This window comes from Podarcis gaigeae, assembly GCF_964106915.1.
Source record: "Podarcis gaigeae genome assembly, chromosome: 8".
NCBI lineage: Eukaryota > Metazoa > Chordata > Lepidosauria > Squamata > Lacertidae > Podarcis > Podarcis gaigeae.
In genome coordinates, this window is record NC_139684.1 from 74,648,758 (window position 1) to 74,790,599 (window position 141,842).

The 141,842-nt window shown below is 45.3% G+C and overlaps 5 protein-coding genes and 2 pseudogenes across 22 annotated transcripts; 3 read left to right on the forward strand and 4 right to left on the reverse strand.

The window, feature by feature from the left end:
- Positions 1–2,646: 2,646 nt before the first annotated feature.
- On the reverse strand, positions 2,647–10,124 carry LOC310851576 (putative G-protein coupled receptor 33). Of its 5 annotated transcripts, XM_083754133.1 has the most exons (5): positions 8,105–8,405; positions 7,191–7,852; positions 6,356–6,427; positions 6,176–6,235; positions 2,647–4,754 (listed from the first exon to the last, which is right to left on the reverse strand). In XM_083754133.1, exons 4-5 carry the CDS (start codon positions 6,182–6,184, stop codon positions 3,684–3,686), a joined length of 1,080 nt encoding a protein of 359 aa, XP_083610259.1. In that variant the 5' UTR covers positions 6,185–6,235; positions 6,356–6,427; positions 7,191–7,852; positions 8,105–8,405; the 3' UTR covers positions 2,647–3,683. The 5 variants fall into 5 exon arrangements, with proteins under 5 accessions (XP_083610259.1, XP_083610256.1, XP_083610258.1 ...); XM_083754130.1 differs by having other exon boundaries at positions 6,176–6,427; XM_083754132.1 differs by having other exon boundaries at positions 6,356–7,852.
- A 7,614-nt stretch (positions 10,125–17,738) lies between these two features.
- On the reverse strand, positions 17,739–27,817 carry LOC310851562 (sialic acid-binding Ig-like lectin 14). 2 transcript variants are annotated; one of them, XM_083754111.1, is made up of 7 exons: positions 27,627–27,801; positions 26,607–26,738; positions 25,081–25,494; positions 24,440–24,742; positions 22,667–22,972; positions 20,536–20,658; positions 17,739–18,171 (listed from the first exon to the last, which is right to left on the reverse strand). In XM_083754111.1, exons 2-7 carry the CDS (start codon positions 26,716–26,718, stop codon positions 18,134–18,136), a joined length of 1,296 nt encoding a protein of 431 aa, XP_083610237.1. In that variant the 5' UTR covers positions 26,719–26,738; positions 27,627–27,801; the 3' UTR covers positions 17,739–18,133. The 2 variants fall into 2 exon arrangements, with proteins under 2 accessions (XP_083610237.1, XP_083610236.1); XM_083754110.1 differs by lacking the exons at positions 17,739–18,171; positions 20,536–20,658 and having other exon boundaries at positions 22,623–22,972; positions 27,782–27,817.
- Positions 27,818–32,003: 4,186 nt separating this feature from the next.
- Positions 32,004–47,604, forward strand: LOC310851607 (myeloid cell surface antigen CD33-like). 7 transcript variants are annotated; one of them, XR_014567767.1, is made up of 7 exons: positions 32,004–32,071; positions 32,640–32,768; positions 37,708–37,846; positions 41,013–41,324; positions 43,835–43,951; positions 45,272–45,422; positions 47,394–47,604. XR_014567767.1 is itself a non-coding variant. In XM_083754181.1 (5 exons), exons 1-4 carry the CDS (start codon positions 35,346–35,348, stop codon positions 45,334–45,336), a joined length of 921 nt encoding a protein of 306 aa, XP_083610307.1. In that variant the 5' UTR covers positions 35,339–35,345; the 3' UTR covers positions 45,337–45,422; positions 47,394–47,604. The 7 variants fall into 7 exon arrangements, 2 of the variants coding, with proteins under 2 accessions (XP_083610307.1, XP_083610308.1); XR_014567769.1 differs by lacking the exon at positions 32,004–32,071 and adding an exon at positions 33,064–33,208 and having other exon boundaries at positions 32,263–32,717; XR_014567768.1 differs by lacking the exon at positions 32,004–32,071 and having other exon boundaries at positions 32,261–32,768; positions 41,017–41,324.
- Positions 47,605–51,163: 3,559 nt separating this feature from the next.
- On the forward strand, positions 51,164–58,487 carry LOC310851593 (chemerin-like receptor 1). 2 transcript variants are annotated; one of them, XM_083754162.1, is made up of 3 exons: positions 51,164–51,324; positions 55,897–56,861; positions 58,150–58,487. In XM_083754162.1, exons 2-3 carry the CDS (start codon positions 55,902–55,904, stop codon positions 58,171–58,173), a joined length of 984 nt encoding a protein of 327 aa, XP_083610288.1. In that variant the 5' UTR covers positions 51,164–51,324; positions 55,897–55,901; the 3' UTR covers positions 58,174–58,487. The 2 variants fall into 2 exon arrangements, with proteins under 2 accessions (XP_083610288.1, XP_083610289.1); XM_083754163.1 differs by lacking the exon at positions 58,150–58,487 and having other exon boundaries at positions 51,166–51,324; positions 55,897–57,852.
- Positions 58,488–67,967: 9,480 nt separating this feature from the next.
- Positions 67,968–70,706, forward strand: LOC310851325 (chemerin-like receptor 1 pseudogene; annotated as a pseudogene). Its single transcript, XR_014568738.1, has 2 exons — positions 67,968–68,062; positions 69,250–70,706. The product of XR_014568738.1 is annotated as a chemerin-like receptor 1 pseudogene (transcript).
- Positions 70,707–73,740: 3,034 nt separating this feature from the next.
- LOC310850124 (chemerin-like receptor 1 pseudogene) lies at positions 73,741–82,829 on the reverse strand (annotated as a pseudogene). 2 transcript variants are annotated; one of them, XR_014568740.1, is made up of 4 exons: positions 82,522–82,829; positions 79,662–79,718; positions 75,590–75,646; positions 73,741–75,318 (listed from the first exon to the last, which is right to left on the reverse strand). The product of XR_014568740.1 is annotated as a chemerin-like receptor 1 pseudogene (transcript). The 2 variants fall into 2 exon arrangements; XR_014568739.1 differs by lacking the exon at positions 79,662–79,718.
- A 6,156-nt stretch (positions 82,830–88,985) lies between these two features.
- Positions 88,986–108,750, reverse strand: LOC310851519 (chemerin-like receptor 1). Of its 3 annotated transcripts, XM_083754022.1 has the most exons (3): positions 108,690–108,750; positions 106,785–106,871; positions 90,516–92,629 (listed from the first exon to the last, which is right to left on the reverse strand). In XM_083754022.1, exons 1-3 carry the CDS (start codon positions 108,716–108,718, stop codon positions 91,522–91,524), a joined length of 1,224 nt encoding a protein of 407 aa, XP_083610148.1. In that variant the 5' UTR covers positions 108,719–108,750; the 3' UTR covers positions 90,516–91,521. The 3 variants fall into 3 exon arrangements, with proteins under 3 accessions (XP_083610149.1, XP_083610148.1, XP_083610147.1); XM_083754023.1 differs by lacking the exons at positions 106,785–106,871; positions 108,690–108,750 and adding an exon at positions 99,653–99,811 and having other exon boundaries at positions 88,986–92,629; XM_083754021.1 differs by lacking the exons at positions 106,785–106,871; positions 108,690–108,750 and adding an exon at positions 99,694–100,209.
- Between the last annotated feature and the right edge of the window lie 33,092 nt (positions 108,751–141,842).

A 141,842-nucleotide genomic window follows, 5' to 3' on the forward strand; every position in this document is an offset into this window, starting at 1 on the left:
TAAACACATTTTGTACTGAACTAAAGCTTGTGTTTCACACCAATCTCTATAAATATGAACATGTCTTGAGCAGGGCATTCAATGTTCACTGGTGATGGGTTCAAATTCTTCATTCTTCATATTAATGGGGGTTATAATTGTATTTTGCTTATTTCCTTCCTTTTTTCAGATTTTGAGATCAGTAAATTAAATGTACTGAAGGCTGCGGCTTGCTATGTTGGTTCTGCATTTCCTTCCTCAGCACCAGCACCTGCGTAAGAAATACCCATTCATGTCTGTGGTGTGAAAACCACTTGTGATCTCTGTAGAAAAAAATCGTGCAGATTGCTATTCTAACTCCTTGAAACCAGCTGCTTCTCTCTACTTGGACTACCTCCTAATTTCCCTTAAAGAATGGTCAGGGTGACTAACTTGTTTTGTGTCCCCACAGCAAAGACGGGGGGAAAACAAGGCCTTCCTCCCTGCTCAGGGCCTTGGGTCTGTGAACGAGACATGTCTGTTGTCACCTCACCTGTTCAGCATTTAGCATGACAAACAGTGTTGTTACCCTGTAAAGCCACAAGAATCTCCCCCACAAGATCTAGCTCAGACTAGAAGACAGATTAAACCAAATGAAAATGCCACTCCGAACATAATAATCCCTACAACATGAGGGTGGCCATCTGTCATGGATGCTTTCACTGAGATTCCTGCATTTCAGGGGGTTGGACTAGATGACCCTTGGGGTCCCTTCCAGCTCTACAATTCTGTGATTCCATGAGGAAGGCAAAAATGAAGAGTCCCAAGCCAATCGGGGGCTATCCAAAATATTCCTACACAGCCCCTTTAAAACGTAAAGGTAAGGTAAAGGACCCCTGAGTTGAGTCCATTCGCAAACGACTCTGGGGTTGCGGCGCTCATCTCGCTCTATAGGCTGAGGGAGCCAGTGTTTGTCCACAGACAGCTTCTGGGTCATGTGGCCAGCATGACTAAGCCGCTTCTGACGAACCAGAGCAGCGCACGAAAACACCATTTACTAAGTACAGAGATTTGATTTACTGAAATTGGGATTGCTTAAATGCATTACTGTGCATTTAATTCTGAAATGTTCCCAGGTAGTTCTTGTGTGTTTGGTTAACTTTAGTCACATGGGAGGTACCTTATTACATTCTCCGTTTTGTTTTGTGTGTAAGTGACTTGTAATGGTTGCATCTCCAGAAACACCAAAGAAGAGACAGTGTTAGGTAACTCTCTTTCTAAACGCAATAGAGCCGAGTGCTAATTTTTCCCTGTGAAGTCCAGAAGTCCAGTCAGGAGAAGCCTGCTGGGAGAAAAAAGCAGAAACCTCTCATAAGGAACTACATCGGCTGTGGTGAGGACTACAGGGCCTGCTCCCTTACAAGGTCTGTCTTGCCAGAGTGGTGCATGCTCTCCCGCTTGGACTACTGCAATGTGCTCTACGTGGGGCTACCTTTGAAGGTGACCCAGAAACTACAACTAATCCAGAATGCGGCAGCTAGACTGGTGACTGGGGGCGCTCACCGAGACTGCATAACACCAGTCTTGAAAGACCTACATTGGCTCCCAGTACGTTTCCGAGCACAATTCAAAGTGTTGGCGCTGACCTTTAAAGCCCTAAACAGCCTTGGCCCAGTATACCTGAAGAAGCGTCTCCACTCCCATCATTCTGCCTGGATGCTGAGGTCCAGTGCTGAGGGCCTTCTGGCGGTTCCCTCACTGCAAGAAGCAAAGCTACAGGGAACCAGGCAAAGGGCCTTCTCAGTAGTGGGGCCCACCCTGTGGAACACCCTCCCATCAGATGTCAAAGAGATAAACAGCTACCTGACATTTAGAAGACATCTGAAGGCAGCCCTGTTCTGGGTAGTTTTTAATGTGTGGCATTTTAATGTATTTTTAATCTTTGTTGGAAGCCGCCCAGAGTGGCTGGAGAAACCCAGCCAGATGGGCAAAACAATAATAAGTTGTTGTTGTTGTTGTTGTTGTTGTTGTTGTTGTTGTTGTTGTTGTTGTTGTTACATGGCCGAGCTGGGTAACATATCCAGAAGACTGAGTGCAAGTACAGTTGTACCTTTGGTTAAGAACCTAATTCATTCTGGAGGTCTGTTCTTAACCTGAAACTGTTCTTAACCTGAAGCACCACTTTAGCTAATGGGGCCTCCCACTGCTGCCACACCACCACTGCACGATTTCTGTTCTCATCCTGAAGCAAAGTTCTTAACCCAAGGTACTATTTCTAGGTTAGCGGAGTCTGTAACCTGAAGTACCTGTAACCTGAAGCGCCTGTAAACTGAGGTACCACTGTACTGGAAAGGGGGGGCGGGGGCGCTTAGCTCCCTGCTCCCCAAGCCTGTGCCGGCACTCTGCTCCAAATATAAGTCACACTTTAACTTTTCACAGTCAGAATTGGGGGGGGGGGGAGTGTGGCTTATATTCGGGCCAATACAGTAAATGTAAATACTTTGCAGATATTCTTATTTAGCTATATGTTCTCCAAGTAAAAGCTTTTGAATATCTTGACGAGTGTTTGGACATTGCTTTAATTTCAAGAAAAGAGTCAGTCCTGCACAGGATTGGGCTTCCTAACTGCAAATTAGCTACTCTGCCAACATAATCTACATATGTGGAAAGCAGGAATACCTCAGTGTAACAACTAGAGCTTGTTTACCTTTATTGAATAAATGGGAAAGCAAAGCACAGGCGTTTTCTGAGTTGACACCCACATCTTTAATCTACAGTCAACGTCTGTAACCTCAAGATGTCGCTGCTCTGCAGTGCCCTTCAGCCTTAGCCTGTATGGGCAATAGTGTGTATTGACAACCACATCTTTTATCGGCAGCCAACATGGTGCATCCAAGTTGTTATTGCTGTGTTCCAGCTCCTTTCAGTCCGTCAGCCCAACAATATCTAGAGGGAGGGCACCTCACTGGTACTCCTAATCTATTGTAATTATTGAGGCGGGGGTATAACTGTTCATAGAAACTGTAGCCTTATTACACTCTACTGACTGGTGGGGTCTGCGTTGCTTCCGGGAGGGAGAAAGGAAGTCAAATGACACCAAGGTTGATTCAGAGAAAGAGTTTATTCTGCTCTCCGGATAGCAGAAGGCACTTGCGTGGTCAGTCCACAGCAAGTCCAAAGAAATGAGAAATTTCATGCAGTACATATATCCTCCAGGCACCCTCTCCCCCCTTTCCCAGGAATCCAACCACGTCAGCTTATACACGTAAGTTGACCTCCATGCCCATAAACAGATATTCCTGTTCCGGTACTCTTGACCATAAAAGGTTGTTCCTGTTCCTATACTCTTATCTTGGGGCAGGAGGTCACCAACTTTAAGAGCGCTCCTGGTGCCGTTCCCGGGTCTCTTGTCAGACCTGACAAGGTCTGTGCTTCTTTGTGGTCAGGATGTTAGATAAGACCCAGGCGTGCCATCCCTGCTCCACTGGAACTGGCAAGGTCATCCATTGCCGTCACGGACTGATAAAGGAGAGGGCTTTGAGCACTTGTTTATACAGCTGGCTTTCTGTTTATACATTGACTCAAGAGCTCAAGTTAATGCATTTTAGAAATGCTCCCTTGGAGGAGGAAAAATGAGGATTTGGGGTCCCGTTTCAGACTGACTGCACAGAAAACCCATTCCTTCCCCCTTCAAATTGGCTGCTTTTCTCTCTATGGCAGCTTCTTCAAGGAGATGCTAGATTATTCCATTGAACTGGCATCATCTGCATGCTGCTGCCATCATTCATGTGGCCGGACTCTTCGCCAGCATTTGTATCCTCTATCGGCATGATGAAACCTTTCTTTAGCAAAACAACAGTGGATGTCCTGAAAACTTGCTTGAATTTCTCCCCAACGAAGAGATAGAGAATTGGGGTGAGGCAGATATTCAAACAGAGGCTAATGCTGAAAATGATCCGCAGGACTTCTACTGTTGTTCTCTGGTCTTTATGAAACAACGAGAGAGCATAATAGAGGTAGAAGGGAAGCCTGAAGATGAAGAAGCATGCCACAGAAACCACAAGGACTTGGAAAGGCTTCCCAGCCTTCCTCGCCAGTTTTTTCTTCTTTATTTCCTGACACATCCAATGATAGCAGCCCACAATAATGAAGAAGGGGAACAAGAAGGTGAGCAGAAGCCGAACCACAAAGACTGCCAAATCAATTTTGTAGTGCAGAGCCTCTGCTTTGTCCTTATCCTCAGTGATAAAGAAAGCAAAATTTTTCACACAAACCTCTTTTTTGTCACCTTGAATCACATAGGAAACCAGATAGGGAATGGACATGACCACGGAAAGGGTCCATACTCCTGCAAGCACTCTCCTTGCTTGGGGTTTTGTGCGGTTCTGGCGGGACCAGACCGGATGGCAGGTTATCAAGTAGCGGTCCAGGCTGATGATGGTGAGCAAAAAGACTGGGGTGAGCATACCTACAGCGATGCAGAAGTTGACTGCCCTGCACAAGAATGGGCCAAAGACCCAGCGGAAATTGAGGACATCCTGGACAACAAAAAAAGGCAGACAGGAACAAGAAACCAAATAGGACAGAGTGAGGTGGAGGAACCAGATGGTATTCACCGTCCTCTTCATCTTCACACAAAGTAACCAGAAGATGTGCCCATTCATGGCTGCGCCCACCAGGAAGGATACCAAGATGATGCTAGCAAGGCCCCAACGCAGGGGAGGTTCATCTGTTGGGTCAACTTGGCTGAGGTTCATTTCTGTTGGTCTGGCCATGTTGCCTTTTCCCATGAGATCCTGGAAGAAGATGGGGAAGAGAGGCAGATGAAGGGAAGAAGAAATGCAAGAAAGAAAAGAATATAAGATGCAAAGAGACTGAGAACTTCTGGGGTGTCAGCGAAGCTCAGATGCTGACAAGGAGAGAACAGTTAGCAGTGGAAAGAGAGGAGGGGGAGAGCAGCTGTAATCTGAGCTCTGAACAAAGGGGAGGGGGAAAACAGGACCAGAGGGACAGACAGCTGTGTGAGAGCTCCGATAGTGAGCCAGATGTTGGAATGCAGAAAATATTCTCTCCCAAATCTCGTAAGATCTCAAAAGTGGCTGAGATGCGTGAAAGATACCGGAAGAGAAGGTGGGGGCTTCTATGCTGGGGAAGGGGGAGGAGCTCAGTCTGGGCTCTGTCCTAGTTTGTTGTTTAATTAATAAATCTGAAATAATTAACAGCCAGATTCGTCTCACATTTGTGGGAGAGACCAAGCCATAACATGGAGATATCTGGAAAAACAATTGGTTCCACTGCACTTCTAAGCTAATGGACTTCACATTCTAAGCTCAAAATAAGATAGTAATTTTGATGCTCTTTAGAACCAACCAATAGTCTCAAGACACCTTAAACCAGAGGTGTGGGAATCTTTTAAGCCTCAGGACTGCATTCCCTTCTGGGCAACTTTCCAAGACCCATGTGAGTGGTGGCCTGGGCCAAAGGCACAAGTGCATGGAAAGACAGGTGCTAATTATACTTTTGTACAGTAAGCACAGACACTCACACACCTTTCACTATGCTCCTTACAGGCAGGCAAGAGGTCTTATATCCTGCCCTTCCATCCAAAGAAGACCAAAGGGTGGCAAAGTTCAAGGACACCTTCCAGCCAGGCAAAAATACCTGAGGTGTGAAGTAGGACCAATGAGGAGTGGCCTGGGGAGAGTTCCAAGGGCCTGATAGAGATGCCTGGAGGTCCACAAGGGGCCTGAAGAGCCCTGCTCCTACATATATAGGGGAGCTTTCCTAACAACTCTCAGTAACCTTAAGCAAACATTTCTCAGGATGCTTTGAGGGGAGCCATGGCTATTTAAAGCAGTATGATATTGCACTGGTCATGCTGGTTGGGCCTGATGGGGGGAGCCGGGATCTCACAACATCCCACAACATCTGGAGGGCCATGGGTTTCCCATCCCTGTAGCAAAGTTTCTTCCCCCCCCCCCCAGGGATGAAATCCTAGAATGCTAAATCACCTGCAATTCAGATCTCTAGCCAACAGACCCTCATATTACCTGCAACACTGATGTCCTCTCTTCCACTTTTCTGCATCTCAAGTTGGGAACATAGTCTAGGAGAGCTGCCTGGAAGCAGATTGCACTGCAGAAGCATGCTGGACAGGCAGAAAAGTTCACACAAACACTCCATAAACTGTCCTATCTACTGAGTATGCCTCACTCACCTGACACATCAATCCGCTGTTCTAAAAAGGCTGGTCCTCAAAGCTTTCTGCTGTCCTGTTCTGCTTTCAAAGATGAAATGATAAAGGCATTGTAGGGTGCAATGTCTTTAAGTTGTGAAATATGAAGCACCGATTTATCTTAAAAATGAATTCTCTGTAACTACTAGCATTGCATCATGCTTAGTTTCCTGAATGAACTCCTTCACTCCTCTGACTTCAAGGAACAGCCATGTGCTTTCTTCTGATAATATTCTTCAAAAACAGAAACATTGTCAGCCCATTTGGATTGTGGGGGAAAACCCACCAACCACTGGGAGGTGAACTGCAAAGAGGGAACATAATGTGATTCTGCATGGATTGCAATATGGGGCAATTCTAGTTACTGGAGGAAACATTATGATTGAGACACAATCCTGCCCACCACTGAAATATGGAAGGCAGGATAGGAGGAGCACTGTGAATGGACAAGCCTGTAAATTGTGAGGAATGCAATTCCTCTCCATCTGGTGTGTTTTTCTGTTAAATTATATGAAAACTCCCTGCAGGCTTGGGCAAAATGGTTGATGAGTAGGGCTTCCTCGGAGTGCGCTGTCAAGTCTGCATCATCTGCAAACATCTCTTGGGTAAGAACCCGCCACACTTTTCAGCTTGATATTCAACTACATTATGCTTAATTTCATTCATAATGGGAGCTGTGGTATGACACAACAATGAACATCATCAGACATGTCCCCATTCCCCCCACCCTTTCTAGGCATTTGCACTTCGTAAGTAAATTATAAATAAGTAAATTATAAATAAATAAATGATCTAGCTCTGCCTACACTGGCGTTCTAGGTGTTCAGAGAGGGGTCCCTCCCAGCTCTACTTGGAGATGGTGGAAATTGAACTTGGTGCATTCTGCACTCAGAGCCTGTGCTCTTTCACTGGGTTATGGCTTTCACTGTGACTATCTGAATGCCACATTAAAGGAGAAGTGTGAGGACTCAGTGAATAGTTTGGTTATGGAACTCACTGTCGGGATCTCCGCTCGGCCAAGCTGATAAAGCTCATTTTCTTCCCCCAAGTCCTTCGGAATCGCCTCCTGACATGTTTAACGACCTGAGCCTTTGATGAGGCTCCAAGGCACGTTCCATTCAGCAGAGTTTCCAGCACAGGAAAGAGACGAGAGGTTTGGGCTACATTGCAAAGAGTTTTATTATCCTAACTATGCAGACAAAAAACACATCCTCTCTCTATGAAAGCAGAGAGCAACCGAAACAAAGGAACAAAAGAAACAGGAAACCAGTAACGTCACATCCGTCTCTAGTCTCCCGTGAGACTTCCAATAGCCTGGACTGTCTCTGGAATGTAAACAGTCCTGTGACTCCAAGCAGCTGCTCAGTGGCAAAACAGAAACTAACGCTCACCCCCATAGAAGGCAGTACTGGCCATCATACTTTAGATGACTCTCAAACCAAATTAGAGAAATCCATGGAGGAGAGGGCTACTAGCCATGATGGCTATCCTCTGCCTCCACTGTTGGAGGCAGTAATGCATCTGAATCCCAGTAGCTGGGAACCACAGCAGGATTGGATGTTCTTGTGCTCAAATCCTACCTGCAGATTTCCCACAGGCATCCATTTGCCCACTGTGAGAACAGGATGCGGGACTAGATGGGCCATCAGCCTGATCCAGCTGGCCCATCTTGTTAAGTTGTGGCTGAACATATCAGACGACACAGCGATTCTTCAAACAGCTCTTGTTTATTCAGAGGCCAGAAAAGAACTGAGCTGAAGGGCTCAGTCAGCCTGCTTATATAGAGCTCCAGTACAACATTATTGTAGCAACTTTCTAAAACTATCCAATCACTGAATGTCACTTTCGACCCTTCATTTGCATAACTATCTACAGTATCCCCCTGCTGGCCCAGGGTGAGAACTTCAGTACATAAGACGTCTTATGTTCTTGTGACTCTCTGGTGGGCCCCGGAAGTATGTGTCAGCTGGAAACTGGGACTGAACGAGTCAAGAACCACCGACGGGCTTTACAAAGCTCTTTGCAGTTTTTGCTGCAAGCCTGCCACAGGCTAACATGGTGGCCTCTGCACAAGTTCTGTGGATTAAGATTGGGAAATACCTAGGGGTTGTAAACATGCAGGATGGCCACCGCCCAAAGGCAAGTGGTTTGTTGATGGAGATTAGAAAACAGGGAAGGAAGGGTGGGAGAAGTAAGTACTGATAGTGAAGAATCATAGAATCATAGAATCATAGAGTTGGAAGAGACCACAAAGGCCATCGAGTCCAACCCCCTACCAAGCAGGAAACACCATCAGAGCACTCCTGACATATGGTTGTCAAGCCTCTGCTTAAAGACCTCCAAAGAAGGAGACTCCACCACACTCCTTGGCAGCAAATTCCACTGTCGAACAGCTCTTACTGTCAGGAAGTTCTTCCTAATGTTTAGGTGGAATCTTCTTTCTTGTAGTTTGGAACCATTGCTCCGTGTCCGCTTCTCTGGAGCAGCAGAAAACAACCTTTCTCCCTCCTCTATGTGACATCCTTTTATATATTTGAACGTGGCTATCATATCACCCGTTAACCTCCTATTCTCCAGGCTAAACACGCCCAGCTCCCTTAGCCGTACTTCATAAGGCATCGTTTCCAGGCCTTTGACCATTTTGGTTGCCCTCCTCTGGACACGTTCCAGTTTGTCAGTGTCCTTCTTGAACTGTGGTGCCCAGAACTGGACACAGTACTCCAGGTGAGGTCTGACCAGAGCAGAATACAGTGGCACTATTACTTCCCTTGATCTAGATGCTATACTCCTTTTGATGCAGCCCAGAATTGCATTGGCTTTTTTAGCTGCCGCGTCACACTGTTGGCTCATGTCAAGTTTGTGGTCAACCAAGACTCCTAGATCCTTTTCACATGTACTGCTCTCAAGCCAGGTGTCACCCATCTTGTATCTGTGCCTCTCATCTGAAAAGATATATAAACAACAACTATACACAGCACTAATAATGGTTTTCTTCTAATATAAACCTAGATTGAATAAAAATACCTTAATATACCTAGATTGAATAAAAATACCTTAATATGGGCAGAGCGTACAGTGAAATGCTCGTCATAACAAGTATGCTTAATTGCTGGAAACTGAACTTCTATATTGTGATATTTTATATTGTGCCTGCTTGTTTTTAGCTCTGATTCCCCCTCCCTGTGGTATTTTCTTATTAATGTTATAAGGAAACTGCTTTTTGATTTAAACACTATACATTTTTTGCTCGATAAATAAATAAGTCATCCAACGATATGGCCCAGTAGGAGATCATAAGGAAAAAAGTTTGCATAAACTGTAGGAAACATATTGTGCTCTCTCTCTCTCTCTCTCTCTCTCTCTCTGTGTGTGTGTGTGTGTGTTATTTATTTGGTTTTTCAGATTAAATTTTTACAAACACAATATCCAACATACAAGATAAAAACAAGATTCCAAAGAATCTCCTGGACTTCCCTCCTCCCCTTTGTGGGTCCTATTGTTCATAATTTCCTCCTGCATCTTATATGATAATCCAAGTCTTTTACATCTCCAATGTGTCCAAAATTCACCATTAAGCTACACGTGTTATTCCAATTTTACTAATGATTTTAGCTGTTTACAATGGTTTTTAAGATAAATTATAATTTTTCCCCATTCCTCATTAAAATTTTTGTCTTCCTGATTTCTGATTCTTCCAGTCCTTTTACATATTGCTGTATATATACAGCCCAGGATAGATTCTACATCCAGAATAGAGAAACTGTGGAACTCCAGATGTTGTTGGATTACAACCCCCATAATCCATGACAACTGGCCATGATGGCTGGAGCTGATGGGAGTTGGAATCAAACAACACTTGGAAGGCCACAGATCCCCCCTTTGCTGTTCTACAGGGAGATAGCAGATCACCTTCAATTGAATCTGCTCTTGCTGTTGGTCTCTTGCTGTTGCTCTTCTCACCAGTGCTGTATCTTGGGATCTTCCACAAAATCTTCCCTCAGCAGATCAATAATAGACGAGATGAAGACCCACTGGAATATTCTCCCCAGCAAAGAGATAGAGAATGGGGGCAAAACGGATGTTGCCACAAACTCCAAGGGCAGTAATTAGTCAAAAAAACCACTTTCACAACTTCAGGCATCCCCTTGAGCAACTTGGAAACTTCATAGCGATGGCAAGGGAGATAACAGATGAAGAATGACACCACAGCAACTACCAGGACTCTGTAAGGTTTTCCATTCCTTACTAACTTTTTCTTTTTCATGTCCCAACCCATCCAGAAATAGAAGCCCATTATGATGAAGAAGGGAAGTGGAAAAGCCAACAGGAACCAAAGTAGAAAGAAAGCTCATGGAGATCCACCGGAGGAAATACAAATGATCCAATGTCCTTCTCTGCCTTTTGAGTTTCCCAGAAATCCTATGCTCAGGTTGTATATATGTGTCAGGGGTTCAGAAGGAGAGACACAGGAGGGGGAGCAAATGGAGAGTGAGGAGGAGGAGTACGAGGGGGGCGCAGGCAGTGACAGTGGCCAGAGTTATTCCACAAGCCTCTCTAGCGAATCGGAGGACTCACAGAAGGGAGCGCCGGTGGCCAGAGCGAAGGGGGGTCCAGGGGGGAAGCCCCAGGAGGAAGGGGCCAGCGGGGAGTCCCTGAGCAGCAGCTGGAGATCAGGACCAGCGTCTCCACCAGAGCGCAGTGGGGAGGGGGAGTCCCAGGAGTCGGGACCAGTGTCCTCACCACCAGAGGGAGGAGAGGAGTCAGGTTTGGCAACACCCACATCAGGAAGCGGGGAAACGGTCAGAAGGAAAGTCACCGGCTGGGCGCGCGCGCCAAGTTCAAATGTACAGGAGCGCGGCACAGCGGGGAGCCCGGGAAGGGAGCCAGGTCCTAAAGCCCGCTGGAGGGAGGGGCAAGACTCAGGAGGCTCAGCGTCAGAGGAGTCCAGGAAGGAGGGAACCCCAGAGGGCAGAAGGACCCAGCGCAGGAAAGAGCAGCGCAAGAGGTGGAGCCGGGCTAGAATCTTAAACTGGTGTGGGTGGAGCAGTGAGTCAGAGGGGACTTAGCCGGTCTAGCGTCGAGACGTGGGTCTGCGCGCCCAGAGCTTGGAAATGGAAACTAAACTTTAATAAAGACTTTGGTATATAACATCCACTGGGCGTTGGTCCTCTGTGAGCTGGGACCTAGCGGCAGTCCTGACAATATGTGAATATAGAAACTGTATATCCTAAAGCAGGCATAGGCAAACTCGGCCCTCCAGATGTTTTGGGACTACAACTCCCATCATCCCTAGCTAACAGGACCAGTGGTCAGGGATGATGGGAGTTGTAGTCCCAAAACATTTGGAGGGCCGAGTTTGCCTATGCCTGTCTTAATGGCACCACAATCTCTGCTGACCTTCATTCCAAGGAAACCAAACCCTGGAGAAGTGATTAGAACCCCCAGAATCTCTCACTGCTTGGAGATTGGAATGGCATGTAACAATAGTAATTGGGCAAAACTCTTGTCTATTATACAGGCATACCTCATGTCGCGTCCGCTTCAGGTTACATGTTTTTATGTTGTGTCCCACAGCAACACGGAAGTACCGGAATGGGTTACTTCCGGGTTCCATTGCTTGTGCATGCGCCACATGTGTGCACAGACGCGGCACTTCAGCTTGCATCAGTTCCGTGTTACAGACGGGCGTCTGGAATGGATCCCGTCCGTAGCACGAGGTTCCACTGTATGGGCTAGAGCAAAGTTCTTCAACATTAGGTCCCCAGAAGTTGTAGGACTCCATTTCCTATAATCCCCAGCCACTGGTTGGGAAGATGATGGGAGTCAGAGTCCCAAAACATCTGAGGACAGAAAGCTCCCTGGACCTACCTGTTTAGATTGATTCGTACCTGATCCAACCTGATTTGGACACAGAATCCAAACTGAAATCCAGAAAGCCACATCTTCTGTAGTTCCATTCATTTGCACTGCCAGATGCATTTGCCTTTTTCTTTTCTTACCTGGATAAAATTTGGATATATGGTAGCCCTCAAGAAGGGTTTAAGGCTGCCAAATGTCATACAGATCAGTCCAGAGGTTTTTGTGCTAGACAACTTTAAAGATTGCTTTTTTCAAAATGCAAGAGAGAGGGACAAAGAGACTGTGCAGTTGCTTGAGTGCTAAATCCTGCCAGTTCTTGTGCACCTGTCTGCTCTGTTCCATGAAGATTAAAAAAAACAAATCCAAGCTTTATGGTTTAGGTGCACATTGTTTATATGGTGATTGTTTGCTGGCTTTTCCTGTGCATAATCTAATGGGCTGTGTGCATTTGTGCAAGACTTCCTGATGCATTTACATACACATGACAAAGCACTAACAAAGGCAAGACACAAAAGTCAGAATAGAATTGTAAATAAAATGCAAAACTAAATAATAATAATAATAATCCAATAATAAGGCCAAAATGCAGCAGGCAGGGGGCAGGGAGAGATCAGGGAAATGACATTGCTAACAAGATTGATTGGGAAATGGTTGGGAAGCTATCACGCAGGTACTGCTGTAAAGGATAAACAAATGAAAAACTAAGCAAATGTCACCAAACTCTTTCTAATATTGAGAGAGCCATATGTCCAGCTCTCCTTCTCCCACATCCCACCTGGTCTCTCTCCTTTTATGGTGGTGTTTTGAAAAAAAGAAACCCATTGCTGGCTACCTGGCTTTCTTAGAGAGTGTTTCGAGCTCAGGATTGGACGGGAACCCTCCAAATTGAATCCAGTAAGGTTCAGAATTTGGGGATTCAACCAGATTGGTTGCACAGCATTTGATCCTAACATAGGCCTGCAGTATAAACAAGGAGGCATCTGGGATTTGGCCAGGACTTAGCAAGAATCGGCAGTGTTAATTCATTTGTTGAAACACATCACTGCAGACTCATGGGCAGGATGAGAAGTTTTTCTGGGGTAAATTCTGACGCATCTTCAAAAGACAACAAGCAGTGTTGACCAACAAGTTGGATGTCTTTAGACATCCAGTATGTCTCAAGTATGTAGTATTAGAGAAAGCAATTGACAGCTACGCCTCATGTTGACTATATTCTACATCCGTTTTGGCCTCTGAATATCTGGCAGTCACTAGTGGGGGAAATGCTGTTGCAGTCGGGTCCTCCTTGGCCACTGTAAGAAGGGAGTGCTGGACAGATGGGCCATTGGCCTGATCCAGCAGCTCTCTTCATAAGCTCTGATGATTTGATGATGCTATGCATGCAATATTTTCTGCTTTAATGCATTTGGTAAAGGTAAAGGGACCCCTGACCATTAGGTCAAGTCGTGGACGACTCTAGGGTCACGGCGCTCATCTCGCTTTATTGGCCAAGGGAGCCGGCGTACAGCTTCCAGGTCTTGTGGCCAGCATGACTAAGCCACTTCTGGCAAACCAGAGCAGCACACGGAAACACTGTTTACCTTCCCGCCAGAGCAGTACCTATTTCTCTACTTGCACTTTGATGTGCTTTCGAACTGCTAGGTTGGCAGGAGCAGGGACAGAGTAATGGAAGATCACCCCATCGTGGGGATTCGAACTGCCGACCTTCTGATCGGCAAGCCCTAGGCTCTGTGGTTTAACCCACAGTGCCACCCGCGTCGCTGTAATGCATTACTGAGCCTATAAAGAAAGAAGCAAGCAGAAAACCACACAAATAAATAAATATATAAATAAATAAATAACTCACAGCTTTTTATGGTGGAGATGAAAAGGCAGTGATGAGGAAAGAGTCACTGGCTGAATTTCAAGAAGACACACACACACACACACACACACACACACACACTGCATTTTTCTTTTGAAAAAAGGTTTAGGGGTACTCTCATTTTCCTACTTATATTGAAATACTGCCCCTCAGTGAAGCCAAACTTAGATTCACAAAATGTTTAGGGGTATGCATAACCCTGCATCCCCCCAGAAAAACACAGTCTCTCTCTCTCTCTCTCTCTCTCTCTCTCTCTCTGTGTGTGTGTGTGTGTGTGTGTGTAAAAGGTAAAGGACCCCTGGACGGTTAAGTCCAGTCAAAGGCGACTATGGGGTTGCTGTGCTCATCTCACTTTCAGGCCGAGGGAGCCAGCATTTGTCCACAGACAGCTTTCTGGGTCACGTGGCTAGCATGACTAAACCACTTCTGGCACAACGGGACACTGTGATGGAAACCAGAGTGCACGGAAACGCCGTTTACCTTACCCTCACAGCGGTACCTATTTATCTACTTGCACTGGCATGCTTTCAAACTGCTAGGTTGGCAGGGGCTGGGAGCTCACCCCGTCGCGGGGATTCGAACCACTGACCTTCTCATCGGCAAGCCCAAGTGGCTCAGTGGTTTAGACCACAGCGCCACCTGCGTTCACTCTATATGGCTGCTTGAAATGGTGTGTGGGTGTGTACACATACATATACACATACACACACACCGTGGTCTTCCACTTGGCCTTTCTCCGCCCCACATTTTAGAGAAGCTGTTTTCCCCCCTTCTCTTTCCCTTTTCTCACTTCTGCTTATATTTATTGTGCCTGAACAAAACTGGTCTTGTTCCAGCAGAGTCCTGCCAGATCATAGCTACAGTCAGAAGCTGAAGATCCGAGGGAGCTGATCCACTTGCTACAAGGTAAGGGGCTTTGTGGTTTCCTTTTGTGATTTTTTGTGTGTGTGTGTGTGTGTGTGTATTGGGTTTATTTTAACTGTGTAACAGGCCTTGGAGCTATTTGGTGAAGGGTGGGATTTCAATGGACCCCAGTGGGGGGAGGATCCCATTGTAGTTGTTGGGACAGGGCAGTTGCCGGATCAGAAGGCAGTACTACAAGATCAGTGCAGTGCGATTACACCTGTGGAACCAATATAGGTCTCCTGCGTATATAATATTAAGGTGATTAAAAGAAACAAAGCAATACAGAAAAAAGAGGGAATGAAGGGGAAGCAATATACAATATTCTGATATATTCTAATATAAATTGGTATAGTGTTAATGTCCTAATGTTTATGTAAATGTTAATAGCCTACTACATCTTGTATAAACTCATTCCAAATGTTATCGTATTTATCCATACAGTCTGCGCCTGTAAGCAGCCAGTTCATAAATTGTGTGTGATGTCGTATAATCAGTCCATTGATTGAAGGGCATCATGGCTTTATTTTTCCAGTTCCTCAATATCAATCTCTTGGCCACCATTAGGGCATGGAAACTCCATTTCCATTGTCCCGTTCATAATTTCCACACTGCAGGAATATTGTTCAATAAAATTTTCTCCGCTGAGATATTTAACTTTTTTCCTGTACAGTCATAGTTGCACAGTCCATCCAGCACTTTCTCCCAGAACTTGTTAAGTACAGAACACTGTACAAGCACACGGTAGATTCCGGTGTATAAGACGACTTTTTAACCCCAGAAAAGAGGTTAAAACGTCGGGGGTCATCTTATACGCCGGGTATGGGCAGCGCGGAGCAGAGCCCGCCCGCTGTTGCTACTGCAGCAGCTCCGAAGCAGCAGTAGCAGGCGGCAGGCTCCGCTCCACGCTGGGCGGCTTTCTCCTGGCATGGAGCTGTCCAGAGTATTAGGCGACTGGGCTTATAAGACGAACCCCCAAACTGAAGCTGCCAATTTGGGGGCTCGTCTAATACGCCCAGTCGCCTAATATACTGGAATCTACAGTATGTTTCAAAGAGGCATTGTCCTTGCCACATCTCCAGTGCTGAGCTATCTTAGCTAACCCATTGTTATACAACCGCAAAGGAGTCCAATAAACTACATATTATTTTCTATGTGCCTCCTGGGTATTGAAGCTGAAACATTTTCCCACTGTCAATATAGCTCTCCTGCATGTAAATTTGCTCCATGATAACTGTACCACTTTCTCACCCTTCTCCCTTCCGGTAAACCACAGAAATTCCAATGCTAGAAGTCAGGTAAGCACTGCCACCCCACCAACAACTGTTGGGAGGGTCTCAATCTTTATCCCTTTTAACAAATGCATGGTAGAGAGAAATTCAGTTCACGAACCTTGCACAGTTACTGTATTTCCATGGTGGTGGCCTTGCATTTTCTCCCTCTACTTCGACAATCGTTGCTGCCCCTAGCCTAGTGGCGGCATTTAATAATATATCCTTTATATCCTGCAAGCTCCAGCTTTATTCTGCTTTGGTCAGACCACACCTAGAGTCCTGTGTCAAGTTCTGAGCACCACAATTTAAGAAGGATATTGACAAGTTGGAATGTGTGCAGAGGAGGGCAACCAAGATGGTCAAAGGTTCTGGAAACCAAACCTTATGAAGAACAGTTGAAGGAGCTGGGTGTGTTTGGCCTGAAAAGAAGAAGATATGATAGCCATTTTCAAATATCTAATGGGGTGACACAAGGAGGATGGATCAAGCTTATTTTTTTCCTGCTCCTGAAGGTAGGCCACAAACCATTCGCTTCAAGTTACAAGAAAGGCAATTCTGACTAAACATCAGGAAGAACTGTCTGACAGTAAGAGCTTTTCGAGAGTGGAGCAGACTCCCTCAGGACAGTGGCGTAGCGTGGGGGTGCAGGGGGGGCCAGCCACACCGGGCGCAACATCTGGGGGGCGCGCTCGCCGCCTCTGGAGTCGCCGAAGAGCCTCGGACACAGGCTGTAGCAGAGCCCCATGTCTCGCGGAACCGATGAGCTGTGCGCGCGTCCGGGCTGAAGGCGTCCGGCAGGCAGCGGCTCTCAGCGCTCGCCGCGGTCCCCACGCGTCAGGGCCACGGAGGGCGCGCCAGGCAGCCCCTCCTCACAGCTGCTGGGCCATGTTGCATTTTCCTCACCTCTCTGCCCTCCTCCTCATCTGGGCAAGCGGCATCGTTTGGGCGGCAGCGCCAGCGGCAACTCGCCTCAGATCACCTGACACGGACCCGCCGCCGCCGTGGCTACCTTACCGTAAATACCCCAGCCCAGGCAGCAGCAAGAAGAAGCTGGCAGCGGCGGCAGGTTAGGGGTTAGGGGCGCAAATTACTTGCCTTGCGCCGGGTTAGGGGGCACAAATTACTTGCCTTGCCCCGGGTTAGGGGGCACAAATTACTTGCCTTGCCCCGGGTGCTGACAACCCACACTACGCCGCTGCCTCAGGAGGTTGTGGAGTCTCCTTCCTTGGAGGTTTTTAAGCAGAGGTTGAATGGTCATCTGTCATGGCTCATAGAATCAAAGCATTGTGGAATTGGAAGGTATTTTATGAGATTTATGCACTGCCGGGGGTTTGACTGGATGACCCTTGGAGTCCCTTCCAACTCTACAACTCTATGATTCTATTATTCTATTTATATCCTCCCTTTTTCCAAGATTGGGACTCAAGGGACTCAAGTCGTTTACACAGATTAAAACGACACTGATAAAGAAAACAAAGAAAAGAGCAATAGTTTAAAAGTGATTAAATTATGATAGAATTTAAACAATACAAAAACATATTAATTAAAACACAGACTGAGCTTTTTAGCAGGTCTGTGCTTTTCAACTTTCCCTACTCACCTTTAAATAAAGAAACAGGACTTACAGAACTGAGACTGAGAGCCATTTTAAGTTGTGAGGAAAAATACCTCTGTATATATGTGGAGTGGCATTCCCTCCTGACAGTAAAACTGAAAAACTGCTGTGTCCTGCCTCTCTACCCATTTATGAAACCAGGTGCAGGTTTCCTCTGAGACACCCTCTGCTGGTAAACAATCCATTCTTGGTTTCCTCTCCCTTCAGTCCTTTGGTTCCAGCAGCCAAAAATGGATTTTGCTTTTAATTTACATCTACAGTGGAAGGTACTCTACCCTCTGTCAGCTCCATCATATAATCTAAACTGTGCATCGTTGGGGGGATGCAAACATGAAATAATATACAGCATGTCATGTGAGATTCATCTTATATGACCCTCACTTGTATTGAATGGAAAATATCAACATGCACTGTAAAAACTGAAGTCAAATCACTGGTATGTTGGTTACTCGCCGACGGAACGCTGGAAGAAGGAGAATAATGAGAATTAGAACCATTCCAAATGCTCAGCCCCAATCTCAGTCTCAGCTCCTTTATTCTTTTTTGTCTCCTGTTCTATTTTAGGAGCTATGGGGCACCAGGAGCAGCTTTAAAGAGACCCTGTGCTTTTGGTTATTGCGCGCCTCTTAAGAGTCATGTATCTATGTGTCTCAATAGGGTTATTCTTGTTTTTATTATGTATTTTGTGCTTTTATATTGTGCTTTTATAATTTGAACCACACTGAGACCTGCGGGTATAGGGCGGTATAAAAGTTGTTGTTGTTATTGTTGTTGTTGTTGTTGTTACACTGGCTACCACTTAGTTTCCATGCTCACAGTGCTGGTTTTGACCTATAAAGCCTTACGTAGCTCAGGTCTGCAGTATTTTTATTTATTTGGACTACTGCTTGGACTACTGCAATGAGCTCTAAGTGGGGCTACCTTTGAAGGTGACCACTACAACTAATCCAGAATGTGGCAGCTAGACTGGTGACTGGGAGTGGCTGCCAAGACCATATAACACCAGTCCTGAAAGACCTACATTGGCTCCCAGTACATTTCTGAACACAATTCAAAGTGTTGGTGCTGACCTTTAAAGCCCTAAACAGCCTCGGCCCAGTATATCTGAAGGAGAGTATCCACCCCCATCTTTCAGCCCAGACCCTGAGGTCCAGCTCCAAGGGCCTTCTGGAGGGTCCCTCATTGCGAGAAGCAAAGCTACAGGGAACCAGGCAGAGGGCCTTCTCAGTAGTGGAACCCGCCCTGTGGAATGCCCTCCCATCAGATGTCAAAGAAATAGACAACTACCTGACTTTTAGAAAACATCTGAAGGGAGCCCTGTTTAGGGAAGTTTTTAATGTTTGATATTTTATTGTGTTTTTAATATATTCTGTTGGGAGCCGCCCAGAGTGGCTGGAGAAACCCATGCAGATGAGCAAGGTATAAAAAATAATTAAAAAATTATTTATTATTACATTTATATACCACCTTTATCTTCCAAAAATCTCAAGGTGGTGTACATGGTTTTCCTCCTCACCCCCACCCCCATTTCATCTCCACAAAAATCCAGCGAGGTAGGTTTGGCTAAGAGATGGTGACTGGTCTGAGGTCAATCAGCTTCACGGCTGAGTGGGAATTCTAACCCTGCTCTCCCAGGTAGTAATCCAACACTCTAACCATTACCTCAATGACCACCTCTCCCCATATAGGGAGACCTTACTGATTTCATCCATCTTCCTTACCCAAGAAGCTGCCTTTTTCAGTGGTGCCCCTCTGTCACCTGTGGAATGCTCTCCCCAGAGAAACATGCTTGGCACCACCACCATGCATGTTAAGGTTCCACACTAATACAGTGGTACCTCGGGTTACAGATGCTTCAGGTTACAGACGCTTCAGGTTACAGACTCCGCTAACCCAGAAATCGTACCTCGGGTTAAGACCTTTGCTTCAGGATGAGAACAGAATCGCGCAGCAGCAGTGGGAGGCCCCATTAGCTAAAGTAGTGTCTCAGGTTAAGAACAGTTTCAGGTTAAGAACAGACCTCCAGAACAAATTGAGTTCTTAACCCAAGGTACCACTGTACCTTTTTTATTCAGTCTGGGAGTTACAGTGAACTGTGTGGTTATTAGCAATGACAATAACTATAATAGATTTAAACTACATGCACCTTTCACCATAAGCTCCCAGGCAGGGGCAGAGGAAGGGGGTGCAGTGGGGGTGGTCCTCCCCATGTGTCACCACTGGGGGGTGACAAAATGCCAGGCGGCACTCCCCACAGGCCTGCAGCATGCCTGAGCCATGCATCTCTCCTGGGAGTGACGCGGTGGCTTGGGTGCCACAGGCTCCATACTGCCCCAAACGGTCCGCCCGCTGCCTCCCCCATCCCAGCTGTAGGGCAGCTGAGTGGGAGGAGGCAGGCAGACTCCTTGGAGGCCCGACGGAGCATCCTGCCTCAACTCGGGGCAGGGCGTGCCGCCCCAGGTGCTCTATCAGCTTGCTCCGCCGCTGCTCCCACGGTGGGTCACAACAATGTTAGAAACAAAAACAGTCCCAGCTAGAGTGAGTCATGTGGTGGAGCTAATCTTTTAGTGGGGTAAGTAGAACTTGTGCATCTTATTACATTACTGGAGAAGCATTTTAAGTATTTTCTATGGCACACTGTTTTCAGTTTTCTGGTTTGTAATTGTCGTTTTTGCTGTTTACATTTCATCTTGATCACTTTTGAGTATAGACTATCAGATGTTATCAGTGATGATGATGATATAGTAATGGTTAAAAACCACCTCTATCTGATCTCTGGGGAAAGAACACAACCCCAGAATCTCTGGTTCCAGAATATATTACTCACCTAAGAAGGAGCAAATGATGCCCCCTGAAATGGCAAGTGCAGCAATGACCCCGAAAACGATCCCAGAAATCATCCCACTGCTCAGCTCCATCTTGTCATCATGTGGTGATTTGGTCACTGCACCTTGGATAATGATGGCGACATTTTATTACATTTCTATATCAGACACCTGGCTGAGTTTTCTGGGCAGTTGCGTAAACAAGGAATTGCAAAATACCACCCACACAAAAACCAGAATAAAATCCCTCCGAAATAAAAGATTTCCAAGCCTTTTGGATGCTCACCAGATCACAACTCTCACCAGGCCTGCTCTGCTTTTGCCTGCCTGAACTGTCAAAATATGGCCCTGGAGAGATGTGTTTGCGTGTGTGTGTGTGTGTGTGTGTGTGTGTACACAAAGAAAATTGCAGTGGTTGCCTCAGCCACTTTTGCCTGTGACTAAACGCATCATTGGCATAGGGATCTCAGTGCAGAACCTGAAGCACCCAATGTGATCTCCCTTCATCGCTTCCTGTGTCAACCTGAAACTTTGCAACCAGCTTCAGCACTGCCTGTCTCATCCAGCGCTTCTGTTGCTCTTGAAAGGCAACTCTTAAGGGAATCGGCACATCTCAGCAAGCAACTTCACTCATGTAAAGAGTGCCAGAGGGAGTGTGTCAGTCCACAACGATTGCATGGTTGATTAACTGAAGGCATCATTATGTCAAGGTGATCACTGGAAGCAAAAGGGAAATTGTAGCCCTGACTCCTGGTTTACTTTGGCCCCACCAACCAATTTCCCTTTTTGGCTTTTCCCACTTTTAGCAAGTGCCTTCAGAAGGTCTGCCATAAGGCAATATCAGGATTGTGAAGAGGGCGGCATCCTTTAAGAGTGATTTGTTTATTTATTTTTGTATAAAGTGTCTCTTGCATGGGCTGAATAGTCTAAAGGCATGCCTAGGGGAGAGAGGGACAGATTTAGACTCCCTCAGAGCCAGCTCCATAGATTTTCCTTGCCCATGACCAACGGTCTTCTGGAAAGGCTCCCAGGAGAAAGGGCAGGCAAGAGACCATCACAATACCTGCTGCTGCTGCTGGACACTTCCTCCCAAACAGAGCCATCCACCATCAACTGCCCTGTGGGAAGGATCCCAGGAGAAAGGTGAAGATAGCTCAGGTTAGAGCATGGTGCTGACCACACCAAGGTTGCAGGTTCAATCCCCATAAGAGACAACTGCATATTCCTGCATTGTGGGGAGTTGGACTAGATAATCCTCAGGGTCCCTTCCAACTCTATGGAATAAATGTGGGTCCTGCTCCAGCTGCTCTTTCCCTTCCCCTCCACAGGATCCTGTCAGAAGAATCCCAGGAGAGGATGGGTATGACGTTAACATATGAGAGTGCTGGAGGTGAAATAGTTAAACAGGTTACCCAATCAGAACCCGGGGGGTGGAGTCAGAGGGACTATAAAACCAGCTCTTGGAGGGGCAAAGGGAGGAGTATGTTGGGAGTTGGGTGGTTGGTTGGAGTGGGAGTGAATTGGGATAGAGTTGTGGGTAGGTTGATTTAGTGTAGTGAAATAGGTTGAGTCAGGAATAGTTAGGGGCTAGGAAGATAAGTAAATATCTGAGAGGTGGTTTAGTGAGTGAGAGCAGGTAGCAGAGGTTATAGGTCTGGATAGGCACCCCATGAATGTAATTGACCAATACTGTTTATGAAACCACATGCAATAAATAAACAAAAGTACCAGGTAGGGCCTGGGTGGAGGCAGCGAGAAATAAAGTGGTGGCACAGGGATCAATATAAGGTGAAACGTCCAGGGACCCTGTGTGATCGCCACAATGGGACATAGGCAAAGACCATCTCAGAGCTTGCTCCAGCAGAACCATCCCCTCTTCACACACAACGTTTGTGCCATCAACTGCCCTGCCTCAGAGATCTCAAAAACTTTTAAAATATATTGATATTGTTTCCTTTTGTGGGTGGGGTTAACTTTGGAAGCATTTGTATCCTGAAAGCTGGCATATAAAAATTTGCATTCAGATAAACACAATTAAAAATGATATGCAATCCTTGGGCTTTCTCCTGGAGATGTGTAAATGTTAGCAGACCATGCATGAGACTTAAAGATGAAGTGGGAAGGCATGCTTACCGGAACTGAGCTCAGAGACATTGATTGTGACCGCCCCATATTTATTTGCTCCGGTGCAGGTGACTAAAGACTTTTTCTGGCTATCTAAGTCTCCTGGCCAGCTCAGGGTGCTGGTAACTGTATTGCCGTCAACCCGGGAGAAGAGTTTCCTGGCCTCTGATCTCACAGTCTCATTTACAAGCTTCCCGTCCACGTGCCATTGAATCTTGGATGGAGGCCAGGAGTGGATAGAACAGAAGCATAAGTGTTCTTTCTTCTCGTACTGGCACGTTGTGCTCCCCATGGTGGTGTTGGCCTCAGGGGGATCTGGGAAAAGATTTTGGAAAGCCAGGGTGAATGAACCCAATCCTGGGCTATTAACTTACCTGGCATAGCTACGACAGAGCATGAGAGGCTTCTGGGATGCAGAAGGTGAGCCACAGCAGTAAACTCTGTCTTATGCAGAGGTCACACCTGGAATGGGGTAGCTGCATCCCAAAATGACCTGGCCAAGCATTAGGAGAAATGGGAGCTGTAGTCCATATCTTCAGGCATGGGGTGTAGGCTCTTGCCACTGGCTTGGAGTAAAGATTGATGGGGCTTCTAGTTCAGACAGCTCTGCTCACATGTAGAGCCAGAACAAAGGCCAGTTGGGTGGTGGAAGGCAAGTGTGGTGCCAGCATATAAAAGGAACATAGAGGGTACCTTTTATCATATGCAGTGGTTATGTAAGATAACAAAATCATTTTGGGAAATGATATATAATGAACTGGAAAAAAAAGTTAAAAATAACTTTTGTCAAAACAGAAAAAAACTGTAGCCTTTGTTTTTAGGAATTATAGGTACTGAGATTCCAAAAGATCAGAAAAGACTTTTTATGTACACGACAACAGCTGCACGAATGTTATTAACTCAAAGATGGAAAGAAGCAACAATCTCGACTAAGGAAGAATGGCAAGCCAAACTGCTGGACTTTGTCGAAATGACAAAACTGACTGGGAGACTGAGGAATCAAGAAGATAAGGACTTTAAAAAAGAGTGGGGAAATTTTATAATTTACCTAAGAGACCATTGTAAGCAAATCCAGACATTAGCTGGACTTCAAGAATCACTTGTAAAGCAATGAGGTTTATGTATAATTTAGAGAAATGAAAATCATGGAGAATATAATGATATGTAGATGGTTGTTGTTGTTGTTTTAAAAAAACTGTTATTAGGACCAATGAAAGGGATGGGGAAGGGGGAGCCACAAGATTCAGAGAAATGACTATACAAAGAATTTTGCTATTAATTTTTTCCCCCAATAAATAGATAAATAATAAATAAATAAAAGGAATGTAGAAATGATCCTGCCATGTACAGGCCAGTAAGTCTTCAAAACATAATACCGTTGTTGTTGTTTTTTTCATGTATAACACGTCCCCGTGTTTAAGATGCCCCCTATTTGGGGGGATGCAAAATTGAGAAAATGGGGGGAAATTGCCCTGAGTTGTTGAGCTTTCTTGGGGGTGGGTGACCCAGGGTTATTGAGCTTTGGGGGCTGTTGGGAGTTGGAGTCCAACAACCTCTGTAGGGCACCAGATTGAGGGAAGGTAAACTTGTGCTCTTAGGGGATGAGGCGCATGGCAACATTGTGACACAGACCCCACTTGTCAGAAAGTGGGGGCACTGAGGGCACCAAAAAGGGAACTGGGGAACCCAAGGGCAAAACAGGTTGTGGGGATCTGATCTTCGGGGAGATGCTGAGGGTTTGTGGATTTGAATGCAGTGGAAAGAAAAGAGAGAGCTACTCACAGCCAAAGGCAACGCGGGTACCTTGATAGATTGTTTTCTTCAAGTTATGGTATCTGACGCTGCAGGTGAGGATTTTGCCCTCATCATCTAAGGAGGGCGTAAAGGTGATGTCAGCTCCGGATGTCTTACTCCAGTTGTCGCCCACTGTCCTTTGCCAGATATGTTTGACGTGATGCTTTATATTGGCATTCCAGTTGACTTGGGGTATATTCTCTGGGCACATTCCTGGCACAAAACATCTGAAAGTGGCTGGTTTACGCCAGACTGCCTCTGATGGCTTTTCAATCGTTGGCTTCGTCAGATCTAAAGAAGTGAGATTCACCGGGAAGGAGAGAGAAGAAAATTCACAGGGCATTGAGTAGGATGCACGAGCCCTGGATTAAGGGTGGGATTTCTCAGTCACAGACATTTTGCCACTCTTAACTCCCACCAAGGTTGTCATCCTTTCGTTCTCATGGGCCTCTTCCCCTACACACACACACACACACACACTTAAGAACTGCATGATATCCTGGAAACTGACTGTCCACAGGTCCTAATGCAGTGTCGGCACAATTTTGAAACATTCAAATCACCCTGAAGTGCTTCAGAGTCTCTTGCTTCTAAATCCCATGTTTAATGCTCCTAGGAGAGCCACCTACCTGTCAAGAATATCCGAGGTTGAGTATGAATTCGTTTACCGAAAGAAAGAAAGCTGAATCTTTCTCCTTTCTCAATTCGCAAGTAGTACCAGCCCACATCTTCTGGCCCAATATTCTTGATTCTGAAGGAGCAGTCACCAGTCTTAGGATCTCCTGTTAGCTTGAAATGGGTCGCGGTAAGATTTTGATTTTTGTTATTGGTGCAGACAATTTTACCGGGGATCCAATATCCGGGCCAGATCCAGCTGTGGGATTTATCTGCATCCTTAAGCCAAAAGGCATATAATGGCTCAGACTTTTCCATGAACCATTTAGGTGTAGTAAACTTGCAGGCAACATAGACACAGGAACCTTTCTGTCCAGTGATAGTTTGGGCCACTTTGATGGAAAAGTCGAAGTGCTGGGCCAGCACGCCTGCCAGAGAGGGAACAAAAAAGATTTAAGTGTTATCTAGAAATGTTCAGTTAAAACAAGCTCAGTGTTCTCCTCCTCTAGGGTAGCCACCTGAGCATTGCCTCCCCAAAAGAGCCAAAGTTTTGCCTGCCCCTGAGAAAGGGCAAAGAAAGACACTTGCATAAAACTTGAATAAAATCTGCAAAAATAATCCTTAGAGTACTATACTGGCTATCCCTGATTATTAATCACTGTCCTTGGAACTGTCCAGGATGCTAAACGACTTCTCTTAGCACACTTGATTTCTGCTTCTTGCCATTTACAAGGCTTTAAGAGGATCAGAAGGTTGGCGGTTCGAATCGCCGCGACGGAGTGAGCTCCCATTGCTCGGTCCCTGCTCCTGCCAACCTAGCAGTTCGAAAGCATGTCAAAGTGCAAGTAGATAAGTAGGTACCGCTTTGGTGGGAGGGTAAACGGTGTTTCCGTGCACTGCTCTGGCTCACCAGAAGTGGCTTAGTCATGCTGGCCACATGACCAGGAAGCTGTACGCCGGCTCCCTCGGCCAAAAAAGTAAGATGAGCACCGCAACCCCAGAGTTGGTCACGACTGGACCTAATGTCAGGGGTCCTTTTACCTTTACCTTTACCCTCCCTGCCTCTGAATCCCTTGCCCCAGCTATCTGCTCCAAACCACTGCACAACCCCACCATCCTCAATCTCACTTCATTGAGCGCCTACTTGCCTACCTTCTTCCCCAGAACCTCCTCCTCCAACTCTGTGGAGCCACTTGTAGGCTTCAGCAAGGATGGAGACAAATCTAGAATCAGTTGACTCTGCCAGTCATTGGCTCTGGCTGTGTTTGCTGTTGACTCTCTTGTCTTCATCCTTACCAGTCTAAGTGGACACCAGCGATCCAGTGGACAGGAACATTGGTTAAAAATATATATCAAAGCATTTCCTCATCGTGTCAATTTCATGTCAGAAGGGACAGGGGAGAGGTGGTAATGGCAACAGTAGCAGACAGGAAATAAGATAATGGTGGGTGACTGGGGGGGCATAAGGACTTGGAGAAATCATAAAAAGACAAAGGAATTAGTGATTTTCTTCCTCTTCATTTCTGCACATGGCTCTTACCTTTGCAAAGTAAGGCAAGGATTAGGGTTGCCACTGTTGCTACAGAGGACGCCAAACCTTTTGTCTTTGAGGAAGGATTGGCAACCTGCCAGCTATTCTCTGCCTCCATCATCTTCTGGCTACAAAGGAGATCTGTCAGAGGGAAAGAGGGAAGGGTTTGACAAGAAGGAGAATTGTGACTACAGGCCACTGAAAGATTTCTGGTTGTGCTTGGGGAGGTCTCATCAGCGATCCTTGCAGCCCAATCCCAGGCATGTTTACTCAGATGTAAGTCCCATTGAATTCAGTGGGGCTTACGCTCAAGAAGCTATGCGTAGGCTTGCAATCTTAGATAAAAATCATGCCAGTGGTAGGACTATTTTAATTTATTTGATTTAACTAGCAGGTAAATCTGTCAAAGTTTGCTCCTCCATTTCTCGCTTTCCCAATCTTAAGACCTTAATGATTCCACATCCGTTTATGAGGGGGTTTTTATATGTTATTTTTTTACTAAACTATGCATTATAATACACAATTTACCTCCTTACGTGCATTTTTGTAGATGGTACTTGACTGGAGCTGTACATCAAAATTCAGGGAAGTGTGTGAATGGCTGTGTTTTGTTTCGCATAGTGTTGCAGAAAATTGAATGGAGAAGACTCATCTTTAAGAGAGCCAGTGTGGTTAGGAGCGGTAGACTCATAATCTGGTGAACCGGGTTCGCTTCCCCGCTCCTCCACAGGCAGCTGCTGGGTGACCTTGGGCTAGTCACACTTCTCTGAAGTCTCTCAGCCCCACTCACCTCACAGAGTGTTTGTTGTGGGGGAGGAAGGGAAAGGAGAATGTTAGCCGCTTTGAGAGTCCTTTGGGTAGTGATAAAGCGGGATACCAAATCCAAACTCCTCCTCTTCTTCTTCTTCTTCTTCTTCTTCTTCTTCTTCTTCTTCTTCTTCTTCTTCTTTAAATGAGAACCAATTTTCCAAATGCCCCATCCCTACCCAGATGTAACCTGAAATTGCTTGAAATGTGATTCAATCTCACCTCAAAATAGCAGCAGTTTGGAAGCCCCGCAATCAGCTGGATGGGGGGAAGAGAAGAGGGCACTGATGGAGTCTAAAATACTTAATGAACCTTGACTCGTTTTTATAAAAATCTATAAACAATGGGAAGTCTAATTTTCCACTTCTCTCTCCTACCTCACTGCCTCTTATTCATTCTAAGCAGATTCCAACTGCCTTGGAATATTACATCACAAAAGATGCCCATATTTTCAAAAGGCAAGGACATTCCACAGATTTGGATGAATCTATTCATTTCATACAAACGTTTTATTTTGTTTTTTAGAATTGGAAGGGACCCCAAGAGTCATCTAGTCCAATCACCTGCAATGTAGGAATCTCAGATTTCTTTTTCTCAGTTTTCAAATATACCGTATATACTCGAGTATAAGCCGACCCGAAGATAAGCCAAGGTACCTAATTTTAGGACAAAAAACTAGGAAAACTTATTGACTCAAGTTTAAGCCGGTTCACCACACCACAAACCTGGTGGTGGCGGCAGCAGAGGAGGAAGAACAAGAAGCCCGAAAGGGCTGCTTTTGGGCTGCTCGCTCCTCCCCCACCGCCGACAGCGTCAGAGGTGGAGGAGGAGGAGGAGGAAGGAGCAGCCGCTCATTCATCTGCCACTCGCAAGAGCAGGCATAGGAGCCCGGTTGGGAGAGGCACAGCACAGCACCTCTCCCAGCCGCGGCTCCTGTGCCTGCCCTTGCGAGATGCGGGCAGTGGCGGAGGGACGAGCAGGAAGAAAGGGCTCCTTTCTTGCTGCTCATCCCTCCGCAGCTGCCTGCCTCACTCGAGTATAAGCCGAGGCAGGCTTTTTCAGCATAAAAAATATGCTGAAAAAGTCAGCTTATATTAGAGTATATACTGTAAGTGCTCTGCGTTCCCCCATTGTCATGAACTGGTTGGATGCAAAAGAATGGTGGGAGGAACAGGCTAGGAAACAACAAGAAGGTTCAGAGCCCCGGGAGTGGAGGTGGGACAATGATGAGTGGTCAGAGGGAGAAGAGGAGGTGTCGGAAGCTGAGGAAGTAACAGGGTTTAGTGAGCTGGGAGACTCTGTGGAAGAAAGAAGTCCAGAATCAGAGGTGGAAGCTGAAGCAGGAGGGTGGGAGGAGAGAGGTCAAGAGGCAGAGATGATTCAGGCTGGTGACGAGCCATGGGTGTCTTGCCCTCCTGCTGTGACAAGCTCCCCCCTCCCCTCCCCATTGTCTTCCAGAACCAGAAGAGTCATGAAAAGGGCAATTAAAAGATTAGTAGCACACAGATGCAGCCTCCAATTGCTTGTGGGGAGAAACCCTGGAGAGGAGGGGAGTAGTGGTCCCTACCTTCCCACCACTTAGGCAGTGGTGGGAAGGCAGGGACCTTCAATCTCAGCAACTACTTCATGTGGGGGCAAGACCTACTAGGGATGGGTTGCTGTGCTCCTTAGACTTTACACTCTACCAAGCCTGTGCAGTCTGTGGTTTTGCTAGTAAAATGTTAACTCCAACTTGCACTGTGTGATTTACTGCTGGCTGGCTCGTGTCAGACATCAGTTTTTGATGTTTTTGATCAGCAATGTTTGGCATGTGGGTACCTCTGGCTTTTTCGGTGCTCTCCTGTTGCGACCTTTCCCCCTGGTATCATATTCATTTAATTGATGCTGCAACATTTCACACTTTTGTGAGTCACTTGGGGAGATTTGTATGCCCAAAGGCCAGTATGCAAGATCTTGGAAACAAATGGTGCCCTGCCCTTTTTAGAATGGGAGTATTCCTTCTGATGCTCAAGAATTTTCCAAGGCAGTTAGATCCAGTTAAGGATCAATAAGAGGCAGTGAGGTGAGCCAGGGGGGAGAAGTAGATTTAATACAGTGGTACCTCGGGATATGAACGGGATCCATTCCGGAGCCCCGTTTGCATCCTGAAGTAAACGTAACACCGCTTCTGCGCATGTGCAGGACATCATTTTGAGCGCCTGCACATGCGCGAGCGGTGAAACCTGGAAGTAATGCGCTCCGTTACTTCTGGGTCACCACGGAGCGCAACCCGAAAATACTTAACTTGAAGCTACACTAACCCGAGGTATGACTGTATGTATCTTGTGTGCATTATGTTTTAAGGTATTATCTATACCCCTCTACCCCAAGCAATCCAATTAAGTGTATTCTCCTCTCCCTTTCCTTTTTTTTTTAAATAATTTTTATTAATTTTCACAACAAAAAGAAAAACAAAACACACCACATAAAATACAAATACAAATAAAACATGACTTCCCCATACCTTCCCTTCACTGCATTCTTATTTTAAAAAGTGTTCCCTTAGCAACCCTTCAGTCCACTCCTCTCCCTTTCCTTGCCTGCAGTCCTCCAGTTATGAATTGAATCAGTTCTGCATTCCACAAAGCAGAGTGGAGGCTGTCCCGTGAGGGTTAACTGTGCATTTCCCACCAAATTCAGCCACACCTGAGGGTTTCCTTTCTCCTTACATACTACCAGTCCATATAGTGGCCCATATTGTCAGCTTCCTCTCTGTCTATCTCAGTGTCATCCTTGATGTCAGGGACCGTGCTGAGGAGGGCTGCACTGAGGAGGCATGGTAGGAGCCACCCCCTCCCCCTGATCCTGAATCTTTCCAGGAACAGGAGGACAGTGTAGGTTTGGAACAGTGGTTTGCAGAGGGGCATAGTTCAGAAGGCAGAAGCTGGGAAATACTGGATGGGGAATAGCTAGAACAGGGGTAGGCAACCTAAGGCCCATGGGCCACAAGCGGCCCACAGGGGTTGTTTAACTGGCCCACGAACCGCTCCCAAACCAAGCTGCTCGCTCAGTGAGTCCCCGCGCGCTGCACTAAACCGGCACAGTGACTCACTTCTGTGGTGCCAAAATTGCGTCTGCGCAAACACCAGAAATCGTGGGCACATGCACTCATGTGTGTGTGTGATCCGGCCCACAGAGGGATCTCCGCTGGAGTGAACCAGCCCAGGCAAGGTAAACCTTGCTGATCTCTGAGCTAGAAGAAGAAGAAACACTGGGGAAGAGATGGTTGACAGCTTCACAGTCGTTGGACAGCATTCCCCCACCACCCTCCCCAAGGCTGAGAAGAGCTCAAAAAGTCTCAGAACAGAAAGCACAGAGGATGGAAGTTCAGATTACAAGATGTAGGAGTGACAAAGATTACTGTACTTTTCTGTGTATAACACGCCTCCCCATGTATAAGACGCCGCCTATTTTGGGGGACTAAAAATTAAGAAGATGGGGGGGGAGATTGCCCAGAGTTGTTGAGCTTTTGGGGGGAGGGTGGCCCAGAGTTGTTGAGCTTTTTGGGAGGGTTGCCGAAAAACACTCACCCGCCTGGCCGACACTAACACTTCCCGGCCCAATTGTCACAGCAACAACCAATCAACACCACCCCTTGCCACAGATAATAACACGCTGCAGACCACCTCCGTTATTTATTTTTTTGTCCTATGAGCTCAGGGGCACTAAGAGATGTTTTAATGAGACCCAGGTATCCCGATGAGCTTGCCATTCTATTCCATGCTCAGGTAACCCCGCTTGTACGAAAAGTACCAGGAAAGATGGAGGAATACTATTTAAGTTACCTCTTGTCCAACTGGAATCCCTATGTCACCAGAAATGTAGCTAGAAATGTACAAACAGACATTCTCCATTGCAGTGTGCAATTAAACAATTATACTTAATATTCCCTCCAGCCACTTTTGCCTCAGGCATGTTCCCTCTTCTCTCTGGAAGAGACTGAAGCACATGCTGTGATCTCCTTTCATAGCTGCCCTGTCGACCTGAAATTTGCAATCAACCTCAGCACCGCCTGTCCCACCAAGAGCTCATGATAACATTAAAAGGAATCACTGAATCTTAGAAAGCAACTTTACTCATGTAAGCATGTGACAGTGTGAACTGCATGCAAATTAAGCTTGATTTTCAATTGATTATGATGACATTTTGGGGGAGCAAGTTTGTTTTGCTTCTCCAAATCAGCTTTAATTGTGCAACCTGAATTTTCCGCTATGTGACTGAACCCTCCCCCAAAATAGCAACAGTTGGAGGGAGGGAGGTCACAAACAGAATTATTATTATTATTATTATTATTATTATTATTATTATTATTATTATTTATACCCCGCCCATCTGGCTGGGTTTCCCCAGCCACTTTGAAGCACTTAATGCATGTTGGACCATTTTTATCTATAAACAATAGAAAAGTCTAGGTTCTCCTTCCCACCCCCACCCCCACCCCCTCACTTACCTACTGCCTCTTACTCACTCTAAAGAGATTCTAGCTGCCTAAGAATATTTCATCACAAAGAACACCCACATTCTCAAAGGGCAAGGACATTCTGTAGGGAGTGACAAATCTTTCCATTTCAGTTCCTTATCTTTCTGATCTTAGTTCTCCACATTTCCACATCAGCTTGCAAATTCATGTAATGTTTGACTGGCGTGTATATCTGGCTTTCTAAACGATCTTCCATGGTGACCGTCTTCCATTGTATCATATTGTGTTATATCCCACTTTTGCAAGTTGCTTAGAGTGCCTTCATTACAGATCTATAGGCACCAGGCATTCCTCTTCTCCAAGGTCTTTGGCTAATGAAACCATCTATGGCCTTTTAAACACTGGGGAGGGGGATTTGTGTTTTGTTGCTGTTGTTGTTACTATGTTATGCGTTTTTTATATTGTAAACCACCCAGGGATCCTCAGATGAAGGGTGACATGGAAATTTAATCAATAATAATAAATGAATAAATAATGTATAAAACTGCATTATAGGAGGGAAACTGCTTTGCAAAAATGTGGAAAATTGCATACAAAAATGTGTATATTTAGATAATTTCACACTAAAGTGCTGGTGAATTTTTGTGTGGACTTAAAACAAACAAATTAGCAACTGATGTGAAAATGGGGAGAACTAAGCTTTGAAATAGTGAGAAGCTTGTGAGAAAGACATGGGCAGATGCACTGATCCTTACAGAATGTTTTTGTCCTTTTAGAATGTGGGTGTGCTTTGTGATGGAAAAGGATATTCTAGCGCAGTTGGAACCCATTTGGAATGAGCAAGTGGCAATGAGGTCAGTGAGAAAGGGAAAGGGGCGTGTACAGGCAGTTGTTTATAGATCAAGGTATGTACATTATGTTTTTAGCCATTATTTGTGTCCTCTTTCACTCTTCTGCCCAAACCATCTGAGTGTGGGCACTTCCAAATTGTTGAATTTGCCTGTGCACAAATTTGTAAACACACAAAATATCCTGTCGGGAAAAGAATAAAATTGAACGAATGGTCCCGATACCACTGGCATGATTATTATCTAAGACTGCACACGCATACCCATCATCTGATAAGACCTCCCCATGCACAGCCAGAAATCCTTCGGCAACCTCCTCCTCATCAAATCCTCCCCTCTTTCTCTGTGGCAGATCTCCTTCCATGGGAATAACTGTAGCACGCACAGGATGCAGGGAGGGAGAAGCTGGCAGGTTGCGAATTCTCCCTCAAAGACAAAACCTTTGGCCTCCTCTCTAGCAACAGCGGCAACCATGATCCTTACCCTGCTTTGCAAAGGTGAGTGTGATGTGCAAAAAAGTCACTGTAGAAGTCCCATGTCACTTTCTGATTTCTCCAAGTCATAGTACTCTCTTTGGTGACCCCATTCCCCACTGCTTTTCCTATCACATTCTCTTCCCGTCTCAAGTGAAACTGATGGGCCTTGTTACATGTTCTGTTCCTGTCTTTTGGGCTTGGTGATAGGGATGGGGGAGAAATTTGTTTAGAAGAGGCAAAATACAGATTATGGAGGAGGTTGTATGGAAGACAGCAGGCAAATGGGGGGGGGGGATCAGCTGAGGACAAACTGAGGTTGATGAGAAAATGCCCCATTCCTCCTAATGGACCAGCCTCCACTGCTCCTGTCTGTTTGCTTTGAGGAGCCCTCAGTAGAGTCGAGAAGAAGCAGATCAAGCAGTGGTCTGGGAAAGATAACTGGCTCAAGGTATGAACAGATAGGGAGTGTAAATCCTACCAAAGCGCAGGAAGCAAGAGCGATCAGAGAGAAAAGATGTTCAGCACCCTGGACAGTTCCCAAGAAAGTTATTATTAAAGCAGTGGTAGCCAGAGTGGTTCTGGACTGCAGATCCCATCATGCCTGGCTATAAGCCATGCCAGCTGGGGTGATGGGTTCAAGAACATTTGGAGGGGGCATATTTTGTATGCCAAGGGTCTTGGTTACATTCACCAGCATCTCTACGTAAAAGGTATCAGGTTGCATACCTCTGCCTGAGATCCCGTTGGGCTGCTTCCACTCAGAGCAGACAACAGTGGAGAGGGTATAGCAGAACTCTGGAGTTCTGGCTCAATTTTCAATACTATAATCAACTTGGGTAAAAAGTGTGGTAACATTTGCACCATCACCAGAAGGTCTAAAATGAAAGACTTAAGATTTAGGGAAGGTCTCTTTGCAGTGGCAGAGTATATTAACTGGTGCTCCTATAGCAGATAATATAAGTGGAGTAAATGCTTTGGGGGCTGGAAAAAGTGGGGAAGGTAAATGGTCCTTAGCCCTCTTTTCAGATACAAAAAAATGGGGGGGGTGTTGCCTTAAGAAGGGATCTCCTCTTGTTAAAGCCAGCCAAGGCCACAAAGGTAGACTGTAACAGCAAGAGGAGGTGGTAAAAAGACTACAATAAAATTGGCTCTGTACACATCGAATGGAGAGGATCTAGCTATGGCACACAATACAAAATCTGAGTTTTCTTGGTGATTTTTCAGGGCACACATCTTGAGTACCCCAGTTGCTTAGTAAGTATCTGTTTCACAAAACAGTTTGAAACTTGTTTTACTGCCACGGCTTTCTGTAAAGAACTATAGGAATGGAAACTTTGGTGAGGGTGCTGATAACTCTTTTGTGGTATCTCAGACCCTTTTACAGAAAGGCAGTTCCTAGAGGAATGTGCAGCTAGACGGAAGCACACTGAATTTATGTTCTCGAAATTTTATTTGGAACCATGAAGGCTAGAAACCTTGAAACTTTGAAAGCAGAGGTTCGCAAAAGTGCCTCAGGAGCTTACACATCGGCTGCATGTTGCCCCCCTATTGTACTAGACTCTACTATTTTGCCCAGAGCTGGGAATAAAAAAACCCCAAGATTTTTGGGTTCTAAGATAAAAGGGGGGAACAGTGGAGTGGGTAGAAGGCAGCTTCTTGTGAATGACACTCACCCCTAAAAACATTCTGCTTTTCCCTGCTGGAATCTGAAATGAAGACCAGTGGATAATTCCTGCAGGCTTCTCTGGTCCACTGAGTGAGACTACCCTGAGAGGGGACACATGGTGGTCACATGCCCTGTTTTACAGAGGGTAGTCCGCACAATGTAAAGGCATCCTCTATTTGCCTGGTCAAACTTCAGTTTAAAGACAAAGAAGGGAAAGGAGGAGGGCCATTGAAGGAGCAGCAGTCTAAGCAGGCATGCAGCTCACTTGGTCAAAGTCCTTCCATCTATGGTAAGATGCATTTCTGTTTCAGTTATAGTCCTTGTTTCTGCATTTGCAGCTATAAATATGCATTAGCTCATTCAATTTTGTGCAGATGAATCTCCTCTTCTGCTCTGTTTCTTTGCCATATTTTCAGAAGTGCTGAATGAATTGGTCGTCTTTGGATACTAGTTAATTCTCTCTCCTCCGCCCCTACACACATTCTGATAAGTATGCGGACCAAGAACTTGAACTTTAGAATCACAGTGCCTGAAAGCATCACTGCACAGCGAGGCTTCTGCATCCACGTTCCCTGCAGTTTTACTACTCCCGATTGGTACAAGCGCAGCTCTGAGCCCCTGTATGGCTATTGGTTTAGGATTACGGATCGGCAGACCAATTTGGAAGGGACCAACATCTGGGTCCCGGGTGAACTTAAGGCCAGCAATGATGCAAGGCAGAGATTACTTAAACTTCATTCCACTCATAAGAAGTTGTCAGGGGATCCAGAAAAAGGCGACTGCTCGTTCACCATCATCAACGCTGGACTCAATGACTGGGGCCAGTACTACTTTAGAATTGATAAAGGAGAGAGCTACAGATACTCCTTTAATCCTCCCAGTTCTCAAACTCACACTAATCCTCAGGCTGTGCTGACAGGTAGGTGGCTTTCTAATTAGGGGCATGCATAGGATTCAGACAAATCCCAAAGCCTGAGTTTGAAGCATCCTGCTTCAAAATGATTTGGAGTTTGTCTGAAGCAAAGCAAGCTCTTTCCAAAGAGCCCCAAGCCAAAGCAAGAGTCTCTGAAGCATTTCATGGCACAGTAATTCAGATATTTGAAAACTGTGCAGTCAGTGTGTCTGCAAATATGGAAACACTTCTCCCCAAGCTTGCCATATAAGGAAATTGCAAGGGGGGAAATGGAGAGCTCTTTTGTGACTGACATGTCTACTCGGAGGTAAAGAGCGCCTTCCAATCACAGTATTTGCAAGGAGTGAGATGCTGATGCAATGTATCACATTGTCCTTGTCTGTTCTCTGCTCTTTTGCTTGGTTCTTGCTTGGAACATGCTGGACATTCAAGTCCTTCTGCCTCTGGGCTCCATGCCCTCCCATTCACTCTGGTGAAATCAACTTTGCCCTTTGATTCCTGTCAAGCAGAACACAACCTGGAGCTGTTTCCCATCCCAAATGTCATATTTCTGTAGCCTCAGCCCCCACAGTGTAAGAAGAACATTGCCCTCATGTCCTGCTGGTGGGAGTTTTCAGAAGCATCCGGTTGACCACCCTAGAAAATAAGGTGATGGACTTGATAGGCCATTTAGTCTTGAGTTACGATACGCTACGATGCGATATCTTTATTGTCATTGTCCCTTGCGGAACAATGAAATTGAAAACTACATAAAACTACATTAAAACTACAGAAAACTACCAGAAAACTACAGAAAACTACAGAAAACTACAGAAAAGCTACATAAAACTGCTACAAAAATACATAAAACATTCAAAAACCCCTAAAAACTCTAAAACCCCATTTTAAAAAACACTATACTACAGAGAGCCCCTATGCTGCGTTTAGAACCAGAATTGCATTAGCGTAGAAACTGTTTTTCAGGCGGCTAGTCCTGGCCTTTATAACCCTATACCTTCTTCCAGAAGACTGAAGCTGAAAGAGATCATTTCCGGGGTGCGTACTATCATGTGCTATCTCTGCCACTTTCTTATGGCACCTGGCAGCATAGATTTGATCTAAGGTGGGAAGAGTGCACCAAATAATTCTCTCTGCAGTCTTTACAACCCTTGATAGCATTGTTTTTTCCCTGGCCGTGCAGCTCCCAAACCACACACACAGACCATAAGTTAGTACGCTCTCCACAGTGCAATGGTAGAATGCCATCAACAGGTTCCACTGAAATTAATGTAGCTTAAGGAAATCACAACTCATATTCACATTGATTTCAATCAAACCAGAGTATGACTAACTTGATCAATATTTGTTGTCCCCCCCCCCCTTTTTAAAGAAAAGTTGTTGGTTTCACTTTGTGCTGATGTTTTCATCACAGTTTTAACATTTGATCTGTCTCTTTTCATTACGTATGGTTTTATAATTTTATTGGCAGCTGACTTGTGAGTTCATTGAACGAAAAGACCAAGTAGAGATTGTGTTGAGTTAAAATAATAATAATAAATATCATTGCCCTGGGATTTTGCTACATTAAGGCGCATTGATGTGCACATAATGGGTTCTCAAATGTGTGGCCAGGAGGCTCTTGAGAACAAAAGGATGACAACCTTGATGGGAGTTAAGAATGGCAAAGTAGCAAAGACTGGGAAATCCCATTCTTAAGCCAGGGCTCATGTGTCTTACTTAATGCCCAGTGAATCTTCTTCTAATTCCTCCCTGGGGATTCTCACTCATTTAGATCTGAAGAAGCCCAAGATCATAAAGCCACGTGAAGTGATTTGGGAGAAGCCAGCCACTTTCAGATGTATAGCAGCAGAAATATGCCCAGGGACTAAGCCCCAAATCACCTGGCCTACAGAGCCAGATATACACCCTGTTTACGCAACATATCCATGGGATACTCAACAGAGCAATTGGAGCTCAACCTATGGAGTTGACATCACCTTCAAGCCCAGCTTAGCTGATGACAGCATAGTCCTTACCTGCAGCATCAAATACCATTTCTTGAAGAAAGCAGTCCACGGAGCCACCCGCCTTTCCTTTGGCTGTGAGTAGCTCTTTGTTTTCTTTCCTCTCCCTGCATCCCAATCCACAAACGCTCAGCAGCGCCCTGAAGATCAGATTCCCCCCACTCTGTTTTGCCCTTTGGTTTCCCACGTCCCCTTTTTGGTGCTCTCAGCACCCACATTTTGACAAGGGGAACCTGAATCACAATGTTGCAGTGCACCTCATCCTCTAAGACATCCATTATATATATAAATATATATATATATATATATATATATATATATATATATATATATATATGCTTTCGTAGATTTTCACGGGTACAGGAATGCAGGTTTTGGTGTCCTCGGGTGTCTTCCCGTGTAAAAGTTGGGGTGTCTAGGCGACGTTTCGACGAGGTCTCACTCGTCATCTTCAGGCTGGTGCTTTCGGCTTCTTGTTACTGGAACAGAGCGGGATCTCAATGTTTGAGTTCCTATAATAATATATAATATATATATTATTAAGATTTTTAAACATAAATGCAAAGATAAAGAACAGTATAACATATACCATAACATACTTTCTTAACATCTTTGGACTCCCTCACACCTCCCGCTCCCACTTGCATCATTGTCAATTCTTGCCCGCAATTTATCATCTTGTTTACAATCTTGTATCGCATTCATTTAAATATAATCTATTAATTCTCCAATAGGTTTGTAATTTTTCCTCAAACTTACTTATCCTCTTAATTCCATCTAATTTAGTGGTACGCAATTATTTAAGATCTAGCATCCTTTCTTAACATTCAACCAAATTACAATATTTTTTTAAATAAATCTTGAATTTCTTCCAGTCTTCTTCGACCCTCTCCTCTCCCAGGTCTCGGATTCTGCCAGTCATCTCGGCTAGTTCCATATAGTCCATCAGTTGCATCTGCCACTCTTCCAGTGTGGGTAGATCTTGGGTTTTCCAATTCTTAGCGATGAGTATCCTTGCTGCCGTTGTTGCATAGATCCTCTAAGACATCCATTGGGCCACATACAAACCTTTGCCTAATTTGATGCAGAAGCTAATAATAATAATAATCTTGCAATTTTCAGTCCAAGTGATTCTTCAAGAAGGCAGGTGTTTGTTTGTTTGTTTGTTTGTTTGTTTGTTTGTTTGTTTGTTGTTTTTGCCAGTTTTGAACAGGATTCATAATGGCATTTTCTAGGAGAATTCAGATCAACAAGAGCACAAGGTTACCCTTCTCTTCCTATCTCAGTACATGAAGGAATGTATGTACTCATTTGTTCTTGCCAGCAATTTTACACATGCTTAAAGGAACAGGGAATAGACTACAGGCTACATTGTCTGTCCTAAATTGAGATGAAACCATTTCCTTCTCTCTCTTTCTCTGGGTGCCTTCAGCCTGACTCTAGCGTATTTTGTGCAGGGGATTCAAGCACATATAGTGGTACCTTGGGTTACATATGCTTCAGGTTACATACGCTTCAGGTTACAGACTCCGCTAACCAAGAAATAGTACCTCAGGTTAAGAACTTTGCTTCAGGATGAGAACAGAAACCACGAGGTGGCGGTGTGGCAGCAGCGAGAGGCCCCATTAGCTAAAGTGGTGCTTCAGGTTAAGAACAGTTTCAGGTTAAGAACGGACCTCCGGAACGAATTAAGTACGCAACCAGAGGTACCACTGTACCAGAAATCTAGGTTTGCACAATTAAAGTGGATTGAAGTGCTCTGCCCCCTAGTGGAACAAACACACTTTTAAAAAATAAAAAAGAAGAAGATGACAACTTCTGCAGTCCAGAAAGTGATAGGGCAGGGGAATGCACTGGAAAATGTATGATGAATGGGAAGACTTCTAAGGAACCAAAAGCCAGTGAAGATGAATGCTCATTGTCATATAACCTCCCTGGAAACAGAAACAATGAATGCTCAATAAAGACCAGGTGTAATCTAACCAGATCCTCTGGATGAACCCCTGCCCACTTTTCTCTTGGCCCATCAGTGCTATACATTTTTTTAAAAAAACTATGATACCACTTTAAACAGTCATGGATCCCTCCAGAAAATTGTGGGAGCTGTACTTTGCTAAGGTTGCTGAGTATTGCTGGTGACCCCTATTCCCCTCCCAGAGCTACAGTTACCACAGCAGTTTAGCAGTCAATCCCTCTTCCCAAAATACTCTGGAAATAGGCAATAGAACAAAAAAGCAATAACCCCATCTTTCTCTCCCCCACCTGCAAGATGTCTATGACAAAAGTGTCTCTCACCAAATGCAAAGAAACTGTGAAAAATATTGTGCCTTGAAAGTGGAGGCAATAGATGTACCTTTCCCTGTTTCTCTGTTTGCTTTGTAACACAAATAAACCTTAATAAAAAAACAACTTTTTCTTTAAAGAAAGTGTGACGTGCACATCCACATCACAGATTTAAAACATTCTCAATACCACTTTAACAGTCATGGTGTTGCCCAAAGAATCCTGGGATCTGTAGTTTGTTTAGGGTGCTGGGAATGTTAGCTCTGCGAGGGGCCTCCTAACAACACACAGAACCCTTAGCAAACTGCAGTTCCCAGGATTCTTCAAAGGGGACCATGACCGTTAAAGTGGCATAACAGAGTGTGGCTGTGACATAGCTGTCAACCGTCCCTTATTTGGTGGGAAACTCCCTTATCCCAGCACCATTTCCTGCTGCTGTCCCGGATTGATGATGTCCCTTAAATTTCCCAGGTTTCAAAGGAAGCAGCTCCTCTCCCTCCCTCCCTGCCAACCAGGGAGGAAGAAGGCTCCAAATGTGTTGCTTGGCTGCATTGCTCACCCAATAAGGAGTCTAAGAACGACTGGGGGGGTGGAGCTTGCATGCCTTGTGCCAATCAAATTGGCTGTGTTGCCTGGGGACTCGCCTTTGCTCAGCGCTTCCCAGCGGAGAGGTGACAGTGGTTTTCCTTGCTGCATCCCCTTTGCCGGGTTGCTACGCTGTGGGAACCACCGCTTGAGGCTTCGTTTGGCTGCTAGTTGACTAAAATCCCTTATTTTGGCTGCTGATCCCTTATTTTTGAGGCTGCTGTAAGTTGACAGCTATGGGCTGTAACCTCTGTATAAAACAAACTTTATTTGCTTCCGCTGCCCCAAAGCCTCTCGCTCTCTGTTGTAGCATTGTAAGACATGTTAACAGTTCTGAATTTGGTCCATTCACCTCGGTTTTTTGTTGCTTTCCAGATAGGCCTACAGCCAGCACCATCCTGCCTAATGCTACATGTGAGAATGAGGACCGAGGCCACCGTTGCACCTCTTCTTTCCACTGCTGGCCTCCACCAACGCTTACGTGGGAAGTGGACGGGGTAACCGTCACTGGGAACGGAAGCACAACTGACATGGAGGTCTTCCACTGGGCTGAGGGCAATGCGGCAAGCAGCACCCTGCTATGGAAAGGAGACTCCATTGACCACTATGACCCCTTCATCACCTGCACGGCAACGAACCCCTTTGGGAAGCAGATGGTGGTGATCCTACCTGGGTCCAATGGAACAAGTGAGCATCTCCTGCCCCAGACTTCACCTTTAAGTCCTGTGCATGCTAACATTTACAAATCTCCAAGACAGGCAGACGTGGGTGGGCAGCCCTAGGCACACTTTTCCTGTGAATAGGAACCATTGAACAGAGTGAGACTTACTTCCAAGGAAAAATGCATCCCATTGTGCTGTTTGGCTTCATCCAAGGCAAGGATGGGGGACTTTTCTCAGCCCAGGGGCCACATTGCCTCAATGCACCGGACGCTGAGGTCCAGTGCCAAGGGTGTTCTGGCAGTTCCCTCATTGTGAGAAGCCAAGTTACAGGGAACCAGGCAGAGGGCCTTCTCAGTAGTGGCACCCAGCCTGTGGAACGCCCTCCCATCAGATGTCAAAGAGAAAAACAACTACCAGACTTTTAGAAGACATCTGAAGGCAGCCCTGTTTAGGGAAGCTTTTAATGTTTAATAGACTATTGTATTTTAATATTCTGTTGAAAGCCACCCTGAGTGGCTGGGGAAACCCAGCCAGATGGGCAGGGTATAAATAAATATATTATTATTATTATTATTATTATTATTATTATTATTATTATTATTATTATTAAATCTGTTCTTCTATCATGTCACTTCTCCCTCACCTTTTCTCCAAACTAAAAAGTCCCAAACTTGGAAACCTCTCCTTATGGGAGAGTTGCCCCTTCACCATTTCCGTTGCCCTTTTCTGAACTTTTTCCAACTGAGAAAAACTACTCCCAGGTAAAACCTTTTCAGCACTGGAAATGGATGTATATTCAAAAAATGAATTGTGAACAGCACATTTCACTGAAAATGAAATGCTTGCTTATGCTGCAGTTTTGAAGCCAAACTTAATTACCTTTGAAGTTCATTTAATGATGATAATGAACTAAAGATGATAAATACCTTTCAGGCTTTCCAAGATATACACACCCACACACACAAAGCAGATATCCCACAGGCTGCATACAGGGCTCCCCTGGATTTAATGATGCCTTTAATTAATCAAGCAGCTAATCATAATTAATTGATAATCAGATTTAACTTGCAGGCAGTTCAGAACACAAGCACACAATATGCACAGCTTGCAGGCTTAACATATATAATAAGAGAACAAGAAGAACATATGTTTAGAGAAAAATGGAAAACATTTATTGAATATATAGGGGGAATTGTGTGCACTTGAAAAGGTTGGCAGCATTAAGATAAATTCGACAGTGTAAATAAGTTTTGATGGATGTGGTGATGGAATACTGAATGGTTTAGTTTATATAAAATATGCAGGGATTTATGATTTGCACAATGAACCGTGGAAAGAGAAGGAGGGAAGTCATTGATATTTTAAGGATCTTTAATTAATACATTCCTTCATGGGTAACCTCCTGGGGCATGGTGGCCAGAGGCAAATGTGGGTGTGATTCTTCCCTTTGTCCAATGGGCTACATTCCAGCCACACAGCAGTCAGAGATGTCTACGCAGACATGCACAGGCACACCTCTCTAACCAGGCAAGCAAGAGACATTCTCACAATTCAAGCGGCGGTTGTTGGTGCCCATTGGGAGTGGTAGGATGAAAGGCAAGGAGACCGGCAGCAGGTGGCGCCAGAGCCAATGAGATGCAGGGATAAACTCAGCCTAGTTTTGCTGCCATCCTCCTCCGGGCTGGTATTAATGAGAAGGAAGATGACAGTCAGGTTGCAGGTAGGAAGGCAGGACGGCTGGGGGGAAACTGAAGGCAGAGTGAGGCTGATGGGGCAGTGCCCCACTTGCCACAATGGACCGGCCTCCACAGAAGTCAAGGAAACATTCTAGCCAGGCATAAGAATCCAAGGAGGGTTTCAAAGCAGCATTGGTGAGGATCACAATTGGGAGAGCCCCAATGGTGACATAGAGAGATTGGGGTGGAGGGATACATTCAGACCTGGGTCTGAGCTTCCCCTCCCCAGTCTAAATTGCTTTAGCCACTGTATTTTTATGCTAAATTTAGTGGTTGGGGCCTTTTGTTGTTTGACTGGGCTTCCTATTTTGTGATGGGTTTGATTCTGGTTTTGCAGAACATTCCTGGAAGCCAGCATAACTTACCCCTATTCCAATCTCCATTGAGGGAATATCTAAGGAAGGCTTGCTGAGCCAGTAGGTGAGCAAAAGCCCATGTTTTGAGGATTGGGCCCTAGGTCAATATGATCAAGGTTTGGAATAGGTAGAGGTCTCTCCTTTTTGTCCCCCATGCAACTCTCTCAGAATGCCCATTTGGGGAGGACTTATGACAGCGTACGTTACACCAGGTAAGCCCCCATACTGAGTCATGGTGAGGGGCTCACATCAGTGGAGCCCCAACTCAGCAAGGAAAGACAAAGAACTGTTAAATCTCTGGTCTCATGGCAGATCTTGGGTTTGCACTGTGCTGTTATTATTGTGTGAGGGTGGGTTTTTTTGTATTTTCCTGGTGTATGTCAACTGCCCAGAGAACTTGATTGGATGGATAGCATATAAAGATATTAAATCATCTTTTACAGACGGCCCTCTATCACCACCTTATGTGAAGGTGAAGATCCCTTGGGTCATTTCTGAGATCACTCTTGGGTCCTTGAATATGCTGGCTGTTGTTGTGGCCATGGTTTACCTTGGCATAGGTGAGTAATGTGGAGAGCAGGCCTCTCCTCCCTCATTTGTGGCTGAGTGAGGCAGGCATGTCATCTCTCGGCTTAACTATCCATGGCATAAAGATCCTTAGTGGATATTTACCCCTGAGGTGACCCATCTCCCTCTACACCAGGAGGTGTCTATCACCTTCCCTAATCTCCATAAAGGTATCACTCTGTTTACCTGTAAAATGTGACTTTGGCTTTCATAGGTCAGAAGGAGCCAAGTGTTGCTCAGTCCCGGGGCTGTCTTAAGCATATGCGGCACCGGGGTGCAAAGATCTGTCCAGCGGCACACACACACCCCCCCCCCGACTTTTTAGAGGATTTTCCAGGGTTAAAAAGTCATCTAATATGCCGGAATCTACAGTAAATAGAGATTTCCTAGCTGCCAGATTCCAAGTTTGGGGCAAATACTCTTTGCTGAGAGAATCCCAGGGGAGTTTTAAATATGCAGCCATGTAAAGCATGGAAATATAGGATGTTAAACTTTTAAAATATACCCTTCTATGTTCCTTCCAAAATTGACCTCTACCCTAGCATAGAAAAAGTCTACACATTTGGTACGTTTAAAATGGTTTACTTACAAACTCTCCAAAATTCAGATTCATACGCTTCTCCATACAGCATTCAAAACAGTCTCACAAGCAATAAAACTTGGCTTGCTTAGTGGTGAAAGCCCCAAAATTATTGGTATAGGAATACAAGAGTTGGAAGTGACCCAGAGGGTCATGTAGCCCAACTCTCTGCAATGCAGGACTAAGCAGCTGTCCCTGTCAGACTTGTAATCTTGGTGTTATCAGCACCACACTCCTCAGTCCTGCTTTATACTGTGAGGAAACTCTTATTTCTGGGAATGGTTCCTTATTTAGGATTGAAATTTAGTATTACAGTGGTACCTTGGGGTAAGTACTTAATTCGTTCCAGAGGTCCATACTTAACCTGAAACTGTTCTTAACCTTAAGCACCACTTTAGCTAATGGGGCCTCCTGCTGCTGTTGCGCTGCCGGAGCACGATTTCTGTTCTCATCCTGAGGTAAAGTTCTTAACCTGAAGCACTATTTCTGGGTTAGCGGAGTCTGTAACCTGAAGCGTATGTAACCTGAAACGTATGTAACCTGAGGTACCACTGTACTAAATAAGCAACAGGGTGACATTCTTAGAGGGACACCTATGTCGCTATTGAAACTGCTCTTAGTACCCCAAAGTTCATAGGATGGAGCAGGAAACTGAAATAAAATAGGTAGCCAGACTAAGGGTGGGCCTGAGCATAAGGAATGGCTTTAATGCCTATGATTTTCTTCCCTCCAGTTTCCAATCGTCAGGTTTACAGGCATCGTAGAGATATAGCATCAAAGAGATTACAGGCATCGTAGAGATATGGCATCAAAGAGATTACAGGCATCGTAGAGATGTGGCTGAAGTTTCTACGATGGATGCTGCCATTTCCCCTTCAATGCAGGTCCGGCATTGAGAGGATCATATGAAATTACCGTATTTTTTGCACCATAACACTCACTTTTTTCCTCCTAGAAAGTAAGGGGAAATGTCTGTGTGTGTTATGGAGCGAATGCCTGCGGGTGGCGGGGGGGATCTGCTGCAGTCATGAGCAGAGGATCCATGGTTCCCCTTCCTTCCCTCCTCCGTGGTTACAAAGCATGGATCCACAAGGATCCTCAGGATTTTTGCATTGGGCTACTACAAACTCACTGTCAGATCACATGTCTGTGGCCAAAGCATGAACCACAAAAATCATATATCCACTATTTCGTTTAGAATATTTTTTCACTTGTTTTCCTCCTCTAAAAACTATGTGCGTGTTATGGTCTGGTGCGTGTTATAGAGCGAAAAATACGATAATTTACCATGACATGCTAGCTATTGTTTCAGATTTGCATTCACAGCCCAAATATGCACAGTAGAGTAACTTCCCTGTGCTAGTAAGCAAAGAATAAATCCATTTTGGCTTGTGGAACATTCTCCACCCTGATTCAATTGCTTTATTTTCCGCAAGTCTTTCTTCCATTTTGTAGGCCACTGACGGGGAAATATACATACTTTAGTGTATTTTAAACATATTAATAGCAGGTAACAGCCAAGCATATATCAAGCCATCAAAGATATTAACAAGCCAATTTCCAACCCTGCATGATGCTTTTCCAAGTTAATGAATTTCCAGAGGGGCAACCAGTGTTAGTCATTTGCAGCAAAAGAAGAAGAAAAGAACAAAGAGTCTTGTGGCACCTTGGAGACAAAGGGCTAATGACAGCAATTCTAACCATATCTACTCAGTAAGTCTCACAGTCAAAATCTGCTGTGTTGACCTGTTGGATAGGCACCTTATGAACAGAGGGGATTAGGTACCTTCAGGGATTTTAGGGGGAAAGAGACCATTGCAACTTCTGATACCATGTTCCCTGATCTGCACCTCATCAGGGAACAGGGAGGCCTAAGAGATCGGGGGGGGGGGGTAGTTTCCACATCTGCAGACCTGATGCTGATGCCAGCCAGGACAGAAGAGCCCATCGTTGTGCCTGTTGCATGATTATAAATGAACCAAAAACAAACCCCTGTGTTGCAATAACACAACAAAAGGACAGTGTCTCTGGAATGATGCTACTGTTTCGTAACAGTCTTCATCAGCTGATATTTTTCAACAGAATATATAAGTAAGATTCATGCTAAGGATCAGTGCCTTTTGAGGCTTTTGAGATGTCTTCTGTTGAAACTTTTGAAAAACTGTTGAGAGACTTTACTTTTGAAACTTTTGTGACGTCTTCTGTTGATACTTTTGAAAGACTATTGTGAGACTGTCCTTAGACATCTGTTTTGAACACACGGCTTGACGGTCCTCATTACCACTCTGTTATATTGTACTTAAGAACTTTGATAGGCTTACTCCTACAATTTGAATGATATCATTCTATTATATCTTTTCTACTAAGTATTAGCCTACGTGTTGTGTTTGTATTGTTGTGCATGATTAAAAATAGCAGTTTAAATGTCAAGCAAACGTGCAAGTTAATGCAGAAAAGGGATGGTGCAGACTGTAGGGATGAACAGAGGTGAACAAGACATGAGACAGAAAACAGACTTATTCTCCTCGCTACCCCTTTACTGCTCTGTGATAGGCAGGCATTTAACAGGCCTTGGGTTTTCCAACAGGGAAGAGCTGTAATGGTTAAAGCTTTTACTGTTGATATCTGTCTGCCATGAAGTTCTTAAAGGCATCATAAAACAGAAGCCAAACTCATATGTATGGTACCCAATTTTATATCATCTATCATCTATCTATCTATCATCTATCTATCTATCTATCTATCTATCTATCTATCTATCTATCTATCATCTATCATGAGAATGACAATGAGGAAGTTCTTCCAACATATTCCACTTGGGATTTCCGCCTCATGTCTCTCAATTTTCTCTTCAGGCTCCACAGCAGCAAGGCGACGAGGCCTGGATCAACAGGCCTTGGTGGCGACAGAACCCACTGAACTATTGGTACTGATTCTCTTGTTTCTTTCAGCAACGATAAGAGAACCTTTCCAGCCCTTATTCAAGACCCTAGGGACTAGCGCCCTTGCCCTGGAAATGTTGCACGTACAACTGTCCTTCTTCCTTCAAATAAAACATTTTGCTTATTCACATATAAACTCTTTATTTTACCTTTCAAAGCATTTGAGGCATGCATTCCCACCATGTGTTGGACAGACCCAGCAACATTACAATGAAGGAGAGAAGGCCAGCAAGACCTGAAGCAAAAGACCTTAATTGATCCTTTGAAGCCTACATTTTGTCCCCCATTTCAAGTCACTACAAATTCTCCAGAAATGTATTTGCTTTGTGTTTTGCCCGACTTACTTTTGCCCTGCAGTCTTCAGCCCCTGGCTCCGCCCACCCTCAGAATGTGGCTCTCAGAATGTTGGCCACATAAAATACACTCTGTGGGCTGAAAGGCATTATCCACCTTTGCTGCCGAAAGCACCACTGTGCTAATACATCCAAACCTGCCTTTCTTCCACATAAGGTACTGGGGCATTCAGGGTGAGCCACGTAGGTGGAATCAATCTCCACAACCACAGTGTTGTGCAGTTCTGCTGAGACCAGATGGGGTGACAGATGAGGTCCTTGTGGTCCAGACCAGTGGTTGGAAAGACTATGGTAAACCTCGCCAGAGTCATGGAGGACTTGACAAATCTACATATACCTCTGAAAGACCACACAGATCTGCTATTGGGTCCCTTAAGCACAGATTCACACAAAGCAGCAATACGTCCTTGCAGGTTATTAACAGGACTTTTATTTGAAGTGCATATGCAGAACAAAGGTACAGGGCGATAAATACGAACCTGCACACCCAGTCAGGGTGTGCCCCCTTTATATAGATTTGCAGAACAGAATACCACCTGATCTCTTGTAAGTCACCTGATTTCTTGTAAACCACCTGATTTCTGGGAAATCGAAACTTATAATAAGTTCCTATTACCATGTAAGGTCTTGGTCTTCCCTCCCTCCTTCCTGCAACCTCCCTCATCCTGGTATTACAATAAATCCTTGTTCCTTATCTCTATCCGCCCAAGCTAGACATTCCAATGAGAGGCCCATTTGCACTGTAACATTTAAGCATGTCCTTCTGGTTGGTGTAGAAACCTCCCCTTTTAGGATAATAATAACAACAATTATATTGTAATATGCCCCTTCACCTCCACTGAAGGAAAGTCCACTATCTTCATTACTCTTAGACTCACAGACTTTTCAGCAGCTGTTACACCTGGAAAGTTCTTGAGCTTCTTTTTTTTTTTTTTAGAAAACCACCAAAATTGTTGAGCTTCTTTTAGACAAACCCCAAAGTTGTTGTTGAGTTTTCTTTTACAAAAACATAAAAAACCAATGCTTGATTTTTCTATTGACTTGCCCAAGATCCAGGACAAAGCACCTTTCAGGAATTCCCTCCCCCCACCCCAACCCCCGACATAAGTTACACCAGTAATGTCCAGGAAAACTCGGATATATGGCAGTCCTTGTTACCATTGGAAAGTATTTTGTTCACAGTTATGTATAGCAAATTTGATCAGTATTATAAACCATTCCTCTACATAGTCCTTCTACAGGCACATTACATGGTTTGATTCCCTAAGGCTCAGAGAATACTGGAGACGTACGTCTTCGTAATATGTACTTGATTTAAAAAATACACAGGCAGGCCATGGGTGGAGACAAACAGTTTGTAGGCAGTAGCATTCATTTATGTCTAGTACCGGTATTTCATGGGCTGATGAGATTTCCCACTTGACTCCTGAGACAAATCGAAATGATCAAGATGTACCTATTAATTCTGAAGCAGAAATTCAAAACTTTTTGCAAAATTCATTGGGGAGAAAAATTTCCCCCACTGCTAATGCAAAAGAACAGCTTTCATACATAATGGAGGTCCCTCTCTTAGCACCTGAAAGCTGCTGCATGCAGACCATTACTCAGAATGTGGGGCCATTATTCAATCTTGTGTATGGAAACAGAATCTCAAAACCCCCTTCTCCAATGTTGATAATTTGAATGGATGAGATTGACTCTCTATGCAATTTTGCAAGGGCGTCCATTCCGCAACGTCCTGTTCTTTCACACCTTAATCAGCTTTGCAGTTTTACTTCCTGTTTGATCAGAGAGTCAAACCATATGTGATCTTAACTTCATAGTTCTGCCCTTGAGGGCAAGCGTTTCCTCCTTAAGAAATAGCTGGGAGGGGAGGACAGCAATCTAGATTAGCACTCTGGTGTGACACTACGTTCACAATTCAAAGTGTTGGTGTTGACCTTTAAAGCCCTAAACAGCCTCGGCCCAGTATACCTGAAGGAGCGTCTCCACCCCCATTGTTCTGCCCAGAAACTGAGATCCAGCACCAAGGGCCTTCTGGCAATTCCCTCATTACGAGAAGCCAAGTTATAGGGAACCAGGCAGAGGGCCTTCTCGGTAGTGGCACCCGCCCTGTGGAACACCCTCCCATCAGATGTCAAAGAGATGAACAACTATCTGACATTTAGAAATCATCTGAAGGCAGCCCTGTTTAGGGAAGTTTTTAATGACTGATGTTTTAATGTATTTTTAATCTTTGTTGGAAGCCACCCAGAGTGGCTGGGCTAACCCAGCTAGATGGGCGGGGTATAAATAAGTTGTTGTTGTTGTTGTTGTTGTTCTCAGTCTAGAGCAGCCTTTCTCAATCTTGGGTCCCCAGATGTTGTTGGACTATGATAACCATCACCCCTAGCTAGCAGGACAAGTGGTCAGGGATGATGGGAGTTTTAGTCCAAGAACACCCAACAGTCTGTACCTGGGTGAGGGAACAGAGAGAAAGGGAGTGGTTATGTTGCTGTATGATATTCTATTGCTCTAGATGGGAGCACAGGCGCTGACTATGCAGGGCCCTGGGTGCCCGGGCACACAAAATACTTAAATGAAGGGGCTGCCCCCACCCCCCAATTCCACTTGGTAGTCTGCGCATGCCATGGGGCATGTGTGTGTCATGTCCGCACGCCCCCCACAGCATGCACACAGGGCAATCCAAATTAACATATAACAAATACAAATATCCAAATTAGCACATAACATTTAAAAACAATTTGAAGCAACCCCCCACCCCAAATAAAACAACACCCACCCACCCAAGTATTTCAATGCAATTCCTCGCATTGGTTCACCCAATGCAAATTGCGGGGAATTTGTAGGGAAGGGCTGTGCTTGAGGGCAGAATTATGCCATGTGGGTCACACATGGTTTGGTTTTCAGTTCAATAAAAATGAAATGTGTTGTGGCTATTGAGGTCTTGCAACTCACTGTAGACATGACTGCATGACCACCACCCCGCTTCCAGTACTTGGAACTCAATAACAGATAACTGCCTGTGCTCTTTCTGATCATTGCTCCATACTTTCCCTGCAGGAGGGAAGGGCCATAGCTCAGTGGTAGAGCCCCTGACTTGCATGTATTCAATCCCCAGAATCTCCAGGTAGGGCTGCCTGGAACCCTGCAGAGCCTCTGCCAGCCAGTGTAAACCACACTGGCCTGGACGAGCTAATGGTCTGGCATGGTATATGGCACGTTCCTTTGTTCCTAAGAGTCTCCTGGGAACTGAGCACTCGGATGTCACAGCTACCGATTTCCCTGCCCCATCTGTTGCATCACTGTCCGGGTTGTGCAAAGTGAGGAACAAACTGTTGTGTACTTCAGTCTTTGCTGCAACTGAGCTTTCGCTGTCTCCCTCCTTGTATTTGTATAACTCACTGGAGAGGAGGCAGCCATTGAATACATCCCTGGCTAAGAACCAGCTTGTCCTGAAGGCATTTGGAATCTGCACATAGTGAGTCAAGGTATGTGCAGGACCTGTGGCCTGTAGTGGCCTTTCTTTTCTTTTCAAACTTGAAGGTGGAAGGAGATTCATTTCTGCTCCCCTGTGACTCCTGATCAAGGAGGTGCGGAAGGCTTTTGCAGTCTTTCAAATACTGAAAAGCCTATTTTGCAACCACAGAGGGACCAGGAAGGGAGGAATCAATATGCTTAAAGTGAGCGACACTCTTAAAAGCTCTTCTTTTTTAACTGCCTCTTTGTTGGCAGCTGAGCTCCATCGTGGGTTATTTCCCCAAAGGCCTGGCACACTGATAATTCATTATGTGGATCACAGATCCTGATCCTCATTACCTGCTTGTGGGCTTCCCAGAGGAATCTCATCAGCCACTGAGGGACACTCTGTGCTTGACTCGGAAACCCATTTCATCGGTCCAGTTCAGTTCCTCTTAGAGTCTCATTTTCCCCACTGCAGGGGGTTGGACCAGATGACTCGCAGGTGTCCCAGTCACCTGTACAATTCTATGGTTCTGTGAAAACAAGGGTGCGTGACACCACGCAGGATTGGATCCTCTTGCTTAACAGCTGCTAGACAGGAGGCTCCGGTTCTGTGTAGCGCTGCATCACAAGTGGCTTTTGGGGGGCGTTGTTTATCAAGCAGCACCCACACCACACAGAATTGGTGCCTCAACAATTGTTAAGCAGAAGCTTCGATCCTGTCGAGAAGGAAAGAGAGGTCTCTTCTCCTGAGAAGATACAGCCTTTCCGGTCAAGTAGGTCGCAGACTTTCCCACTCAGTTTTCCTGCCCTGTCTGCTTCTCCATCTTGCCTGGTAGCCTGCACCCGGATAATCACCCTGGGCATAGTTTTAACTTTGGAAAGGTGGCGTGCAAATAAAATGGTTGATTTGCTGATTGAATTTCATCAGAATAATAATAATTAATAATAATATTTATTTATTTTATACCCTCCCAAGGCCAGGCTCAGGGCGGCTAACAAGCAATAATAAAAACAAGTTGAATGAATACAACTTAAAAACAAGATTAAAATACAACATTAAAATATTGAAACAGTAAAATATTAAAATGTCAAAATAAAGCCTCATCACAGGAAGAGAAAGGAAAAAGAAAGAGGGGGAGGGAATCAAATTGGCTCCAAGCCAAAGGCCAGGCAGAACAACTCTGTCTTACAGGCCCTGCAGAAAGAAATCAGATCCTGCAGGGCCCTGGTCTCATGAGACAGAGCGTTCCACCAGGCCAGAGCCAGTGTTGAAAAGGCCCTGGCTCTGGTTGAGGCTAATCTGACTTCCTTAGGACCTGGGACCACTAGGGTGTTGCTATTTATGGACCTTAAGGTCCTCCATGGGGCATACCGGGAGAATCTACCTCTCTTTTCAATAATTTTCAAGTGAAATTCCTCCCCGCCCACCTACCCCCCATTAATGTATACCTGAAGGAGCATCTCCACTCCCATCGCTCCACCTGGACACTGAGGTCCAGCTCCGAGGGCCTTCTGGGGGTTCCATCACCGTGAGAAGTGAGGTTACAGGAAACCAGGCAGAGGGCCTCCACCCACCCTGTGGAACGCCCTCCCATCAGATGTCAAGGAAATAAACAACTAACCAGTTAGGTGGACAGCATGTAAAATTGTTGTTGTTGTTAAAAAACAGGGAATGGTCACAAAACTGCACAAGGCATTTTTTGGTTCTGCGCCAGCATTGGATGGCATCTGTGTCAACACAAACTTTTACTCAAGGACTCGTTTTGGACCAGCTCCTCTGGCTTTTCAGACGATGGGGGAAGCTGCTGTCTCAGCCCACGAAGGGGAAGTTGTGGTCTCTTCTGAGCTCAGTGTTGTCGCTGGTTTCACAACTTCCAGAATGTGTGATGCTCTAGGCATGGGGTGAAGGAGGGCCTCGGGGGAGCAAGACACAGTCAGGCATGGCAGCCCAAAGAGAAAATCACATCAAGAAGTTGTTGCAGATGCGCATTGTGATATTGGAAGTGTATAGATAGTTCTGCTTGCATTGTGATTACACATGAGTAGCCCATGCATGGTGAGTCCTCACAGATGTTCAGCCTAGAGATTAAACCAGGTTATTTCTGAAGAAACCATAGGCCTTTCTCCTAGGCATGGTCGGCCAATTGGTGCCAAAGAAGGATAGAACTTTCTTTATGTATGCTACAACAGCAGCAAGAATACTTATTGCAAAGTACTGGAAGACACAAAATCTACCCACCCGGGAAGAATGGCAGATGAAGGTGATGGACTTCATGGAACTGGCGGAAATGACTGGCAGAATCCGAGACCAGGGGGAAGAGTCAGTGGAAGAAGATTGGAAGAAATTTAAAGTTTATCTACAGAAATATTGTAAAATTAAGGAATGTTAGAAGGAGGATGGAATGAAGTTATGTGGCTTTAGCAGAAATATTATAAAGGATTAAGTAAAAATAGATTGTTAATGGATGAAAGGAGGAAAGGTAAAGTTACATTATATTAAGATAAATTATAGGATACAAATTGGGAAAGATGGAAAGGATTTGCTGAAATAGCTAACTGAACTAGAATACAAAAAAGGGAGGTGTGAGGAGGTCAAGGAATCAAGCAAATGAAAGATAAGTCATGAGAAGGTTCGTTGTGGGGGTTTTTTCAATTGTTTCTATTTTTCTGTTTTTTATAATTATTTTTTTTCTTTTTTCTATTCTCTTTTTTTCTTATTGTGATGTTAAGTGTTTGTTTAACTTGGTGTTTTTTCTTTTTCTTTTTGTAACCTTTGAAACTTTAATAAATATTTTTTTAAAAAAAATAGAGAGTAAACCAGGTTATCACTGCCATCTCAAGAGTTATTCCTTAGGCCAGTTGTTAGAAGGTGCGGGATTGGAGAACACTCTTGTTTTCAGTTCCTGTTTGCTGGTTCCCGCAGGCACCTAGTTGACCATTGTGAGAGCAGAATGCTGGACTTGATGGACAATGGCAGGTTCATCCAGCAGGCTCATCTTATGTTCTTATATGCAAATGTTCTGGCATTCCTCACCCAACATACCTCATTGAATTCAGGAGGACTTACTTATAAGCAGTAATTCTAAGAAGCAATTAGTATTGTTTCAGCGGTTTGCTTCATTACAGGGTGTGTGCCTTGCATTGTAGAAGTGGGATTGAATCTAGGCCTACAGTTCTCAGGCAAATTCTCCTAATACATTTTCCAAACCACCCCCCCCCCCAAAGTGTACATCAGTCAAAATGGCATAAAAAATGTCTTTATTAAGATAAAATTGCACTAAAATGCTCGAAAATTGTCATTCTTTAAATTGCTGCCGAAATGTGGAGAACCAAATTTAAGACCGGAAAAATAAGAAACAAAAAATGCCAAATTTGGTATATCCTTCCATCCCTAGTCATGCCTAATTTGGAGCCATTCATTTCAATGGGTCTACTCTGAATAAAACTTAGTTGGATACAACTCTCAGTTGGCACATGTAAAATACAGTGGTGCCTCATTTTTCAAAAGCCGAACATTTTGGTTTTCAAGCACCCAAAACCTGGAAGAAATTGCTTCGGTTTTCAAATGTGCCTCAGAAGTCGAACGGCTTCCGCTATTTATATATTTTTTCCAATTTTCTCCATTGACTTTGCAGACTGCCCTTTGTGCCTCGGTTGTAGAATGTTTCAGAAGTTAAATAGTCCTCTGGAACGGATTACGTTGGACAACCGAGGTACCACTGTACCAGATAGACAGATAGATAGATAGATGATAGATAGATAGATAGATAGATAGATAGATAGATAGGAGAAGCCTAAGAAATAAATCAAAATCTAAGACCGGCCAATAAAGACTGAAGATGCTCTGGGCGGCTCCCAATCAAGTATTAAAAACAATACAGTGTTACATATTAAAAACTTCCCTGAACAGGGCTGCCTTAAGATGTCTTCTGAATGTCAGGTAGTTGTTTATCTCTTTGACATCTGATGGGAGGGCGTTCCACAGGGCGGGCGCCACTACCGAGAAGGCCCTCTGTCTGGTTCCCTGTAGCCTCACTTCTTGCAATGAGGGAACCGCCAGAAGGCCCTCGGCGCTGGATCTCATTGTCCGTGCTGAATGATGGGGGTGGAGACGCTCCTTCAGGTATACAGGGCCGAGGCCATTTAGGGCTTTAAAGGTCAGCACCAACACTTTGAATCGTGCTCGGAAACATACTGGGAGCCAATGCAGGTCTCTCAGAACCGGTGTTATGTGGTCCCGGCAGCCACTCCCAGTCACCAGTCTAGCTGCTGCATTCTGGATTAATTGCAGTTTCCGGGTCACCCTCAAAGGTAGCCCCACGCAGCTGGAAGGAGAGGAATGGAATATCTTGAGAGAAGGAATGGCCGGCTGGCTGGAACACTGAACAAGGGTACTCCACACTACAACTATTCTTACAGGTCCCATTCATTCCCACTGATAGCATATTTAGGGGCTCTGCACTAACTGGTACCACAGCAATATGGCAGCCCCCCACAGGTATTAAGCCAGTATTTTTTTAGCATATTGCCAATAATCCAAGGTGTGAGATTTAGAGCGGGGGGAAAGACACTAAATATGGCCTGTTTCCTTTCTGCAGACATCATGAACTCCTCAGCTGACCAGGTTGACACCACACCGGTGGAAGCTGCCATGCGCCACATCGCCATAGTAACCAACGTCATCATTCTGATCCTGGGCGTTAGCGGCAACGGGCTGGTGGTGTGGGCCGTAGCCAAGCGGGAGAAGCGCAAAACCTTCACCTCTACCTGCTACCTCAACCTGGCTGTGGCAGACCTCCTCTTCTCGGCCGGCCGTATCCCTGCCCTTGTGCAGGAGATCATGTACTCCAGCTGGCCCTTTGGCCTTGCCTTATGCAAGCTCCACACTTTTGCCCGCTACCTCACAGTCTTCACCAGCGTCTTCGTCCTCACCGTCATCAGCGTACACCGCTGCCTGTTGATCGCGAGGCCCGTCTGGGCCCGCAACCACCAGGGCCCTCGCTTTCAAGTCCTGGCATGCGCTGGGGCATGGATGCTAGCTCTTGCCTTCAGCATCCCTTATCTGGTCGTGCGCCATGTTGAAATAAAAAATGGATTGCCCTACTGTGTCTATCGGGGAGATCTCAAGAGAGCCACAGACCTGCCTCTGAGGCTGAGCAGGTTCTTTGGAGCGTTCCTGGTGCCCTTCATCATCATCGCTGTGGCCTACTTGGTTCTGATTTGCAAGCTCCGAGGACGGCGCTGGGAGGGCTCCCACCGCACCTTCGCTTTGGTGGCCACCATTGTGGTTCTCTTCTTCGTCTGCTGGCTCCCCCACCACATCTTCGTACTTCTCAGCACCGTGTCAGTAGAAAAGCACATGTGGGGGATTGGGCTCAAGCTGTCGAATGCTCTGGCGTACCTCCACAGTTGTGTCAACCCCGTGCTGTATGGCTTCGTGGGGTATATCCGAAACAGGGGCCTCCATCGGCGGGCTTCTTTCTTGGGGCTCTTCCGCAAAGCTTTAACTGAAGAGGATGAGGTCTCTGCTGGGGCAGAAGCATCACGGAGCCTTAGTCAGAAGGTCTGAGAAGCAGTGAAATGTTGGGACATTCTCACAGGGAAGGCTTTGCCATGAAGTCCCCTGGCTACTTTACTTTCAGTAAAGATGGGAGGTTGCATTGCCTGTAACAAGAGATCTGGTGATCAGGAGAGCTGACATTGATTCTGTGCCTGTGACTTCCTTGATACCCAGAGCTGGATCTAGGCTTTAAATGTGCTCTCCAGAAAGATGACTTCTGTGGGCTTCTTGCCTCCACCTAAACACTGCCCATTTCCCTCTGCATCTGGACCTAATTTCAACCACTACCTAGAGCAGTAGGCAGACTAAGGCAGCTGCCTCCAGAAGCAGACTTTGGGTGTTATGAAAACTCTATTATTTAGCTTAATCATATTGTATTTTTCTGTCAGAGAGGGGTGAGATGGTTTTTGATTTTTTGCCTCTGGAGCCAAAACAACTTGAATAGCCTTGGAAACTTTACTCGATTTAGAACTGAGGAGTGGGGAGCATCTGCGTTGGGCCACCAAGTGTCTTGGGCCTGCTCTGGTCCAGAAAATAATGGCAAAGATATCTGAAGATGGCTATCATATTTCCACCCAGTTTCATCCAGGCTAAACATACCCAGCTCCCTCAACCATTCTTCATAAGGCTTGGTTTCCAGACCCTTGATCATCTTGGTCACTCTCCTCTGCACACCTTCCAGCTCAAGCTTAAATTGTGGTGCCCAGACCTGGTCACAGGACTCCAGATGTGGTCTGACCAAAGCAGAATAGAGTGGTGCTATTACTTCCCTTGATCTGGACACTATACTTGATGCAGCCTAGAAGAACATTAGCTTTTTTTATTTTCTGCTGATGCATCATGCTGTTGACTCACATCAAGCTTGTGGTCTACTAAGACCCCTAGATCCTTTTCACATGTACTACTAGCAAGCCAGGTGCTCCCCATCTGCAAGTGGTTATTTCTTTCTAAGTGCAGAACCTTACATTTGTATCTATTAAAATTTGTTTCATTACTTTTGGTCCAGTTCTCCAATCTGTTAAGGTCGCTTGGCATCCCAATTCTGTCTTCTGTAGTATTAGCTACTGCTTCCAGTTTGGTACCATCTGCAAATTGGTCATAGGGCTTCAGTAAATTTTGAAATTGGATTTGAATTAACTCTTGGCTTTAATAGGATGCATTTGATGTGAATTTAATTTTGGCTTGTTTTCTATTTTGATATTTGCTACATTCTGTTATACTGACTTCCATTCTGATCTGCTAATTGAGTTGTTGTTTTCTGTTTTGCTGTCCTATGCTATGGCTTCCCTAGGGAAAGCAAAAACGCAGGATATAAGCAGCGAATAAAATGGAAGAGAAAGGACATTCTAGAAATTTCAGCTTAGTGTGAACACGTGCAAAATTGCCTTTGAAGAAGTTGTCTGTCCCCATCGCCGCCACCACCTGGTTTCATTATCCCTCGGCCATCTGTACTCAGGGAGGTGTGTGTTACAGCTTTCTATCCTCTAAAGGTCACTCTCCTATCCTTTCAGGACTACCTCATAAACAATACACAGTCTAGACAGTCTCTTTCCAAAGAACAGGTATATTATATTATCCATCAACCTAATTTGTCTTCCTTTTTCTCTGTCTTCCTTAGAAGGTTCAATTATTGCACGCATAAAGTTCTTACTCAACTACATTCTGTCTCATGAGGCCTTTCCATTCCTTTTTATAAGGCTTAATCCTGACCTGCATTTTCCTGCTGCCTAATCCCGGGGTCATTGCAGGGCCCATCATGGATGTAAGGATATCTCTTTGGAAATGACAAGGCAATGTGTTTAGCGAGAAATGCTTGCTCAAAGGCATTTCTGTTATCTCACCAAATCATCTGGGGCTATACTCTGGGACTTTGGCTGGAGGTTGAGAGTAGATTAAAAAAAAAAAAAATTATGACAGAATTTTAGACTGGGAAGGGACCTTGGGTGGAGGAATCTACCCATTTCAGTTTCTCTCAGTTTCTCATTCTCCCCCCCCCCCCAGTCTTAAATTAAGATCTTCACATTTCCACTTTATCTTGCGATTTTTTAAACACAAGAATGCCCCTGTCAAGGTGGCCAATATTCAGGGGTCATGTAGGGTTGCCATATTTCAAAAAGTAAAAACTAGGAAACCCCAAAAGTTGTTGAGTTGAGCTTTTTTTTAGGAAACCCAAAAAGGTGTTCTACCTTTGAAATCTTGGTAATGACTGGGAAAACCCAGGTGTATAGACAGGGGTGGTCAGCACACTGCACAGTCCAGATGCCCTTCCCTATACCCCAGACTTCCCTAATTCCTCCAGCCCCTTTTGTAAATGTCAGAGTAATCATAACACGTCCTCTGAAAATGCCAGCTCAGCAAACGCTCTAATCTCCTCGTAATTGCTATTATACAACCTCACCGGCTAGGTACAGAGTGCCTGCTTTCAGACCTGGGTTTATATTGCCACCTAGAGGCAAGAAGAAGCATCAAGGAGAAATCCCTTCTGCCGGTTCCGTGTCCTTCGTCCATGCAGAAAAGTCTTTCTGTACAACCACATCGTGAACTAGAATACACCATTACAAACAGTGCAGGAAATCGTTCAGATGTCTGGCTAATTAAGCAGCTGCAGATGACTGGCTAATTAAATTGTGCAAGGCCCCTGAATCAGTTCGGGGCCCAGATCCAGGTTAGACTGCCCTGGATCATGCCATGTCACATCAAGGCCACTCCAAAGCACTGGATCACGCCCTGAATGGACTTGTGGGAGCCAGGCATAGGACATATTGATATTCACTGCCCAATAGGAAAGCTGCTCAGCAGCTGTCTTCCTGTTCTGCTAGTGACGAAGAATTATGTGTAACTCAAAACCTAGACCAATATAAATTTAATTTCATTGTCCCTTAGAATTCCTCTTATTTTCCAGCGCCTTTGTTCCAGGTTGGTAAAATGTGAAGTAAATTGGCACTGCATAATGTAGAACTTCATAACTTTGATAGTGATTTCTACTCCCTGTGCCAGATGCTACCGTGTTTCCTTTGCCAAGGTAGCTCTGACCCTTCGATCTCTTCTGGAGCCAAAGCCCCACCCTTCTTCATCATCAACTCTCTGGGCTCCAACGTTGCCCTTGGCAACTCAGGAGAAGCTTAACCTCTGAAAAGGAAGGCCCCTACAGGGCTCAGATACAAGCTGCTTACAGGTGGAAACTGCTTACAGGTGGCCTCTCAGGAGAAACAGCAGCTCTTCGGAACATTTGCACAAGCGGTGCCAGAAAGGACGCTTTCTCGCCAGGAATGCATCGCTTATAAACCGCAGAGACTGAGCTGTCCAAAGAGCCTAAAAGCATCAAAGGGTTTCTGTTGCTGATCTCCCTGCAGTCTGAGGCTGACGCGGGAGGGGCAAGGAATCCGCATCGCAAAGCCTGCGCCGCTTTGGGACGCTGGAATCAGCATAGTCAAGCGGGGCTGGGCTGCCAGAGCAACGTGGGGAGGACGCAACAGGGCATGTGTGCGCCCTGCAAACCAACCCAATCGGACTGCTTGGAAGGGCGCAAAACTACCCTGTTGCGTCCTCCTCTCTCCCCGAGCTTAATGGGGCTGCAACAGCGGAGGAAAGGGCGGCACTGGGGCTGTAGGGCGCCCCGGTTGCTGCCTCCCTCCCAGCCACCCTCCAGTGGGACCAGAGCTGCCTGAAAAATGATAAATCGATGTGGGGAGAAAGCATGGGCGCAGCCAGGATTTATGTTGGGGGGGGGCAGAACCTCAGTTAGTTATTTTTTATTGATTTACTTGATTGAGGGGCAGGTGCCCCCCCCCCCGGGAATCCAGTTCTGCTTGGGACAGTGCCTTCCTTCGCTTGTCCTCCCCTTCCAGGCGGATTTAGTGCAGATTAGCCTAACAGAGGGACTTGCTGCCAGGAAGAGCCCCTGCCCCCTGGTGCGCAGCGTGCGAGAGGCGAGCTGAGCATCTCCCCGGCTGGATGGTGCCTGTTCCACTCGCCTTGCCTCAGCTGCTCCGTTTTGCCCTCGCAGTGGCTGCCTCCCTTGTTCCTTCCTGCTAGCCGCCAGGCCCCAGCTCCGTGCTTCTTTCTCCTAGTGTCGTCGGAGGCTACAGCTGGGGTAGGCAACCTAAGGCCCGTGGGCCGGATGCAGCTCAATCGCCTTCTCAATCCAGCCCACAGACGGTCGAGAATCAGCGTGCTTTTGCATGAGTAGAATGTGTCCTTTTATTATTTAAAATGCATCTCTGGGTTATTTGTGGCATAGGAATTCGTTCATTGCCCCCCCCCCAAAAAAATATAGTCCGGCCCACCACATGGTCTGAGGGACGGTGGACCGGCCCACTTCTGAAAAAGGTTGCTACAACCTTTGACTACTTGGTGCTGGAGGGGGCGTGGATTAAGGGGGCTGGTCGGCTTGCAGCAGTGCTTGGGGCTCAGGTTCCTACGGTTGCCACCTTTGTTTTGGCAAAATACAGGACGCGGCAGAGCGGGGCAGTTAGGGAGTGACTTCTATTGCATCCTTACTGAATGGCCCTTCTGGAATTCGACACACAAATGTAAATCTGTGCTTGGCTACCCAGAGCTCAAATACATGACCTTTCAGCAGTTCCTTTCTTTCTCCACCAGAGTGTGGTGTAACACATTACCCCAGAAAAATTAGCCCAGAGAAATTTATTTGAGTTTGCATTTAAAGGCCAAATTTCATGATTTGCACTTTCTGAAACAACATGCAAACAGAAACACATATGATATCCTTTGCAATTTGCACTTCTCCAAATTTACCGATGCAGTTCTCTAGCCAAGTAATACAGTGGTACTGCGGGTTACAAATGCATTGGGTTACAAAGGCTTTGGGTTACAAACTCTGCTAACCCAGAAGTAGTTACTCCAGGTTGCAAACTTTGCCCCAGGATGAGAACGGAAATTGCGCACCAGCGGCACGGCAGCAGCAGGAGGCCCCATTAGCGAAAGCGTGCCTTGGGTTAAGAACAGTTTCAGGTTAAGAACGGACCTCCAGAACGAATTAAATTCATAACCCGAGGTACCACTGTATGTGCCAAAAAAAAATATATGATTATTATTGCTAGGGTAAAGTGCCTATATTGGTGAAAATGACAGGCACCATCTTTTTTGTCTTTCCTGTATCTATTCCAAACTTCCTCTTCCAGCAAGCCTTTTAAGTGGAGACTTTTTATCCCAGTCTGCATCTGCATTGGCACTATTTTAACTTTTTTAAAAATATATATGGAACTATATTCAAAGAGTGCCAGTGTGTGTGTGTGTGTGTGTGTGTGTGTGTAACTGTTTTTTAAATATAGTTTATTTTACCCTTTTCTTGTTTCATGGTTGCAACTGTTTCATTTGGTTTCTATAATATAGTTTCTATAAACTTTCGGGTTTGGTGGATGTGCATCAGTAAACAAGAGGAATTAAGACTAAGAGAGCTGAGTGGGGGGTGGTCGTGTAATCTCACTGTATACAAGTTGTACAAGTGACAATAAAGTATTTCAATTTCAATTACAGTGATACCTCGGGTTACATACACTTCAGGTTACATACACTTCAGGTTACAGACTCCGCTAACCCAGAAATAGTGCTTCAGGTTAAGAACTTTGCTTCAGAATGAGAACAGAAATCATGCTTCAGCGGCACGGCAGCAGCAGGATGCCCCATTAGCTAAAGTGGTGCTTCAGGTTAAGAACAGTTTCAGGTTAAGTACGGACCTCCAGAATGAATTAAGTACTTAACCCGAGGTACCACTGTATAATTGTATGTTTTATTGTTGTAACCCTCCCTGGGACCCAAACAGTAAAGGATGGTCAAGGAACCTAATGAAACACAGAAATAATACATACTGCCAGACTCTGCCTGCTTAACACAGAGCTATACTGACAAAAATTGGAAGGAGGAGGGGAGACCACATGCTTTACACATCGTTAAACCGCATGTCATAAGATGACAATAAATGCACACACTGCAGTTAGGAACTATCTCAAGCCCAATGCACTGAAAAATACATTTTAAGTTTTGATGAGAGTAATTGTGATAGTATGAAAAGAACGCCATGTTCATTGTCCCTTGGAATTCGAACCCGAGAGGAAGCTGATCTTCTGCTCATTACAGCTGCTCAAAAAGATCTCAGATAGGAGGGTTAAGAAAGAGCTTTGAGAGTTACTGCCAGTCAGAGTAAATGACATGAAGCTACATCAGGGCTGAGGAAACATTGGCCCACCATATGTTGCTGGACTATCAGTGGCTGCTGGCCAAGTTGACAATGTTTCACCTCCACTGTCAGAGACTGAATAGCAGGTCCTAGGCTGTCACTCTAACCACTACACGTCCGCTGCCTCTGAGGGTACCTGGTCCTTCCCTAAAACATGTGGTGATGGCAAAGGGCTGCTTTCCCCAGAATGCTTATGGGCTTTTTGTACAGAAAAGGGAGGCAAGGGTTCATTTGGAAACTCTGCTTGCAAATCAACAAGGCCGATTTTCCAGGGGTGTAAAGGAGTAGCCACTTCAGGTCAACATGGTCACTGGTGGAAAACCAGGCAGCAAACCAAAGAGATCCATGCAGTTTGTACACCAGGGTGTTCCAGGCCTACGCAGTAGCCTCAGGGCCCAGAGACCTCCTTTTGATCTGTCGGCTTTCGAACCCAGCGGCGCTATGAATTCAAGCAGCTACGTGCTCCCACTGTTAATCTAAGCGAGGGAGGTCCATCGTTTCAGATGAGCTCACCACCTCCTCAGCATGCCAGCCTCTTCACCAAGCCCTCACACCAAGCACTCAGGACGCCTGGCTTCCTTTTGTCATCGCCGTCGTTTTTCTGGGAACAATGCCTCAAGAGCGTTTGCTCCCTCTCAGTTGCAGAGACCATTGTGCTCACATTGGCAATAATCTCCTGCCGCTTTTAGCCCTTCTGGAAGCTGAACGCAAATGATGCAGGCGATGGCTCATAGCTAACCCCCTCCTCCTCCTCGCCTCCCCTCCTCCTCCTCACCTCCCCACATCCATGCACCTTTCAGATGGATTTGCAGGGAAATTAAGACTTGGAGAAGCAAAAGGATGGATGTTATCCACTGGGACTCAAGGGGCACTCTCCATTTCAGCAGCTAATGAAAGAAAGGCAAGAGGAAAACCGGGGGCCGTTTGTCTGAATGCTGAGTCTTGGCCTTCTTGTGTGGGTGCTTTCCTTGTGATTCCTGCATTGCACCTAGTCATACAGTTCTATTGTTCTGTGAGATGGTGCAGCAACTGTCTCTGAACAGTTTTGCCCAGAGCGACGAGGAATGCATGTCACCATTGTTTTGAAATCGGTGTGGCAAGTGTAAATGATTAAAGAATTAGTGGTAAAGGTGAGTGTTAGAGCAACTGTTCAGCATGCAGAATGTCCCGGGTTCAGTCCCCAGTATCTCCAGGTACAACTGGCAGGGACCCTGGTCAGTGGTGAAGCTGCATGCTCTGGCACCAGGGGTGGAGAGCAGGCAGGGGCGTGGCTGGCACGCATCCTGGGGGCGTGGCGTGCGTCCCAGGGCATGGCATGCCATCAGTGGGGGCGTGGCACCCAGCATGGTGGGGGGTGCATGGCGTGTATCCTGGGAGCAGCTGCAATGGTATGCCCCTCCCCGATGGTGCCGGGGCAGTGCGCTCACCCCCTGCCCCCATTTCTCCACCAGTGACCCTGGTCTGGAACCCTGGAATGCCCCTGCCAGTATCTGTACCAGTGTAAAAAAAGGTAAAGGGACCCCTGACCATTAGGTCCGGTCATGGCCGACTCTGGGGTTGTGGCGCTCATCTCGCTTTATTGGCCGAGGGAGCCGGCATACAGCTTCCAGGTCATGTGGCCAGCATGACTAAGCCGCTTCTGGCGAACCAGAGCAGCACACGGAAATGCCGTTTACCTTCCCGCCGGAGTGGTACCTATTTATCTACTTGCACTTTGACGTGCTTTCGAACTGCTAGGTTGGCAGGAGCTGTACCAATGTAGACAGTACTAAACCAGATGCTTCAAAGGCAACTTATTTTGCCCCTCTGTAAAGCGGACAGGGTAGAGCCTCCAGCCATATGCAATGGGCCAGAGGGCAGCTTGGGTCTGATCATAAGGTGTGCAAACAAGGAAGGTTAGTTATTTAAGCATGCCTATTTTCATCTGTGAGTTGCTGGGGGTTGGGATGCGAGAGCTACAGGAAACCAAAATCAACTGCAATGGTCTCGTTTCATGGTGTGCCGTTTCGACAGCTGGAGAGAAAGAAGACGCTGATGAGATGGTGAGATGGATAGGCACCAAGCTGTGTCCCAAAATGCTGCTGCTGGCGGAAAGAAGATGCACCACTTTCAGGGTCCACAGGAGAAGAGATGAGACAAAGGCATCATTCAGTACCAAGGAACAAAATCTCTTCCAGCTGTGCAGGCATGCAGCCACATCCCTCACCCCCAGCAAACTTCCACAGCCTTCATTTTTTTTAAAGAAAAAATTATTTATGATTTTCATTCTCATACATTTCAATCATTTTGCAATCATTTTAACATTTCAAAACTTGACTTCCTTCCCCCTCTTTCTGCGGATCCTTAAATTTATTTTTACATATTTTCTGCATATCCAAATTAACTTAATATGACCATTTATTTATCTGCTTTCAATATATATGCTCATGAAACTGTTATTACAATAATTCTGCCAATGTTCTAATCTGTTTACAGTTTGTTTGTAAATATTCAATAAACCATTTCCATTCTTTTATAAAAAGTTTGTTGTCTTGATTTTTCATTTTTCTGGTACATTTTGCCATTTCTGCATATTCCATAAGTTTTTGTATCCATTCTTCTTTTGCTGGGACTTCTTCTTTACATTTTTGGGCAAGTAACATTCTTGCCGCTGTAGTCGCGTACATGAATAAATTTCTGTATAGTTTGGGTAGTTCTGTCCCTATAATTCCCAAAAGGAAAGCTTCTGGGGTTGTTGTTTTTTACAAATGTTCTTTTAAACCTCTTTTTCAATTCATTATATATCATTTCCCAGCCTTCAAAATGGGGCAGAAGTGTTGGTTGCTGGATATCAACATAAATTTGGCAGTTCCATTGTTATTTTCTTATTGCATTTGTTGGTCCCTTCTTACACAGCAAGGTTTCCAATCGACATACAACATATTTAAAAGCAGGAAAAATCAACAGTAGCAAAAGTACATTGTAATGTGAACACCTTTACACAAAACATATTTAGATTTTTTTAAAAAAACAACAGTCACCAGCACCGTCCAATAACAGCAGCAGAAAGGTTTGGCAGCAAAACTAATAACAAACAACTTCATCATAGTCCATCAAGTGTTTACCTGGCACTGAAAAGATGTCAAGGAAGGCACCAGGCAGACCTCACTGGGGAGAGTGCTTCACAAATCCACTCAACTTTCCAGTGGGGAGGAGTTGTGGTGGACCACGTGGCCACCCACTCCCCTCCAGGACTGGCATCCCTCGGAGGTTCCCAGTCACGTCATTCGCCTGCCAGCCAATCCGCTGGCTGGGGGGGGCGTGGCCGGCCCCATTTAAACTGAGACGCGAGCCGGAGAGCTTCCTCTTGGCTCACTTCCTCGATCTCCCACCCTCCCTCTCTATTTTCAGGTTTCGAATTTGTCCTTGCTATGGACCTTGGTTGGCCGCCATTGAAGGGCCTGGTAGGAATTTTTCCACTTGGCAAATTGGCATGGGGCCATTTGGTTTTTGCCTACCTCATAGCAATCATCACAACTTTGTAAGGTTTGGCAGTTAGGCATTGGTTGATCTTATGATAGGGGAGGGGAGGTGTGGCCATCACCTACTCCTCCAAGCTTAAGGGTATTCCGTTAAAGGAATCCGGGGGTGTGGATCTTGTCTGAATTCTGGGGCTGGGCTAGGGCCATGACACGACCCTGTCGGGAACCCAGGGGGAGCTCGAGTTGGTTTGCATCGACGGGGCTCCCCCTACTGGTGGTTGACCCTTACTGGACTCCTTGCATGACGGGCAGGAGTCAGATATAGTCGGGTCAATTCCAATGTCTAAGCCAATACCGCTCACTTCTGTAACCAATAAAGTTGTGGCCTAAATTTGCCCAATAACATTAACCTAATATCTGTGTCTTTGTGTCTTATTCATTAACGAGGGGGTGGTCTCAGGGTCTTGACACGCAAACAGAGAGCCGCAACGAAAAAGACCCTCTGTTTATTTTTGTTCTTGTTTTCTCTTGCCCCCTTTTGCCACTCAACAGTTTGCCAGTTAGTTGCAATCACACAAAAGAATAGGAAGCTCCCTTATATTTGGTTATATCCATGCTGACAGAGAAAGCACTTGTTAGCTCAGCTGGTTATAGCATGGTGCTGATAATGCCAAAGTCACTGGTTTGATCCCAATATGGGCCATCTGCATATTCCTGCATTTCAGGGTGTTGGACTAGATGCTCCTTGGGGTCCCTTCCAACTATGATTCTACGACAGGCAATCAAAATGTGGTATCTGAGTGAGTATGGGTTTCTTATTTTTCCAATCTTTACGTTCAAGTCCTCCACATTTCCATATCAGTTTGTGATTATTATTTTTAAGTACTTATGAAAATGCAGTTTTGTCGATATGTGCATTTATATGCACACTGTGGTGTTTTTTTTATATATAAAAAAAACCTTGTGAAAATTCATCAGCATTTTAGTGTGAATTTCTTCTAAAATGCACTTTTATATGCGTTTTTGCCTAATGTACACATTCTAGCAGAATGGCACCCCCCCCCCAAATCATGTTATTTTCACTGGCATGTGCTATCTATATACATGTGTTTTGGGGGGAAATTACTTGACTGGAGCCCTGCATTGCAAAATTTGGAGGCATGTGAATTTCAAAGGGTGGCTGTGTTTTGGTACTTGGGTTCTTTCAGAAAGTGCAAATTAGGGAGGCTTGTTAGAAATGCAAATCCCTATGTGGGCACCTGCCTCCAAAGTCCTACCCTCACATCTCCACTCCAGAGAAAACATGTCTGCGTGCCTCTGAGGCCTCCTCTCTACACTGATGGCCCTGATTGTGGTGGCAGATGTTTCAGAAAGATGGCAGAGAAGGAGACAGCCAGTGATGATCGTGATAAGAAAGACAGTTGGGGACTTGGTGCATTTTGCACGGAGGGGAGAGCAAAAGAGAAGAGGGCTGCCGAAGAAGACTTGAGAAAGCTGGAGAGAACAGCCAACAGTTGAGTAACAAAGACCACCCAATGTCTAAGGTATGAGATCCAAGGTTATGGGAAAGGATGGAAAGGGAGGGAAAGGCCAATATAAGGTGTTTTGGTACTCAAATGTGGATGCATAGCAGAGGGTAGTAGCTAGATCTAAGCCCAAGCCTGGTTTCCCAGGCCAGATTTAACATAAGAATCTAGTAAATGGGTCAGATAGTCCACCAGTTTGTCACAAGAGCAACCCAGATGCCCATTGGAAGCCGGGATGCAGGGCTTGAGTGCAATTTCCAGTGACTGGCTTTCAGAAACATACTGCCTTCATCACGCAGGAGATCACCCAGTTTCAATCCCTGACTTCTCCAGGTAGTACTGGAAGAGATTCATTGTCTGAAATCCCAGAAAGCTGTTGCCAGTCAATGTATACTAATCTGGATGGGACCTCTATAAGTCCCTGAAGAAATGACATGGAATTGTTCCAGGCCATCTGGGCCTCTGTGAATCTCCCTTTTGATTTATAAGTGTGAAATAAATAACAACAACCTGTGATTGTAAGTTGCTTTAAACTGTTTTTAGCATTGTGTTTTAATTGCTGTAACCTGCCCTGGGACCTTAGGACGAAGGATGAAGGCATCTTACTATGACGGTCAAGGGAAAACATAAGAATCATGGCTAGTAGCCACTGATAGCTTTCTCCTCCATGAAATTGTCTAGCCATGGCCATCACAACATCTTCTGGAAGCGTGTGACTCGGGGAACTTGTGTGCCTGTTGCTCCAGGTTTCTTGGGGATGAGACTGTCAACTATCCATCTATCAGTTTAAATCAGTGTTTCCCAAACTTGGGCCTCCAGCTTTTATTTTCTTTCTTTGGACTACAGTTCCCATCATCCTTGACCACTGGTCCTGAAAGCTAGGGGTGATGGGAGTTGTCGTCCCAAAACAGCTGGAGACCCAAGTTTGGGAAGCACTGGTTTAAAGGAATAATATTGTGGGCAACGCTGTGCCAAAAATTTCTGCTAGGTTCCCCCACCTCCCTTCCAACCATTCTCCAAACTTAACTCAGAAATTATGTCAAATGTCAAGTTTCACACCTCAGATTCAAAATATGGACTTGGGAACTGGGATTTCTCCATGAAAATCTGACACCAGTTTGAAATCTGCACATACACCCTTGCCTGTTCATTCCAGTTCTGTGATACCGATATGGCATTTGTGTGGCCGTTTTGTTTTGTTTCAGGCCAAATAGAGAGAGAGAAAGAGAGAAGTGGTAAGTGAACCTGTGAAGGGATGGATCTTCTCCCCTTCTTCCAACCTGACAATGACACAGACTTTCTACCACCCACCAAAAGTGACGTGTTTGACTACAACTGGACAGAAGAATGGCTCCTAGACCCTCCCTCTGATAATGCCCACATATTGCCAGCAATGAGAATGTTTTCCCTGACAATCTACACCATCACCTTGCTCTTGGGGGCCACGGGCAACGGCCTTGTTATCTTCCTCACCGGTTTCCACATGAAGAAGACGGTTACCACCATCTGGTATCTCAACTTGGCTGTGGCCGATTTCATCTTCGCCCTTTGCCTCTCCACCGAGATAGCTTACGTGTCTCTGGGTTATCACTGGACTCTGGGGAGGCTGATGTGCAAACTCAACACCGTGGTTCCCCTCTTGAACATGTTTGCCAGTGTCTTCTTCTTAACAGCCATCAGTGCCGACCGCTACGCTGCTGTGGTCCACCCAGTTTGGGCCTTGAACCACCGCAGTCTCCAGCTTGCTTCTCTGGTGGCTGTGTTCATCTGGGTAGCAGCCTTGGCTCTCAGCATCCCGTACTTCAGCTTCCGCGACACGGAAGAGCTCATGGATGGCACTATACATTGCATCTACAGCTTCCATTTGCAGGATGAGGGCAGCCGTCTCATGGTGCTTGCTGAATTCACGCTCGGCTTCCTAATCCCCTTCGGCATCATTCTGGCCTGCTACTGCGCCATCATGATCAAGCTAAGGGGGAAGATCTTTGGCCAATTTGGCCGATCCTTCAAGATCATAGTGGCAGTGGTTGTGGCATTCTTCTTCTGCTGGTTCCCCCACCACCTCTTCTCTATTCTCGAAACACTGGAAGACGATAGCCTTCAAATGCAAACCACCCTAGATATTGGCACCCCACTGGCTGAGGGCCTGGTCTGCCTCAACAGCTGCCTCAATCCCATTCTGTATGTCTTTGTTGGGTTCGACTACAAAAAGACCAGCCGCCGATCCCTCTTCCTGGCCTTTAAAGGAGCAGTCAACGATAAGTGGGCCTTCACACCTTCTTTCCCCAGCAACAGAACCTCCAGCTCCACTTCAGGAGTGGAGTCCAACATGGTTTGAGACTTCCTTTTTGCAAGTTTATGTGTAGTCCATGTTCCTTACCCACCCACCCAAAAAACTTCTACCTGGTTTTGCAAACTAAACAAATTAGGGGAAAGGTTGCTTCCAGAAGACCTGTTTCTTGAGCATTCATCCTGATCTGCTTGCAGGAAGATATGACAACATTGGCTACAGAATGAGCATTCATTCTCATTTGTTTGTGGAGAGGTGAAATGTTGTGTCAAGGCAAGTGTTACAGGCTGTCTCCCCAGCACTTTCCTTATTACAAAAAGTCTGATCTTTTGGGGATAGGGGGTTGTTGATTGCACAAGTTGAAATCTCCAGTTTGTGATTGACTCCATGGGCGTAGCCAAGGGGGGCAGGGGGGCAGCTGCCCCCCATCAAGTAAAACAATAGAAATACTTAACTAACTGACCAAGCACATCGGTTCTGCCCCCACTAACAAAAGTTGTGCCCCCCCCCAACAAAAATCCTGGCTACGCCCATGATTGACTCCCAGAGTGGAAAAGCCCTGTGCAACTTGACAGAGATCTCTGTTAGACTCCAGAAAGGACCTTTTTGGCGAGTTGTACCCAGATATGGGAACTCCCTCCCATGGCACTCTCTCAGCCAGCCACCAAACTTTCAGTTCCTGGCAAGTCTTCCACCTGTGAGGTTAGCTTGTTTGATTCTGTTTTGACTCTGCTGCAATTGGCTTGTAGTTATCATTTGCTGCCTTTTAAAAAATAAATCCTTATTTCCATATAGCAATATTTATGTTATATGCTTTTATGTGTGTTTCTGCAGTTGTCAGCCATCCTGAGCATTAAGTGTGGAAAGGCAGAATATAAATATTTGTAATTAATCCATAAATGTCTTTTACACATGCTGTTCCTAGTGCCAGATTTACGTATAAGCTAAACAAGCTTGGGGGCCCCAAAAAAATTTAAAGGAGAAAAACTGGATGTACATTTCCAAAATATAAGATAAAAAACAAATAAAATAAAACCTACATACAGCAACAGTGTTTTGTGTTTTTGTAGGCTCCAATGATGTAGGTCATGGGTCCCGCCTGCTAGCCTACTCCCTGAGATATCACTGGTTTGCTCATTTTTATATCAATTACTGTGATAAAATACATATTTTGTTATGTGCAAATGGCTTTAGATACTTATTATTAAATTATTATTAGGTCCATAAATTACCATATAGCATATATTCAATACAAAAAACAGCGACAATTTGTTGTTGACAAGGGCAGCTAGACACATAAAGGGCCCCATTACCTTCAGAAGCTTAGGACCTCATCAAACCTAAATCCGGCCCTGGCTGTTCCACTTCTGCTATCTGGGTGAAGCAGCAAAGGGCTACAGCAACCTGAGAGCCATATTCCCTCTCAGGCAACCTCTGGGGCCACATCTCAGTGGTGGGCATAGCAATGAATACACCATTTCCCACAGGCATTCACATGTGCCTCTCCGTCCTTCAGTCAAGCAAGAGGCACCATCAGAGTTTAAGGGGCACATTCCAGCCAGGCAAAAAAAAACATTCAAGGAAGGTGCACAGTGAGGCCAAGGAGGAATGTGTCCAGGGTGAGTCCCAAGGGCCAGGCAGAGGGGCCTGAGGGCCACATTAGGTCCTGTGGTTTCCTGAGCCCAGTGCTTTTTTTTTTAGGAGTGCTCTCATTTTCCTGCTCATATTGAAATACTACCCCTCAATGAGGCTAAACTGAGATTCACAAAGTGCTTATGGGTATGTGTACCTCTGCGTCCCCCCAGAAAAAAAGCACTGCCTGACCCTGAGCTGTTGATGACCCCTGAAATCCATCTTCCTGGCAGACAAAAGTTCTAATTTGATTTCCACTATGCCTCTGTCACCGGATGCCCTGTGTCCCTGTGGCCCTTGTCCTTTGCTCCAGCGCCATTGAGCCACTAGTCAGAGAGATTGAATGGCAGACACATGGAACTGAGATCAGAGCCCAGCATCTTCGTGATGGAGACAGCAACATCCATCGATGGACCCTTGGCATGGTGACATCACTGCTCCGCCAATGTGCTCCCCCGGCTGCATGCTTTTACCTGGGTTAATGGTCATTGAACTTCAATATTCCATCTTGCTCGCCTGGGTGGAGGTTGGAAAGGTCAGTGGGTGAAGAAAAACTTTTGTGTAGCTGAAATGCACGTCCATTGCTCCACCCGAGTTTTGCCTCTGGCCCCACCCCCCACTGGCACGTGCCCCCAGAAGGTTGCCCATGGTGAAATTTAGCCCGCACATTCACAGTGTTTCTCCCTTCCAGGTTTAGACTTTGAGAAGTCCCTATGAACTTCCTGCTGCTGCAAACTCAGAGGCAGGAGCCATAAGATGCTGAGTGTAAAATGTCCCAAGGCACTCTTAGAACTTGAAACTGGCAGATCCTTCCATCCATCAGTACATGCATCCCCATGTGGATGGGGAAGAATAGAGGGCACAGTGGGATCCCACTCCTGGATGTCATGTGCTCATGTGAATGCCTACCAGAGCAGTTGGGAAACTAGCCTGCTTTTCCTAAGTTCCCAAAGTCTATGTGCATGCAGTTGTGGGCTGCCAGGCTTTGTTCAGACATTCAGATGAGCAGGTGGAAGTTGGTGTCGGGCTAGTGGGCCTGATCCAACTTTTCCACCTCCATGCACCTGCAATGCAAACATGCTCCAAGGGAGCATGGGAAAGGCTCCAAGGTGTTAACACCAGTGGGGGTGGCTTCATGGATTCCTCCCCCCCCCTTCTTAACCTTCATTCGCCCTTCTCTTTCCCTCATCAACTCAATGCCACCTCCTTTCCACTCAAGGGAATTGATCTTTGAGTTTCAGGGTTCTGACGATGTTCCTGGACTCCGACTCGCATCATTCCCAAGGCAGCAAAGCCACTGGTCAAGGGTGATGGGCATTGTAGCTCAGTAACATCTGGAAGGTGCTCGCTGGAAGATCCTGAAGCTGAGGCTCCAATACTTTGGCCACCTCATGAGAAGAGAAGACTCCCTGGAAAAGACCCTGATGTTGGGAAAGACTGAGGGCACGAGGAGAAGGGGACGAGATGGTTGGACAGTGTTCTCGAAGCTACCGGCATGAGTTTGACCAAACTGTGGGAGGCAGTGGAAGACAGGAGTGCCTGGCGTGCTCTGGTCCATGGGGTCACGAAGAGTCGGACACAACTAAACAACTGAACAACCACAACATCTGGAAGGCCACAGGTTCCCTATCCCTGCTTTTTTATATCCCCATTTGCTCCACCGTGGGTTGATAAGGATCCACTGAAGGGGGAATGTTTGCAAACTAGGACCCCCAAGGACATCTGCCTTTCGGGGTGGCAACATACAAAGCAAATTCAAAACCAACAACAACAACAAAGCAAATACTTTTATTTAGATATAGGGATACAAGGTCAACGCAGAGTTCAGAAAGTCTTGTTTTGTTAAATAGCTGTCCATAAAGCTTTTACAAAGAGAGCAATATCAATTTAAAAAAAAGTAGAATAAAAATCCACATAGCATATCATGAAACAGGTCACAAAAGAATGATATATGCACTTACACTGCTATTTGTCTAGAAAAAGAGGTGCAGGAACTCACGATGAAAGCCTCCCTTGTTCTCTTATAATGGCAATGGCGCCCATCTGAGAGGTGCCAGAACTGAGTTCCAGTGAGTTATGGCTGGAAGGGGGGGGGGGCGGAATGTATACACATACTGTAGATCTGGTTGCTTCCAGGTGATTTGGACCTCAACTTCCCCAGCTCCAGCCAGGACTAGATTCTGAATGAACACATTTCACAATCTTGCCCTGGAGGGTGGGGTTTGGAAGCAGAAGGTTTCATACACCCTGGGAGTCTAACTCTACTGAAGATCTGGTCTTGTTGGTCACCAAGCTCTGGCTGCTGTCCTCAGCAAAGGCGCTCTCAAATGCAGAGAAGAGTGAGTATCTCAGCCTCTCCTTGAAATCATGCCCCATGAAGGCATACAAGATGGGGTTGAGGCAGCTGTTGACGAAAGCCAAGCTGGTTGTCAGCGGAACGCCGATGATCAACACCAAAACCAGGTCTACATCTTCTCGTGCTTTCAGCTCAATGAAAGAGAAGATATGATAGGGAAGCCAACAGACAAAGAAGGCCACAATCACTGCTGTGATGACCTTGAAGGGCTTGTTTGATTCGGTTAGCTGGTTCCTCCTCAGCTTCAGAACAATTGCCCCGTAGCAAACGATGATGATGTTGAAGGGGATGAAGAAGCCAAAGATGAACCGGCTGGCGACCATTGCATCATGCTGCTGAGGGCTACCATATTTGGTGTAGCAGTTGGTCTTTTTTGGATCATTGTGATGTTGGGCTGTATCCCTGAAATAGAGGTTTGGAGAACACAGCACCAGTGCCAAGATCCAAACACCCAAGGCCACAAAGGAAGCCAGCCTGGGTGTCCGATGATTCTGAGCCCACACAGGCCAGAACACAGAAACAAACCGGTCGATGCTGATGATTGTGAGGAGGTAGACACTGGCATAGAGGTTGAGAAAGGCAAGGGTAGAGTTCAACTTGCATATTGCCAGTCCAAAGGGCCAATTAAAGTCCAGGGCTAGGTAGACAATGCTCAGGGGAAGGAAGAAAGTGAAGGCAAAGTCAGCAATGGCCAAGTTGAGGAACCAGACAGTGTTGACTGTCCTCTTCATACGGAAGCCGGTAATGAATATAACCAGCCCATTACCAATGACCCCCAACAGGAAGGCAAAGCTGTAAATTATCATAGCGACAATGTTCAACCTTTTTTGCAAGGTTTTTCCAAACATATATGCTTCCTCATCGTAGTCATATTCATAGTGAAGATCTGAGGGGTCTGGATAAGAATTATTAATGGGAAGGTTTGTCGGTGCAGTTGTGCTCTCCATTCTTCTTGACTGAGAGTCTCCTTTACTGCCGTCTTCTCCCTTATCCTGGCTGAAACAAAGCAAGAACATGTGTAGGAGAAGGTCCAGCATGCTGTTCACCACAGCAACCCAACCAAATGCCTCTGGAGGCTCACAGGCAGGACAGAGGTGACCTATACAACGCCCTTGTCCCGAGCATGTGGTATTCAGAAATACCCTGCCATAGGATACCACAGAAAGGCAGAATACAAATAAATGTTGATGACGACCAGTAAATGAGAATTCTCAGGTTTTCTCCCCCATGCCACAAGCCTTAAAAAAAGTCAAGACCAAATACTCACCCTTCAGCTCTCAGCCTGTCCTCTCCCCTCTGAATGTCGATTGCTGCTGCCCTGTGCCTGGAAGGTGGGGAATGAGCTGTTATTATGGAGTGAAGGCTGCCAAGGAGGTGCTCTGCATTTCATTAGCCCACACAGGGGGGGAAAGGTTGCCTCTGTGTCACTCTTGGCCCAGGAAAAACAAAAGCAGTAGCACAGTTGAGAAACATTTGGGGAGCTGGGAGCTATTTGCCCACGATGACAGCAGCTGCCGTGTTCTCTGCCACAGTTCCTCTGACTCTTAACGGCACAGGAACATGGTTTTTGAAGAAGAAGAAGAAGAAGAAGAAGAAGAAGAAGAAGAAGAAGAAGAAGAAGAAGAAGAAGAAGGCGGCTTACCCCAGCAGGCTTCACTTGTTGAATTTCTACCTGCTGTGCAATTGTCAAAGGACCAGAGTCCCAGCAGGAAGCAGAAGTGGCTACTGGCAGGTACAATGGCACCCACAGACAGCATCTTGGTGACCTCTGGACTAGAGGCTCAAAGGAGCCCGAAGGAAATACACACAAACACACGTTTGCAGCATGCCTCAGAAAGCACAATGTACTGGCCTGGGCTCCCTTGCCTCAGGCTCTGCTAAGGAGCCTGACTCCTGGAATATATGAAGTAACAAGACAGAAAAGAGAAAATGTCCCTGATCATGTGAAGAAAACCTGCCCTGCTTCACCACAGAGTGAGAAGAGTCCTGCCTTACTGACCCAGCAAGCGAGACAGAGCATCAGTGTGGACAATAAGTCATGCTGTCAAGGGGTGGAGAATGCCCAGGAATTTACTGATATAGCCTCTGCAACATGCTTAACCAAACAGATGGGAAAGGGAGGAAAGAGGAAACTTCTCCATTCTCCCTTCCTTGTGCGCATTCAGGGTTGGCCAGGGGTTGGCACTGTTGGGCAGCGGCCAGGGGCCCCACCACTGCAGCTCCTGTTCCTCATTGCTATCACTGCCTGTTCAGCAACCATCTTTGATCTTGCAAGCAGTGATAAGGGCAAGAAGAAGGAGCAATATCTCCATCTGGGCAGTTGTGCAGACTGGACCAGGATAGAGAGGGCAAGCAGTGCCTTGGACAGGAGCAAAGCCAGATTAAGACCTTTAGAGACCCCTAAGCACTTCAAAGATTTTGTTGCTTCCATAAGTGCCTGATTCAAAATATAAACAATAATAAACCGTAAAATATAGTTTTATCTTTTGAAATGAAACAAACCCTAAAATAATGTGGGGTTTTATGTATATTTCCACTTCATTTCACAACATGAACAGATTAATTACTATCTTACAGATGAATCTCGTGCTTTAGTGCTTTAATTAATAGAGACGGGGGTTTTCTCAGAATTTGTAAACTGAAAAGCGGAGTTGCTGGTCCATAGAAAAACCAACAACGAAAATTTTCATACCCTCCAACATTTCTGTGATGAAAATAGGGACATCCCATTCCATAATGATAATGATACTATTTATACCCTACACATTTTACTGGGTTGCCCCAGCCACTCTGGGCAGCTTCTAACATATATAAAAACATAATAAAACATTAAACATTTTTTTAAGAATACCGAACTTATACAGGACTGCTTTCAGATGGCTCAGGAGTCAGATAACTCAATACCCTCCAACATTTCTCCAATGAAAATAGGGACATTTTAAGGAAAAGCGGGACATTCCGGGATCAAATCAGAAACTGGGATGGCTTCTCTAAATCAGGGATATCCGTGGAGAATAGGGACACTTGGAGGGTCTGAAATTTCTGTGGTGGCCCCCTTTCCTTGTTGCCCTAAGAATGTGCTTATTTTGCTTAATGGTTAATCTGGGTCTGGACAAGAGACCTCAAAGCCCCTTCAAGACCAGGATCCAGGATTGCATAGATTATGCCAGCAGTGGGGAATGTCAGGCCTTGGAGCCCAAAGTCAACCCTCTTAACCTATCCATCTGCACCTCAGCCCTCTCCCCAGGCCAGCTCCTAGGGTTTCTGCCCAACTGGAGTTTGTCCTTGAACTCTGACCACGCGCCTCGCTCCTCCAGAGTGGAGGGTGGAGATTGGGGTTTGAGTGTGTGAAAAAACTAAAGGTAACATTTGTCAATCTCCCCACATTTGTCTCCAGACCCACCTCAATTACTATTCTTATTTAATTTATTAAAAATTAAAAATTTCTAATTTTTTTTAAAAAACACACAACACAACACAACAGCAGATCAGAGCAAAAGTTTCTACATCCTTTCTTCCTTTTTGGAGATCAAGAGCAATTGCAAAACTGTGGTAACTTCCTGTCAGCCATGACCCTGTTACCTTGATCTGAGGCGAGACCAACATTTCTCAGGTGAAAATAGGGACATTCTAGTCTACATCAGGAAGCTTCTCCCACATTTGATCTTGCCACACACATGTATGTCATGTCTGCATGTCATCTACATGTATGTCATACACATCTGTCACCTTGAGCCAATGGCAACATCTCTGCCAAAGCTGCCTCACGGGATTGTTGTAAAGAAAAGAAAAAGTGTGTTGGAAGGGATCGTGTGTGATGCCTTCCACAGATAAATGGAATGAAACAAAATTTTAGCTGCAAGCTGCCTTGAGTCCCTGTCAGAGGGGAAAGGTGAGTGATAATAATAATAATAAATAATAATAATAATAATAATAATAATAATAGAAGACATTGTGAGAATGATCAAGAATCTACCAGAGAGTAAATCCTATTGAACTCAGTGGGATTGCAGTGTAAGGCTGAAAAGTCTTTACCCAGTTATCTGAGAGTAAGCTCCATTCAATACAGTGTGACTTACTACTCAATAGACAGTGCAAGGCTCCATTTACAATGAAGGAACAAATACTCCACGCATTTCCTTTAAACATTGCAATTAAAGAACTGAAAGCGTATTGGCTACGGTTTCCTTCAAAATTATAAGAAGGGGTTTGTATGCCACCTTCACCGCTTCCTTCGTTTGGTGCATGCATTTTATTTTCAGTATAAACGTAACTCCGTTTTCCACCTGCACACACACAGCAAAGTCTCCTGTTTCCAAAAAAAAAAGGACAGGAGGTGGTTGGGTTTTTCTGGAGGGGCGTGTCTGAACTCTCTACCACTTTTTATCAAGATGAGGAGGGGAGGAAAAAGTGGGACATTCCAGGATCAAATCAGAAACCAGGATGGCTTCTGTAATTCCGGGGCTGTCCCTGGAAAACCAGGACACTTGGAGGGGATGCAAACAGGGGCAAACAACTCACCATATAGACCTATTAGCATTTTCTTCCCAGTACCTTTTAGCTGGCAGCCAGGGCAGTATTTCTCCACCTGGATAGCACTTTTTAAGTGCCCAGGTAATTCTGGGAACTGTGGTCTGCTGAGGATGCTGAGAGGTGTCAGGAGACACCCCCCATCCCCCTCCCACCGCTACCATTACTCCCAGAGTTCCTTGGGGAGAGGGATTGATGGCTAAACCTCTGTGGGAACAGCAGTTCTGCGAATATGACCGTGTTATCCTGCTCCGATAATGGTTCTGTACACATGCACAGAGAGAGATTTTCGGTAGTGGCACCCACCCTGTGGAATGCCCTCCCACCAGATGTCAAAGAGAAAAACAACTACCAGACTTTTAGAAGACATTTGAAGACAGCCCTGTTTAGGGAAGCTTTTAATGTTTAATAGACTATTGTATTTTAATATTCTGTTGAAAGCTGCCCAGAGTAGCTGAGAAAACCAGTAAGATGGGTGGGGTATAAATAATCTATTATTATTATTATTATTATTATTATTATTATTATTATTATTATATAAATGGTCTGATACAATATAAGGCAGCTTGTTATGTTCCTAATTCCAACCTGCAAGAACAGGGGCAGGAAAAAGCAAATTCCAAAAGACAGAAAGCATTTAGGAGATAGATGAAGGATGACAGATAGATAGATAGATGATAGATAGATGATAGATAGATAGATGATAAATAGATAGATGATAGTCTGCCACAGGACTGTAAAAAGCACAGAGCTTCTATCAAGGAGGAAAAGTATCTCCTGTTCCTCCCAATAATCAAGGTGACGCTTACCTTAAAGGGAAGAAAAATCTTTTGTGCCGCTGCTGCCTCCAACACAAGGAGAATTCTCTAAATGCAAAGAAGAAAGCAGAAGTGGGAGGATATGTTGAGATGAAAATAGGATGTGTCTTTGCGACACAGTCCCCTTTTACTCCGCAAGTGGTTCCTATAGGAGTTGCAGAACGGGGCAGCGGGGAGAGTCCATCCATCCCTTCTCCTCCACCTCATCAGCTTAAAGTGGAAGGCTGTGATGGCCACCAACTCAGATGGCTTTAAAAGAGGAGAGGACAAATTCACGGTAGAGAAGGCTATCAGTGGCCAGGAAATGGCAACCGCAGGAGTGGAGAGCATCCTGCTTGCTGTGGCTCTGCAGATAATGGTTCTGTACACATGCACAGAGAGAGATTTTCGGTAGTGGCACCCGCCCTGTGGAACGCCCTCCCACCAGATGTCAAAGAGAAAAACAACTACCAGACGTTTAGAAGACATCTGAAGGCAGCCCTGTTTAGGGAAGCTTTTAATGTTTAATAGACCGTTGTATTTTAATATTCTGTTGGAAGCCGCCCAGAGTGGCTGGGGAAACCCAGCTAGATGGGCAGAGTATAAATAAATTATTATTATTATTATTATTATTATTATTATTATTATTATTATTATCATCCTTACAACAATCCTGCAAAGTAAAGTAGGCTGAGCAATAACAATTGCCCCAGGTCTGCCTGGTGAGCCTCGTGTGGCAGAGGGAAACATGAACTCAGATCTGTCTGGTCCTAGGCTAACATTCTGCCCATCGTGACATCCCGCTGCCCGCTTTGTTTTCTCTTCTCTTTCTTTCAAAGCTGCAGTCATCGGTAGGAGGGGTGGGGAGCTCTCTAGCTTAGTGGTAGAGCATCTGCTTTGCATGCAGAAGGTCCCAGGTTCAATCCCCAGCATCTCCAGGGGTAGGGTTTGGAGTGACTTCTACCTGAACCCATGGAGAGCCACTGCCAGTATGGCAATCTCCTCTCCCCCATGCTTTTCAACATCTACATGCAGCCGCTAGGAGAGATCATGAGGCAGTTTGGGCTGGGTGTTCATCAGTATGCGTATGACACCCAGCTCTACCTCTCTTTCAAATCAGAACCAGTGAAGGCAGTGAAGATCCTGAGTGTTTGGAGGCTGTTGGAGGATGGATGGCGGCTAACAGATTGAGGTTGAATCCTGACAAGACAGAAGTACTGTTTTGGGGGGACAGGAGGTGGGCGGGTGTGGGGTTACTCCCTGGTCCTGAATGTGCCCCCTGAAAGACCAGGTGCACAGCCTGGGTGTCATTCTGGACTCACAGCTGTCCATGGAGGCGCAGGTCAATTCTGTGTCTAGCGCAGTTGTTTATCAGCTCTATCTGGTACGCAGGCTGAGACCCTATCTGCCTGCGGACTGTCTCACCAGAGTGGTGCATTCTCTAGTTATCTCTCGCTTGGACTACTGTAGTGCATTCTATGTGGGGCTACCTTTGAAGGTCACCCAGAAAATACAACTAATCCAGAATGTGGCAGCTAGACCGGTGACTGGGAGTGGCTGCCGAGACCACATAACCCTGGTCTTGAAAGACCTACCCTGGCTCCCAGTACATTTCCGACCACAATTCAAAGCGTTGGTGCTGACCTTTAAAGCCCTAAACAGCCTCGGTCCAGTATACCTGAAGGAGTGTCTCCACCCCCATCATTCTGCCCGGACACTGAGGTCCAGTGCCGAGGGCCTTCTGGCGGTTCCCTTGCTGCAAGAAGCCAAGTTATAGGGAACCAGGCAGAGGGCCTTCTCGGTAGTGGCACCCGCCCTGTGGAACGCCCTCCCACCAGATGTCAAGGAAATAAAAAACTATTTTACTTTTAGAAGACATTTGAAGGCAGCCCTGTTTAGGGAAGCTTTTGATGTTTAATAGACTATTGTATTTTAATATTCTGTTGAAAGCCGCCCAGAGTGGCTGGGAAAACCCAGCCAGAGGGGCGGGCTATAAATAATCAATTATTATTATATAAATGGTCTGATACAATATAAGGCAGTTTGTTGTGTTCCTAATTCCAACCTGCAAGAACAGGGGCAGGAAAAAGCAAATTCCAAAAGACAGAAAGCATTTAGGAGATAGATGATAGATGATAGATAGATGATAGATAGATAGATTAGATAGATAGATAGAAAGTTAGATAGATAGATAGATAGATAGATAGATAGATAGATAGATAGATAGATGATAGATAGATGATAGATAGATAGATAGATGATAGATAGATGATATAGATAGATAGATAGATAGATAGATAGATAGATAGATAGATAGATAGATAGATATTGATGATAGATAGATATAGATAGATGATAGATATAGATAGATAGATGATAGATAGATGATAGATAGATAGATAGATAGATAGATAGATAGATAGATAGATAGATAGATAGATGATAGATAGATAGATATAGATAGATGATAGATAGATAGATAGATAGATAGATAGATAGATAGATAGATGATAGATAGATGATAGATAGATGATAGATAGATAGATAGATGATGATAGATAGATAGATAGATAGATAGATAGATAGATAGATAGATGATAGATAGATAGATAGATAGATAGATAGATAGAGATAGATAGATAGATATAGATAGATAGATAGATAGATAGATAGATAGATAGATAGATAGATAGATAGAGATAGATAGATAGATAGATAGATAGATAGATAGATAGATAGATAGATATAGATAGATAGATATAGATAGATGATAGATAGATGATAGTCTGCCATAGGAGTGTAAAAAGCACAGAGCTTCTATCAAGGAGGAAAAGTATCTCCTGTTCCTCCCAATAATCAAGGTGACGCTTACCTTAAAGAGAAGAAAAATCTTTTGTGCCGCTGCTGCCTCCAACACAAGGAGAATTCTCTAAATGCAAAGAAGAAAGCAGAAGTGGGAGGATATGTCGAGATGAAAAGTAGGATGTGTCTTTGCGACACAATCCCCTTTGACTCCACAAGTGGTTCCTATAGGAGTTGCAGAACGGGGCAGCGGGGAGAGTCCATCCATCCATTCTCCTCCACCTCAACAGCTTAAAGTGGAAGGCTGTGATGGCCACCAACTCGGATGGCTTTAAAAGAGGATAGGGCAAACTCAGGATAGAGAAGGCTATCAGTGGCCAGGAATGCCTGGTGCTGGCAACCACAGGAGTGGAGAGTGCCCTGCTTGCTGTGGCTCTGCAGTAAAGCAGGAGGTATGCATACAGAAGGTCTTAGCACATTCAGATAGGGCTGTGAATGCCCCTTGCCTGAAACTGTAGCCACCCCCTGCCAGCCCGTGGTATTTCTTAATTCCAGTGGCTCCGTCAATATGCATGGCATACACAGAGAGAATGAGATCAGCCCCTAGCTTGAGAAGCTATTAAAAAGAAAGAAGACCTGCGACAAAATGTCACAGAACCGAGTGCTCCGGTGCATCGTTCTTGCCAGCCGGCCATGCTCTCCTCAGATTACTCCATTCCATCCCATCCCCTTCCCTCTCTCGGCGTTCCGTGGCCACGAAGCACGCTCAGCCTTCTGTGGCTGTTTCGGGAAAGGGACTTGACTTTTTCTTCTTCTTTTCCTAAGAAAGAAAAGAAAAACTTCTGCCAACCTTGTGATTCTCCCCACACGATGATACTGTACCTCCCCCTTGTACTTCAGTAGTTTTCCTGCCCAACCTAACCCCTGAGTTTACCATTTGCTTTTTTTAAATAATTAAATCTTCCATAGGATTGCATAACTCCAATCGCATATATTGGGTTTTTTGATACACATTTCTTCTTGACTTCTTGACCCTCTGTCCCTGATGTTTTCCTCTTATTATTATCCCTCATTAATAGCTGCATTAAAATACATCCACATTTATTTTCTAAGCCCTGCAAAGTCCACTCTCTACTTTCTTCCAGTGTTCATATCTCAAATCCTGCATGTGATTTCACATAAGAATGATAATTCGGTAGACAGTCCACCAATGGCTCCCATTCTTTGGCACAGGCAGGGTGATCTCATTCAAATGGTCAGGGGGACCTTTTTACGCTGAGGGCTACTCTTTCTTCTGAGCCATTTTTGTTTTGGTGAGGGTGGGCTGGCACATTGCCAGTAGTGGTTGCGCCTAGAGGCGAACATGGGTAGACCTCCCAATGTGAATTCAACTTTTGCACAGTAGGCTTGTTTTGACACACTCATACTCCTCTCACTTTGGAGTCACACAAGCAAGAGGCATCCATCAGAGTTCAAGGATTCATTCCAGCCAGGCAAAAAAGTTCAAGGAGGATGCAGAGCTCTGCTGCGAAAGGGTCTGGTTTGGGGAAAGCGGGTGTGCCTTAGAGAAAACCCCAAGGGCCAGGCAGAGAAGGCTGCAGGGCCACATTTCTCCCTGAGGTTAGCCTTCCTGGCTGGAGAGGGTTGTCATTCAGGGATGTGAAAGTGATGTCAATTGTCCACCAAGGCTGGTCTTGCCGATGTCAGCAGGAAAAGAAAGGGAAATTTACAGAAAGCGTTGCATGGGGAAGAGCTGAAGAAACAACAGGCAAAAATAAATAATAAAAATGTTGCAATCCGTTTTATAAGGCTGTCTTACAACAATGATATCACTGCCACATGCAAACTGACTTTCCCCTATATCTCAATATTGTGCAACAGGGATGGGCAGAAAGTAGATTTACTGGTAGAGAACTGGGGGGGGGGGGTTGGCTTTCAGTAGATCAGAAAGGTTTTCTGGCTCACAAGACCCCTCCAGAAGTCCTTTTTATAGCACGCTATGATTATGTGTGCTCATGGTGCTATCAAGGAGGCGACTTGCAATCCTGTTTGTAATACTGTTTGTTCTTGCAAAAGTCTTGGGCTGGTCACACTGCTCCACTTCCAAGCAGTGCATATCAATCTGCCCCAGAGGCTGAGGGAATCTGGTAGATTCCTGACTGTTTGGGCAGTCATATTCAGCGGCTATATCCCAGGTTAGTCGCTGAGATCATCTGCAGGAGCATCATCTAGTCGTTCCCAAGTTGGTGTGGCTCATTTTACAGCAGCATGAAACTGAGCCTTTAATATCATTGCCCCAGCCGTCTGGAATACTCTGCCAACAGAGATTCAGCAGGCACCTTCTGTTTCAAGTTTTTAGCTCCTGCTGAAAACTCTTCTCTTCTGTCAGGCTCATGCAGGCAATTAAGAACACATCTTTCCGCAATAACTAGCTGATTTCCAATTTTTGAAAGTTCCATATGCTTTCTTTCGTGTGTGGTTTAATATGCTGTATGTACTGTTGTAAACCGCTCTGAATTTTTTTAGATGAATAGCGGCATATAACTTTAAAAAAATAAAAATACCCCATAACTTCCTGCTGAAATCCCATAACTTTTTACACCACAGGTGTCCTGCTTTTCATTTAGTTCCACTTTTGTTGTGCTATGACCTGTCCGCACATTGGTAATGTGTTAGCATTGGGGAAGCATTGCTGAACAAACTAAAGCACGAGTTTGCATCCTGTTTTCTGGAAAGGGGCAATGCACTCTGCTAAGTAAAGGAACTTCCTAGCACAAGTTAGGAAGGATATTAATAATATATCCTCTCCTGCCACCCTCAACATTCCCACACATGGGAAGGGGGGGTGGATGAGGAAGGGTACGAACCCTTTGATGAACCGTCATCTCCAGATCCCTAGCTTCCATTGTGGTGTAGTGGTTAAGAGCGGTAGTCTCGTAATCTGGGGAACCGGGTTCGTGTCTCCGCTCCTCCACAAGCAGCCGTTGGGTGACCTTGGGCCAGTCACACTTCTCTGAAGTCTCTCAGCCCCACTCACCTCACAGAGTGTTTGTTGTGGGGGAGGAAGGGAAAGGAGAATGTTAGCCGCTTTGAGACTCCTTAAAGGGAGTGAAAGGCGGGATATCAAATCCAAACTCTTCTTCTTCTTCTTCTTTAAAGACATGTAAGTTTCTGGCATATGTAGACCCTAGGACAAAATGTACAAACATGTTTCTTCTCATTTGTGAGAGTGTGTGTGAGAGAGAGCGCAATAAATTTGCCTGTCCAGACATGGCTTTAGGGTAGCACAACCAGGGCAACTGCACTTACTCCAGTGCTGTACTGTAGGGGGCATCACAACAATGCTGTAGAAAGGAGTGTGAGAGGCAGAGGGTGTCGAATTCTAGTGTAGCACAAGGCGCCATTGAAATTTGGCCACTCAAAGTCCCCCACGGCCAGCTCCTGCTTTCAGTATTTTACTTTCCCCGCCTGGGTGGGGAATCATGCAGGTGTCCTTCTAACTTCCTTCTGCCTTGAATTACCTCACAGAAACTTGGAGCGAGACCTTTTGTGTGGCTGCCCCTGTTTTGTAAAATAGCACTCCTGTTGAGATACAGTATGACAAGGGTCCACTATCTGTACTTTCCAGAAACAACTGAAGACAGTTTTTGTTCCAACAGGCTTTCCCAGCTGGGTAAATGGACCCTTACCACGAGTGTCCGTTTGTTAGGGTTTTTAATTTAGTTTTAAATGTGCCAGTTGTTTTTGTGTGTTTTAAACTGCTTTAAATGATCTCCTGCGTAAATCGCCCCGAGGCGGTGGTTTAGAAGGCGATTAACAAATCAACGATAACACTAATAAGATAAGAATGTTATACTGTGGAAATGTAGAAAGCAATGAGAGGAGGGGTTTTGTGTGTGAAAGGACTGTGAGCCTCATTCAGTTCTGGAACTCAAAAGAAACCCCAAATTCCCTTTTTCTGCCTTTGAATGTGCATCTCATACACCTGGCTTGATAGATCCTAGGGGTCTAGTAGTGGGGGGGGGGAGTGGGTCACAGAAGTCTGAGTTTGCCCACCCCTGCTGTGCAAAACGGCACCGGGTTTATACTTCATCAGCTCGTTTTGGAGAGAAATGGCCAAATCATTGATTTTCCCACCCTTTTGAAGCCATACAATAAAGAGAGAGATGAGAGAGCAGCAAGGCCTTGCCTGAAAGTGCTAGGTCATTTATTTTATCTCTCGTGTCCCTGCCCCCCCCCCCCCCGCTCTTCATCTGTAAAAGACTCTCAGGGTGTTTTGCCAAGATCAATAAGTAAGACAGTCTCTGCCTTCAGGGTGACAATCAAAAAGGCAGGCTAAGCAAATAGAAAGGGAATAGGAGGGAGGAGGGAGAAAACTGTGTACACATTTAAAGCACATCACTACCCCCAAAGACTCCTGGGAACTGTAGCTTCTTACAGGTATACCTGAAGGAACATTTCCACCCCCATCGTTCAGCCCAGACACTGAGGTCCAGCTCTGAGGGACTTCTGGTGGTTCCCTCACTGCGAGAAGTGAGGTTACAGGGAACCCGGCAGAGGGCCTTCTTGGTGGTGGCACCCGCTCTGTGGAACACCCTCCCATCAGATGTCAAGGAAATCAACAACTATCTGACTTTTAGAAGACATCTGAAGGCAGCCCTGTATTGGGAAGTTTTTAATGTTTGATGTTTTATCACATTTTTAATATTTTGTTGGTAGCCGCCCAGAGTGGCTGGGGAAACCCAGCCAGATTGATTGGGTATAAATATATTATTATTATTATTATTATTATTATTATTATTATTATTATTATTATTACAGGTGCTGGGAATTGTAGCTCTGTTTATTTCATAAAAAATATACACTGCTGCATAGAGAAAGCTGAAATGCTAAAACAGGTTAAAATTCACACCAACTTTCCAAGCATCCAGGTCGGCTCGCCTATGCAATCATATTTTTTATCAGACGCCAAAAAGAATACAGTGAAGGCACCTGCATGGTACCAATAAGCAGTGAGTTCCAAAGTAGCTGCCAACACTAAACGATCAAGTTGTCACAAATACAGAACAGGTATTATGTGCCCCCATGTAATGGTGCCAATTCCACTGATCAAAGTGGTTGAGAGGGAACATGTGAGGAAAGGTGATTTTTTTAGGTAAAATGGTCCTAAGCTGTTAAGGGCTTTATATACTAACACCTTGAACTTGACCCGGTAGTTCTGTGGCGTAAACGGCAGTTCCCAGTATTCTTTGGGGGAAGTCGTGTGTTTTAAATGCATGGGGCGTGCGCAGCTACAAAGTTCTTTATAACGACCTCTTAAGAATGGAAGCAGTTCATGAAGTGGCTAGAAGCCAGTGGTCTCTTGGCAGGGTCAAGGGAGTGGTCCTGCTTCCCTTGTTCTGCTATAGCCCAGTGGACAAAGATCAGGTTCGACAGAGCTGGTCTTCCTTTTTTTTTTTTTTTAAGTAATTTTTATTTGATTTTAGAAGTGTAAAATTATAACAGTATCAAATACATACTCAAATTTAGAGTTTCCTCTGAATCTCAGGACTTCCCTCCATCCCTTCCATGGGTCCTATTGTCATCTTTTTCCATTGCATCTTATTTCATCATCCACATTTTAAGTCTCTCCATATTATCCGACGTAAAGTGGTACCTTGGGTTACATACGCTTCAGGTTACAGACTTCGCTAACCCAGAAATAGTACCTCGGGTTAAGAACTTTGCTTCAGGATGAGAACAGAAATAGTGCTCCAGCGGCATGGCAACAGGGGGAGGCCCCATTAGCTAAAGTGGTGCTTCAGGTTAAGAACAGTTTCAGGTTAAGAACGGACCTCCGGAACGAATTAAGTACTTAACCAAGGTACCACTGTATGTGTTAAATTAGAAGTGTTGTTAAAATCCTGCTAATGTTTTCATTTGCTTACAGTGGTCTCTTTAATACAGTGGTACCTCTGGTTGCGAACGGGATCCATTCCGGAGCCCCGTTTGCAACATGAGCAGAATGCAACCCATGCCTGCGCATTTGCGCGTGTGCAGGTTGTGATTCACCGCTTCTGTGCATGCGTAAGTGGTGAAACCCGGAAGTAACCTATTCCGTTATTTCCTGGTTGCCGCGGAACGTATCCTGAAAAAACGTAACCTGAACCGAATGCAACAAGAGGTATGACTGTACATTATAAATCTTTCCCACTCTTTCTTAAAAGTTCTGTCTTCTTGGTTCCTGAGCCTTCTGGTCAGTTTTGCCTTTTTGGCATAGTCCAACAGCTTAGTTTGCCATTCTTCTCTGGTAGGGACTTTATCTTCTTTCCATCTCTGAGCTAGTAGCATCCGTGTGGCTGTTGTTGCATACATGAAAAGTCTTTTCTGCTCCTTTGGAATCTATGTACTTACAGTTACTAATAGAAAAGCTTCTGGTTTCTTTATGGAGGTTATTTGAAACTTTTTCTTTCATTTCATTATATATCATTTCCCAGAATTCGTTTCTTACCTTTAAAATGCCAGTAGGGTCACATCCTAGTTGGACTGCAGCCAATTAAGTTCTGCTCACAGAAGACCCATTAATTCCAATAATAGCTAACACCGAATACAATCCCATACATTTAAAGCACTCTCACACCACTGTCAGTGAAGAATCCTGGGAACTGTAGTTTGTCAAGGATCTTCTCTCCCCCCTCAGCACCCTTTTAAAAAACTACAGTTCCCATGATTCTTTGGGGTAAACCATGGCTGTATAACATTATCGAATAAGGCTTTGAATTATTGCCTTTTGTTAGAACAGCAAGAAATAAAACAGCAGATAACAGGAAGGTATCGTGGCAAAAGAACATTTGCATCTCCCTGAATGCAAAAGGCAAATTCCAACTTCGTGACAAGGGAGAAGTTTGGTTTTGCTGTTTAGGCTGAGAGGCCACAAGAAATGACAGGAAACACTGCAAAATTGGGCAACGGTAGACGCAGATGAAGGAGGGGAAATGAAGTCTTTCTTCACACAAGTGTGTAATGGAATTTGCCACCATGAGACGCAGCAGTTTAGTGTTCAATTCCTCCTCATTCAGGCCACCGACAGTTTAGAGAACTGTTAGTCAGCTTTTAACGCCTTTGCAGATTACAGCTGTGTACACAATATATAATTAAAGCACATTCAGAGAACATTCTTTCTCCTCAAAGAATTCTGGGCACTGTAGTTAGTAAGAGTTGCTGGGAATGGTAACTCAGTGGGGAGTAAACTACAGTGCCCAGAAGTCTGTGCAGGGAAAGATGTGTTTTGAATATGCTTTAAAGGTACAGTCACAGAACTGTGCAGTTGTAAGAGACTCCAAGGGTTATCTAGTCCAAACCCCTTGCAATGCAGGAATCACAGCTAAAGAATCCATGACAGACGGCCATCCAACCTCTGCTTTAAAACCTCTAAGGAATGAGACTCCGCCACCTTCCAAGGGAGTACTTCCCACTGTCCAATAGCTCTTACCATCAGAAAGTTCTTCCTAATGTTTAGTTGGAATCTCCTTTCTTGTACAGTGGATGAGAGGTTGATACTGTCATCGTTTATTGCATTCGCCTGTTGCTTTATACAGAAAGAAAAGTCCCAAAGTGACTTGAAAGTCTCGAAGCGACAATATGAAATGCAACAAATAAAAGCAATTCAAAACCAGAACATTGAATACAAAATAGACTGATCCAATAACATATTAGTAAGTGCAAGTCTTATCCACTTCGCTAAAAGGTGAGCAGCAACGTAAGAAGCTAATGCGATTACCAAGGGCCTGAGTGAATAAAAAGGTGCCAGGTGTGTCTCCTTGGGGGAAAGCATTCAACAGACAGCGGAGCCACCACTGAAAAGACCTATTTTCATTCACCTTCTGCACCTTCCTCAGGTGGGGCCTACAGAGAAGGCCTCTGATGAAGATGGCAGGGTCTGGTCTGGATAAAATTTCGGACAATCTTATCTGCATGGATTTTTTTCTGATCGTCATCTTGCTCCTTGATCTCGATGAGGTTGGGAGTTTCAGTAGAAAACACAAACACTTCTCACATATTCTAACTACTATGGATCCTGCTTTAAAGCAGGATCATGCCACTTTAAACAATCATGGCTTCCCCCAAAGAATCCTGGGAAGTGTAGTCTTTCAGAGTGCTGAGAGTTTTAGGAGACCCCTTACTCCCCTCACTGAGTTACAATTCCCAGAGGTCCCTGGGAAACGGTTTTGGTTGTTAAACCACTCTGGGAATTGTAGCTCTCTAGGGGGAATAGGGGTGAACTGCCAACTCTCAGCACCCTTAACAAACTACAGTTCCCAGGATTCTTTGGGGGAAGCCATGATTCTTTGACTGTTTAAAGTGGCATGGTACTGCCTTAAAGGTATAATGCAGATGGGTGGGGTCTTGGTTTGTCCCTCTGGGGCAGGGGTTCTCAACCTGTGGGTCCCCAGATGTCGTTGGACTACAACTCCCATCATCCCTGAGCTCTGGCCTTGCTAGCTACGGGTGTTGGGAGTTGTAGTTCAACAATATCTAGGGACCCACAGGTTGAGAAAGGCTGCTCTGGGGTTTCCATAGAGCCAGCAAACAAGCACAAGAAATCTCCAACTGTAACTAGATCATTAAGACTGTCCCTTTTACCAGCTGCCTAAATTCTGTGTTTCTGCAATACTACACTCTGCAGGATAGTTCTAGAGTAAATAATATTAGCTTCACATATCTTAAAGGTAAGATTTGTACTTTGATATGCAGGCCATCCCAGCGTACAGCTTACAAAACAGCATAGACCTTGGTTGCCTCCAAGTGCCGAGCCACCATTTTGCTTCAGGTTATTCCCAACCCGCCATCCCAAAACCACTGTTTTGTACTTGGCTGTGAATGTGGGGTGGGGAGGAAAGACTCAAGGATCAGGGCGGAGAAAAGACTAAAGCAGGGTTTCGCAAACTTGTGTCTCCAGCTGCTGTTGGACTACAACTCCCATCATCCCTAGCTAGCCGGACCAGTGGTTAGGGATCATGGGAACTGTAGTCCAACAACAGCTGGAGACACAAGTTTGTGAAACCCTGACCTAGAGTTTTCCCCTTCTGCTCTAGACAAGGTGGCACTCTATCTCCAAACTGGATTTGCTCTTGGTTAACACCTGCGCTGAGGTCTCGCTGAAAGCATTCTCAAACGCTGCAAGGACCGACGTCCTCAGCTTCTCCCTGAAGTCGTGCCCTACGAAGACATACAGGAAAGGGTTCAGGCAGCTGTTGACGTAGGCCAGACCTGAGGCCAAAGGTACCCCCACCACCAGAACGGTCTGCAGCCAGGGCGTTACTGTGGTGACCGACATCTCCAGGAAGGAGAAGACGTGATAGGGGAACCAGCAAATGAAGAAGGCCAAGACAACTGCCACCATGATCTTGAAGGGTCTGCCTGAGCGCGTGAGGCGGCTGCCCTTCAGCCTGGCCGTGATGATGCCGTAACAGAACAAGATGATGGTGAACGGCACCAGGAACCCAACCACGAAGCGGGTCATCACCATGGCACGGTGACGATCCTCTCCCAGCTTGGCAACCTCCTCCGAGTCCAGGTCATCCGACAAGGCAAAGTTGTTGTAGCAGTGGGTGGTATTCTCCTCGCCGGATGAGCTCCCAGTGTCCCGGAAGAAAAAGTATGGGGAGCTGAGAGCCATGGCTGCTAACCAGATGCCCAGTGCCACCATAGAAGCCAGCCGGGGTGTGCGGTAGTTCTGGGCCCAGACGGGACAAGCCACAGAGACGCAGCGGTCCATGCTGATGACAGTGAGTAGGAAGACACTGGCAAACATGTTGAGGAAGGCCACGGTGGTGTTGAGCTTGCACAGAGCCTTCCCAAAGGGCCAATGGAAGCCGAGGGCCATGTAGGCCACACTCAGCGGGAGGAAGAAAGTGAAGACAAAGTCGGCCAAGGCCAAGTTGAGGAACCAGACAGTGTTGACAGTTCTCTTCATGCGGAAACCAGTGACGAAGATAACCAGGCCGTTCCCTATCACCCCCAGCAGGAAGGCCACACTGTAGAGCACCATGGAGAGCAGATGCATGGAGTCGCGGAGGCCGCTGTTGTCGTCAAAGTCAGGATAGTCCTCATAGTCTCCATAAAGGCTTTCTTGTGAGGTGGCATTGTCGGCCATTTTGGAGAAAGAGAACTTGAGCGAAATTGAGGTGAAGGGTGACCTGTGGGAAAAAGAACTATGGTTTGAAAGACATGGAGTAAGAGTATACACATACTGATTGTTGAATGAGTTGGGTTAAAAAAAAAATGGCCAGGCACACATTCCACACTCTTGACCTGAAATGATTTACTCAGGATTGTAAATGCTAGCTGCTGACTGGGTTGTTTATGATGATCGGCAATCACTTCCAGAAAATTGTACAAGGAAAATCCTTTCACCCCACCTTGTTAAGTCATAGATGACTCGTGATGGCATATTTGTTTTCCCCAGAAAACCATTTTCTGAGCCACTGCTATGGACTGCCACCATATTTCTAGACTTTTTCAGCAGCTAAGAGGACTGGCAACTTGGGGGTTGCTTTTAAAAAGCCTACTGGCATCCTCAAGAAGCCAATTTTTCAATCAAGCATTAGACCATGTCCACATTTGCCCAGAATCCTGTAGGATATGCACACTGCTTTATTAACTAACTTCTGAACAGGGGTTGAAAATAAGGACAGAAACTGCATACAACAGCCATGTGCAATTGGTCCATGTGCAATTGGTCCCCTCAGAGGAGGGACAGTTCTACATATTTGTTGGCAGCAAGATGCTGTAAGTGGCACCCCTCCCTGGACCTGCCCATTTCATTACTACTGCCCATTTATTTCACATCTCCTTTTAGGCAAAGCAAGTGGAAGCTAAGAAGGAAGAGAAGCGTTCAATTTTACCTAATTTGTGGTTCTCAATATGATACACCAGCAGCAGCCAGCAGTGTGCCCTCCAGATATTGTTGGGTGACAACTCTCATTTAGTCACAATCACCATGGTCACTTGTCGGTGATGACGAGCTTCGTATTACATTAAAAAATGTGTTACAGTTGGGGAAATTGCTTGCCAAAACATGCATGTTAGTCAAAATGTGTGAGTTTAGGACAAATCCACACGAAAACGTGGTTGAATTTTCATTAAAAAATCCAGAAATTGCTGCAGAAGAATGGTGAACTGAATTTAAGATTGGAAAAACGAGAGGCTGAGAAACCGAAAAGGACAGGTCTGCCCTATCTCTAGGGGAGGCTGTTTCCCCTTTTATCACAGCTTCATGCTAAGAGGGGCACAATCAACATGTCTCCACAGCAAGGCAGAGCAAGTCCTAGGGGCTCTGGGCGTTGGCAGCAACCCACTTCCTCGAGTATAAGAAGAGTTTGGATTTGATATCCCGCTTTATCACTACTCGAAGGAGTCTCAAAGCAGCTAACAATCTCCTTTCCCTTCCTCCCCCACAACAAACACTCTGTGAGTTGAGTGGGGCTGAGAGACTTCAAAGAAGTGTGACTGGCCCAAGGTCACCCAGCAGCTGCATGTGGAGGAGCGGGGAAGTGAACCCGGTCCCCCAGATTACGAGTCTACTGCTCTTAACCACTACACCACACTGGCACCACACTAAGCCTTGTTGGGTACCCAAGAATCCTGATGCTGGACACTTGCCCTTCCCCCAAGGCTACAAACTCAAAATGGAAATCCTGCATCTGGGGTGTGGGGGCAGCTTTGAAACTCTTTCCACAGATGCCATTTTCCATTTTTTTAAAAGCCCACCTAAAAAAATGTTTTTGGCCCTGCAAGGAAAAGCTACGGGTTCCTAACACATTTAACATTTTCAAAACTGGTTTTTTTTTTCTGTTTGCTCTTCCCAGTGTTTGGGATTTATCCAAAAGCTAGAGGATTTGGTGCAGATCCCAGGGAAGGAAGATGAAAAAGGCCACAAGCAGCTATACACCATTTAGCCACTAAGTGGAAGTAGAGATTTAAACTAGCCGCAAGTTTCTCTCCAACTTCTGCGACCTGCGAGTGCTGCACACCTTCCTAGCATCTGCTTCCAACAAAGCTGGGTATCGTGCCGGAACCAGTTTCACTTTCAGGAGAAAGATCCACAGGGAGCTGTAATTTTGTAAAGGTGCTGGCAATTCTTTTCTCCAGAGTCCTAACCTTACAAGTCCTTGGGACTGAAATGAGATTGAAAGCAAGGCTTGTTTGTAATTGGATACACTCCTTTCACCTAAAGCTATGTTCTCTGACTGAACTCTTCCTCTAACCCATAGGTAGGCAGACTAAGGCCCGGGGGCCAAATCTGGCCCAATCACCTTCTAAATCCGGCCCGCAGACGGTCCGGGAATCAGCGTGTTTTTACATGAGTAGAATGTGCCCTTTTATTTAAACTGCATCTCTGGGTTATTTGTGGGGCCTGCCTGGTGTTTTTACATGGGTAGAATGTGTGCTTTTATTTAAAATGCATCTCTGGGTTATTTGTGGGGCATAGGAATACGTTCATTCCCCCCCCCCCTCAAACTATAGTCCGGCCCCCCACAAGGTCTGAGGGACAGACCTGCTGAAAATGTTTGCTGACCCCTGCTCTAACCTATGGATGGGGTAATGTGGGACTTACAGCTCCCATCAGCCCCAGTCAAAGCGGCAGAACAGGACAGGGCTCCTGTTCCTTTAATACTTGTGTCAATGGGGGAGCTTCAGCAAGTGTATCTCTGTAAGCACCACTCTTAAAGGTGCAGGAGCTGCGTCACATTCATTTATTTCAGCTAAGGTTGGGCAAATTGATCAATTTCAGGTTTTTTGTTGTTTCCAAATTCTGTTCTCCACATTTCACGAATTTCCATTTTCGAGGTGAAGGGGAACCCTCAGGAAAATTTGCCAACATTTTATTGCGAATTTCTCCTAATACTGTACACACATTTGTATGCAACTTTGACTAATGCACGCACTTTTGCAAAGCAATTTCCCCCTCTCCAATATAATGCAGTACACTTTGCCCCAATATATGCATCTTTGCAGACATTACATGGCTGAAGAACTGCACTGCAGTTTTAGAGCTTTAGCAGGCACATGTGCTGCCCATGAGTAATTTTTTTGTTGCCATAGCCACCCTTAGGTTGGTCTGGTTGCTATAAGGTTGGACTGGCTCTCAGTCCAAAGCCCTTCCTTAAACGGGCTGACTGAGAAGTCAGTGATGGTGAAGCTGAAGTGGGGGGTGGAATACAAAGGCTACCTCACCTCCGTCAATGGCTACATGAACATGCAGCTTTCAAATACAGGAGAATATATTGGTGGTGCATTATCTGGGCACCTTGGTGAAGTTCTGATAAGGTGCAATAATGTCCTTTAAATAAGGGGTGAAGGAGGAGGAGGAGGAGGAGGAGGAGGAGGAGGAGGAGGAGGAGGAGAAATGAGAGAATGACTATTTTGGGGGGAAGTTGTTGTTTTTTAACTGTAATAAGAAATTTAGTTGTCCGGTTTTGTTGGTTTGCTTTTCAAAGGTTTTGTCAAGTAACATTTTTTATGGCCAAAAAATAAACATTGTCACTGAAGAAAAATTACCACTATGGAAGAAAAATAAACATACTATTTCTGACAGAAAAGAAAAGAAAAGAAAAGAAAAGAGTATACATTTCAAAGGATGGCTGTGTTTCAGTTCGCTTATTGTTTCAGAATGTGCTAATTAGGTGGATACACCTTTACATTTCAACTGAATCAAATTTCTCCTCCACCCCTAGTTTCAATGGGGCTTGCTGAAAACTTCAATGTGCATAGATTTTCCTCTGGGAAAAAAGGACAAGAACAGCAGAGGAACACTTGGTTCAGAGCCACAGCCCCCAAAATATCATCTTTAGCCGCAGAAAAAGGATGTGTTTTGCACATGTCTTGCAGGACTTCACATTTCTTTTTCTTTCTTTCTTTTTTCGGTCTGTTAGCGCACCAGATGCCATGCAATTAGAAACTTTCCTTTGGCCAAGTCCAAAACTGCACTGCATCTGTCGTGGTTGGGGTGTTCTATGGATTGCATAGCCCAAGTGATCATTTTACGAGGTTCTCTCCAAATTTATTTTATTCATATGTTTATTTAAAATATTTTTAGGATGCCTTTCTGGGCAAATGCCTGTCCAAAGTGGCATAAAGACAAAAGCAACAACTGAGGAATAGAATAATAATAACACAAAAATATGCCCTAGTTCTAGGTGTTGGAAGGTTTGAAGGACTGGTGGGTCAGAGAAAGAGGAGAGGGAAAAGAGGGCAGGGCAACATCCAAAGATGATCATGTAAGGGTTGTAAACATGGTGCCCACTGTAGAATCATAGAACTGCTGAGTTGGAAGGGACCACAAGGGACATCTAGTCCAACCCATGCAATGCAGAAATATTTTGCCCAGCATGGGGCTGGAACCCATAACCCTGAGATTAAGAGTCTCATTCTATACCAACTGAGCTATCCCATATACTGGGGTTGGGTAGGGCAGATATCATGGACTCCAACTTCCATCATCCCTGATCATTGGCTGGGCAGGTTGGGGCTGATGGGAGTCACAACCCAGAATCTTTGGAGGGTACTGGCAACCCCTACTGTTATGCATCTAGGTCCCTGGAAGAATGCTCATAGCTACAGGTTTGCACCATCAAGAAAAAGAAAGAAGCCAGCAGGTGTGGTTTCCCCTGCCCTGCCCTACAGAAGCAAACAGAATTATAGCAGAGGCAGACAGAGTTAGGATGATCAGATATCCTACTTTACAAATGACAGTCCTCTGTTGAAACCAGGCCAAGTCTGGTTGAAAGATACAGTATTGGGTTGTCCCCAACTGAGTTCTAATCAGAGGAGACCCCATGGTCTGTTCTTGTTTTTTTGTGGAGGGGGAGAAGGGAGGGAGGGGGCTTAATGAAATTTGCAATACCAACTTCAGCCAAACCCCACACATATTTGCCTTCTAAGAAGAGTTACAAAGGGGCAGGCACCACGAAACCTAAGGTGGTTAGGAGGGAGCTGGCGTACAGCTTCCGGGTCATGTGGCCAGCATGACTAAGCCGCTTCTGGCGGACCAGAGCAGCACACGGAAACGCCGTTTACCTTCAGGCTGGAGTGGTACCTATTTATCTCCTTGCACTTTGACGTTCTTTTGAACTGCTAGGTTGGCAGGAGCAGGGACCGAGCAATGGGAGCTCACCCCGTCGTGTGGATTCAAAACGCCGACCTTCTGATCTGTGGTTTAACCCACAGCACCACCCACATCAGGTCCGGAATGGATTGGAACAATTCTTAACTACAGGTAACTCATAACTGATGGACATTTTACTTGCATACATTCAGCTTTACACTCTTGGCAAAAAAAAACACCATTAAAAAGGAGGTGGAAAAGGGCTGAATGTTCAGAGGGGCTGCTGCAAAGAATGCCCCATCGTGAGCCATCATCCCTCGAACTCCTGAGATCAGTGGAATGTGAGCACCTTAAATTGGGCCCAGAAGCAACTAGTCACTGCATTTTGGGCCACTTGAAGTTTCCAAGTAATCTCCAAGGGCAGCCCACATAGAGATTTGCGGCACTCCAAGCCTGAGCAACTTAAATAAGGGACTCTGGGACTTCAAGACTCTCGTGCAGCACTGGGGTGAATAAGAAACTGGAAATGAGGAGCCAATACTAGCCTCATGGGGCAAAATGAGGGGGACGTGCAAAGTGGTTTGGCAATCACAATTTGATTATGGTGATTGTGCTGCATTATGGCACTCAAAATTGGTAGGCATGTCAATACAGTGGTACCTCTGGTTACGTACTTAATTCGTTCGGGAGGTCCGTTCTTAACCTGAAACTGTTCTTTACCTGAAGCACCACTTTAGCTAATGGGGCCTCCTGCTGCTGCCGCACCCCGGAAACCTGATTTCTATTCTCACCCTGAAGCAAAGTTCTTAACCCGAGGTACTATTTCTGGGTTAGCAGAGTCTGTAATGTGAAGCGTATGTAGCCCGAGGTACCACTGTAACGCTAAGTGCATCTGTTATGCTTTAATTTCCCCCCACAGATTTTTTTTATTTTTAGAGTAGATTTTTTTTTAAAGCATGCATTCTGCTTCCACAAAGCAAACCTACATTTATTTTGCATTCAGAAAAATTACAGGCAAATGGCGTCAATAATAGACTTCTGACTTATTGCAGATGGAGCTTGGGAAATGCAACTGTGCCAGCCCCTAGAACAGAGATGGGGAAGCTGTCCCCCCCCCCGACCTTTTTGGACTGAATTCCCCCATCATCCATGACCACACTAGTGGCAACTGATTGGAGTCCAATAACACAGGAAAGGTGACAGCTTCCCTACTCCTGCACTAGAATCTCAGGCTATGGCCAGGAAGACCTGGGTTTAGGATTGCATGACTCTCACTGGGGGACCCTGACTAGGTCAACTTGCACTTTTGCCAAACCTCCCTCGCAGGGTTGTTGTGAAGGTAATAAGGAAGAGAGCTGTGTGCTGCCAACTTGCAGTGCCCCCACAAACCACAGACTGCTCTCAAGGCAGATCCCACTTCCCTGCCTTCTTAGGTAAAGGTAAAGGGACCCCTGACCGTTAGGTCCAGTAGCGGACAACTCTGGGGTTGTGGCGCTCATCTCGCTTTATTGGCTGAGGGAGCCGGCGTACAGCTTCCGGGTCATGTGGCCAGCATGACTAAGCCGCTTCTGGCGAACCAGAGCAGCGCATGGAAATGCTGTTTACTTTCCCGCCAGAGCGGTACCTATTTATCTACTTGCACTTTGACGTGCTTTCAAACTGCTAGGTGGGTAGGAGCAGGAACCGAGCAACGGGCGCTCACCCCGTCGTGGGGATTCGAACCGCTGACCTTCTGATTGGCAAGCCCTAGGCTCTGTGGTTTAGACCACAGTGCCACCCGCATCCCTGCCTTCTTATCTACACCCAATCCAGGGGGTGGCATTGCCGGCCAGCTTCCTCCCCCTTAGCCTCAGTGTTGTCCAGTGTTTTGCACCTCAGCATGGAAGAGGATGGAGATGAAAAGTAGAATTAATTGGCTCCACCAGCCATTAGCTCTGGCTCCACCGTTCTCCAATGCACACCACCCACCACTGCATGCTGCAATGAGAAGGAAGGAACAAACAAACAAACAAAGGAGGTGCAATAACAATCTATAAACTTCCTGAATGGGTGTTCAAACCCTACATACCACCCCACCAACGATGCTACTGAAGGGAAATTATATTAGCCTTACCTTTGAGCCCTTATCTCCCTAAATCTTTCGGCTTTTCTCACCTTCCTGGCCTCCGTACCTCTGGTTCTGGGGCTCTTCGGGGACCTTCTGTCTGTCTCTGAGCTCTCTGAGAGCCTCTGGTCCCTTGCAGGCTAGAGAGACTCACAGGTTGGGTGTGTGCATTCCTAGGGAGATGGAGAGTCCGGACGTGTGGCTTGAGGGATCGTCCATTACCCGCAAACCATTGCTCAATCACATTACTTTGGCAGCCTGCAGAGAGCTGGCACTGGGATCGCAGCAGGGGCAGGCTTAACCCTTTAACCCCTGGGCTAAACAACGGCTCAGCGCAGCACTGAAGTTTTTCACAGCCCACCTCAAACATACCACGCCAGTATTGGCAAAGTCTCAGCACTCCAGAACAGGAGCTACTATTATATCAATCATCCAACTCAGTTAATTGCTTCCAGAGGGTGAGGTGAGCTAGAGGTCGTCGCCCATACCTAGCATAAAGATCCGTTCCCAAACAATCACCTTTCAGGCAGAGGTCCCAGAGTAAAACTCAGACTTGTTTGGTTGGGAGAGCTTGCAAAAACAGTATATTTCAAAAGTAAAAAAAAAAAAAAAGCAGTGTTAGGGTTGTTGAATGGATTTTCATATGTACTGGATTGATCTTAAGGAGTTTGCTTGTGCATGTTAGGACTTCCTCTGTGTCAAAGTTTGGCATGGCTTAGTTTCAACTTAAAAAATGGTATGTGTTATGTACTAAGCTTGGATCCTAGAACAATAGGCAAGTAGGATCCTAGAATGCAACATATGATTGGCTTGCAGGAAAAGACCAATCAGGCTCCAGGAGGAAGTTAATCAGCCTATTAGGCTGGTAGGATCGTAGAATGCAACAACTGATTGGCCTGCAGGAAACGACCAATCAGGCTCCAGGAGGGAAGCAGAATCAGCCAATCAGAAGGGTTTCATTGTGTAAATAATGTATATAAAAGCCTGAGGTTTTGGGGGGGGGCAATTCAATCACTGTTTTACAAGGTGCAATAAAGAGCATGAAATCACTACAGGACTTCAACTATATTTCAGTATGTGTCCCACTGAAAGAGGAAGATAGACCAGGACAACAGACAGTTCTTGGGTTTCTAAAGATGATGACTCATGCTTCTTCCTCCCAGAAGGTCTTGGCACAAACTGATCCCACACATCACCTAACAGAATGCCTGCTATCCATTCCCACATTCTGCCTTGAAGGCACTTACCAGTTACAGGCTCAGGCGTTATCATCAGCCTTGTTTCTTCTCTCTATTTTCCCTCCATTGTTGACCATCTAGCCTAGCAGTGGGGAGCCTCCAACCCACAGTCTGAATTGGGCCCACAAGGCCATTTGCCCCAAATAACACTCACCTGCCCCATACCTAGGAATGGGGGTGAAGTTCAGTTCGCATTTAAAGTTCACACTTTCTGAAATGCCAGCCCAAACCCAACCATCCTTCAGAAGTCGCCCTTCTCCGAATTTTGCAATGCAGTTCTCCAGCCAGGAAACAGGTGCGAAGAAGAAGAAGAAGAAGAAGAAGAAGAAGAAGAAGAAGAAGAAGAAGAAGAAGAAGAAGATGATGATGATGATACTGGGTTAAAGAGTGCATAAAAATGCATATATTGGTGAAAATGACCAAAGAAACACATTGTATTAGGGGAAGTTGCTTTGCAAAGTGTTCCATTAGGGGAAGTGCACACCAAAATGCTGACAAATATTTATTTTAAAAAATATATATTTAAAAACGCCAACAGATTTGGGAAAATGTGGAGAAAGGATAAGAAACTGAAATTGAAAGGCCTGCCTATCACTACCCACAACCAATCCGAAAGGAAGCCTTCAAATGTACCAATCCCTGCCCAAAGTGAGATAGATAGATATATAGATATGCAGGTTTTGGTGTCCTCGGGTGTCTTCCCGTGTAAAAGTTGGGGTGTCTAGGCGACGTTTCGAAACGTCGCCTAGACACCCCAACTTTTACACGGGAAGACACCCGAGGACACCAAAACCTGCATTCCTGTACCCGTGAAAATCTACGAAAGCATATATAGATATATATCTATATAGATATATAGATATATAGATACAGTGGTACCTCAGGTTAAGAACTTAATTCTTTCTGGAGGTCCATTCTTAACCTGAAACTGTTCTTAACCTGAGGTACCACTTTAGCTAACAGGGCCTTCCACCGCCACCACACGATTTCTGTTCTCATCCTGAAGCAAAGTTCTTATCCCAAGGTACTATCTCTGGGTTAGCAGAGTTTGTAACCTGAAGCATCTGTAACCCGAGGTACCACTGTATAGATGTAGATGTAGATGATGTAGATGTAGATATCTCAGCAGATTGGTGCTAACTACAACCCCTGCTGGAATCAAGACCCCCTGAGTGCAGCCAGACCCTGTAGAAAGTGGGAAACGCAATCAGTGCCAATCAGTTGAACAGCACTTGACTGCAGCTCCCATTGTGATGGACTGCAGGGATGGTCCTTTGAAGCTCCGTATGAGTTCAAGCTGGTCTGCAAAGAAAGGAATCGGGAGCACACTTGGAATATTCTCCCAACTCTTTCCTTCGGAGCCGGTCCTCCTGACGTCACGGTGGCCCACGAGGGCGGGGCTGCTCAGAATCTACCCTGCCAGCTGGATCTTTTCCTTCGCCCCTGACGCAAAACTCTCCTGGAGAACTCCAAAAATTGCACTCTATCTTTTTGACTGTATTTTGGCTGGCCTAATAGAAGTATTGCTCTAATATGGGTTTTGGAATTTTACTTGCGGCCCAACACAAACAGATGGTTGAATAATAATCAGTCTTATTACTCTTCAATGTCAGTTTTGCATGTGTCAATTTCCACCCTATTTTTACATTAACCTGCCATTTAAAAAACCAACATATCAATACAAAGCTTCATATTTAAATGCAGCCATGACTGTTTAAAGAGGAATGATACTGCTTTAAATGTATAGTGCAGATGAGTAGTAGTAGTAGTAGTAGTAATAATAATAATAATAATAATAATAATTTATTTATACCCCACCCATCTGGTTGGGTTTCCCCAGCCACTCTGGGCAGCTTCCAACAAAATATTAAAATACAATAGTCTGTCAAACATTAAAAGATTCCCTAAACATGGAATCCCTCCTAATATGCACATTTTTAATGCACTTTTTCCTAATGCTCACCTTTTTTGCAAGCTATTTCCCCTAATGGAAATGGTTTCGATGTATAAATTTGTTTTAATTGCTTTAATTATGAGATTGTTTTACACATGTTTTACTCTTGGCATTTTTACAGCTAAATCACTTTGGGATGTTTCATAGGAAGTGATTCACAAATGGAATGCAATAATATAATGCTTTCGTGGATGTTTCCTTTACTGATAAATGCATTTCCATGCACAATTGACCCTAACCTGCTCATTCTTATACACATTCTCTTGCTTAGAGTTCTGCATCACAAAAGTACGGATTTTGCAGGGCATAAAAATTCAAGCCAAACTGAATTCATTCCCTATCCCTAGTATGTTCCCAGCTGAAACAAAATTGCTTATGCTAGTGGCCAAATGATGGGCATAACACCTGCAGTGGAGACACCTGGGCAACTGCAATAGCTACTTTTGTAATGAAGCAGGCAATCCTATAGACAAGAAGCTGGTGTAAGTTAAGCAGGCATAAAGTACATCAGATCAAAAATCCATTCACTGCTGGGTGAGTCCCCCTAAGTCTGGCAGAGGGAAAACAAGCCTTCAAAATAGTGTTAGAGTTACACCACCTTTTCACTGGCTTAGCAGGTCATGTGACTGAGCTAAACAGGTTCAGGATCCAGCCTAAGTCCCTCCTCTATGGTCCCAAAATGCCATGCCCCTGCAACACCCAATTTTCAGAGCTTAGATGGGAATATATGTTGGTGCATCTCCATTCAAGCTGAGGGTGGAGCATTAATGCTAGCTTAGCCCAGCTGCACAGGAAGATCCCAGCTGTACTGGAGATCCATGGGATCCTCACCCCACTCATCCCAGTGGATCTTGCTTTAAGATTGGTGCATGCTCCAGTTATCTCCCGCTTGTCCAATGCTACTGCAATGCGCTCTACATGGGGCTACCTTTGAAGGTGACCTGGAAACTGCAACTAATCCAGAATGCAGCAGCTAGACTGGTGACTGGAAGTGGCCGCTGGGACCATATAACACTGGTCCTAAAAGATCTTCACTGGTTCCCAGTACGTTTTCGAGCACAATTCAAAGTGTTGGTGTTGACCTTTAAAGCCCTAAATGGCCTTGGTCCAGTATACCTGAAGGAGCATCTCCAGCCCCATCATTCAGCTCGGACACTGAGGTCCAGCTCTGAGGGCCTTCTGGCAGTACCCTCACTATGAGAAGTGAGGTTACAGGCAACCAGGCAGAGGGCCTTCTTGGTAGTGGCACCCATCTTGTGGAACGCCCTCCCATCAGATGTCAAGGAAATAAACAACTACAGTGGTACCTCGGGTTAAGAACTTTATTCGTTCCAGTGGTCTGTTCTTAACCTGAAACTGTTCTTAACCTGAGGTACCACTTTAGCTAATGGGGCCTCCTGCTGCTGCTGTGCCACTGCGCTGCGATTTCTGTTCTCATCCTGAAGCAAAGTTCTTAACCCGAGGTACTATTTCTGGGTTAGCAGAGTCTGTAACCTGAAGTGTCTGTAACCCAAGGTACCACTGTATCTGACTTTTAGAAGACACCTGAAGGCAGCCCTGTTTAGGGAACTTTGTAATGTTTGATGTTTTATTGTGCTTTTAATATTCTGTTGGGAGTTGTCCGGAGCGGCTGGGGAGGCCCAGCCAGATAGGTGGGGTGGTATTATTATTATTATTATTATTATTATTATTATTATTATTATTAAGATTGCTCCCTTGGGGGGGGGGATCACAAGATTTCTTTTTCTAGAAACAGGTGTACATGTCCTCTCCTCCTTCAAATTTATACATTAAAATGAAATGAAAGAGGAGAAAACCTTCCAAAATGGTAATTTCAGCATCAGCTTCCCGAAAATGCCATGCAGAATTCGCAGGCTCTTATCCCCAGCCCCAGGAAGACAGCAAGGCCTGGCGGCTAGAGCTGGGGCTGGTTGCCAGGACACGGGCCCACTCACAAACAAGGCAAACAGAGCGGCCGCAATCTCAGAGCATTTCTGCCCACAAGCCATAGCTGTGACAAAGCCAGGCTTCCCATGGGCAAAGTGGCAAGCAACACCCATTTGAGGCTCCGTGGCCAGAATGGCTCAGGCATTACGATCAGTTGTGGGGTTGCTGGTTTTTTGTTTTGTTTTGTTTAAGTGGGGAAAAATCCATCATTAAGAAAATAAAGCCCAGACATATATAACCTCCCACAATTTGCTGTGCCCAAGGAAGTTCCCGGACTTTCAGAATCAGCCCTGCGCTCTAGGATAAACAGTGAAGCCACCAGTTACTTACTGAGTTCTCATCCCCAAGCCCAGACAGATGGATTTTCACTAGGGAATCAGAGGGTGGTAGGTGGGTAACAGAGAGTCATCCCAAACTAATATTGTTCTAACCCAGTTTATCAGGGGTGTTGTGGGACCTCAAGGAATGGAAAGGGGGGAAGCTGGGAGATGAGCAGAGGAGAGCAAAAGCTGAGGGTGGGAAAGGACAAGAGAGCTACCCTTCAAAGACAGTGTGGAGTAGTGGTTAGAGTGCTGGGCTCGGATCTGGGAGACCAGGGTTCAAATCCTCACTCAGCCCCAAAGCCCGCTAGGTGGCTTTCAGACGGTCACTGTCTCTCAGCCTAGCCTGCCTCACATGATTGTGAAGACAGAATGGAGAGGAGGGGAAACCAAATTTGCCTCGTTGAGAAAAGGGGGGCGGGGATATAAACGTAATGATTATTTTTTAAAAGGGCATTTTGACGTTCTCTGCAAGTCTGCAAAAGCTGCTACCCTATAACAATTATTAGGTCAGTCGGCCGTAATTATAATACATGATGACGCCACTAAAAGCATTGCATTGATTAATTCATATTGGGATGCCTGCTAATTGCTTCTTAGCCCCTCCATTTCTTATATTCTGTATTGCACAGCACCATCACAGTGTAATACTTTTCTTATTTTTACTGTCTCATTTAAAATAAAATTTTAGACGTTTATTTATTTATTTACTTGTTGAAAAGCCTAAAAGGACAAAGAGCCGTCTTTGAGCGTAGAAAAATTTCCCAGAGGGGTCGCCCAGAGGCACATTTCACTTGCCATAGGTCAGCGGCTGCTGGCATACCTGTTTTAAAGGCATCGCAGACAGGCGCAGACTGGGCTTGCATTGCAGGCTGCAGGGGGAAATTGAAGCAAGCATTTGCCCAGATTCCAGAGATTAATCTGGGTGAGTCTGTGAAGCAAAATAACAAACATAAAGGAGTCTCCTAGCACATTAAGAGATTAACAAAAGCATTTCAGCCAAAAACTTTACGTGGACCGTTGCCCACTTCACCAGATGTATCAAGTGTGACTCTAGGTTGATGCACACACAGAAGAAGGTTATTACGCAGCAAGACCAGATGGCCCAGTGGTGTAAGAGAGTAGACCTTTAACTCTTCTCACTGGACCGCCTTTTCATTTGTGTGCCTGAGGTACCACTGTATTTTCACTGAAAAATGTTGGAGGGTATGGAGTTATCCAACCCCTGAGCTGTCTGAAGGCAATCCTGTACAGTGGTACCTCGGGTTAAGTACTTAATTCGTTCCAGAGGTCCGTACTTAACCTGAAACTGTTCTTAACCAGAAGCACCACTTTAGCTAATGGGGCCTCCTGCTGCTGCCGCGCCGCTGGAGCACGTTTTCTGTTCTCATCCTTAAGCAAAGTTCTTAACCTGAGGTACTATTTCCGGGTTAGCAGAGTCTGTAACCTGAAGCGTATGTAACCTGAAGCATATGTAACCCGAGGTACCACTGTATAGTGAATATTTTAAAAAAATAAAAATTTTCATGTTTTATTATGTTTTTATATGTACTGGAAGCTGCCCAGAGTGGCTGGGGCAACCCAGTAAAATGTGTGAGGTATAAATATTAAAATTATCGTCGTGTAATGGGAGAAATGTTGGAGGGTATGGCAGTAGATAAATGAAATAAATAAATAAATACCTTATTTGCCGAGTGAGGCCATAGGGTACCCCACCACCACCACTTCCTGAATACCTGGTCTGGACTCCACAAAAGTTGTTTTTGCTGCTGCAGTAACAAAACCAAAGTCTCTATGCTGCCATTACTGGCACAAACCATAATTAGAGGGCTTTAGTGCTGAGAAGACAGAAGGCAGGGAAACAAAAACTTGAAAATAAACCAGTCCTCCCCCTTCGCTGCTGACAACCCCAAATGAAAACCTCTTACAAGCACGGCTTCCTCAGACAGTGTCCCTGTGTTCAAGCGGGCCTGATCCCCAGGTAGGCATTACCTAGGTATTCAGCCTGCTGCTGCAGTCCTGTACCCTCTTACCTGAAAGCAAACTCTGGAGAAATCAATGGGTCTTCTTTCTGAGCAGACGCGCATAAGATTGCATGGTTAGCGCGCTATATTCCAACAAGTCTCAGGGAGGCGACAGCCCAGACAGCAGCCTAAATGCCAACATCCCTTAGCTCAACTGTACAGCGATGGTTATTTATATGACCGTTTTTCCAGATTTCTGCAAGCTGCGGTTGGCTCCCTCCCTGCAAATTAAAACTGAAGGCACGCTTCGGTCTTACACCTGTAATGGTTTTCATTGCCCAGGGGGTGGAACAGTGAACCCCACCTGCTTGCAGGGGACACCCGTCCCCCATATTGCTGCATGACTCATTGGAACGGGTGTGTCTCCTCTGAAGTTTAAACTACGTATTACAGAGAGTTCTGTGATTCTTTACTTCTTTCTTTAACCCCCAACAGGCCAGGGCAGACTGTGTCTGAGTTGAAGGATGGAGAGACATGGAACAGAGAAAGCTCAAAGTTTGGGAATTATTTCTGTTAGGCAATTTATGGCGCAGCAATGTGTTTGGCAATGGTCTGCAATTACTATGCCCTGAAGACAGGCCGTTCTCTAGTACCTGCTAATAAGAGGCAAGACCTGATCCTGACTCAGCCTGCTGGCTCAGGTGCCTTCATTGTGAAGTTGGTGTATTCCCTGGCATGGTATATATTCTCTGTATTTAATCGTTCAGCCCAGATATTGAGGCATTCTTACAGTTCCCTACCTGCGAGAAGTGAGGTTACAGGGAACTAGGCAGATGGCCTTCTCGGTAGTGGCACCTACCCTGTGGAACGCCCTCCCATCAGATGTCAATGAAATAAACAACTATCTGACTAACAAAGACATCTGAAGGAAGCCCTGTTCAGGGAGGTTTTTAATGTTTTAAGTTTTATTCTGTTTTTAGTCCTTTGTTGGGAGCCACCCAAAGTGGCTCAGGAAACCCAGCCAGGTGGGTGAGGTATAAATAATCAAATTATTATTATTATTGTGTTGAATTGCCAGTGACTTTGTTTGTTTATGGGACGGGGTGGAAGGGGGTTTTTTGAGTTTGCGGATTTCATCAGCATGCTCTTCTAAAATATATGTTGTGTATTGAGTCAAAGGATTTTATATCTGCATTATTATTGTCTGTATTTGCATTAGGATAAAGTAACTGCCTTTTGGTTCCAGAGGGTACAGCTACTATTGGTTCATTTAAGCTGCTGTATTTGGATCCTCTGTCTTATTGGTTGCCTCCAAAAGGCAGGACTGTGATTGCCTGATATTGTTCCCTCCAAAATGTATCCTTTCTAGTTAGTTCCCTGTCCCTATAAATGTAGCTCTCCCCTCCTCAGTCTTCAGTCTTGTTGCTTTAATAAAGAAGTGTTACTAGAGAACTGTCTCCAGCATATTATGTCAAGAGAGCTGAAATCACAAACCCCACGTCACAACAATATATATGTTTTATGCAAGTCACTTTGGGGTGCACTTGTTTCCATTGATCGAGCAATCAATTTAGTTAAATAAAATAAACAAATAGAGAAGAGGGTGGAACTCTGGAAGCAAACCTTGGGATGAGAATAGCGGTGCTGCCCATATTTTCATTTGTGGAACATCAGAGGCATGCCTTAGGGCCGGATGACACATTTCCTGAGCTGCAGCAACAAGTCCTCCCAGCCTAAGAGGAGGGGAGGATGTGGTTGACCCCAAACTGGCTATGGCTGAACATCAAGGGCCTGAGGAGTTCCAACAGGGCTCACCCTGGATCCAGCTCAGTTTGCAGCGATGCTGCTGTGTCTCAGCCTCTTCCTCCCTCGCTCCCTCTCTCACACGCTTGCCAATACTAACCGCTAAGTCTTACTAACCTGAACTTGCTGCCTGGAAGCAGAAATTTAGTCCAAGCAGATTCATGACCGTGGCCACATTCACACCATGCATTTAGAAGACTATGATACCACTTCAAAGAGTCATGGCTTCCCGCAAAGAATTCTGGGAGCTCTGCTTAGAGTCATTGGAAGACTTCATCTGCCATTCTTCTCTGGTCAGAACTTTATCTTCTTTCCAGATGAAGTTAATGGACTATGCTGAAATGGCTAAAATGACCGGAAGAGTCAGAAATCAGGAAGACCACAATTTTAACAAGGAGTGGGAAATCTTAAGCTGAAATCCTTAGTAGGATTGGAGTATCACTTGTGGACACAGTGGAGATGTAAATGATTTGGATCATCATAAAAGATGTGGGAGGATATGATTAAAAATAGGACCCACAAAGGGGAAGATGGAAGTCCAGGAGATTCCTCGGAATCTTGTTTTTACGATTTGTTTGAGATATCTCTGTAAATTTTTTATTTGAAAAACATACACACACACACACATGAGTTGTTGGGAGATGCCTATTTATCCTAAAATGCACATTTTAATATGTGTTTTGGAACAGAGGTTTTATGCTTTTGAATTTTTTAAGTCGAGAACTTCTATCACAAAATTCGCACTAGTACAAAATCCAAAGGATAAATACATTGCAATCCGCATATTATTCCTAGAAATGTGGATCAGATCAACTCGCATCAGAATTCCCAGAAATCAAATTCCTCCAGCGTCCTTACTTCCAGATAATCATGGATGAGATCAGGTCAGATACAACTCACTCTGTGTTGAATGTTGCTATCGCAGGATAGAAAAATACAACTGCTCAGGGATTCTTTTGGCTGGGGTGAGGGATCCCCTGTGGACAGGAGATAGGGCACACACACAGGAGCCCTTTGCCAGATGACTAAATTCCTTATTCCTTGGGAAAATATTGCTTAATTATCAGTCCCGGGATGTTGCAGAGGCAGAGCCATGATTAGGATCTCAGCGTGGACACACACAATTACAGCAGAGATGAGGAGAGCAATTTAAACATTTTCCCAGTGAAAATCACCCCACACCACAGCTTCTATTTGCCACAATGACAAAGCCAACACGGGGCAAATCGTGGCTGCGGGAGGGGGGCAATTTCATAAAGAAAACAAAACTGAGATAAGTGCCCTTTTCTAGCATGGTGGTCCTGATTGAAACCACTACCCCAGCCCTAATGTTAACTGGAGTGTTTGGGGTTTTTTTTAGTGGGAGAACCTATTCATTAATTGCCAGCTTCATGTCCAAAGAGTAGCTCTGTTCTGCTCCATCTTGTTTTGCTTCTGCTCAACCTATCCACAAATGAGGAGTTCCTTAGCACTGATTTTTAATATGCAATCCTGGGCTAGGATACAACTGTGCCACACAGTCATTGCGTGACCTCAGAAGACTTCTTCTCTCTTCTCCACTGTTTTCTCCAGACGTTTGTTTCTACATTTCCTTCCTTTCTTCTCCTTGGCCTTTCCCCCCACCCCACAAATCTCTTCAAATAGCTCTCCTCCGAACACAGCTGCACCTCACAGGGTTACACCTGATTGCTATGTCCTGCTGCAAACTGAAAACACCAAACCAGTAAAGTTTCCTGCAGCATAATATTTGTACTATACAGTTTGTACTATACAGAACGAAAGCCCTGCAAATGGAATTTTTGTAAATGGCCATCAGGTGGCAGTCAAAGCTTAAACTGGACAAGTTTTCTGCCCTGTTCTGACTACTGAATTCATAGCCCCGAGGCAAGGGGTGAAGAATTGAGGCTGGGGAGGGAGTCGAAGAGTCAGGACTCCTGGGTCCTCAGATTCCTGGCTGTTCAAAAGAAACAGGATTCCAGCCTTGCAGGGAAAGAAAGTAGCCTGTGGGCCTTTGGCAGTGGTTCAGCACCAGGTTTCCATGGCAACTGAAGACCATGGCAGGCCTCAGATATTTCAGACCCTGCCTCATTTTAACTTCATTTCTAAGTAAGGCAGCAACCTGTTTCTGGGTCTTGAGTCTACACTAAGCACTCCCGATTCATTGGGAACAGCCATTAGACAGCAATACACATAGATTTGTCAAACATTAGGTCCCAGGAGATGATAATTTGGAAAATAAAAGCCATGCAGATACAATCTTTTCTTGCTTTCGTCAGGATTCAAACAAGGTAGTTTATTATGAGCCATAGAAAGTGCTTTTTTTCTTAAAAAATGTTTAGAGGTACTCTCATTTTCTTACTCATATTGAAATACTGCCCCTCAATGAGGCCAAACGTAGATTCACAAAATATTTAGGGGTATGCGTACCCCAAGAAAAGAAGCACTGGCCATAGAGCAGTGTCAGAGTTGTAGGACACCATAGGGCAAAAGGGACTGATACTAATTATACTATCAGCTCATACTTAGAGGCCTGGATTGCATGGCATGGTAAACTAAACTATTACTTACTGGGACTGCACAAATTGTTTGTTTGCTTGCTTGTTTGTTTGCTTGTTTGCTTGTTTGTTTGTTTGCTTGCTTGCTTGCTTGCTTGTTGTTACCCATTCTTCACCCTAAGGTCCCAGCACAGGTAACAACAATTTTAAATTCAACATTAAAAACAGTTTTAAAACTTGCAATTGCAAAAAAACCACCCCACAATAAAAAGTAACATCTAATAAAAATAACAAAAGCCTCTAATAAAATGGAACAAACATATATGCAACTGTTTATATTAGATTTCAGATCTTTTGCATTATAAATTTTAAAGGCTGTTTTCTAAACAAAAAACAAAAAAACAGATTATTTACTATTTCTCTCCTTGATTTGAGGAAAGTTTACACTATCTGAGAACTGGCTTATAGTTTTGCTATCATCCTATATACACTGGGGCTTTTTGTTTTGTTTTTACTTTAGCTTTTAAGTTTTTTGAGCTGCTCTTCAGGACACTGATCGCTGCTTCATTGTAGGCATCTATTTTCTCATTAGTGGTCATTTTCCTGCTTTCACTCAACATATCTTCGAAAAACAGATCTTGTAAGGCCTGGGAGACGTCACTGCTCTTTACCAGTTTTCTAGAAGAGGAGAACTTGATATGATATTGATCTTATACTCTGAGAGGGCATCATTACTGCTGTTGTGGATGCCGACAGACCACACAGCAGTTCCGGCTACACTTATGTGACGCTTTGGAGAATGTGCAGGTTTCAAAGAGAAACTTGCAGCCACTTTGCTCTTTCCCTGTTCTTTTGCCACTTGGTGTGTCACTTAGTATAGCTTAGTGTGTTGTCCAAATCCATAGTTAAAGTCTCTCCTCTCGATACACCAGCTGGTACCTTCTTCAATCAGTTCCTGACACAATAATAGCCATGCGCAAGTAGTGGATTTATTCTGCTTTAGCTCATTCTGTGATGCTTCCCCAGTGCTACCACAATATTACTGCCTGGAGGGGCTATAATGCAACAAACGTGGAACAAAAAGATAAACCAGAAAATCTGCAGTATAAAAAGCTACGGGATTTCGGCAGGAAGCTGTGGGTTATGCACTCACTGGAAGCGAAGCAGCATGGCCTCCTCAAAACCTCTGTAGGTTCAATGAGTATCAAAAGCAAGATCATGTCTGACCTCTCTGATAGCATTATGAGCACAAATCATGAATGTGCAATAATAATAATAAAAGTTTGAGGGGTCCTTATTTTTCAGCCTTTGAAAGAAGGTTAAATAACTGGAGGGGGGAACACCTTGGCCATCTTGTGTATTTAAGATAAGAGGAGAGTGACTACAAAGTCACAATGTGGACAGCAGAAGGCATCTGGTCCAGGACCTTGCAGGATGTTTGCTTGTGACACCTTAAAGACAGATTTATGGTGGTATAAATCAGGGATGGGGGGCCAGTGGCCATCCAGATGTTGCCAGACTCCAACTTCCATCAGCCTCAGCCAGCATGACCAGTGGTCAGGGACAATGGGAGTTCAGCAACGCCTGGCAAGCTGCAAGTTACCCATCGCCGGCAAAAGCTTTTGATAAACTCCTATGGACCAAAGTCCACTTAATCAGTTGTCTAAAGCTGGCAGGTACGTGTAAGGAGAAAAGAGAAATAAGCAGCAAAGTCAGAGGAAATAAAATGCAAATACAGTTTATTATACCTTGGCGTGAGGTATGGATCTCTAAGCCTGCCAAATCAGTCTCAGCGTCTTCAAGAGAAAAGAAAAGTGACTAAACGTTAGCATTAGGTGAGATAGAACACAGCACAACCTTTACATATCATATCAGAAATACAGTGGTACCTCGGGTTACATACGCTTCAGGTTACAGACTCCGCTAACCTAGAAATAGTACCTCGGGTTAAGAAATTTGCTTCAGGATGAGAACAGAAATCGTGCAGCAGCGGCATGGCAACAGTGGGACCCCATTAGCTAAAGTGGTCTTCAGGTTAAGAACAGTTTCAGGTTAAGAACGGACCTCCAGAACGAATTCATTTCTTAACCTGAGGTACCACTGTATCACCAGGGTGTTGGAGCCAATGTAATAATGGGATGTACTCCCAGCTGTGGCAGAACTGCCCATGGGTGGTTATTTTGGGTGCTAGGAGATCTCTTGTAAACCAAGAGAATAAGTTCAGTTCGTATTCCGGTTAATGTTACTCTGGATATTTGATGGGCATAATGAATATGTTCAATCTAAGGAGTCACTTACCTTTTTGGCCACAGCAGCAAGACTGTTGATTATTCAAACTTGGAAAACACTCCAGGCATATTACAACTCAAAAATGTTGTTGTTGTTGTTGTTGTTGCAATTTCTATACTGCCCTTCCTCCAAAGATCACAGTGTAATCTTTACAATACAAAAGCACAAAAAGACAAAAGAAAAACAATAACCTCATATACATGCTTGAAAAGGCCATATTGGGAGGTTTTAATGATTGATGTTTTTATCATGATTTTAGATATGCTGTAAGCCGACTGGGGAAACCCAGCCAGATAGAAGAAGAAGAAGAAGAAGAAGAAGAAGAAGAAGAAGAAGAAGAAGAAGGGGGTCTGGGAGAAGAGGCATGCTTTTGCATGACCTCTAAAGAGATGTAAGGGACATGGGTGGCGCTGTGGGTTAAACCACAGAGCGTAGGACTTGCCAGTCAGAAGGTTGGCGGTTCAAATCTCTGCGACATGGTGAGCTCCCGTTGCTCAGTCCCTGCTCCTGCCAACCTAGCAGTTCAAAAGCACATCAAAGTGCAAGTAGATAAATAGGTACCGCTCCGGCGGGAAGGTAAACGGCGTTTCCGTGTGCTGCTCTGGTTTGCCAGAAGCGGCTTAGTCATGCTGGCCACATGAACCGGAAGCTGTATGCCGGCTCCCTCGGCCAATAAAATGAGATGAGCTGGACCTAATGGTCAGGGGTCCCTTTACCTTTAAAGAGATGTAATGAAGGCGGCTGGTGAGCATCCCTATAGAACTAAGAAAGTGCAGAAGAGGGCAAGCACAATAAACAAAGGGTTGAGTCACCTTCCTAACAAGGGACAGCAGCTTTGGGGGATATTGAACTTTGGGGGGTGAGAGGGAGATAACCAAGGGAGACATGATAGAAGTTTATAAAATTCTGCTTGGAAATTTCGGTTGCTAGCTTTGCAATAGCCCTTAAGAAAACCATGTTTCCCAGGAGCTATTTGTGAGCTGGCACATTACAAGGCAGCACATGAGGAGCTAGGGAGAATGAGGACAGAGATTTCCCTTCCTTTCCTCCACTTGTGCCATTTCGTTGATCCAGTAAGTGGGGTGCCAAGGAATGAGGACTGAGAAAGGGAGGAAGGAAAATATTGTCCTTGAATTAAAATCCAAGCTGGAGAAGAATTCAGTTGAAACTTAGTATCTACAAAGACAGAGGTTCAGGTCAAGGATTTAATAGACATGGTAAGTTTCTAAATAAGACTAAGGTTCCTAAGAACACAGTTCAAAAACCACAAAACCACAGCTGAAATTAAACGTGCTGGTGAAACACTTTTTCCTCCCATCAGTGGTTTCTGAAGCATTGTTTTATTCATCTTATTGTTAGCCCATCTTATATTCAAAGTTTCTTGATCTCCCTTCATTAATAATCACATCGTAAGTATTACAACTGTCAAAATTTTATGGATGTTATGTTTTCTTAGAATCTTTTGGAGTTAACATAATCTCATTGTCCCTTGGCTCACATAGCTTTTTTTTATCATGTAGTGTGTCGACTTTGTACTGTTTTTAAAATCCATTTCCTGTTATTTTTCTGTGTTGTTGTTTTTTACTGTTTTGTTTTTTCTAAATTTTGTACATTGCCTTCAGTCATATATGTGGAGGGATAATAATAATAATAATAATAATAATAATAATGTCTAACAGTAGAAGAACAAACCCATAACTCCAGAAGCAGTAAAAATAAGGGAACTCTAAAATTAAATTTTGACCCAACAAAAAAACTAAACCACACCCCCACACCAACAGTCTCCAGCCATCCTGAGCAGAAAGTCAGGAGGGGGGAACGTGAAATGACAGATAAATCCCTAAAATTCCTTAGATTCTCCCTGTCCTTTGACGGCTCCCTTGTATCAGCAGAACAGCACTCGCACCCACCTCCCACCCCCATGCTGAATCACTGAACCGCTCGCTTTCCAAGATTGCACAATGCCCAGGCTCTGGTTGAGATCAAGTGGTCCAAGGCTGACTCACTCTCTTATGCCAGACCACCACCCCCTGCCCCTGTTGACCAGGCTGGAGAAGTCTATTCTCCAGTGTTATTCCTGAGCATTGCTGCTGAGTGTAGAGGGGTGTGTGTGTGTGTGTGTGTGTGAGAGAGAGAGAGAGAGAGAGAGAGAGAGAGAGAGAGAGAGAGAGAGACTGCCTGTCTGAACCTAGTGGGTTGGGACAGGCTGCCTCAGGGCCTCGAGAGACAGAGAAGTCTTCCTGGGAGAGAGATGCAGATGAGGAGTCAGATCCCTGCAAGGGTCCCAGGGGTGTAGCCTCCCAGCATGCCACTGCCCTTCCTTAAATCACCCAGATGCGCTGCTCCCATTTCACTCCCAGCTCCTGCGCCAGTTTCGACTCCGAACCCATCAACTCCTCCAGCGTTGCTGGAGCCTGCCCCATACCATGTCCAAAGTCTGATTTGGGGGCCTAATCCAACTCGTCAGTCAGATTAATCTGGCCCCTGTGGCAGTTTATTTCCTGGGGTAAAATCCTTTAAAAAGCTCTCAACAACTTCAATCCTGGTTTTAACCTTTAAAGCACTATACGGCCTAGGACCCTCGTACCTACGGGACCGCCTCTCCTGGTATGTCCCACGGAGGAGCTTACGGTCTTCAAACAAAAACACCTTGGAGGTCCCGGGCCACAGAGAGGTTAGGCTGGCCTCAACCAGAGCCAGGGCTTTTTCGGCTGTGGCTCCAATCTGGTGGAACGCTATGTCACAAGAGACTAGGGCCCTGCAGGACTTGACATCTTTCTGCAGGGCCTGCAAGACAGAGCTGTTCCACCAGGACTTTGGCCAGGGCACAGCCTGACCCCCTCCTTTGGCAATCCTCACAGAACTCTAGCCCAATGGTTGCCATTAATCTGATTTGAACTGATTTTATAATGAAATGATTTTAGAATGTTGTATCATTTTACTGTTGTCAGCCGCTCTGAGCCCAGCTTTGGCTGAGGAGGGTGGGATATAAATAAATTTTTATTATTATTATTATTATTATTAATCCTTAATAAAGGCCAACAGCTTTGGTCGGTCCTTTGGTCGGCCCTCACGGCCCTTCACTTCATCAAATCTGGCCCCCTTTGAAAAAAGTTTGGACGCCACTGCCCTAGCCCATCCTCTCAGGAGGAGTCAGGTGCCGAGTTTGGCTTGGAGCCCCTATTGCCACTGCCTCCATTGCCTAGGTCACGGGGACACCAGTGCAGGCATAAACAGGCCGCTCAGGTCCAGCCCTCCAGAAGGTGTTCCTGCTTGCTTGCCTGTTTCTGTGTGCCTTCCCCAGTCCCATATAATGGGGAACCCAAGAGGACCTGTTGGGTCAACATCTTAGCTTGCATAGCTATGCAGAGCACCTGGTCTGAACACTATTTGCCTGCGCACCCCACGGAATTGAGCAACCAAGATTTTGGCAGAAACCGGACTCAGAGTTCAAGTGCTTCATCCAGTGAGAGCCAGGATACCACCTGCATTTCTGCAGAACCCTGGAGACCCATGCCGGACCAGGCATGTGCAAAAGGCTCTTCCTTCGTCCGCACATCTCTGAATTTTGCCATGCAGTTCTCCACTCACCAAAAGTGTACAAATAAAAAAAATGCCTATACAAAGGTGAAGTACACATTAAAAGAAATTCCAGTATTAGTAAAACAAACAAACAAAACACACAGAAGTGCATTGATTTAGGGGAAATTGTATGTGCTAGGAAAAATCTGCATTAAAATGCTGGTGAATTTTCATGAGGGCTTTTTAAAAAAACTGCAAACTGATGTGGAAATGTGGGGAACAGAGGAACAGCCTGGAAAAAATGAGGAATGGGGAGAAACTAAAACTGACAGATTGGCCCATCCCTAGGCATGATAAAGGGCAGGGTAGCCCCTGTGCCAGGATCAAAGCCACTCAGCTCACTTGACTTGGGCTGGGCTTGTCCTCCTTTTTCTTCCTCCTACACAGTTTCCCGGCACTGCGGCCCTGAGAAAGATAAGGCAAAGCTGGGTGCTCCCAGTAGCTTTGTCCTTTTCTTTCAAGTACTCAAATTGCATCTCAAGAGGAATCTCAAAGGTTAGCTCCGATTAGCTTCCCTCACCACCTTGCAACAGCCAGGAATTTTTGAGCTTTTGGCTCCCAGAGGAAATCTCCTCCTACAGGTAGGGCTGTTGGACATCAGGTATTAGGGGGAGATGATAGATAGATTAGATAGACAGATAGATAGATGATAGATGATATAGATAGATGATAGATAGATAGATAGATAGATAGATAGATAGATAGATAGATAGATAGATATAGATAGATGATAGATAGATAGACAGATAGATAGATGATAGATGATATAGATAGATGATAGATAGATAGATAGATAGATAGATAGATAGATAGATAGATAGATGATAGATAGATAGATGATAGATAGATAGATAGATAGATAGATAGATAGATAGATAGATTAGATAGATAGATGATAGATAGATAGATAGATAGATAGATAGATAGATAGATAGATAGATGATAGATAGATAGATAGATAGATAGAGATAGATAGATAGATAGATAGATAGATAGATAGATAGATAGATAGATAGATAGATAGATAGATAGATGATAGATAGATAGATATAGATAGATAGATAGATAGATAGATAGATGATAGATAGATGTAGATGATAGATAGATAGATAGATAGATAGATAGATAGATAGATAGATGATAGATAGATAGATGATAGATAGATAGATAGATAGATAGATAGATAGATAGATAGATAATACAGATGATAGATAGATCCTCTATCTATGGGAGCAGGCATCTTGTCAAAGGAACCAAACCGTTTTGGGCAGGAAGGAGGGAAAGAATTATTTCCCTCTTTCTTTATTCTGTTGGGACTCACGTCCTGACTTCCTGAACTGCCCGATCAAGGCATGCGCCACTCCCAGTCAGAACAACAACAGCCTGGCATTCCTCAGTGACCACACTGGCAATCTTACCTGCAGAAGAGTTTCCATAGAGAATCCTCTTACTTGGTCACACCAAGGTTCGACGAGAGGACGTCATGCTGGCACAGAAACCACACATACTCTAATCCTCTTACTTGGTCATGCCGGAGTTCGGCAAAGAGACACAATACGGGCATAAGGAGAACAACTCTTGTACTTGGTCACACTTAAATTTGACAAAGAAACAAATTACTGGCATATATAAATGCATTCAATGCCAGATCTGGTTTGGGTGCTTTCCGAGTCGGGCCAGAATGAAGCCCAGGTCGGGTTGCAGGAGGCATGCACAGTCCCAATAAAGGGTACGGTCAGCTAGGACTATACACTATGCTCTCACCAAAAACCCATCAGCTTTGATGGGTGGTCAAAGGGAAGTGTGAGGGAATCTCAATCTTTTCACCTTCCTTCCCTCTATCTGCCCACTAGACAGAGAGGACAGGGCTCATGGGGTAGAAGAAGAAACATGCTAGGAAGAAGAGGAGGAGGAGGAGGAGGAGGAGGAGGAGTTTGGATTTGATATCCCGCTTTATCACTACCCGAAGGAGTCTCAAGGCGGCTAACATTCTCCTTTCCCTTCCTCCCCCACAACAAACACTCCGTGAGGTGAGTGAGGCTGAGAGACTTCAAAGAAGTGTGACTGGCCCAAGGTCACCCAGCAGCTGCATGTGGAGGAGCGGAGACGCGAACCCAGTTCCCCAGATTGCTAGTCTATTGCTCTTAACCACTATACCACACTGTATGGAAGGCATGCTTTGCAAATCCACACCGTGATCAACTCCCGCCCAGAAACCAATGTCCCCACTGTGGAAGGACGTGTGGATCCAGAATTGGCCTCCACAGTCACTTACGGACTCATTGTTAAAACCATGTTTATGGAAGACAATCTTACTCAGCTACGAGTGATCACCAAAGAAAAAGAAGAAGAAGGGTTAGAAAGAGAAGATTTCAGCAGGTGTCACACCATAGCCCCGAGAAGTAAATGAAGACTTCTGAAGAACCGTCTAGCCCTGAGGGGATCAGAGAAGAGAAACAGACTGAGATGCAACCATTGCACTCACAGTGCTGGCTTCTCCTTCCCTCAAAGGCTACTACAGGCACTTCTAAGAACTCGAGAACAGACTGGCTGCTGGACCAGGCCAAAGGCCAACTGATCACTTGAAGAACCACCTTACCTTAAAAACCATTGTAAACAATTAAAATTATTAGTAGGGCTGGAAAGACACCTGTAGTTTAATGTTGAATTTTGTGTATAATGGAGATTTAAAAGATTTGGATTAGTAGACAAGATGCAGGAGGAAAAGGTTAATATAAGGACCCACAAAGGGGAGGAGGGAAGTTCAAGAGATTCTTCGGAATTCTCTTTTTATGTTGGTTTTTGGATAATTGTTTCTAAAGAATGTAAATCTGAATTAAATTAAATCTGAAAAATAAAAAGCCCACATGCAGAATGAAACACAGCACTCTCTCCACTAGTGATTCCTTGGAACTGGCATTCAGCAGTTGACTGCTCATAAAAGTCCTTTTTTGTTTGCCCTCATCTCCCACCATCCAGCTGCTGGCCAACTCCAGATTCTACTATTACGAGAAAAGTGGGGAAGCTCCCAGTCCACTTTCTCTTTCTGAACTGTGCTAACGTATGACGGAATGTCGGGAGAGTTTGACTAAATGCTGAGAAATGTGTTCTACATTATCTCCATTGAAGCCTTTTAGAGGGCCCTCCCTGCAGGCTGCCTCTCAAAATACTTAACCACAATATTTTTAATGCAATTTTCCACTTGCCTAATTTAATTACCGCTGGAAGATCCAGCAGCAATTCCAGGCATCCCGAAAAAAAAGGCTTAGACAGGTTTGAGATCTTCTAAAAGTCCTGTGATAAATATTAGCCTGGTTAAGGAAACAAGTTTTAGGGGGTGGGGTGATCTAGCTCAGTAGCAGAACATTTGCTTGGCCTACAGAAGTTCCTGGGTTCAACTTATGGCATCTCCAGATAGGACTTGGGGTGGCCTTTTGTCTGGAGAGCCACTAAAAATCAGTGTAGGCAATAATGCACTAGATAGACCAATGGTCTTCTTGACTCAGTAGAAGGCAGCTTCCTAAGTTCCCAAGAGAGGCATCTCAAACTTCTGGAACTTGGAAAATGGAAATCTGCCTGCCTGGGATGAGTCCTTGAACTCAGTTGATGCCTCTTGCTTCCCTGGATGGAGGTGTGTGTGTGTGTGTGTGTGTGTGTGTGTGTGTGTGTGATCCTGTCCTGTTGTCTCCTTCTCACCACCCCTCCAGCTGCTATAAGAAGAATGCAACAGCTCACAATATTCTGCCAGCCCCGCAAGCTGGCAAGGCATCATGGAATAGGAATAGGTCCCCCCCAAAAAAAAAAAACCTATGCCCAGGGTGATGGCCCCCCAGCCCCACCCACACTATGCCTCTGATTGGAGCCAAAGTCCAGCAGCATCTTCTATCATCATGATCATCATCATCATTGAAGTGTAGGTGGGTTCCCATGAGGCAAGACACAGTGATAACAGCAAGAACCTTTATTGAACTAACAGAACTGGACAACTGGGGCAAAGCAACTGCTTATACACATTTCTGAAGGCCTTGGCCACTTCCACTCCCACTCCCAATGTGATTGGCTGTCTAAACTTTCAAGCTGCGAATCATGACTCAGAGTTTAAGGGCCAATGGCAGAGGCCCAAATCCTGAAATGTTCTGTGATTGGATATCACATATTGAATTAGAACACAGGGGCTCAGAATCCTGAGTCCAGACTCAAGCTCAGGCAAACACAGACCACTGAATACATAACAATTATCATTATCATCCTTATTAATTTATATACCACCCTTCACCCAAAGATCACAGGGTCACAGGTTCCCCATTCCTGCTCCAAGGCAGAGGCAAGTAGAAGGAATCTGATATGGCAAAGGGACCTTCTGATAGATCTTGGAGGTTTGCAGCAGATCTGCAAAGGCTTCTGATTCTGAAGAGTCTAGGAAGAAAACCTGAGGGAGGGGGAATGTTCTGGCAGGCATTTATTAATGACTGGTCTCTCAGCCTCAATTTCCTTGCCTATAAATATAAGAATTAATCTGCTGCCTTTGAACAGGTCTTAATGCATGTTATCTGGCCAGCTTCAGACTTCAAATACCAGTTTCTGGAACCCGCAGGAGGGGAGAGTTGTCCTGTACTTGGGTCCTGTTTGCAGGCCACTGTGAGAACAGAATGCTGGACTGGATAGGCAAGTTCTGTTTGTTCTTATTTACCGGTAATCATGTCTGAATCCCAGTAGTAACCTGAAAGTAGATTTGTACTTGTATATGCAAGTTACTTTATCCTGCGGCTCACAGGCTAGAGTAGGCACTGCTGTGCCACCCAAAGCCATCATTTTTACTTGATACTCCAATCCCTCCCCCCGAAAGCAATACATATTGCTCTAGTTTAAAAACCTCAAGGTTCCAGGAGGGGAAAACAAAGTAGATCCCACAAGCCTGAAGTCTGTCCGGCCCTGTTTATGAAACGTTTAAATCCCACCCAAACGGACAACTTTCCATTCCCTCACAGAAGTGAGCTTGCAAACCATGTTGTTCCTCAGGGAACCAAACATTCCATGCCATCACGCCAGCTCAGCCAATCAGGGTTAAGTGACTGACCAGCACCAGCTCAACACATTTGTTTCTTTTGGAAAAAGTGAATGCCGTCAAACGCTGCCCGCAAAAGTTCTTCTTCCAAATCATTACAACAGCGTAAGTAGTGCCCTGCTGAGTCAGACCCTCAGTTCATTTAGCTCAGCAGTTCTGCCTTCCAGCAGTGCCCAACCAAATACCAAGAGGAAGTTCATAGGCAAGGCATCTGCTCTGCTGCAATACCCTTTTGGAAGAAGGAGGCTCATAGTTACAAAATAGAGATCTGCCACTATTCAGGTCTATTGGTGCCTTCTCAACCAGAAGCCCTACACCAGGGAAGGGGAACCTGTGGCCCTCCAAATGTTACTGGACTAGCTTCCACCAACTCCAGGAAGCACCGTCAATGATCAGGGATGATGGGCACTACTGAACAGGCCACCCTCTGCACCTCTCCTGTGGGTGGGACCTCAGAAGGCTCGTCCTTGGTGCACCCAGGCCTCAGAGCCCCGGGAGACCTGGCTGGTTCCATCACTGTTGGTCTTATGAAAAGGGTCCTATTTCGCCTGGCTTTTTTTTGGCCCAGAGACCTGAGTTTTGCTCCTCTCTGAGAATAAGCAAATTTTCAGAAACTGATTCTTCATACAGTTACATAATAAACAAGGCAGTGGTTTCCGATGAAGGCTCTGGAAGGACGGGGGTGGAAAACGTCTGCTCCACAACTTTTGGATGTTCCTGCTGCTTTAGTCCCTGAAACATGTGTAAGCAGGCATAAAAACAAGAGAGTTTGATTCCACTTGTTAAAATATTTGCACCCTACACTTCTGTCTCACGGATAAGAGCTCTATAGTGGTCAAAAACAACTCTGTGCAACAAAAGCAACTTGCAGTGCCAAGGCATGAAGAGCCAACTGATCACTTGAAGAACCACCTTGCCCCTTGATCAGATGACTAGATCCCTGCGATCGTGGGGGTGAAGCCCTCCTGACCACCCCACCGTTTATTTCACATTTGTTCAGTTTCCATGCAAACCAAGGCTTTTAGTGCAGTGCCCCCAGCAATTTGGAACACAGCCCCCGTTGAAATTGGGTGGGCCCCTGTGACTCTGATATTTCCTCAGCTGCGTAAATATTTCACCAAGGATTTTTCTTGAGAATTGATTTGATTCAAGGTCGTATCTGTGCTGCACCTTATTATCTTATCATTTTACGAGGTCTTGATGAGTTTTGTGGAACACCATCATGATGCTCTTATTTCTTTTATGTGTTGGCAGTTTGCAAATGTTATTATGAATTAAATTAATAAGGAAATGGCCTCCCCCCTCCCCGGCCTGTACATTTTCCCCTTTTGTATCACATCTGTTTGACTGTACCTTAGCAGGAAAGGGCTGTCTTGCTTAATGCATAGTTATACAGGACCAAGAAACCTTTGGACTCTATACAAGTAATAATAAAGGGGACCTCCAACAAAATGTTGCAGCACAGAAAGCTACTGTTCCCTGTTCCAGCCAGCCATGCCCCTGGTACCCCTCTCCCACCTGGTTTTCCATTCCCCATCCTGCATTAAGCATCCTGAGACCACAAGAGGCAGACCTGAGCTCAAGGAAGGGAATTCCACAAGAGCCCAGCTTTACAGAGTATGGCCCTCTGCCTCAGGTATCCTCAACTTTTACAGACCCACTTTTAACCCAAACATGCATTGGGGGAGTCATTTCTTTATCTTTCCCCCAAGGCATTTTGGCATCTAGGGCAAACCGCAAAATGCTTTCCCCTGCCCCGCCGCTAGGGAAGAAGGGGGTGAGTGAAGATCTGAAAAAGGAACAAAGGGGAGGGATGAAAATCTACACTGAGAACAAGAAGCAGCACCTCCTATTCAACAAGAGGCCATTGTAGAGGCAGCAGGGTGGGCTGCTGAGGAGGCAACATATCCAATCTCCAGATCTGCTGGCCCTCGTGAATCCTGCCACCAGAGGCGGTCTCCTCACCTTGCCTCATGGGTGGGCCGGCCCTGATTTACATGGTGGTAGTGCTCCTGCTGACCACGCAGACGATGTTTGTTCTTAACCTGCCTGTGAAGATTATCAGAGATCGCAAAGAAAGGAATATATGACAACAACAAGAATGAAGAAAGTAAAAAAAGAGACTATCTGGATAGAACTGGATAGAACTGTTTAATTAATGCAGTAATAGAAGTGATGTTTGAATTCTCGTCCAGAGCTTGATGTATGGGTACCCCCAACAAAATTGAAAAATTTGGCTGTATAATTTGGAATTAATGTGACTTGAAATAATGTGATATGATTGGCCTGTTAATAAAAATTATGTTTAAAAAAAGGTAGTGCTCCTGCCGTGACTGACTTTGGATCAGGACATGGCCCACTTGTGGGTTCCAACCCACCAGTTGAAGATACAGTGGTACCTTGGGTTAAGAACTGAATTCATTCTGGAGGTCCGTTCTTAACCTGAAACTGTTCTTAACCTGAGGTACCACTTTAGCTAATGGGGCCTCCCACTGCCGCTGCACGATTTCTGTTCTCATCCTGAAGCAAAGTTCTTAACCAGAGGTACTATTTCTGGGTTAGTGGAGACTGTAACCTGAAGTGTCTGTAACCTGAAGCGTCTATAGCCTGAGGTACCACTGTAAGGCTCTTTCTGAAGGTATCCTCTTGTTTTAAGGGACTGCCTGGCCGAAGGCCAGTTTAAAGAACCCTGTAATTTCCATTGCAAGATCCTGTTATAGCAATTGTTTCTAAATTGGTGGCCATGCACATGCAATGGCCAGCTCTGTCCAAATAGGGGCCTTTCTCTTGTCCTCTTTCTTTTCTGAGGCATGTTGCTGCAGTCACCTTCTCCCATCCCACCTTAGGTCTGCAAAATTTCATGGTGACAGTGGAGAAAGGGCAGTCTAACTCTCTCTCCTGAGGTGGACCGTGGTTTAATGGCAGACCACCCACTTTGCAGTCAGAAAATCCCAGGTTCTCTAGCATCTTCAGGGAGAGTTTCCTGCCTCGAAGCCCAAAGATCTGCTGCCAGTCAAGGCAAACGATATGGAGGCAGACAGACTTTGTTATAAGGCAGCTCAAGGTGTTTGCATCACGTATCCAGTCCCAAGAGAGGCATAACTTACAACAGAAAAACATGAGTCACTACAAAGCATGTGGCTAGTCACTAACAACAATACTAAACAACAACAGCCCATTCAAAGTAGCTAAGCAATAAAAGACGGCAATAAATACATGTGTTTCCAACGTTAATCATGCTCAGAGGAGACTCCTTGAAATTAATGACTAATATGGGTTGATTAAATGTACATATGAAAATGCAAATTAGGGTTGTTTCGTTTGCAATCTCTAGAAAGAATTGGTCTTATCGAAACTGGCCATTAAGGAATTTTGGAATCACATCTATAATGAATTTTTAAAACTATTTACGTTCTCATTTAAGAAAAAACCTGAAACCTTCCTCCTAGGTATAATGTCACCAGAAATCAAAAAAGACATTAGACCACTTTTCATGTATTCAACAGCAGCAGCCACGATCTTAATTGCAAGAAACTGGAAAAGTGACAAAACACCTTCGGTAAATGAGTGGCAGGTCCAAATGATAGAATATCTGCAAATGGCCATGATGACAGGGAGAGTTAGAGGTTATCCAAAACAAAATGTATAGAAGGAATGGAAAATCTTTAAAGAATATCTGGAAAAGTATTATAATAATAAACATCTCCTGGCATAAATAGAATGATCCTTGAAAAACAAGAAATATGATGTTTTTTTGGTATCTGAGGAAAACAAAGAAAGTAATACAACAATTTGGAACTGTGTGTGAAAAAATAGTAGAAATAATAACACAATGAGTCTAATCAGAAGTCAAATGTGTTTATTTTGTTTTGCTTTGTCTTATTTTTCTTTTTTTCTTTCTAATTTTTTATTTGATTCCCCCCCCCCCTTTCTCTCTCTCTCTTTTTCTTTCTCTCTTTGTACCTCTTTCTTTGGTCTTTTTCCTTTTGACCTGCTAAGAAAGAGATAAAGAGATAAAAGTTAAATATGAAAACTCAACTAAGTTAAAGTGATGTTCTGTAATTTTTCAATTATTGTTCAATTACTGTTAAAGATGGTCAATTGTAATGAACTGATGTAGTAGTTATTGTGGTTTTATTTTATTATTGTCGAACTCTAAATAAAGTATTTTTTAAAAAAGAAACTGGGAGTGCTGATAGTGTTTAATTTTAACTCAGTTGGGTTGTCTTTCTTTATTTTTGTATGCTTTTGTAGTGCATGGCCTTGGGGCATTCTGGGATGGGATGCAAATGAACTGAAGAACTCACCTGGGTTGATATGGATGGGAAATGAATCAGCTTGCCATTGGCGAAAGTTTTAATTTAAATTTGAAACTATACATAAAAATTTGCACGTGCAAAATTGTGGGGGCCTCAGACCCTGAGTTTTTTTATATAAACATAGCAACACTCCTACTCCAGGAAGAGAAGGAACTGTAGAAGGAACTGAAACTGGCAGAGTTCATGCCTGCAGAAGGCAGCCTTCAGATCAGCAATGTCCTCAGAGATGATGTTGACATAAGCCAAAAGTTTGCCCATAAGCTCAGTCTAGTCGCTAGGGTGGCTCATTGGATTCCATGACGGCAATGCAGCCTCACCATCATAGGGACGGTTTCCAAAGCCCAGAGAGAAGTCTGAGATGAACTGACCGGTCATGAGGAAGACACAGTGCTTAAAACAAAACAACAACACAGAACTCCAGTAGAAACAACACAAGCCTGAGCCTCGTCTCGAATCACAGCATCACAGAGCACCACCATCTAATTGAATTTTCATGAGGACATTTTTATTTTTACAAAATAAATGAGAAACTAAAATTGACTGTTTAGCCCATTCCTAGCCAGGTGGTTCAAGATCAGCTTGAAGGAGAGGCTGCCCAGTTCCCGGGTTGGACAGACCTCATATTGCGATTGTGGACAAACCTCTGGAAGACCAAACCTGATTCTGATAAAGGGGGAGAGAGAGAGAGAGAGAGAGAGAGAGAGAAAGCATCTGATGTGTTTTGCATATTCCCTCAAATCTATATTTATCCATCAGGTGCACAGAGAATACATTTAAGTATCTGAACGGACCACCTCCTAGTCTCTCCCTTAACATTTCAGCAATTACCACCCATTCATCACACTGTCACCAAGACATTTCCTAATCAGTGGTCAACACCCAGATACCACAGTCTACACAAACAGAATCCTTCACAGAGAACTAATACATATATATTTAAAGGGCCTCTTGGTGACAGGCCTTAAATCTCTTTCTGTGCTAAAGAGAACTGAAATCCGGCACCCAGGCCATAATACTCTGCGCTAAGAGGAGCAACATCTTGCAATCTGTATATAACAATCAGCAAATCAGTACACATTTCTTTGCTTTGCATGATTTATTGCACCATATATATATAATTGCCATTGGAGTTTTGCTGAGTTACAAGATGGGACAATGAAGTATGTATTCCAAGGAATTTCACCTACTCCCAAGACAAACCACTGGAAATTTTGCTCAGCCACTCTGGCTAAATTTGGAGATTTCAGGAGGTATGACATAGCTTTCCCTCCCAAAGAATAAGGGCATAGAAATGCTTTTTGTGTGTTTTTTAAAAAGGTCATTGGGAAATTGAATTCTGTGCCCACATTCTAAGCAATTAAACAAAATAAACATCTAAGCAATTCTAAGCAATTGGCTGCCCCAAGATATTCTTCTGCCAGAAGCAAATTGCACCCATGCCACACTTGCATACAGAAGTCAACCAGACACTTTAAACCATCATGGTTCCCACCCATCCCTGTTGCCACCACTCTCCCTCAGTGGGTTTGTGCAGTGGCAACTTCTGGATTCTGGCGAGATCTCACAAGAGCTCTGCAACATTGCATGGAAGCTGCCGCAGCCGTACCTCCTCACTTCTCCAGCAGTGGGGAGGATCCCACCACCTGAGGCAGCTTCCTCAGTCTGCCTGATGGATGGGCCGGCCCTGTATGTGAGACAGCCAGCTACCCCAAGCCAGAAATAAGAAAGCATTGCTACCTCTCTAGGGAAGCAGCTCAGGAGGGGTGGGAACAGCTGTAGGATGTTTAAGGGGGAACAGGTGAGGCAGCTGCTGCCACCAACCACAACATCCGTCACTTCAGGCAGGTTGCGTGGCGAGTTCCCGCCCCCTCCCCCGTGGAAATAAAGACACATGACACAAATATTAAGGTTAATAGGCTACATAAGGCCACAGCTTTATTGGTTACAGGTGATGAGCGGTATTGGCTTAGGCATTGGTCCTAACCGACTATATCCAACTTCAGCCCATCTGCTTGAAGTCCAGGGAGGGCTAACCACCAGTAGGGGGAGTCCTGCTGATGCACATCAACTAGAAACTCCCCCGGGGTCACTGCTCGGGGGCGTGCCTTAGGCCCTCACCTCCACAGGCTTCGGACAGGGCCATGCCCCCCAGAATCCTTTACAGGACTACCCTTCAATATGTGGGGCAGGTGATGGCGCTACCTCCCCTCTTCCATCTACAGAACAATACCAATGCCTAACCGCCAATACCCAGAAAGTTGTGGCGATTTTGCTACGAGGTAGGCGAAAACCAAGTGGCTGGTGCCAATTTGCCAATTGGAAAAATTCCTACCAGGCCCCTCAACGATGACCAACCGAGGTCCATAGCAAGGTCAAAGAACAAAAACCTATAGGACGGGAGGGTGGGAAAAGCAGGAACAGCTGGTAGGCGGCCAAGAGGGAGATCCCCGGCCATGTGCTGTCTTAAATAGGGGCAGGCCACACCCCCAGAACCAGCCGATTGGCTGGCCAGGGGATGACATGGATGGGAATCCCCCCAATCGCTCCAGGGCTGGGCTCCAGCCGCTGCACACGTGGTGAGGCTGTGAAGCCCGCAATCCCACCTCCTCTATAGGGCGGAAGTGGCTCTGCCTCACCACCTAATGGTAGGGCCTGCCCTGCAGAAGCCCTGTTTTTTGGTCCCAGGACATAGTCCAAAAGGGCTGTGATAGACAGCAGGGGTGAGGAATCCCAATCAGCACGAAGGCTGCATTCCCTTCTGTAGAACCTTCCAGGGACCGCATGTCAATAGTGGGCAGGACCCAATGAACAAATGTGGGTGGGGAAATGTTACATTCCAACCACACAAAAGTCGGAGGTTTCTACACACATACAAACCTGCATCCAACCATGTCATAGGCATCATCACTGTTTGAGAGCATATGCAAGCCAGGCAAAAGCAATTGAGAAGAGCACAGAGCAGGACAAATGAGAGGTGTGGGCTTGGACATGTCCTGGAGGCCAGTAGTAGTAGTAGTAGTAGTAGTAGTTTTATACCCTGCCCATCTGGCTGGGTTGCCCCAGCCACTCTGGGCAGCTTCCAACACATATAAAAATATAATAAAACATCAAACGTTAAAATCTTCCCAATACAGGGCTGCCTTCAGATGTCTTCTAAACATTGTGTAGTTCTTTATCTCCTTGACCTTTCATGGAGGGAGGACATTCCACAGGGTTGCATTCAGCACACAGTTCTGAACTTCCCCCACTCCTGTGATGTACACACCTCGGATCTGTACAGTGGTTGGATTATTCAACACCTTGAGTCTCACAATGAAGGAAAGGTCACATCTAAAGGCAATGCATAAGCCTGTCAAAGCCTACAGGGTTCCTGCTGAATCTGCTCTCAATAACCAACTTTCAAACTACCTGTACTTCTTCCCCGTACCTAGGAGTTAAATCTGCGCAGGCAATGCAGACACAAAGTTTCACCTTTAAATGAGAGCTGAATCAAATTTCTCCCTCATCCCTAGAACTGGGAAGCTCTCATTTAAAGGTGAAATTGTTGAATTCATACTGAAAGGTAGCCATCTTGCAGAATTGGCACTTACCTGAATTTTGCAATGCAGTTATCCAATCAATTTAAAAAATATATATTAATGAGTGGGGGTCAAGTAATGAGTCCTGTCAGAAGAAGCCCATGAAAAGACTTCCATTCGCACACTAGGGCTTCCCCTTCACACACCCTTGCGCCCCTCCCCCCCAAAAAATGACTTAGGGATGCCAACTTGAATAAAATATGGGGGGCAGGTAAGCCCCCACTCTGCATAATCGATCACATGCACACCATTTGAATGGCAATGTCCATTACCTTTGGGGAGCCCAGCCCCCTCAGATATTTTATTGGGGGGGCAAAGAACCCTTTGGGCCTTATGCCCCAAATGGTGATAGGAGGATGGAAAGGGAGCCTTCTGTCTGGCAAGTGAAAATGTTTGGCCTTGGTGGAATGATGAACTTTGCACGATGTTTAATTCCTCCCAACATATTAGTGGAAATAACATACAAAAAATGGATGCTTACGTATGAGGAAATTGCTTGCAAAAATGTGTACATTGGTTGGTTGGAACTGCGTACAAAAATGTGTTTATTGGGAGAAACTCGCACTAAGACGCTGGTGGGTTTTTCACGAGGATTAAAAAAATAAAGAGATTCGTAAACTGTTGCAGAAATGTGCAGAACTGAATTTAAGATTGGAAAATATAAGGAACCGAGGAAGATTATTCTGTCCCTGCCTAATGCAGATTCCCCCACCGTGGTTTAAGAAGCACCACTGCTCCTTTTCCTACCAGCGCTTTGGAACTGCAGCAGTCCGTCAGTTCCCAGAAGACCAAATGTTTGGTTTTTCAAGAGTGAGCAGATAAAAAAATTCTGAGCCTGCATAACTGAGGCACAAGCTAGGCATTCCTAGCCTGAAAGAGGAGGTATGTTCAAAATGCTCCGCATTACATGCTCCCATTGGCTCCTGGCCAGGAGAACGTGTGGAGAACAGCCAGAGGTGGTGGGAATTGTGGGCAGGCACTGAAAGAGCTAAAGAGTGGGCAGGAATCATTTTTGCACAGAGAGAGACCCGGAGAGGATTAGAGCCAAGTGCAACATTGGAAGCTGCCTGATATACAAGCTTATACGTCCATCTAGCCAGATATTACCTACCACTCTCATTAGTTTAGTTGGCTTCAAGGCCCTGCCCAATGCTCTGATCCACTCCCCCCAACCTCCATGGGGCAGGCAGCAAACCTGAAGGGCCCTCCAAGAATGGGAAAGGTTATTTCCAACCAGATTTCTCAATCTGTTTGGAAGCGGGAAGGGGATTGAGCAATACACTCATTCGAGAAAGATGCAGGATTTAAGAAACGGAGTTAACGGCAATTCCCGAAACCACAGGAATGGGGCTGCTTCTAGCGTTGACTCACCAGTTCTCAATTGCCAGGTATAATTTGTGAATGTGGCCAGCAGGCACAGTCTCCCCCCACACCTCATTCAGTTATGGAGAGGGGGCACAAACAGTGGCTAGGCCCATTGCTGTTTCTTCCACCAGGAGCAGGGGTCCCAGCTGCATGCTTGATACTTGAGCCCTAGGTGGAAATTCAGCGGGTGCAGCTTTGTCTATCGCATAAAGTGCAGGATAGGCTTCACCGGGTGAACTTCTGCTTGTTAAAAGACACAGGAATCCTGCCTGGGTGGAGGGGGCTAGAGCTCTGACAGCTCCAGCTGGGAGGAGCAAAAGGTGAGGAATGTGAGGCAAAACGTATCCTTTCCCATATCACAGATTAGTAACAGAGACGCACATGAAAGGCAATTATATTTGCATACCTGGAATTACTTCCCTGTCTTTGGGCAGTGTCATGGCTCAATTGCAGAGCAGAGTAGCTGCAGATTTGTCTGCAGATCAATAGGAGATGCTCAGCAGGGAACAGCATATACTCTAGGAGTGTAGCCTTGGGGATTTGAGCTGTGTTGCATGTCAAGACCCCGCAACACCCCCTTGTAAAGAATAAGACACCAAGACACAGATATTATGTTAATGCTACTGGGCAAATTTTGGCCACAACTTTATCGATTACAGACTGTGAGCGGTATTGGCTTAGGCACTGAATGGACCCAACTATATCTGACTCCTGCCCATTGTGCAGGAAGTCCGGTAAGGGTCAACCACGAGAAAGGAGAGCCCCATCGATGCAGACCAACTCGAGCTCCCCCTGGGTTCCCCACGGGGTTGTGGCATGGCCCGAGTCCAGCCCCGGACTTTGAACAAGATCCACACCCCCAGATTCCTTTAACGGAATACCCTTAAGCTTGAAGGGGCAGGTGGTGGCCACACCTCCCCTCCCCCATCATAAGGTCAAACAATGCCTAACCGCCAAACCTTACAAAGTTGTGACATTTGCTACAAGGCAGGCGAAAACCAAATGGCCCATGCCAATATGCCAAGTGGAAAAATTCCTACCGGGTCCCTCAACGGCTACCAACCGAGGTCCATAACAAGGCCAATGAAAAAGAAACCTGTAAAATAGGGAGGGAGGGAGTTTGAAGATGTGAGCCAAGAGGAAGCCCTCCAGCTCACACCACAGCTTAAACGGTCGTGGCCACGCCTCCCAGCCACCAGATTGGCTGGCTGGTGATGACGTGGCCAGGATCCCCCGGGCAACGCTGGACTTTGTCCCCCGCCCCTGGAGGAGAGGGGGTGGCCACGTGGTCTACCGCAATCACTCCCCACCAGGAAGTGGAGCGGACTTCACAGCCCTATTTACTCTGCACCCAGTGTGTGCCCTCCACACACAACATTAGCCTTGAGAACATCGGAAGAGCCTGCTGGATCAGGCCAATGGCTCACCTTGTCCACCATCCTGCTCCCATGGAGACAACCCAGATGACTGTAGGAGATTCCCAAGCAGAACACAAGTATATCAGCACTTTCCCCTCCTGTGTTTTCCAGCAAGTGGTATTCAGAAGCATTATTGCATCTGGCTGCAGAGACAGAGCATAGCTAACATGGCTGATAGCCTTCTCTTCCATGAATGTGTCTTATTTAAAGCCATCTAAGTATGTGGCAATCACTGCCCTCTGTGGCAATGAGTTCCATAGTTTAACAATGCACAGTGTGAAGAAGTTATTCTATCTCTATTGAATCTTCCAGCATTCAGCTTCATTGGAGCTCCATGACTTCTAGTGTTATGAGAGAGAGAAAAGAACCTTTCTCCATCCACTTTCTCCTTGCCATGCATAAATGTTCTGTCGTGTCACCTCTTCCTACCTTTCCACAAAACCAAAAGCCTCAAATGCTCCAATCTTTCGTCATAGGAATCCATAACTACTCTGTATCTATCCTGTTGTTTCTCATGAAATCCTGTGTTCTGGTGCATTTTCCTACAAATCAGCTTCAACCCAGGATGAGAAAAAGAATGGCCTAGCTATGTTTTATTGATGTGGGTGGCACTGTGGGTTAAACCACAGAGCCTAGGACTTGCCGATCAGAAGGTCGGTGGTAAAAATCCCCGCAATGGGGTGAGCTCCCGTTGCTCGGTCCCAGCTCCTGCCAACCTAGCAGTTCAAAAGCACGTCAAAGTGCAAGTAGATAAATAGGTACTGCTCCGGCAGGAAGGTAAACGGTGCTTCCATGCGCTGCTCTCGTTTGCCAGAAGCGGCTTAGTCATGCTGGCCACATGACCCGGAAGCTGTACGCCGGCTCCCTCGGCCAATAAAGCGAGATGAGCGCCGCAGTCCTAATGGTCAGGGGTCCCTTTACCTTTAGCTATGTTTTAAGCCAGTAACTTGTCCACATCCTTAAACCCTGGATGGCCTGGGGCTGGGGAATAGCTGAAACCTGAAAGCGACATTTAGCTATACACAGAAACAACATTTTTTAAAAGGCAACATCTGAAAAAGCGAACACTGGAAGGCAAATTCAGGAAAGTAAGTAACCCAGAACAGATCGTTGAGCTGAAAGAAGATAAGATTCATGCACCTGCAACAGAGTAGATATTTTAGTCCAATTTTGGATACAGGTATATTTGCTTGTGTTCATTCACTGAAATGCATGAACGTATCTGGTGCCTTCCATTGATTAGCACCGAGGCATAATTCTCACCCACTGAGCAGCTGGAGAAAGAGTACCAAGGAGTGTGAGCTAAGAGACCACAAATTCAAACAGGATGTTGTATTTGGGAAGGACTCAGAGAGGAGTTACAAAGAAGATTAAAGGATGCATTGGCTGAATGCGAGGGGGAGAAAAGTGCCTTTGGTTATTCGGTACTTAAATAGATTTCAACAAGGAAACAATTGTTCATACTGTTCATAGTGGAGAGGCAAGGATACATTGGTTTGTAAGTAGCAGGGAAGTGGATTTAGATTAAATGTTAGTCACCCATGAAACAAGCTACTTACAAAGGTTGAGAAATCTAGAGGGTGAGGTGGGAGGGGTGGAGTTGGCCAGGCATCTGCTGGGGATAGTTGAGGTCTGTGATGGCTTGTCTCCCAGAGGAGATGATTCAAAGCCATATAATGGATGAGCAGCCAGATGATATTCTGGAGAAGGTAGCAGGGGATATTTTTGAGGTTGGGGGGGGGGACTGCAGCTGCCCAGCTGTTTCCCTGGAGCTTCAGAAAAACTTTTTTGTCTGGGCCACACTTTCGGAATAAAAATCTGCTCATGCCACACCAATTTTTTAATTGATAAGACATACATTGGAAAACACAACCAGGCTTGTCCTGGGTATCACCTGACGCTCTTGCTCTCATTTTGAAAAGATAGCTATCCATATTCTGCATATATATATATATATATATATATATATATATATATATATATGCAGGTTTTGGTGTCCTCGGGTGTCTTCCCGTGTAAAAGTTGGGGTGTCTAGGCGACGTTTCGACGAGGTCTCACTCGTCATCTTCAGGCTGGTGCTTTCGGCTTCTTGTTACTGGAACAGAGCGGGATCTCAATGTTTGAGTTCCTATAAATACTGTAGAGGGGGTGTGGTGTCTAGCCTCCAATGTTCTGGGCAGAGAGTTCTCTGCATTCCAAAACCTGCATTCCTGTACCCGTGAAAATCTACGAAAGCATATATATATATATATATATATATATGAGAGACTATACTGCCCTGAAATGTTTAAATATTTCTTTGATTGTTGTTGAATCTTCCCAGCGCACTTGTGCCACGTCACACCCTTTGAGAACCGCTCCTCCAGATGAACCTATGAGTCATGACTGTCCAGCATTTGACATTTAATGGTTGGCTGCGGTCCTTCCCTTGGGAGCCCTATAAATCAAGGCGCTCAATATTAAATCAACGGTCAATGCCGGCTAGGTTCTCTCCACCACCAGAAATCGCTAGGAGTCCCGATTTCTTCCATCCCTTAAAATCTTGGGGACAGACAGGGAGAGCAAAGGTGTCCAACATCAGGCAGTTCCAGTCATCAAAGGAGATTCTTGTGGCCATCCCATAGATAACAGAAAAGGACAGTTTAATCAGTGGGAAAGAAAAGAAATGGAAAAGTTATCCAGGTCTCCCCCTTACCTAAGACCAGTTAATTTGTAGCCAGGTTGCTACAGGTGATGGGTCTAGTTTGGAATGCAGAGGGAGGACCCTTTTGAGATTTTAAATGGCTCTCATAACGTTTAGTGTGCCTTCTGAGCCCCAAATCTTGATACGCGCATTTAATCCCTTTGCTACCTATTTACTACACAGTCAGCTGTTCCTTGGTGCTTAATCTACCCTTATTTGAAGCCTCTGCATCATGCCTTTGTTCTTTTCCCAGTCTCCTGATGTTGCTTATCTCCTGCACAGCGCCCCTCACTCCCTTTTCATCTGGGTCAACACCAGCCTTGTTCCCTAGCTTGCAGTTTCCTTCTAGCTAAGCGATTTAACCGTTTCATTTCCTATGTATCCGTAAGTAACCCAGCCTCAAGCCTCCATTTCAGTTGTTGAAATAGGATAGGGCAAATTCATAGGGGGGTGAGGCTATCCGGGGTTACTGGCCTGTGCTTTGACTCCACGGTCGGAGGCAGCTAAGCTTCTGAATACCAGTCACTGGGAACCATGGGAGGAGAAAGTCCTCTTGCAGTTTTCTCTGCGAGAACAGGATTCTGGACTAGACAGGCCATTGGTCTAATGCAGTAGGCTCTTCTTATGTTTCCATAAGTCAGCCTGGATAGCTCAGTTGGTTAGAGTGTGGTGCTGATAATTCCAATGCTTCAAGTTTGATACCTGAATGGATCAGCTACATATTCCTGGGTATATGTTTCCAGGTGCTGTTGGACTACAACTCTCATCATCCCTAGCTAGCAGGACCAGTGGTCAGGGATGATGGGAATTGTAGTCCAAAAATAGCTGGAGACCCAAGTTTGGACTAGAAGATGATCCTCAGGGTCCCTTCTAACTCTGTGATCTATGATTAGCTAAAAGCTCTCACCCAGACATTTTCTTCTGCCATTGCCCTAGTTTTGTTTTGTCTCTCTTGAGTGGTCGCCTTTATGTGCAAAAAAAAAAATGCATACAGTGGTACCTCGGGTTACATACACTTCAGGTTACAGACTCCGCTAACCCAGAAATAGTACCTCGGGTTAAGAACTTTTCTTCAGGATGAGAACAGAAATCGTGCTCTGGCAGCGTGGCGGCAGCAGGAGGCCCCATTAGCTAAAGTGGTCTTCAGGTTAAGAACAGTTTCAGGTTAAGAACGGACTTCCGGAACGAATTAAGTACAGTACTTAACCCGAGGTACCACTGTATTTGTTCCTCTTTTAATCCCTGCCCAAATCTTTCTCCTCTTCCTTGGTTGTGTCCAATTTTAGACTGGCAAAGCCCTTGGCATACAGAGACCGCCTCCTTTGCACTCTGCAAAGTGCCAAGAAAACTGATGGGGTTCTATAAAAAGTGACGGTTAACAAGCCTGACGCAATGCAAGCTTACATGGAAATGAATTCCAGGTGCACTCAATGGAACAGTGCCTTCAAATGAGTGTGACCAGGATTGCAACCATAGCAAGACACAGTAGGACTTGCCTCTGTGCAAACAGTTGTCAGGTCAGTCTGGCTGAATGCCTTGTAAAGAAGGGGTACTCGACTTCTAATCTTAAATCTTAACGTCACTTACATTTTCATGCAGTTTTATGTGGATACTTACTATTTACAGATCTCTGTTTTGTTTCCAGCGCTATGTATAGAAGGGGTTTCTTTCCTTGTTTGTTTTTCCACAGTGTCAGGGCTTGAGGCGTTTCTTGGGCCTGAAGCAGAAATTCAAAATGGCGACACACACACACACACCTTTTCTCCTGTTGGAGCCATGCTCTGTTTCAATGATTTCAGTGAGTGGAGACAGGAAAGTGACACTCCACATAAAACACTCTGTGTTTTAAAAGCACAAACTTTACACAGAACTAGTAACTGCATTTTAAATATTGAATGAATGGAAACAGCAGGCAAATAATAATAATAATAATAATAATAATAATAATAATAATAATAATAATAATATATTTAAACCCCGCCCATCTGGCTGGGTTTCCCCAGCCACTCTGAGCAGCCTCCAACAAAAGAATAAAAATACATTAAAACCTCAGTCATTAAAAACAGGGCTGCCTTCAGATGTCTTCTAAACGTCAGATAGTTGTTTATTTCTTTGACATCTGATGGGAGGGCGTTCCACAGAAGGCCCTCTGCCTGGTTCCCTGTAACTTCGCTTCTCGCAGTGAGGGAACCGCTAGAAGGCCCTCAGACCTGAACCTCAGTGTCTGGGTTGAACGATGGGGGTGAAGACACTCCTTCATGTTCCCATTTTTGATCACCCTTATTTTAGGGCAGTGTTTCCCAACCCTGGGGTTTTTAGGGATCAGGACCACCTCTTTCCATACAAACCTACCCAGTCCCTGAGATCATCTTCTGAGTCCCTCCTTTGTGTGCCTCCTTCTCAAGAGGTCCAGAGAGTGGCAACATGAGAACGGGCCTTCCTCTGCAGTGACTCCCCATCTGTGGAATGCTCTCCCTAGGGAGGTTTGCCTAGGCACCAGGCAACTATGTTCCTCTTTAACCAGGCCTTTGGTTGATTGACATCCAATGCCCTTTTAAAATACATTGAGGAGACGGGGATTATTGGTGTTATGTACTAAGCTTGGATCCTAGAACAATAGACAGGTAGGATCCTAGAATGCAACAACAGATTGACCTGCAGTAGCAGCCCAATCAGGCTCCAGGAGGGAAGCAGAATCAGCCAATCAGACGGGACCCATTGTGTAAATAATGTATATAAAGCCTGAGGTTTGGGGGAAAATTCATCCACTGTTTTACGAGCTGTAATAAAGAGCATGAAATCACTACACGACTCTGAGTATATTTCAATTGGGTTGTTTTTTATTTTATTATGTATTATTATTATTATTGTGATTTTATGTTGCAACCGCCCTGAGACCTGCTGGTATAGGCCAGTATACAAATTTAACAACAGAAGGAGAAGGAGAAATAGGAAAACTTTCATACTTGGTGTGGGTGGAAGGAGACTGTGAGCACCAACTTCAAGACCCCTGCTCTCCCTTTTTAATCTTTTATCTTTAAAGCGAACATACAGTCATACCTCGGGTTGAAGTAGCTTCAGGTTAAGTATTTTCAGGTTGCGCTCCACACCGACCCAGAAGTAACGGAGTGCATTACTTCCAGGTTTCACCACTCGTGCATGCGCGGATGCTCAAAATGACATCATGCGCATGCACAGAAGCAGCAAATTGTGAATCGCAACCCGTGCAGATGCGTGGGTGCGGGTTGCATTCACTTCAGGATGCGAACGGGGCTCCAGAATGGATCCCGTTCACATCCAGAGGTACCATTGTATCTAGATAGCCTCTCAGATAGAGAACTGTCCTACGGAGAGTTAGGGGTGAGCAGGGAGGTGGCGACACCATATTGTTCAGAGTGGTGAAACTGAGTGAACAGGCATTCAAATGGCAAATGCAGTTCAATGTAAAGATGGAGGAAGTGGTTCACGTTCAGGGGAAAAAACTAACTTCACATACACATGAATGGCATCTGGCATAGCCGTAACTGACCCAGAGAAAGATTGTGGGGTCATGGTGGATAGCTCGATGGAAATGTCAACTCAACCCATGGCGAGTGGCTGTGAAAAGGGCAAATTCCATGTTAGGGGCCATGAAAGAAGACAGACAGACAGATAGACAGACAGACTGGTTGATTGATAAATAGGCAATGATATTGCTGTACAAATCTATAGTTTGGGGGCATTTGGAATCCAGTGTATAGTTCTGGCTGTCACCCCTCAAACAGGTTATTATAGATCTGGAAAAGGTACCAAAATAGGAAATGAAATTTTCAAAGGATTGGGTGGAACTTCTCCCTTGTAAGAAAAGGTTACACACTTGGGGCTTCTTAGCACAGAAGAAGGTGACTAAGGGGGAATAAGACAGAGGTATCTAAAATTATGCATGCATTGGGGAAAGTGACTGAGACATTTTCTTCTTCCTCCATCCTTTCTATCTCTAGAGCCCAAGGTCACCCAATATAGCTGAACTTCAGAAGATTCGGGAGAATGCAAAAGGAAGTGTTTCTTCACATTGTGCATCGTTAGACATGTGGTGTTTGCTGCCACAAGAAGCAGCGGAGGCCACCAACTGGATGTCTTCTTCCTTTCTTTAAGACACAAGAGGACCTTGCTTTTCAAACTACAGGCACCCACACACACCCCTTACAGGCGATCGACCTGTGTGCGAGCGCATATATGTGTGGCGCTGGGAGATAAAGAAATAGATTCTAAATAGGGTACTTGTGGCTTCCGAGGAGATCCTCCCCAGCAGGGGCGTCTTACCCATAGACATTAGTGGCACGGGGTACCAGGGCACCAGATTTTGGAGGGCGCCACAGGCTGAGTGTCCAGGAATGAGGGTCAGGGTGCGCCCCCTTCCCCGCTCTGGGGCAGCCTGCTCCTCTCCTCTCAGCCACCCATCAGAGTGTGCTGTGTCCGGTTCAGGAAAGCCCCTTCACGTCCCCTCCGGCCAGGCACTGAGTGAGGATGGCACAGCTGGCAAGCCACCCTATCTGCTTGCTGGCCTCCTGTGGCGCAGTCTTCACTGGACGGAGGCAGGTAAGGGGTGGGAGGCTTCGTGGGAGGCCATCTGGGAGCCTCTTACTTACTAGAAGAAGAAGAAGAAGAAGAAGAAGAAGAAGAAGAAGAAGAAGAAGAATTTATTATTTATACCCCGCCCATCTAGCTGAGTTTCCCCAGCCACTCTGGGCGGCTCCCAATCGAGTGTTAAAAACAATACAGCGTTAAATATTAAAAAGTTCCCTAAACAGGGCTGCCTTCAGATGTCTTTTAAAGATAGGATAGCTGCTTATTTCTTTCACATCTGAAGGGAGGGTGTTCCACAGGGCGGGCGCCGCTACCAAGAAGGCCCTCTGCCTGGTTCCCTGTAACCTCACTTCGCACAATGAGGGAACCGCCAGAAGGACCTTGACGCTGGATCTCAGTGTCTGGGCTGAACGATGGGGGTGAAGAGGCTCCTTCAGGTATACAGGACCAAGGTCGTTGTATAAAGGTCAGCACCAACACTTTGAATTGTGCTCGGAAATGTACTGGAAATCGGACTGCTCGATGTAAACGAGCCGGACCAAAATCCCGCCCCCCTTAAAAAAGGTTGACAATTCTAGGAAAAGGGGGGGTGAGCGCCAGAGAGATATTTGCACCACGGCGCCGGATGTGCTTAAGACAGCCCTGCTCCCTGGAGCCCAAAGAGGACTTTGGTGTGGGTGGAGGAAGCCCCAAAGGGACCGGAGGCTTTGTTTAGGATTCTCAGCCTCCTCACTTAACAGCTGACACACGTGGTAGCACAGCAGCAGCTTTTCCAAGCAGCCTTCAGCCAGTCCCAGCATTGTAGATACACCATACATTTAAAGCACATTTTCCCCTCGCCAAAGAATCCTGGAAACTAGTTTGTTAAGGGTGCTGGGAATTGTAGCTCTGTTGGGGAGGTAAACTACAGCTTCCAGGATTATTTGGGGGGCATCCCACTAAATGGGAAACCCAGTCAGATGGGTGGGGTATAAACATTATTATTATTATTATTATTATTATTATTATTATTATTATTATTATTTGCTTTAAATGTACAGTGGTACCTCGGGTTAAGTACTTAATTTGTTCTGGAGGTCTGTACTTAACCTGAAATTGTTCTTAACCTGAAGCATCACTTTAGCTAATGGGGCCTCCTGCTGCTGCTGCACCGCCGGAGCACAATTTCTGTTCTCATCCTGAAGCAAAGTTCTTAACCTGAAGCACTTTTTCTGGGTTAGCGGATGTAACCCGAGGTACTACTGTACAGTGGGTATGCAGCTTGTGTGCCTTTGTATATGTGCACGTGCAGATTTTAAGCAAATCTACGTCCTCTTTTACCAGCCTTGGCAATGCGTAAGAGACGGTGCTCTTGCTACCATCGGGGAGATTCTGTTTCTACTGCCTGAGGCACTAAAATGTAGGGCTGTTTCTAAACTCTGGTAAGGTGCCCAGCTCACGGCTCCCTGGAACTCTGTTCAGAAGCCAGTTTTGCAGGTGAAATGCCCTGGCAGACAGCCATTCGGTTTCGAAAGGCATTTTTTTATTTTTAAAATGGAGTGCAGCTGCAGGTCAGCAATGCTGTCCTCGCACAACACATAGGTTCAGAAGGAAGTGTCAAAACTGATACAAGC

Excerpts from the sequence above, each read along its gene's own strand:
- LOC310851562 (XM_083754111.1), bottom strand. The coding sequence starts at position 26,718 with ATGATGGAGGCAGAGAATAGCTGGCAGGTTGCCAATCCTTCCTCAAAG. Across the intron at positions 25,495-26,606 it reads CCTTGCCTTACTTTGCAAAG|GCGTGCTGGCCCAGCACTTC; the intron begins GTAAGAGCCATG and ends CCTCTCTGGCAG. Across the intron at positions 18,172-20,535 it reads CATCATTTGCTCCTTCTTAG|CGTTCCGTCGGCGAGTAACC; the intron begins GTGAGTAATATA and ends TCCTTCTTCCAG.
- LOC310851607 (XM_083754181.1), top strand. The coding sequence starts at position 35,346 with ATGCGGACCAAGAACTTGAACTTTAGAATCACAGTGCCTGAAAGCATC. Across the intron at positions 35,773-41,012 it reads TCCTCAGGCTGTGCTGACAG|ATAGGCCTACAGCCAGCACC; the intron begins GTAGGTGGCTTT and ends GTTGCTTTCCAG. Across the intron at positions 43,952-45,271 it reads CATGGTTTACCTTGGCATAG|TTTCCAATCGTCAGGTTTAC; the intron begins GTGAGTAATGTG and ends TCTTCCCTCCAG.
- LOC310851593 (XM_083754162.1), top strand. The coding sequence starts at position 55,902 with ATGAACTCCTCAGCTGACCAGGTTGACACCACACCGGTGGAAGCTGCC. Across the intron at positions 56,862-58,149 it reads CACGGAGCCTTAGTCAGAAG|GGAAAGCAAAAACGCAGGAT; the intron begins GTCTGAGAAGCA and ends TGGCTTCCCTAG.
- LOC310851519 (XM_083754021.1), bottom strand. The coding sequence starts at position 100,013 with ATGTTTGAGGTGGGCTGTGAAAAACTTCAGTGCTGCGCTGAGCCGTTG. Across the intron at positions 92,630-99,693 it reads GAGGTACGGAGGCCAGGAAG|GTCACCCTTCACCTCAATTT; the intron begins GTGAGAAAAGCC and ends TTTTTCCCACAG.